The following is a 144,179-nucleotide window of genomic DNA, read 5'->3' as shown; positions in this document are numbered from 1 at the left end:
TTACTGGTTTGAATCCTCATGCTGACTAGATAAAACATCTTCTGATGTGCCCTTGAGCAAGGCACTTAACACAAGTTGCTCTGGACAAGAGTGTCTGCTAAATGACTGAAATGTAAACTTTAATAACCATGAAGAGCAAACTGCTCGGCAATTGGAATGATAACTAACTCAGCAAAACAATTTCACTAGCAAACATAGTCAAACCCTTAAGGTGCAATAATATGGAGTGGACTACACTGCATTGTTTTGGTTGAGACACTGTGTCTTGTTGTATAGTAAGCGTTATAATTTTCAAAACAAATATTCCCAGTTATGAATGTAGATCAACATGTCATTGATTGTATCTGTATATGTGGGGGAGCCAGGCTCTAATTAACTAATTAATTAACCAAGCTTGTCTCTTAACTCAGTGCTTTAATTAGCTGTGAATTACACAATGCAGACCTATGTGATTTATGTCTGATCAGTGGAATAGATTTCAGCAATTATGCTCCTTCCAATCAGGAGGGGAGAGTGCAGATATTTCATTGTTATGTTAATGGTCGTATGAGCCCAAACAGAATCATAATATAGCTTTTGTGCTTTATGAGTACATGGGAAGGACTGCAACTCCTGTTAGAGAGGAAGTGTTAAAGAAACACCTCAGGCTTTTGAACTTGTACTGCACTCTTCAGATCTCTACAGAGTAAGAACAAAGCTGTTTCTGAAGGAGTAGTAAAGATTTTTAAAGAAGAGGGTGTGGTTCAAAGTGAATCTCTGCTGTCCAGTCAGAACCGCAGCTTCTAGGATATCAGGACCATGGACAGAGTCAATTCAGTCCATTGCTCTGTTCACACTATTGTCCTTACTCTATCTGCAGTAACCTATTCAGTGAAGTGAGACAAAATAATTCTAGGTCCTTTAAAAATGTGCCAGACTGCCAGGCCAAATTCCAGACAGTGGGTTGTTAGTGGGAGGTGTTACCTTCCACCTGGAACATTTTCTGAACACCTCTGTAGCTCACCAGCCACAATTTTCAACATAATTTGACAACCTCCACTTCACTCTGTTTTGCCTTCAGGCACTCAAACTGGGGAACAAGCGTTGCATGCATTCCGTGCTGTTTAAATCAGACTGCACATTCCCTGCTGATGGAGAATGTGTTTAATTCTAAGCGTCCTCTGAAAGCATTTTGTTTTGAGGCATTGCCTGGTTATTGTCTAAAACGTAGATATATGTAGTATCACTCTGTACATGTGATGCTTTTTTTCTCATTGTAGTGGGGTTTAAGTTTGAAGTCAGTATTGTATTATTCTTTTAAAATATATAGAATAGCGTAAAATATAATGAGGTGTGAGGACAAAATGTAGGTTGTGCCACAGAATTCTGGGTCTGTAGTTCACTCAAATATTTAGTTACATAAAATGGGAAAACACTACAATGCTCAGAGTAATCCTTCATAAGCTGTTCATACAAAAATGTTTGTCTCTTGTGAGTGGCCTTACTTGAAGGAAATACTCTTCAATCTCTGCATTGTAAGCCCTGACTAGACTGGTAGTGCTGGGTAAATGCTAAACCCTGGAATTACGTCCTTATTCATCTGCCTGATCTGCAGTCATAGCTAGCACTCTGGAGTTTGAGACTCTGTCCGTACCCACCGTGGTGAGCTATTTACCTTCAAACAATGATTCTGTGGTCTACCACAAGCTGCCCTTCTTACACGTCAAGTGGAGTGTTATTAGAGACTGGGGGGCTGGGGAGAACTGGGGAGAGGGGAGTCTGCTAGCTACAGGAATAGTGCTGAACGAGCCCTTTTGATAGACAGGCCCTGTCTCTGGTCAGACCTCAGGGAAGCTCAGGGACCCTATGTGATAGCAGTAGTGTTTGCCCAGGGAAAAGGCAACAGCAAAACCAAACCCACTGCATTGCTGCCTCACTTACTGCCTTACTATACCTGGGAACAGTCGCTGCATGGAGACCACATCCCCTTGGTCACATTTCCCATTTTGTGAGGAAAGATGAAATAGGGTTTGTTTAAAGAAAATAAGAAAATGCTTGGGCAATTGACCTCACAGAAAATGTGTATATATCAGGACATTTTTCTCTTGGCTCCATTTTCACTCTGGTTTAATCTGTCTAGTAGGCTGAAGTTTCACTCAACACCAACATTTAAGCATGAAATATGAAATAGATTGGAGTGTAGAGGAAACCTTTGAAGTACCATTCAGACAGACAGACATACATCATGTCGCTTACAGACAGAGCAGCACTTGACTGTGGGCATAATAGACTCATCTGTGGTGAAAACTGACATTTTGCCAGGAGACAAAAAGGCAGAATCTTCCTCTCTGGCCTATTACCAGAGAATTACTTGTCAGTGATCTGTCTGCCTTTCTAACAAAACTCTCAATACAATGTGTCATCTAACTAAATCTCACACTGCCATATTTCTTCTTTTAATGTTGGAAATAATGAAAATGATGGGTAGGCTTACAAATCTCCACACCAATAAAGCAGCTTTATGCACAACTATTGTTCATACATATCTAATCTGCAGTAGGTCACTTACCATCTGCACTGTACTGTTCCAAAAAAGACGATTCACCAAACTTCCTACACTTGGTCCACGTGTTGGTCTACATCCCATAGTAAGTGTATTCATTAAAGATCTCTGTTGGGAGTGACAGCAGTGTAGCCTCATTGTGTCAGTTCACAGCAGCACACTGAACTGGGAATCTACTGAGTGAATCAGACACCGTTTTCAGTCCCCGTAAGAACAAAATGTTTATGTTCATACCTCCCACAGAAGAAAAACTAAAACACATTTTCAGAAGACTGTGGATGTGGGTCATCGTATGATGCAGTACCTGGTAGATTTAGACGATCTGCAACACACACTGCTCCCCTCAAAGCATTATATTGTCTTACTGACGGTTGGGGAGAGAGCATACCTTCTGGGTAAAACAGCACTTATCAACACCTCTCACACTCCTAGCAGACGCTGTCATTGGGAAGAATGTCCCACTCGTAGGGTCAATTGCTATTGTATAGAGTCTGTCAAAACAAAGTACCCATATACCTTCAATTAATAGCTGGGGTGTTTATTTGCCTCAATCACTGAACACGGCCTGCACTTATTACAGACTATTAGTCCCGTGTGGCTCAGTTGGTAAAGCATGGCACTTGCATGGTTGTGGGTTCAATTCCCACGGGGGACTAGTATGGAGGGGGAAAAAGTATTAAATGTTTGCACTCACTACTGCTAAATGACTAAAATGTAAATGTAAAATGGATCAGAGACTATTTGAGCCAGGTATCTATTTGTAAAGTAGATGCAGGGAGTCAGGAAGCAAGTGCAGTTAGTGAGTTTAATAAAAAGAACATGGAGATATGCAAAACAAGAGAAGCGTACTGGACATGAAAAGAAAACCAATATTGCCTGAAGACTGAAGCTACTGAGGGCTAAATAAAGGGGAAGTAATCAAGGTATTGATGAAGTCCAGGTGTGCATAACGATAGGGAGCAGGTGTGCGTAATGATGGTTGCCAGGTGTGCGTAATGTGCGTTGCCAGGACCGGTTGTTGGTGGACCGGCGACATTGAGCGCCAGAGTGGTAGAGTGGGTGTAGGCGTGACACTATTTCCTTAATGAACACAGCTTTTGGGCAATAAAATGTTGAAAAGACTACCACACTGTTTATTGTGACCAGTATAAACATTATAATACCAAATCCATCTCAGATCAGACTTGCAAAGACTAGGCTGCCTATCATACACCTCTGATTTCGCACTTCAGCACCATGGAGAGTGGTACCATTACTCACTGAAGTTTTGTTTAGCTTTGGGCAGTCTGGTTCCTTATGTCCTGATGTTAGATGTTTTTTTTTTTGTAATATCAGAGCTGTGTCCATGGTAAGCTCGTAAAAATAGTATTTATTTGAATGGCATTTATTTGCTGAAATGTGTGCTGATGCCCGGCTATTAAAAGGGACAGGTGGCTATTTGAGACTGTGTTTGATTTAGGTTTTACCGTACTCTAAAATGCACAATTTGTTTTAATGCGTCAAATGTCCCTTGACTACCCAAGTGGAAATGCTTGGCATCTCTTCTTTTTTTTATACATAGCTTCGTCGCCCAAAAATGATTTAACCTAATTTGAACATTTTGTCATAAAGTCCACATGTTCAACTTAAGAAAAACATGTTTTCCCATCTCAAGAAGTTAAATAAAAAAATTAATATAGTAAGTGTCTATTAAGTGCCAAATAAAGTAACAGGGTTGACGACTTCATCTTAAATCAGCCATAAATGCCATTGTGACAGGGAGAGTGGAAGCTTGTTGTGTGCAACAAGGAGTGGCAATAGAATGCGATCTTCACAAAATGCAACCCCCTCTTCGTTTTCCACCAAAAAACACCAGAAAATTGCCAAAAAGAGTAGAACCAGCTCTCCTGCTTTTATACTATGACACTATGGCACTTTGACTATAAGATGCTCAATGCTTCTTTAGAATAAAAAAAGGAATAGTTTAACCATATTAAAATGAGAGTCCAGTTCACGTAACAGGATTAACCTTAAAATGAAAGACAGACATTTCATGTGATTAAATCACTAATCACAATTAAATAAATAATAATCTTCAGAAATGACTAGGGCTTTACAATGATAGTAAAAACTTGGAGAAAGTTGTGGTTAAGTGGGTTAAAATCTTTCTAAAAGTCACAGAGGGTACGCAGACGGACATGTCAAAATGATGAAATTTGGCACTTTAGAAAGTCTTTATTCATATAAAAAATCGGATTCATTAAATGTCCCATGTATTCTCTATTAAAGGGCACTTTATTTAATATAACAGGATTTTAAAATTCAATATTGGTGGACAATTTCTACTTAAAATATCAGGTATTAATTTCGTGGAACGACCCATTTGCCTTGTGCTTTTGTGGTCTGCTTTAAACAATCTGAGACTTTGGGGTTAGTATGTAAGACCAAATAAATACAGTGCGGTATGTAGCCTAACAATTCTTTAAATATATTCTGGCATTTTATATCTTCTTCTTCACACATTTGTTCAGTGACTATATTCATTAGGGAGGTCAGGTGTGTGTGTTTGTGTTGGACTATCGTCTCTATTTCTGTACATATCTGCGATTGTCCTTAATAATTCATTGCAGCTCCATGTTTCCAACCCAGCGGATTAAAGCCAAAATACAAAGATCATGTATAGCTCTAGGGCCAGTGAATTCGGTGTCAGTGAGTCATGTGTGGTGGCTAGGGTCTGTTTCACATACAGAATGCCAGTCCTCCTGAATCCCATGGCCCTCTCTGGCAGGGCAATACATTTCAGACTTGACATACATATTTACAGCAATTGAATAATTGAAGATATTTATGAGTTGGGGGGGGAGAAGTCAAAGTAGTGAGGTGTAATGAAAGTTGATGCTGCTTCTCTGTCAAAACAGAAAACTGTTGAGATGAATAATGTTACTGACTTACTTGAAGTAGCCTAAACTAGTTTTATGAAATAGAATACATATGGATAAAAAACAAAAACAGGATAAATATGGTAGATATACTATCTATTACGCTTTGTGATAGATATCCATCTTAGGGGGAAGTTAATTCAATTCTCCAGAGGTCAAGTCATGATGATGTGAAATGAAAAAGGGTAGACAGTCAGGAGGCTGGACGCTGGAGATCTGGAGACTAGAGATCTTATCCTTACTGGCAGCCAAGTAAGAGAGCTTCCAGAGGACAGAACCACACAATGGCTTGGAATAATCCCAGGACTCGGTATCTCTCCTGGACATAGGACAAGTATGTCCTGAACAGATTCTGGATGTATGTTTGTCTGTTTGAAATGAACAACACAAATTGTGTACACAGCATCAAGTCAAATGTTCATAGCATTGGTACATTTCATTTTCCTTGCTGATTTTCCATCCTGAAAATATTAAAAAAATTTAGCAACCCAGTGTCATAGGTAGAGTGCAATAATGTATACACTGAATTATGATAAAACCAACATGTTAGAATTCAATGATAGTTACACTGATGTACAACTGAAAATCAATGTGGTATTTGTCTCATTTTAGAAGTTTCCCACAACTTGTATAATATAAGAATCCCAGAACATAAAATCAATTGTAACCTTCATTAGTGTGCAGCAAAGACATTTGTGACACTTTCCCAGTAAATGTAGATCACATAGTATTGGATTGGAGATGGATATGAACAGGCTCCATATTATATCTGTGTGGGGGTGTCTGCCTCCCACAACATGCCAATAGTAGAGACTCGTGTTTCTAACTAATGAGATTAGAGCATATCTGCTTCAGACATGCTGCTCTCACCCTTCTACCTCCACAGGGCTCTCAGAGCAATCCTGATAAGGTGTAGTAGGATAGATAACATTCTCTCTATCACACATACTCTCATTCTCTCACTCTCCCTCCTCCTCGCTTTGTATCTCCGTCTCTTGTGTAATGCACACACAAACGTACACTCATTCATTTGCAGTAACTACCTTTCAACAAACAGCACTTACAATATCAAGCAGCAAAGCGACACAGATAACTACTCTTACAAATGATGTTACTACATGATGAGCGATATATCAAATAAAATGTTATTGGTCACATACACATATTTAGCAGATGTTATTACGGGTGTAGTGAAATGCTAGTGAGCAAACAACTAGACCTGCATGAACACATATTGTGGAGCTTTAATCTAAGAAATGATAACCATGACCTATTTGGAACCTCTTAATGTGTACTGTAATGGAAGCACTTTAAATGCTACGTAACTTAATACTACAAAATAACATCCATCCAGTACACATGTAATACATGGAGCAAACAGCAACTGGAGGCAAGTAGCCAACACTATCTCTTTAATACGGATTTGAGCTGTGTCTGTCAAGGTCTGGTGCTTCTTTTATATTTCTACCTTTAGTCCAAGCAGTCTGGTATCTGTTGTGGGCTTTGTTGGCAGTAGATTGGTGTTTGTGTGGGCATGTGCACTTGGCAGGACAGGGGGTGAGAGAATGCACAGCTACATTCCATTTTCTTTTCAGTCCCAAGACTGTGTTAGGCAGTTCAGCTTGGGTGGTATGTGTTTCTAAGCTCTGCTGTGTACTTATCATCCAAAGGCAGGATTAGAGAAGTACATGCAACAGGATTTGGATTTCCTTTGAATGGCTCAATTTTCCTATCTCTTAGACCAAGAAGTCAGTCTCAGGGTTCAAGACAAGGCACAGATCACAAATGCACACATTGATTTCTGGGGACTTGTCTATCCCATGGTGATTGTGTTCAAAATATATATTTATTTTGCACTGTAGCCTTTAGGCTACTTAAGCCTGACAACAATGTTTTCAAAGAAAAGTGTATTTTCAAGATGCCGATACTCTATAGCCATTGATTTATGACCTACTAGAAACATCCCTGAAATGAATTCGCACTTATAGAAATATGACAGGGATATAAAACATGCATAGACAAGAAACAACACAGAGGACAGAACTTGGGTTCATTACCCCCATCATGTCTCCTGTTAGTTTTTTCTCACAAGGGCGTGTCAGCCAGCCAACTATACCGACGTAACCTACGTACCTCATGACAACTCGCTGGTCTAACCTACCTCTGGGATAGACCAGGGGCAAGGGGATGGGGTCAGCTGATGCTGCACGAGGCTCCTTCAGGTCTCCATAATTCACATTGTCAGCTGAACCCAGCACCAACCCATAGCTGTGTCATCATCACACACAGTCAAGGGTCTGGCCTGTCGCTGCAGATGAAACCACCAGCTCACCACTGTCCAGGAACATTGAGACCTATTTCACATTCACTAAAGCCTTGTACACAATGGCAGTTTGAAATTACTAAAATACATATTTTCCCCATATCTGATTCTAATCTGTTATTTTTCCTGCAGTCTGAACAGCCAATGCACATGGAATGTAGTATTTCAAGCCACATTTATGATGTCAGATACAAATCTGATTCCTGGCTATCCAAACGGTCAAATCTGATTTATTTGCCCTCACATGGTTTTTAGACTGTTATTTGGCTTAACTTGTTCCTTGCCAACTTCTCTGTTGACAATCTAACAACAACATGTGGTAACTAACTGGCTTGTTAATTGTTTACAAACAAATGAGTGAATGGCTAGAAAGCTAAACAGCTACCTTGCTGGCTAGTTGACTGCTGTGGCAAGCTAAAAATGACTCGTTTTGAAAGATGGATCATCTTATCATCTTACCTTATCCTTTGATGCTTTAATAAAAGTTAAATGTTCTTAAACTATGATTTCTTTACACTATAATGTTGAACATTCAAAGCAACTGAGGCATTGTTGTCACCTTAGCTTGCTTCATACAGTACCAGTCAAAACTTTGGACACACCTACTCATTCAAGGGTTTTTATTTATTTTACTATTTTCTACATTGTAGAATAATAGTGAAGACATCTTGTAGAATAATTTTGAAGACATCAACACTATTAAATAGCAAATATGGAATCATGAAGTAACAAAAAAATTGTTCAACAAATTCATCAAGATTCTTCAAAGTTGCCACCCTTTTCCTTGAAGACAGCTATGCACACTCTTGGCATTCTCTCAACCAGCTTTACCTGGAATTCGTATCCAACAGTCTTGAAAGAGTTCCCAAATATGCTGAGCACTTGTTGGCTGCTTTTTTTTCACTCTGCAGTCCAACTCATCCCAAACTATCTCAATTGGGTTGAGGTCGGGTGATTGTGGAGGCCAGGTCATCTGATACAGCACTCCATCACTCTCCTTCTTGGTCAAATAGCCCTTACACACCCTGGAGGTGTGTTCGGTCATTGTCCTGTTGAAAAACAAATGATAGTCCCACTAAGCACAAACATGATGGGATAGCATATCACTGCGTCTCACAAAGACACAGCGGTTGGAACCAAAAATCTCAAAGTTGGACTCATCAGGCCAAAGGACAGATTTCCACCAGTCTAATGTCAATTGCTCGTGATTCTTGACTCAAGCAAGTCTCTTCTTATTATTGGTGTCCTTAGTAGAGGTTTCTTTGTTACTTCAACTCCGTGAAGCATTTATTTGGGCTGCAATTTCTGAGGCTGGTAACTCTAATGAACTTATCCTCTGCAGCAGAGGTAACTCTTGGTCTTCCTTTCCTGTGGTGGTCCTCATGAGAACCAGTTTCATCATAGCGCTTGATGGTTTATGTGACTGCACTTGAAGAAACGTTCAACATTTTTTAAATGTTCCGGATTGACTGACCTTCATGTTTTAAAATAAATGATTGACTGTCATGTCTCTTTGCTTATTTGAGCTGTTCTTAACCTCTTGAGAATACAGGGGGTAATATTTTCGCATTAGCATAATTTGCTCTACAGATTAAACTGCCTCTTATTCAATTATTGCTCTTACTATATGCATATAGATCATACCATTGGAAAGAAAACAATCCCTAGTTTCTAAAACCGTTTCAATTTTGTCTCTGAGTGATACAGAAGTCATTCAACAGCACTTTCCATGACCAAGAACATAAAATCAAGATGTGTTATGCTGGCTTCAAAGCTCTGCCTATATATGGTCGTGCCCCCTATGACCAGAAACACACCTCATTCGCCTTCCTCTGGTTGTCAAGAGGACGTCAGAGGAGAAATTCTTTGTTTATCTGGGACTGACGTGAAATAGGACCCATTTCTTTGGCGTGACCGACAACTTCCTTTTTGGTGAATGGCTCGAATTTGAGCTGCGTTGGTGTACTGTTTTGCTGGCGTTATGTATGCAAACTATCTCCGTGTCGAATTTTGTTTGATACATGTGACCATATCATCGTAATGTATGTTTTTTCAATATAGTTTAATCAGATTATTTGAATTTTTCCGGGAGTTTTTCGGTGTACCGTTGTCGGATTGTATTTACGTTTGAGAAATTCGTGCCACTCGACCGGTACCTGTGCTAAATGGAGTGGGCAAGGAAGAATTCTGAACGGAACCAACGACTCATCTTGACAAAGGACACTTTGATCAACATTCTGATGAAAGATCAGCCATAGTAAGACCCAATTTACGATTTTATATCATATCTGTTGTGCATGTGAACTGGACGTGGGCGCCTAGCCGAATCTGCCTGGTAAAAATATCGTGTCCTCCGCTAACGTGGTTAGCTAATAGATTTACATATTCTGTCTTCCCTGTAAAACATTTTAAAAATCTGAAATGGTGGCTTTATTCACAAGACCTGTATCTTTCATCTGGTGTCTTGGACTTGTGATTTAATGATATTTAGATGCTACAAGTTACTTGTGACGCTATGCTAGCTGTGCTAATCAGTGGGGTGAGTTGGGGGGTGCTACCGGATCAGGGTTGGTGACTCGTGAGAAGTTTTAACATGACATGGACTTGGTATTTTACCAAATAGGGCTATCGTCTGTATATCACCCCTACCTTGTCACAACACAACTGATCAAACGCATTAAGAAGGAAAGAAATTCCACAAATGAACACAAGACACACCTGTTCATTGAAATGCATTCCAGGTGACTACCTCATGAAGCTGTTTGAGAGAATGCCAAGAGTGTGCAAATCTGTCATCAGGCAAAGGGTGGCTACTTAGAAGAATCTGAAATATAAAATACATTTTGATTTGTTTTTTGGTTACTACATGAGATGTTTCTACAACTTGATTAGAGTCCACCTGTGGTAAACTGACTTGATTGGACATGATTTAGAAAGGCACACACCTGTCTATATAAGGTCCCACAGTTGACATTGCATGTAAGAGCAAAAACCAAGCCATCAGGTCAAAGGAATTGTCCATAGAGCTCCGAGACAGGATTGTGTCAAGACACAGATCTGGGGAAGGGTACCAAAACATTTCTGGAGCATTGAAGGTCACCAAGAACACAGTGGCCTCCATCATTCTTAAAATGAAGAAGTTTGAAACCACCAAGACTCTTCCTAGAGCTGGCCGCCCTGCAAAACTGAACAATCAGGGGAGAATGGCCTTGGTCAGGGAGGTGACCAAGAACCCAATGGTCACTCTGTCAGAGCTCCAGAGTATCTCTGTGGAGATGTGAGAAATTTCCAGAAGGACAACTTTCTCTGCAGCACTCCACCAATCAGACCTGTATGGTGGAGAGTGGCCAGACAGAAGCCACTCTTCAGTAAAAGGCACATGACAGCCCGCTTGGAGTTTGCCAAAAGGCACCTAAAGGACTCTCAGACCATACCAAGCATCACATCTGGAGGATACCAGGCACCATCCCTACGGTGAAGAATGGTTGCAGCAGCATCATGCTGTGGGGATCTTTTTCAGTGGAAGGACTGGGAGACTAATCAGAATTAAGGCATAGATGAATGAAGAAAAGGACAGAGATCCTTGATGAAAACCTGCTCCAGAACGCGCAGGACCTCATACTGGGGTGAAGGTTCACCTTCCATAAGGACGACAACCCTAAGCACACAACCAAGACAACACAGGAGTGGTTTAGGGACAAGTCTCTGAATGTCCTTGAGGGGCCCAGCCAAAGCCCAGACTTGAACTCGATCAAACATCTCTGGAGAGACCTGAAATTAACTTCTTTCAGCTAGGGGGCAGAATTTTTATGTTTGGAAAAATAACGTTCCCAAGGTAAACGGACTATTTCTCAGGTCCAGATGCTAGAATATGCATATAATTGACAGATTATGATAGAAAACACAAAAGTTTCCAAACTGTCAAAATACTGTCTGTGAGTATAACAGAACTGATTTTGCAGGCGAAAACCTGAGGAAATCCAATCCGGAAGTGCCTTTTATTTGGAAAAATCCCTGTTCCGTTGCCTGCCCCTCCTCCATTTAAAGGCGTATCAACCAGATTCCTTTTCCAATGGCTTCCTCAGGCTGTGACCAGGCTTTAGACATAGTTTCAAGCTTTTATTTTGAAAAATGAGCGAGATTTTTCAAAATGCGTCAGGTGTCCTGTTCCAGCGTGCGAGAGATGTAGCTCGACATTTTCTTTCTCTGTAGTATTGAATAGGTTACCGTCCGGTTGAAATATTATCGATTATGTATGTTAAAAACAACCTGAGGATTGATTATAAAAAACGTTTGACATGTTTCTAGGAACATTACGGATACTTTTTGGAATTTTCGTCTGCCTTTCAGGACTGGAACGAGCCTGTGGTTTTCTGAACATAACGCGCAAACCAAATGGCGGTTTTTGGTTATAAAACTAAAAATAACAAAAAATAACATTTATTGTGTAACTGGGAGTCTCGTGAGTGCAAACATCCGAAGATTATCAAAGGTAAGCGATTAATTTGATTGCTTTTCTGACTTTCGTGACCAAGCTAATTTGAGGCTAACTGTTCTTACTGTTTTGTCTAGTGATTGATAAACTCACAAACGTTTGGATTGCTTTCGCTGTAAAGCATATTTTTAAAATCTGACACGATAGGTGGATTAACCTTTTCTCAATAGGGGGTGCTGTTTACACTTTGAAGATTTTTCATTCCCAGATTAAACTGCCTCGTACTCAATTCTTGCTTGTACAATATGCATATTATTATTACTATTGGATAGAAAACACTCTCTAGTTTCTAAAACCGTTTGAATTATTTCTCTGAGTGAAACAGAACTCATTCTACAGCACACTTCCTGTCAAGAAGTGAGATTTCTGAAATTGAGGTCTCTGTTCCAGGGTCCCTTATAAGCTATGGAGCTACATGCACTGCATACGCCTTCCCCTAGATGTCAGTAAGCGGTGAGACTTTGAATGGAGCGGATAGCACCATCTGGGGGAGTATAAAACCTCTTGGAACGGAAGTACCGACCTTTTCGACGAGGCGCCTGACGCATGAGGGAGACCGGCATGGCGTCTTCAAAAGCTTTCGGTTTAGCAGTTCTATATCTCCGGCTCTGATTTAATTTGTTTTTTGTCTTAAAAACTTCATAAGGTAGTTAATTTAAACTGACTTATAGCAGTTTATAGCAGTTTATTGCGATTTTCTGGAGTTTCTTTGTCAGGCGTTATCACGAGTTGGGCACCTCTCCGGTACATCGGCGTTAGCAGCTAATTTCTACAGGAGTAGAGGACATCTTTCAACCAAAAGACGATTGTTCTGGACAAAGGACCACTTGCCCAAGATTCTGATGGAAGATCATCCAAAAGTAAGAGCTATTTATGATGTTAATTCGTATATCTGTGGAAAGATGTAAAATTATTAGTCCGCCATTGATTTAGGCATGGTCTCGCTGTAACGCACGCTGAATGTCGAGTAACGTTAATTTTAAAAATCTAACACAGCGGTTGCATTAAGAACTAATGTGTCTTTCATTTGCTGTCCAACCTGTATTTTTTTGTCAAGTTTACGATTAGTTATCGATTAGATTAGGTGCCTCTCCAAGATGGCGCCGGCCAGATTGCCTGAAATGTTGCTACTAATCACATTGTATAACCACGATTTGTGCTGCTAAATATGCACATTTTCGAACAAAACCTATATGCATTGTGTAATATGATGTTACAGGACTGTCATCTGATGAAGTATATCAAGGTTAGTCAAAAATTATATATCTTTTGCTGGATTGTTACGATCGCTAACCTTTGCTACTGGTAAACGGCTTGTGTTTCCGGGTGTTGTGGTAAGCTAATATAATGCTAAATTGTGTTTTCGCTGTAAAACACTTAAAAAATCAGAAATATTGGCTGGATTCACAAGATGTTGGTCTTTCATTTGCTGTACGCTGTGTATTTTTCAGAAATGTTTTATGATGAGTATTTCGGTATTTGACGTTGGTCTCTGTAATTATTCTGGCTGCTTCGGCACTATTTCAGATTGCAGCTGCAATGTAGAACTGTGATTTATACCTGAAATATGCAAATTTTTCTAAAAAAACATATGCTATACAATAAATATGTTATCAGACTGTCATCTGATGAAGTTGTTTCTTGGTTAGTGGCTATATATATCTTTATTTTGTCGAAATTGTGATAGCTACCTATGCAGGAAAAAAATGGTGGAGAAAAAAAGTTGTGTCTTTTGCTATCGTGGTTAGCTAATAGATTTACATATTGTGTCTTCCCTGTAAAACATTTTAAAAAATCAGAAATGATGGCTGGATTCACAAGATGTGTATCTTTCATCTGGTGTCTTGGACTTGTGATTTAATGATATTTAGATGCTAGTATTTACTTGTGACGCTATGCTAGTCAGCTTTTTTACTGTGGGGGGTGCTCCCGGATCCGGGATTGGGACCAATTAGAAGTTAACAACAAGCTAAGCTGTGTTTTGGTATATTTCACTTGTGATTTCATGATTATAAATATATTTAGTATTTTTTTGGAATTTGGCGCTCTGCAATTCAGCGGTTGTTTACGAAAATTATCCCGCTAAAGGGATCCGTGCGGCAAGTTAACTGTGCAGCAACGCTCCCCATCCAAACTGACAGAGCTTGAGAGGATCTGCAGAGAAGAATGGGAGAAATTCTCAAATACAGGTATGTGAATCTTGTAGCGTCGAGGCTGTAATCGCTGCCACAGGTGCTTCAATAAAATACTGAGTAAAGGGTCTGAATACTTATGTAAATTTATTGTAGAGATGTAAAAATAAAATCGAACACCTACGATCAAGATTATCCTACCAAAGGGACATTAAAAACTGTAATATCTTATGTTTCACTGAGTCGTGGCTGAACCGACACGGTTAAGATAGAGCTGGCAGGATGTTCCATGCACCGGCAGAACAGAGAAGCTATGCCTGGTAAGATGAGGGGTGGGGTTGTGTGTCCATTTGTCAATAACAGCTGGTGCGCGATGTCTAATGCTAAAGAAGTCTCGAGGTATTGCTCGCCTGAGGTAGAGTATCTTATGATAAGCTGTAGACCACACTATCTACCAAGACAGTTCTCATCTATATTATTCGTAGCCATCTACTTACACTACAGAACGATGCTGGCACTAAGACAGCACTCAACCAACTCTATAAGGCCACAAGCAAACAAGAAAACGCTCATCCAGAAGCGGCACTCCCAGTGGCCAGAGACTTTAATGCTGGCAAACATAAATCCGTTTTACCAAATTTCTTCCAGCATGTCATATGTGCAACCAGAGGAATAAAGCTCTAGACCACCTTTACTCCACACACAGAGATGCATACAAAGATCTCCCCCGCCCTCCATTTGGCAAATCTGACCACAATTCTATCCTTTTGATTCCTGCTTACAAGCAAAAACTAAAGCAGGAAGTACCAGTGACTCGCTCAATATGGAAGGGTCAGATGATGCGGATGTTACACTACAGGACTGTTTTGCTAGCACAGACTGGAATATTTTCCGGGATTCATCCAATGCATTGAGGAGTATACCACCTCAGTCATCGGCTTCATCAATAAGTGCATCGATGACGTCGTCCCCACAGTGACCGTACATACATATCCCAACCATAAGCTATGGATTAGAGGCAACATCCGCATCGAGCTAAAGGCTAGAGCTGCCACTTTCAAGGAGCGGGACACTAATCCGGACACCTATAAGAAATCCCGCTATGCCCTCAGATGAACCATCAAACAAACAAAGTGTCAATACAGGATTAAGATTGAATCCCACTATACCGGCTCTGATGCTCGCCGGATGTGGCAGGGCTTGAAAAGAATTACGGACTACAAAGGGAAACTCAGACGTGAGCTGCCGAGTGACGTGAGGCAACCAGACGAGCGAAATACCTTTTTTGCTCGCTTTGAGGCAAGCAACACTGAAGCATGCACGAGAGCACCAGCTGTTCTGGACGACTGTGTGATCACGCTCCCGGTAGCCGATGTTAGCAAGGCCTTTAAACAGGTCAACATTCACAAAGCCGCGGGGCCAGACAGATTACCAGGACGTGTACTCAAAGCATGCGCAGACCAACTGGCAAGTGTCTTCACTGACATTTTCAACCTCTCCCTGATCGAGTCTGTAATACCTGCATGTTTCAAGGAGACAACCATAGTCCCTGTCCCCAAGGAAGTGAAGGTAACCTGCCTAAATGATTACCACCCCATAGCACTCACGTCGGTATCCATGAAGTGCTTTGAAAGGCTTGTCATGGGTGGGCCTTTCCACTGCCCTTTCCCACCTGGACAAAAGGAACACCTATGTGAGAATGCTGTTCATTGACTACAGCTCAGCATTCAACACCATAGTGCCCACGAAGCTCATCGCTAAGCTAAGGACCCTGGGACTAAACACCTCCCTCTGCAACTAGATACTGGACTTCCTAACGGGTCGCCCCCAGGTGGTATGGGTAGGCCACCACACGTCTGCCACGCTGATCCTCAACACTGGGGCCCCTCAGGGGTGTTTACTTAGTCCCCTCCTGTACTCCCTGTTCACCCACGACTGTGTTGCCAAACACGAATCCAACACCATCATTAAGTTTGCTGACGACACAACAGTGGTAGGCCTGATCACCGACAACGATGAGACAGCCTATAGGGAAGCAGTGTGGTGCCAGGACAACAACCTCTCCCTCATTGTGAGCAAGACAAAGGAGCTGATCGTGGACTACAGGAAAAGGCGGGCCGAACGGGCCCCCATTCAGACCGATGGGGCTATAGTGGAGCGGGTCGAGAGTTTCAAGTTCCTTGGTGTCCACATCACCAACAAACTATCATGGTCCAAACACACAAAGACAGTTGTGAAGAGGGCACGACAACACCTTTTCCCCCTCAGGAAACTGAAAAGATTTGGCATGGGTCCCCAGATCTTCAAAAAGTTCTACAGCTGCACCATCGAGAGTATCCTGACCGGTTGCATCACTGCCTGGTATGGCAACTGCTCGGCATCTGACTGTAAGGCGCTACAGAGGCTAGTGCGTATGGCCCAGTATATCACTGGGGCCAAGCTTCCTGCCATCCAGGACCTATACAATAGGCTGTGTCAGAGGAAAGCCCAAAAATGTGTCAGAAACTCCAGTCTCACAAGTCATAGACTGTTTTCTCTGCTACCGCACGGCAAGCTGTACCGGAGCACCGAGTCTAGGACCAAAAGCCTCCTTGTACACTGCTGCTACTCGCTGTTTATTATCTATGCATAGTCACTTCACCCTAAAGAACAGTCAAAAGGTGGGAGGTTGATCATTAGATTTTGGAGCACCCAACTTGAGCTATTTTAGAAGTACACAATAATGGGCGAATTCATGGAATTACATATTTTCTCTTGGACATCACCAAGTTCCTCTAATTCTTAATTAACTGCCTGCAATACCATAGGGATTTATGAGAATGACCCTGAACTTTTACATTTAAAAAGATTTGCTGAAATGCCATAAACACATCTCCCCTGTTGCAAAAGCCTAAAATAGATTGTTAGGATTTAAAAAATTCACAACTCGCTATTAGAGGGAAGAGAACAGCAGGTGTTGCTAACACTGAAGTCCTGCCTAGATACATGTCACATTCCTCTGCCCAGGAGATGCTGACACCTGTCAGATCTTACAATGCCTGAATAGGTATTTTAAGTATCAGATAACCACATCATATGTTATAGCAATCTGTCAGTCGATGACACAGTCGATGACGTGGCACGCAACCATTGGATGATGCATGCAACGTCTGAGCAGGGGAATGCGACCATAGCCTCCACTGGGACTGAAACAAAAAGGTAGCCTTTTAACAGAATATTTAAAAGCTTGTGCTAAGCAATCTAAAATGCAAGCAGCTAAGCCAAACTTGCTTGGTTTAAATTTTAATTCAAGATATTGGTTTGTGGTGTTTGAATGACAAGTTTGAAGATTATGTCAAATTGAGGATAATTAACTGTATCAACACAACTGTTGTTGTACAAGTCAAGGAAATCATGCTGCTTGCTTAGTGAGTACCGTTTCTTCCTGATTCTGCTCATACCGATGCTTGAACCCAGGATCTCTTCCTCTCAAACACGTGACCGCTAGCAATTATGGCATCGCGAATGGAGAGAAAGAAGGCTGAGGAGTGAGTTTCACCGTTCCCCATCACCGCTACCGGTAAGGTCATCAGCTGAGGTTCAACATAAAGCTGGTTGATTGTTTTACATAAGCTCACAAAGATATAAAGTATTTGTTTTGGAGTATCTTCAAATAAAAAACTATCAGTGAACAAAAGCTTTCAAGAAGTCATATTGAAAGAGTTGCATCTGTTGAATAGGTTGGTCTTTAATGATACCCCATGACTATGCCTGTTGGGAAATGGTGTTATTATTATTGAATGCTCCCAGACACAACACTTCAAAGCAGCCAGATAAATACCAACTGCTGTGAAGGTGATACTACCTTCTACTAAGCAAACTTCTTTTAAATTCTCTACTCAACAGCTACTGTACATTATATAGGCTGTTTTTATCAACATTTATCAAATCAAATTTAATTGGTCACATACGCGTGTTTAGCAGATGTTATTGTGGGTGTAGTGAAATGCTTGTAATATTATCTTGTAATTTTTATATTGCTGAAGTAATCATATTGTTTATCCTTAAACCATTGTTAACTGGCAGAAGACTTTCATTATATCAATGATTCAAGAAGTCTTAATGTGAACCCACTAACCAATTAAGAAAAACTGTATTGCAAATCCTTATTTGTAAAGAGATGACTGATTTGAGAGACCCATCTCCCCTTTGGCTTGACACAGAGAGGGATACTGCTTTTTGCAACGAGAGGCACAGGTGCATTTGAAATAAGTCACTGTCAAAAACAAATAGCAAAACAATTATGAAGTTGGCAAACATGGCCACTCCTGAGGGCTCTTGAATTTATGAGGCCGATCCAATTTGTGGCTTATCGATGTACAAGTTCCCTCTCTGCCACAATGCTCTCATTTTTATTGATCCAAGAACTAGAAACATTCCCTTAAGGTCATATAAATGTAAAATATTGCCATAGTTTGACCTGTAGCCCACAACTCAGTGCCAAGGGCTCAATATTCATTGTCAAAAGCTTCTTTGTTACAGATTACATTTCACTCCTTGTTCAAGTCACCATGATCTGCAACACCTATCTGCCTGACAACAATGGCTTTGTTGACGAGAAGCAGTAAAAATGAATGCTAATGCTAGTATAGAGCCAACATAAAACAGTCATGAATTTGTTTCATCATAGAAGATCAGAGAAATCTTTGTTATCCTGCACCTCAAAAGCAAACATATTTTATATCTTATAATATAATACATTATAACACAAGAACAAGCTGTGTAGGGCTGTCAACAAGCTGTGTAACGCCATAAGCAAACAACAAAATTCAAACAGAAGCCATGGATCAACTTCTTATGGCTGGGGGGCAGTATTGAGTAGTTTGGATGAATAAGGTGCCCAGAGTAAACTGCCTGCTACTCAGGCCCAGAAGCTAAGATATGCATATTATTGGTAGATTCGGATAGAAAACACTCTGAAGTTTCTAAAACTGTTTGAATGATGTCTGTGAGTATAACAGAACTCATATGGCAGGCAGAAACCTGAGAAAAATCCAACCAGGAAGTGGGAAATCTGAGGTTTGTAGGTTTTCAAGTCTTTGCCTATCCAATATACAGTGTAACATTTCCGATTGCACTTCCTAAGACTTCCACTAGATGTCAACAGTCTTTAGAACCTTGTTTCAGGCTTCTACTGTGAAGGGGGAGCGAATAAGAGCTGTTTGACTAAGAGGTTTGGCAGAATGCCATGAGCTAAGTCATGCGTGCGGCAGTGAGAGTGAGCTGCTTTCCTTTTCATTTCTAAAGACAAAGGAATTGTCTGGTTGGAACATTATTGAAGATTCATGATAAAAACATCCTAAAGATTGATTCTATACATCGTTTGACATTTTCTAAGAACTGTACTGGAACTTTTTGACTTTGTCTGGACTAAGTGCTGCGCCTCGTGAATTTGGATTTGTGAACTAAACGCGCAAACAAAAAGGAAGTATTTGGACTTTATCGAACAAAACAAACATTTATTGTGGAACTGGGATACCTGAGAGTGCAATCCGATGAAGATCATCAAAGGTAAGTGAATATTTATAATGCTATTTCTGACTTCTGTTGACTCCACAACATGGCGGGTATCTGTATGGCTTGTTTTGGTGCCTGAGCGCTGTACTCAGATTATTGCATGGTGTGCTTTTTCCGTAAAGCTTTTTTGAAATCTGACACATCGGTTGCATTAAGGAGAAGTATATCTTTAATTCCTTGCATTTTCATCAACAATTATGATGAGTATTTCTGTAAATTGATGTGGCTCTCTGCAAAATCACCGGATGTTTTGGAAGCGAAACATTCCTGAACATAACGCGCAAATGTAAACTGAGATTTTTGGATATAAATATGAACTTTATCGAACAAAACATACATGTATTGTGTAACATAAAGTCCTATGAGTGTCATCTGATGAAGATCATCAAAGGTTAGTGATTCATTTAATCTCTATTTCTGCTTTTTGTGACTCCTCTCTTTGGCTGGAACAATGGCTGTGTTTTTCTGTGACTTGGCGCTGACCTAACATAATCGCATGGTATGCTTTTGTCATAAAGCATGCTTTCGTCGTAAAGCCTTTTTGAAATCGGACACTGTGGTGGGATTAACAACAAGTTTATTTTTTAAATGGTGTGTAATACTTGTATGTTTGAGGAATTTTAATTATGAGATTTCTGTTGTTTGAATTTGGCGCCCTGCACTTTCACTGGCTGTTGTCAAAACAATCCCGTTAACGGGATTTCAGCCATAAGAAGTTTTAAAGGCAACATCTGCGAGCCTACCAGGTGAGCAAAATGTCTTCTATGCTCGTTTCGAGACAAGCAACACTGATCCACGCATGAGAACACTAGCTGTTCAGGGCAACTGTGTGATCTTGCTCTCAGTAGCCAATGTGAGTAAAACCTTTAAATAGGTTAACATATACAAGGCCGCGAGGCCAGACGAATTACCAGGACGTGCTGACCACCTGGCAAGTGTCTTCAGTGACATTTTCAGCCTCTCCCTGACCCAGTCTGTAATACCTACATGCTTCAAGAAGACCACCATAGTCCCTGTGCCCAAGAAAGCAAAGGTAACCTGTCTAAAATCGCTCAACACGGGGGCCCCTCAGTGGTGCATGCTTAATCCCCTCCTGTACTCCTTGTTTAACCACGGCAGCATGTCCGCCTTCGACTCCAACACCATAAGTTTGCAGACAACATGACAGTGGTAGGCCTGATCACTGTCATTGATGAGACAGCCTATAGGGAGTAGGTCAGTGACCAGGCAGTGTGATGCCAGGACACCAACCACTCCCTCAACGGCAAACCCTGGATTGATGGCAGCATTCGTGCAAAACTGAAAGCGCGAACCACTGCTTTTAATCATGGCAAGGCGACTGGAAACATGACCGAATACAAACAGTGTAGCTATTCTCCACGCAAGGCAATCAAACAAGCTAAGCGTCAGTATAGAGACAAAGTAGAGTCGCAATTCAACGGCTCAAACATGTGACGTATGTGGCAGGGTCTACAGTCAATCACAAATTACAAAAAGACAACCAGCCCTGTCACAGACACCAACGTCTTGCTCCCAGACAAATTTAACAACTTCTTTGCTCGCTTTGAGGACAATACAGTGTCACTGACACGGCCCGCTACCAAAACCTGTGGGCTCTCCTTCACCGTGGCCAACGAGTAAAACATTTAATCGAGTTAGCCCTCGCAAGGCTGCCGGCCCAGACGGCATCCCCAGCCGTGTCCTCAGAGCATGCAAAGACCAGCTGGCTGGTGTGTTTACGGACATATTCAATCAATCCCTATCCCAGTCTGCTGTGCCCACATGCTTCAAGAGAGCCACCATTGTTCCTGTTCCCAAGAAAGCTAAGGTAACTGAGATAAACAACTATTGCCCCGTAGCATTCACTTCTGTCATCATGAAGTGCTTTGAGAGACTAGTCAAGGATCATATCACCTCCACCCTACCTGATACCCTAGACCCACTCCAATTTGCTTACCGCCTCAATAGGTCCACAGACGACACAATTGCAATCACACTGCACACTGCCCTAACCCATCTGGACAAGAGGAATACCTTTGTAAGAATGCTGTTCATCGACTACAGCTCAGCATTTAACACCATAGTACCCTCCAAACCAGTCATTAAGCTTGAGACCCTGGGTCTCGACCCTGCCCTGTGCAACTGGGTACTGGACTTTGGTGGTGAGGGTAGGAAATAATATCTCCACCCGCTGATCCTCAACACTGGGGCTCCACAAGGGTGCGTTCTCAGCCCTCTCCTGTACTCCCTGTTCACCCATGACTGAGTGGCCATGCACACCTCCAACTCAATCATCAAGTTTGCAGATGACACTACAGTGGTAGGCTTGATTACCAACAATGACGAGACGGCCTACAGGGACAAGGTGAGGGCCTTCGGAGTGTGGTGTCAGGAAAATAACCTCACACTCAACGTCAACAAAACAAAGGAGATGATCGTGGACTTCAGGAAACAGCAGAGGGATCACCCCCCTATCCACATTGACGGGACAGTAGTTGAGAAGGTGGAAAGTTTTAAGTTCTTCGGCGTACACATCACGGACAAACTGAAATGGTCCACCCACACAGACAGCGTGGTGAAGAAGGCGCAACAGCGCCTCTTCAAACTCAGGAGGTTGAAGAAATTTGGCTTTTCACCGAAAACACTCACAAACTTTTACAGATGCACAATCGAGAGCATCCTGTCGGGCTGTATTACAGCCTGGTATGGCAACTGCTCCGCCCACAACCGTAAGGCTCTCCAGAGGATAGTGTGGTCTGCACAACGCATCACTGGGGCAAACTACCTGCTCTCCAGGACACCTACATCACCCGATGTCACAGGAAGGCCAAAAAGATCATCAAGGACAACAACCACCCGAGCCACTGCCTGTTCTCCCCGCTATCATCCAGAAGGTAAGGTCAGTACAAGTGCATCAAAGCTGGGACTGAGAGACTGAAAATCAGCTTCTATCTCAAGGCCATCAGACTGTTAAACATCCATCACTAACATTGAGTGGCTACTGCCGACATACAGACTCAAATCTCTAGCCACTTTAATAATTAATAATTGGATGTAATAAATGTATCAATAGTCACTTTAAACAATGCCAATTTATATAATGTTTACATACCCTAGATTACTCATCTCATGTGTTGTCACGTTCTGACCTTAGTTCCTTTGTTATGTCTTTATTTTAGTTCAGGGCGTGAGTTGGGGTGGGCATTCTATGTTGTTTTTTCTATGTTTTGTTCTATTGTCCTTTTCGATGTGTTTGGCCTAGTATGGTTCTCAATCAGAGGCAGGTGTCAGTCGTTGTCTCTGATTGGGAGCCATATTTAGGTAGCCTGGTTTTCATTTTGTTTTGTGGGTGATTATTTTCTGTTTGCTGTTTCACCGTACAGGACTGTTCGTTTTGTCGTTTTATTGGTTTTGTTCAGTGTTCAGTTTCTTATTAAAACATTATGGACACTTACCATGCTGCGCATTGGTCCTCCTCTTCTTCCACCCACGACGAGCGTTACATGTGTATATACTGTACTCTATACCATCTACTGCATCTTGTCTATGTCGCACAGCCATCGCTCATTCATATATTTTTATGTACATATTCTTACTCATCCCTTTACACTTGTGTGTATAAGGTAGTTGTTGTGAAATTGTTAGATGACTTGTTAGATATTACTGCACTGTCGGAACTAGAAGCACAAGCATTTAGCTACACTCGCATTAACATCTGCTAACCATGTGTACGTGACCAATCACATTTGATTTGATTTGATTTAAAGACTGGAGATTCAAGGCAATCCACTTGTACCCATATTCAAGGTGCTGCAAAGTGATTATTTTCTCTGCCACCAAGCTGCAGTTGGTTCAGATGAAGAAAAATAACCATTTTATTTTAGATTATAACATTATCGATGTAGTTATGGTGTAAATTAAATTCATACTGCATTGATTCAATAGTGCCTGGATGCTGTAGGCGGGCATTGGAATCAGGAGTCTAGTGGCAATCTCAAACATAATTATCCCGGTGGGAAGTTACATCCTACTCAGTATGGTAAATTGTCTACGCACGTCAAGAGAAATCACAAGCTTATGCACAGAAAAAGTGTTTACTCCTCGATGATGGTATTCAAGGAGGGACACACATGCTCATTCTGTATGTCAGAATCATACCACTGGCTTTGTAGCTCTTTTACATGGTATAATTTTTTAAAAGAAACTTCAACCTAGCTAGGCCTATGTTAAATTCAACAACTAGTTTACGTTTGTAGTGCGTCATGAATACATTTGGTGAAAGTTAGTTTGCATGAAAATATAGTTGCCGTCACCTATAGATGGGTTAGCTGACAACGTCACGAAAACAATACATATGCTTCAATTGGGCAGATGTCTGTTCTTGTGATTCTGGATATCCAGATAGCTAGCAACAATGACAAGAAGCTGCCTTGTGGGGAATTGTAAGTGACTCGTTTTAGCTTGTTGTATCTTGTTATTGACATCATGTCTTGTTTTGATGTGTTTTGATTGATGTCATGTTTATGCTAATATGGCTGAAATTCACTAGCTAACCAACAACTTTAACAATGTATTTGAGAAACAACAAGTGCTCATTGTACAAATGTATTTGTTTTCAATAAACATTGGAGACGAAAAGTATACTTAACAAAAATAGAAATGCAACAATTTCATAGATTTGACTGAGTTACAGTTCATAGACATCAGTCGGATAAGACCCTGATCTATGGATTTCACATGACTGGGAATACAGATATGCATCTGTTGGTCAAATATACCTAAAAAAAATGTAGGGGCGTGGATCAGAAACCAGTCAGAATCTGGTAGGACCAACATTTGCCACATGCAGTGCGACACATCTCCTTGGTCAGGCGGTTGATCATGGCCTGTGGAATGTTGTCCTACTCCTCTTCAATGGCTGTGAGAAGTTGCTGGATATTGGAACACGCTGTCATACACGTAATTCTAGAGCATCCCAAACAGGTTCAATGGGTGACTTCTGCTGAGTATGCAGGCCATGGAAGAAGTGGGACATTTTCAGCTTCTATGAATTGTGTACAGATCCTTGCGACATTACCATGCTGAAACATGAGGTGATGGCGGTGGATGAATAGCACAACAATGGGCCTCACAATCTCGTCACAATATCTCTGTGCATTCAAATTGCCATTGATAAAATTCAATTGTGTTCATTGTCCATAGCTTATGCCTGCCCATACCATAACCCCACCGCCACCATCGGGCACTCTGTTCACAACGTTGACATCTGCAAGCCGTTCGCTCACACGACGCCATACACGCTGTCTGCCATCTGCCCGGTACAGTTGAAACCGGGATTCATCTGTGAAGAGCACACTTCTCCAGCATGCCAGTGGCCATCGAAAGTGAGCATTTTCCCATTGAAGTCGGTTACAACACCGAACTGCAGTCAGGTCAAAATCCTGGTGAGGATGATGACTACGCAGATGAGCTTCTCTTGGATGAAATTCATTCATTCTTTCTTCAGCTGTCTGAGTGGCTGGTCTCAGACGATCCCACAGGTGAAGAAGCCGGATGTAGAGGTCCTGGGCTGGCGTGGTTAAACGTGGTCTGCGGTTGTGAGGCCAGTTGGGCATACTGCCAAATTCTCTATAATAACGTTGGAGGCGGCTTATGGTAGAGAAATAAACATCTGTAGTCAGCATGCCAATTTCAAGCTCTCTCAAAACTTGAGACATCGGTTGCATTGTGTTGTGTGACAAAACTGCACATTTTAGAGTGGACATTTATTGTCCCCTGCACAAAGTGCACCTGTGTAATGGCCATGCTGTTTAATCAGCTTCTTGATATACCACACCTCAGGTGGATGAATTATCTTGGCAAAGGAGAAATGCTCACTAACAGGGATGTAAACAAATTTGTACACAGCATTTGAGAGAAATAAGGTTTTGGTGCTTTTGGAACATTTCTGGGATCTTTTATTTCAGCTCATGAAACATCAGACCAACACTTTACATGTTACGTTTACATAGTTCCACACACCTCTGTTTTGTTGCTAAGCAACAAACCAGTCTATGGTAAATTTGAATATTGTGATGAAAAGAAACATGTTATTGTTCTTATAACAGTGTAATCTCATGACTCACATCCCTAATGAGCGGACCACTTCAACCTCCACCCCTCTTCATTAACATAATTGTATTACCATTACCTGCCAGTGTAGCGTGAACAGATTGATGCCTTTATATTATAAGATTTATGTCATTCAAATCATTCAATCTCGTTGGGTTTCATATCTGTCTAGGCATACCTAATTTAGGCATACCTAATTGAGTTCCTTAACCAACTTCCATGTCTATTCTGTTCTTCAGTTCCCACAAATAAAGATGGTTTCCAAAAGCTGGGCCCAATTGATGTCTACAGTTTAGCCAGTGATTGATGAAGCTAACCTCTGATAGTTCACGTCTCATATTGTTGTCTGGTGATACAGAGCAGATACCCTATTAATAAACCTGAGTGATTAATTGCAAAACCTCCCTCCTGTCTCCCCTCCCTTGTAATGTGTTGAAAAGGTGCCCTCCTAATTAGTAAAGCCTGATTGAGTGTCCGTCCTCCCAGAGTCAAAATTCATATTCAGCCTTTTGTGTTGTGAAAATTGGATATTCACACTAGAGGAGAAATGCAGTAAACTCAGAAGCCAAACTGAAATAGAGGATGAATTTGTTCTTCAGGAACGATGCTGTCCTTGCACATGGACTCCCACAGGGTGGATGATTTCATATGTAGAGGGATAATAACATGTCTTTATCTATATATTTTTATGTATTTATTTATTTTATTTAACCAGGCTAGTCTTTATCAGCTAGGGATGCTGGAAAATGTCATACTTCCATGTCCAGTGAGACTACATTCTCAATCATGCATAAACCATATTTGTGATATACTGTAGCTAGTTTAAGTTATAACTAGTATAATACCTGCTAGTTAGTGTTTTAACAACCTAGTAATATGCTGGGAAAGTCCTGCCTGGGCTTAAATATTATTTTATCAAATTCATGAAGACTATAATCGTATTTGTGGATTAGTTTCCTTCTACCTGATGCCTTTCATGAAGGTTTTGATTGCATTTTCTTTTTGTTCATCGAAAACCTTCATAAAAGGCATTGAGTAGAAGTAAATGAAACCATGAATAGGAATAAAAAATTTTACCTGCAGTGCCTTCAGAAAGTATTCATACCCCTTTACATTTTGCAAATTTTGTTGTGCTACAGCCTGAATAAAAAATTACCAAAATTGATCAACACATAATACCCCATAATGTCAAAATTGAATTTTGTTTGTCAAAAATCTTCTAAATTAATAAAAATGAAAACCTGAAATGTATTTTAAGGCGATAAGGATTCAAACCCCTTTGTTATGGCAAGCCTAAAAAAGTTCAGGAATAAAAATGTGCTTAACAAGTCACATAATAAGTTGAATGGACTCATTTTGTGTTCAATAATACTGGTTAACATGATTTTTTAATGACTACCCCTTCTCTGTACCCCACACATGTCCCTCAGTCAAGTAGTGAATTCTAAGCACAGATTCAGCCACAAAGACCAGTTTTTTTTCAATGCCTCACAAAGAAGGGCACCGATTGGTAGATGTGTAAAAATTAAAAAAGCAAATACTGAATATTACTTTGAGCATGGTGAAGTTATTAAATAAGCTTTCAATAGTGTATCAATACGCTCAGTCACTACAAAGTTACAGGTGTCCTTCCTAACTCAGTTGCATTAGAGAAAGGAAACTGTTCAGGGATTTCACTATGAGGCCAATGCTGCTTTTATAAACAGTTACAGAGTTGAATGGTTGTGATATGAGAAAACTGAGGATGTATCAACAACATTGTAGTTACTTCACAATACTAGCCTAAATGACAGAGTAAAAAGTAGGAAGCCGGTACAGAATAAAAATATTCCAAAACATGCGTCCTGTTTGCAACAAGGCACTTAAGTAATACTGGGAAAAAAAGGCAAATAAATATATATTTTGTCCGGAAAACAAGCATTATGTTTGGGGCAAATCCAAAACAACACATCATTGAGTACCACTCTTCTTATTTTCAAGCATGGTGGTGCCTGCATCATGTTATGGTGTGCTTGTCATCGGCAAAGATTAGTGAGTTTTTTAGGATAAAAAGAAATGGAATACAGCTAAACACAGCCAAATTCCTAGAAGAAATCCTGGTTCAGTCTGCATTCCAACAAACACTGGGAGACAAATTCACCTTTCAGCAGAACAATAACCTAAAACACAAGGCCAAATCTACACTGGAGTTGCTTACCAAGATGACATTGAGTGTTCCTGAGTGGTCTAGTTCCAGTTTTGACTGAAACCAGCTTCAAATCTATGGTAAGACTTAAATGGCTTTCTAGCAATGATCAACAGCCAACTTGACAGAGCTTGAAGAATATTAAAAATAATAATGTGCAAAATATTGTACAATCCAGGTGTGCAAAGCTCTAAACCTCTTTGGGCTAGATGGGACGGTAGCGTCCCACCTGGCCAACATCCGGTGAAATTGCAGAGCGCAAAATTCAAAATACAAAATTCGTAATATTAAACATTCAGGAAAATACAAGTGTCTTACATCGTTTAAAAGCTTAACTTCTTGTTAATCCAGCTGCTTTGTCAGATTTCAAAAAGGATTTACGGCGAAAAAACACCATGCGATTATCTGAGGACAGCGCTCCGCATACAAAAGCATTACATACTTTTTCCAACCAAGCAAAGGCGTCACGAAAGTCAGAAATAGCGATAAAATAAATCTCTTATCTTTGAAGATCTTCCTCTGGTTGCAATCACAAGGGTCCCAGCTACATAACAAATGGTCTTTTTGTTTGATAAAGTCCTTCTTTATATCCCAAAAAAGTCAGTTTTTTGGCGCACTTGACTCAGTAATACAACGGTTTCCCTCGTTCAAAATGCATACAAATGAATCCCAAAAGTTACCAATAAACTTTGTCTAAACAAGTCAAACAAAGTTTCTAATCAATCCTCAGGCACCCTAATATGTAAATAAACGATAACATTTAAGACGGAGAATACTATGTTCATTACCGGAGATAAATAACGAAGAGTGCGCCCTCACCGACGCGCACCACAACACTACAGCCAAAATGGGAGCCACTTAGAAAAACTACAAATTCTAGCTAATTTTTCAAAAAACAAGGCTGAAACTCTTTCTAAAGACTGTTGACATCTACTGGAAGCCGTAGGAACTAAAATCTGTGAGGTATTCCATTGATTTCCCCATAGACAAGCATTTTAAATGGTGTCACCTCCAAAAACAACATTTCAGGATGGATTCTCATCGGGTTATCGCCTGCTATATCAGTTCTGTTATACTCACAGACATTATATTAACAGTTTTGGAAACTTACGAGTGTTTTGTATCCAATATTACCAATTATATGCATATCCTAGCTTCTGGGCCTGAGTAACAGGCAGTTTACTTTGGGCACCTCATTCATCCAAACTTCCAAATACTGCCCCCTAGCCCAAAGAGGACTTACCCAGAAAGACTCACAGTTGAAATCAATTCCAAAGGTGTTTCTAACATGTATTGTCTCAGGGGGGTGAATACTTATCTAATCAAGATATATTAGTGTTTTAATTTCCATTATCTTTAATAAATCTTATAATTCTTCTTCCACTTGACATTACAGAGTATTTTGTGCAGATCGTTGACCAAAAATGACAATTAAATCCATTTTAATACCAATTTGTAACACTACAAAATGTGGAAAAGGTCAAGGGGTGTGAATACTTTATGAACGCACTGTATATTTTAAAAGGACTTTCCCAACATATTACTCTTAGATAATTTAAGCAGACCTGTGATCTATAAGAAAATGTTACAAACAACTTTGTTAGCTAGCTATATTACGATGCTAAAAATGATAACTAGCTAGCTAAGTTAAGTTAGTCTGCTACCAAATCATGTAAAAATGTGTCAAATGACTCACCTTAGGAAGCCAAAAATGCTTTAGAGTCAGTTTCTCAAACAGCTTTCTAATTCTTGGTTTATTAGTTGACAGTTCATCCATTGCGCAATCATCTCTCTTTGCGCCAAAATCGAAATTACCTTTGAAGCGTTGGAGCCCTCATTGTCTTGCGTCAAGATGAGCGTCACGTATGAGTGAAGCCATCTGACGTAAGACAATGTCGTGTGATGATGTCACAGCTCCATGTTATTGGTCGATAGACCAATCAATCAAGCATAAAGACCAGATGATGGTAGCCTACCTTATACGCATGTAGCCTAAAAAGTGTCATGGGAGATCATATGTGTACCTCTGAAGGTATATTATGTGTACCTTCAACCCGGGGAACAAAACTGTGACCTAACTGTGACCTTATTTTTGAATGTGTAAGAGCAAACTATTTAAACCTTTTGGGCAGGCTACTACTTTAAGTATTACTTCATGACCAAATAAAAATCAATCATAAGTAAGTGAGTTTTTTCAACACACTAAATGTTATGCATTTAGTTAAGCGAAATGCATAACAATAAGTTAAGCTAAAACAGAAAAATTCTAAATAAATTGCTTGTGCAATAAGCAAAAGCTAAAGTGAAAGCTGTGAATGTGTATTTCTGGAGTAAGGACAGGCCCACTTTACTTTACTGACACTTTATTTACAAATAGCTTCAGTGGTTGGCATTCAAACACTGCGTTGGCCACTGTCTGACGAGCTTGGCATTTCTATTTAATTAGGAAAATGCTCAGTGCTGCTCAACCCCTAATTACACACTATTCAGAGCATTGGGCTGGTTTGAGTGGCAAGGCGATAGCAACCGACTGTAGACTAAAGTCTCTGAGTGAAGTCGGGGGAGGTGCATCTGCGACAGCCGAAAGTCAGACAATGATGTGGTTTTCCAACAGAAAGGCTCAGTGCAACATGGCAGTGTTGCCGTTGTTTATAAAAGTTGTTCTTTATAATGTAGAAATAAACTCCAACCCTATATTACACACTCCCAAACTGAAGATACATGTGTGTACATTGTACAATCAATAAATTGCATCAGTTGGTTCCTGTTTCAGTTACTTCTTTGGTCACGTTCGCGTGGGTTAATCAAAAACACCCTAATGATTGGTTGATAATAGAGCCTTCCACAAAGCCGGTGGTGGCTAGAGGATGAAGTTGGTGAAGAGCAACTGCAGAAACTTGCAGTCGATGGCAATCAAAACGTCATGATCTTTGATCACATGATTTTTGTAAAGTTCATGCAGTTGACATGTAGGCTCAAGTCGGACAATTTTTATCCTCATAATGCAACACACTTTGAAAGGCGGTGAGCAATGATGGTCACCGACTATACAAAAGTGATCCTCTCAAAATGATCTGTAATCTCCCAAAGCCCTCGAAATGTCACAGGGTAAAACGATGCACCAACCTTAAATCAATGTTCAGCGTCCACCTGTTTTTCTTTTGTTGTTTAGAGTGAGACCAACAAGAAAATATGCAATTACGTGAAGAGATTCAAATGTAATGACATACGCTACATATACTGTAGCTTCTGTACATACTGTACTGCTGCCAAAATAATGGAAACAGTTGAGTAAATGAGGGATAAAAATGTAGATTGATGTCAGGTGCTTCCACACAGGTGTGGTACCTGAGTTAATTAAGCAATTAACATCCCATCATGCTTAGTTATGTATAAAAATGCTGGGCAGGCCATTATTTTGGCTACCATGGCTATTCCCACATAGGAATAATGCTCCCATCCACATTGCACAAGTGATCACTGAATGGTTTGATGAGCATGAAAATTATGTAAACCTTATGCCATGGCCGTCTCAGTCACCAGATCTCAACTCAATTGAACACTTATGGGAGATTCTGGTGAGCCGCCTGAGACAGTGTTTTCCACCATAATCAACAATTGGGTTGAGAAATTTCTCATGTAACAATGGTATCACATCCCTCCAATAGAGTTCCAGACACTTGAAACATCTATGCCATGGTGCATTAAAGTTGTTCTGGCTTGTGGTGGTCCAATGCCCTATTAAGATACTTCCCACTTCCCGCTTATGTTGGTGTTCCTTTATTTTGGCAGTTACCTGTATGGCTGCATATATTTTATTCCACTCGTCCGTATCGCCACGTTATGTTCATTAGGTTAGAATTGTCTACAAATAAGGCTTGAGCATGCATACAGTAGGCTGCATGAATTACATGCACTGGTTTTTATAGTTATAATTCAAACTAATTAAGATTAAGGAATATATTGGGCCTGTGTGTGTGTGTGTGTGTGTGTGTGTGTGTGTGTGTGTGTGTGTGTGTGTGTGTGTGTGTGTGTGTGTGTGTGTGTGTGTGTGGTCTTCTAGTTAATATGAGCAGCAGTGAAAGCTCTTGAACACTGTACTCTCTCTGATGTTGGAAAGTGATTACAGTACAGCACTACTTTGTTCTACAAACTGATATGGCAAAAAGTAATCCTATCTGGATCCCACTGACTAAAAAGCCTTGCTTATCATTGACGTGTGAATCCCTGGAGCACAGCTTTCCCAAGATGTATTGAACTTTGCAATCCCTGCATTAGATTACATGAGGGAACTGTCTTCGACCCAATTAGGCATTACTATGTGTTACCCATGCATGTTAAAAAAAATCAACTGCATAATACAGCACTTACATATCTGTAATTTTGCCAAGTTGTCAAATTGATTTACAATAGCTGTGTTGACAACACTCTCAGAGTGGGGATGCTGAAAACCATCAAAGCTCAAATGGGTGTCAAAGAATAAATCCCAGCCTGTAGGCTGCTTTTTTTGTATACTAGATGTGCCTTATTATGAATATTAAAAGGTCAAATAGTGCTGGAAAACCTTTATCTGTCTGATGTGGCAATGGAAAAGACCATATTGTAGGTCACATACTGTATGTGTGAAGAGAGAAAAAAAGTGGCTCTTTAAAGCAAACAACTTGCTGCAGTTAACGTTTTATTAAGTTACAGTTTTAGAAAATTCAACACAAAAGCACAAAACAATGATTCACATGCACAATTTTAGTATACAAGACAAAACAGTTACTTTTCAATATGAAACGCAGTTCTATAGGTCAGTTATCTCATGGAGATCATGGATTAATACATCAGTATTCAAATCAAGGGCCACAAGTTGTATAAAATATCAGTAGGTTGTCTTTGTAGGCCCTCTTTAAAAATATATATGCAAGCTATTTACATTTGACCAAGCACATTTGTCAGAACTAAAGCGCACTCTTTAAGTAACCAACATCAGTGTTTATCTTGTCATGTTGTAAAAATGTAAACTCAAACGCAGTTGACCTGATGGCTACAATATTTTCTTGGATTGCATTTTGTAGTAATTCACAAAGTACGATCCCAAAAAAGGTACATTATTTCTCCTATATTTTACAGTCAGCAGGGTGTAACATAGATGTATATAGCTATGTAAATTATAGGATAGTCTGGCCAAGTTTGATAAAGGACTTATTTGTAAATCCACATACTCTAGCGCTGCGTGATGTGAAGGTGAACTGGTAAGTATATACTATTCTACTAACCAGCATACAGAAATAATGACCAGGTGATGGGCATAGGAATTAGGAAAAAGATCTAAGAGTTATACTATTTCAATTAAACACGGTGTTACTGTGTTTTATCCTTGAATTTTTTGGACACCGTGCTGTACTTTTTTTTTACAGCAGTATTATTACACAGGCTAAGTCCCCAGACAGTTTGACACTGTCAAAAGAAAAGGACTGCTATATCAATGTATCTCTTCAGCCTCAGATTAGAGTTTTTCAAAAAAGAGCTCAAGAGTCAAAAATACATTACAAAAAAGGAACATGACAATTTTCCTCTCTTAAACAACTCATGACCTTTAATGATTCCCATCTCCCGGGTGGCGCAGTGGTCTAGGGCACTGCATCGCAGTGCTAGCTGCGCCACCAGAGTCTCTGGGTTCACGCCCAGGCTGGGCTGGGTTCGCGCCCAGGCTCTGTCGCAGCCGGCCGCAACCGGGAGATATTCATATGAATTTCAGTAAGGGAATATATAAATGTGCAGCACTTAAAATCCGTTAAAAGTACTCGGAACTAGTAGGGGGATGTTACCTAAAACATCAGTTTGTCACAGTAGCTCTTATAAAAAAAACATGTAATGTATATTACATTGTATTATTATGATTTTGACTTGTCTCCTCTGGATGGGGTGGACACACAGTCAGAAAGAGTAGGGGAGGACATCTCAAATAGTAACCAACAAAAAATGTGCAACAGGAAGCACCAGCATCAGTCAATCAAGCAGCTCAATTGTGACGGCTGCAATAATGGGACAGGGAAATCAATATCCCATTGACTGGGCTGCAGCACTCTAATCAATGAGCACAGGCCTTTATGAAACCACTGTAGGAGCAGATAGGACAGGCTGATTGCGTCCACTGTTTGGGCTTTACGGGACTCTGGGGCCTGCACACCTGTTCTGGTGGCTAAGCAGGGACAGAGTCACACAGTTACCTTGGATCACTTCCTTCTGCTTTCATTCGACTTTGCATATGACGGGAACAGTCCCACAACAACGTGATCATAGGTCAGCCAGCCCTAATCAGTAACAAAGTTCAGTGAAGGCACAATTCCTTATAGCAGTAGTCAGTGGCCCCAGAATGATGGCTCATGATGATGGACCCATCGTACAATAACATGAACAGGAAACAGTTTCTCCCTCACCATCAGGCTAGTCACAGTTCTTTAAAAGAGTACTGTAGCAGTTCTCTAGTCTTGTACTTTATACACTCTTAAAAAAGAATGTGCTATCTAGAACCAAAAATTCTTATTTGGCTGTCCCCATAGGATAACCCTTTGAAGAACCCTTTTGGGTTATGTGTAAAAACCCTTCCCACAAAGGGTTCTACATGTAACCCAAAATATTTCTACCTTGAACCAAAAAGGTTTCTACTATGGGGACTGCCGAAGAACCCTTTTTTCTCAGAGTGAAGTTTGAGAAAGGGACATGACAGCAGCCAACTTTTCCCTTCATTTCCAGTCATGGCTCCATTGACATGACATCATTTATTTAGATGCTTTAATAACTGCTAAATTATGCTGCAGATTCAATCATACATTTATTATGCCCGGGATCTCTCAGGACAATAAAAGTATAGACCTCCCCCCTAATTCATTTTCCAAAAACGGATCCAGAAAGAGTGGATATGTCCGTCAATTTGTAAGATGTTCCAGTGAAGGCACTCATATATGTCCTATACTTAAACATGTATGATTTATATATATTTTGCCGACTGATGATCGGAATTCTGAATAATCAGGAGGTCATAAATGATAGACGTATTTAGCATTTAGAGGTAATTTGAATGCCGAAAATTACAAGTGGGATTTGTTTGACACAACAACTCTACATGACTCTATTCTCGGGAACCTTAACATTTCACTGTGTGCTGAATGCAGAGTGTGATATGCATCAATTATTAAGAGGAGCATGAGATACAGAACAAAATGTCAAGTCCCATCAGCTTGTTGTAAAGAGGGGTCTAAACCTCAGTAGCTAACAGCTCTGTAAGGCGCCTAATACTATTTCACTATGCAGAGATGAGTGGCTTAGAGGGACAGGTGACCAAACCGGTATTCAGTTAACACAGCTCAAACACAAAGCATACAAGGTAATGGTCGAGCTACAGCTATAAAATCACTTTATCAAATATAATATGATTCAAACAGTTATCATGTAAAACTGGTTTTATCTGCTATAGTGGCCAATTTGACATTAGTTTGGGCATGTTGTCAGTTACATAATTAGTTGTACTTCTTCAACCTCATAATAATAACTCAAGATGCCATGTACAGTTAGTTATATCAAAGGACGTCCAACCCATATAAACCACAACACATCTCTCCATTGAGCAGCTGACACCACAATTATGTAACATACCTTCATTAAAACCTCACATTACTTTGAAAACACAAGATAACTAAATCTTTTTTTGTCAACTACTTTGGTATGTAAATGGTTTTAAGGCATTAGTAATCTTCAAGGATCAGTGTCAAACATATATACAGTTGAAGTCGTACACTTAGGTTGGAGTCATTAAACCTCGTTTTTCAACCACTCCACAAATGTCTTGTTAACAAACTATAGTTTTGGCAAGTCGGTTAGGACATCTACTTTGTGCATGACACAAGTCATTTTTCCAACAATTGTTTACAGACCGATTATTTCACTTATAAATCACTGTATCACAATTCCAGTGGGTCAGAAGTTTACATTCACTAAGTTGACTGTGCCTTTAGACAGCTTGGAAAATTCCAGAAAATGATATCATGGTTTTAGAAGCTTCTGATAGGCAAATTGACATCATTTGAGTCAATTGGAGGTGTACCTGTGGATTTATTTCAAGGCCTACCTTCAAACCCAGTGCCTCTTTGCATGAAATCATGGAAAATAAAAATAAATCACCCAAGACCTCAGAATTGTTTTTGTAGACCTCCACAAGTCTGATTCATCCTTGGGAGCAATTTCCAAACGCTTGAAGGTACCACCTTCATCTGTACAAACAATAGTACGCACGTATAAACTCCATGGGACCTCGCAGCCATCATACCGCTCAGGAAGGTGACGCGTTCTGTCTCCTAGAGATTAACGTACTTTGGTGCGAAAAGTGCGAATCAATCCCAGAACAACAGCAAAGGACCTTGTGAAGATGCTGAAGGAAACAGTTTCAAAAGTATTTATATCCACAGTAAAACGAGTCCTATATCGACATAACCTGAAAGGCCGCTCAGCAAGGAAGAAGCCACTGCTCCTAAACCACCATAAAAAAGCCAGACTACGGTATGCAACTGCACATGGGGACAAAGCTCGTACTTTTTGGAGAAATGTCCTCTGGTCTGATGAAACAAAAATAGAACTGTTTGGTCATAATGACCATCGTTATGTTTGGAGGAAGAAGGGGGACGCTCGCAAGCCGAAGAACACCATCCCAACCGTGAAGCACGGCAGCCTGATGTTGTGTGGGTGCTTTGATGCAGGAGGGACTGGTGCACTTCACAAAATAGATGGCATCATGAGGGAGGAAAATTCTGTGGATATATTGAAGCAACATCTCAAGACGTCAGTCAGGAAGTTAAAGCTTGGTCGCAAATGGGTCTTCCAAATGGACAATGACCCCAAGCATACTTACAAAGTTGTGGCAAAATTGCTTAAGGACAACAAAGGACAACTTTCCCAAGTTCTCTCACGTCACCCCGCTCCTCCGCTCTCTCCACTGGCTTCCAGTTGAAGCTCGCATCCGCTACAAGACCATGGTGCTTGCCTACGGAGCTGTGAGGGGAACGGCACCTCCGTACCTTCAGGCTCTGATCAGGCCCTACACCCAAACAAGGGCACTGCGTTCATCCACCTCTGGCCTGCTCGCCTCCCTACCTCTGAGGAAGTACAGTTCCCGCTCAGCCCAGTCAAAACTGTTCGCTGCTCTGGCACCCCAATGGTGGAACAAACTCCCTCACGACGCCAGGTCAGCGGAGTCAATCACCACCTTCCGGAGACACCTGAAACCCCACCTCTTTAAGGAATACCTAGGATAGGATAAAGTAATCCTTCTAACCCCCCCCCCCCCCTTAAAAGAGTTAGATGCACTATTGTAAAGTGGTTGTTCCACTGGATATCATAAGGTGAATGCACCAATTTGTAAGTCGCTCTGGATAAGAGCGTCTGCTAAATGACTTAAATGTAAATGTAAACAAAGTCAAGGTATTGGAGTGGCCATCACAAAGCCCTGACCTCAATCCTATAGAAAATTTGTGTGAAAAAGTGTGTGCGAGCAAGGAGGCCTACAAACCTGACTCAGTTACACCAGCTCTGTCAGGAGGAATGGGCCAAAATTCACCCAATTTATTGTGGGAAGCTTGTGGAAGGCTACCCGAAATGTTTGACCCAAGTTAAAAATTTTAAAGGCAATGCTACCAAATACTAATTGAGTGTATGTAAACTTCTGACCTACTGGGAATATGAAATAAATAAAAGCTGAAATAAATAATTCTCTCTACTATTATAACTGACCTAAGGCAGGGACTTTTTACTCTGATTAAATGTCAGGAATTGTGAAAAACTGAGTTTAAATGTATTTGGCTAAGGTGTACGTAAACTTCCGACTTCAACTGTACATATATAATGTAGACATCAGTACTCCCAAATAGAAGTATATTCCGTTGGAAAAAAAGATTTCCAAAATGGTTTAACAGCATGACAGCACTTATGACATGAGGAAACTGTAAAATATCATGCACACAAATTCATGTTTTCTACAGAACATAATTTATATCCTCAATGCATGGCCCCTTCAAAGTTCCTGTTCTGTCCAGCACTGCCACAGAGGGTTGCACCCATGCCTATCTGAATGCAGGAGCAGGCTGCTGGAGGAGAGGGCGAGAGGAGGGCCGGTAGGAGGGCTGTGACTTTGTCCAGACATCACCAGGAGGAGTTGAGGAGGAGGAGAGCGCTGATGAGGAATGAGATGAGATGAGACAGCAATAGCGGATTGAGACTAGATCCTCCCGAGCCTCGTGCGCCCATGCCTGAAACCACAAACCAGCAGTCAGAGAAGCTCTTCAAGAACTGAAAATTCCACTTTTCAAAAAGAGCAAAAAAACGAACAATCGGGGCAGTTTCTGTCTCTATCTGCTAAATTTGATGACAAGTCGTTGTAAATCAAAGGGCAACTGTGAATTACATAGTGCTTTCCATATCTCTATTATTAATGGCTTTCAACAGGATAGGCCAAGTACACAGAGATGATGAGGCTTATATCACATCAGAGAGCAGATCTCTTTGGGGGAGGGGGGGGGGGGGGGAATTGTACTATTTTATATGGCGCAGAGCTGGGAAGTCAACAAGGAATAATAACCCAATGGCAGAGATGGATTGCACCACACATGCATTTCTAAAAAAGGTCGCATTTCTTGCACCCGAAAGAAGTTTATTACACATGGTTGAAGAGGGATGCAAGAGCCCAAAATAAATGTTCTCTTTGGCTGATTTAATCATCGTTAAAGCTTCATCAAGGAACACATGGAGAGGAGAGGGTAGAGAGAGGAAATGGCAAACGTACTTAATTTGTGGATGTGGATGGGTTCGCTGCCCACACCTTCACCGCCCTCACTCAGGGCCTTGATCTGGATCAGGTAGTTGTCGTTGGGAGACAGCGTCAGCTCCATCCTGGTTTTGTTTGTTATGATGCTGTTTACGTCATTGTACCGGTGTCTTCTCAACAGCACCTAGAAACGGCAATGCAAAACACACAATCAAAAATGAAAGATTGGCTGAAATGAGCAGAGAAGAGTGAGGGAATTTAAACTTGATTTTGCTGATTGGATGATAAAATGGCTCCTAATGCTTGGTGACAGTACAGTGAGGTTTGCTGGTTGGAGCTATGGATGTTTTGTCCCTGTGGAAAACCTTACCAATATGATGGAAAGAGTGGGTTTGAGATGGTCGTGTTGTGCTTGACAAAAGAATAGAGCCACAGTGACATGAGACATACAAGATATCCGATGACCTCTGCCTCTGTCTCCATGGCTATCACAGGACCCCAGTGTAGAGTGAGCAGAGAGCCAATCATGGTCCACTCTACATTCAAAGGAGGCTGGCCTGGTGCTAAGAGAGAGAAGAACAGAGAGATGTTCATATAATACTTGTATAGTTTTACAAAATAATGAGTTTCTGTTCCCCCTAAATGTTTAAGTAAAAATGTATATACAGTACAATCCCCCAAACAGCTGCAGGAAAATGTACTTACTACAACTGGGATAATTGTAGTTGTCTCACCTAGCTATCTTAAGATGAATGCACTAATTGTAAGTCGTTCTGGATAAGAGCAACTGCTAAATGACTAAAACGTACATGGAAATGAAATTCACTCACCTGGCTTCTTGGTGGTGGCGTTGATGTGTGTAGACTGTGGCCCTGTCCCTGCAGTGTTAAAGGCGCACACAGCTAGATAATACTGTGTGTTAGCGCTCAGTCCAGTCACATTAACAGCTGAGTAGTTTCCAGAGGTTCTCACCTTGCCTACTGTGTCAGGCTTGGTGTCATCTTCCCAGTACACCACCTGTTAACCAATGGAAAGAAAACAACAATAGATTGAGATATCAGACACAAGCAATATAATTGTAGCCAAAGGGACTTCTACAAAGGCACCCAAGAGTAACCTCAATAAGTAAAATGACAAAGGGCTTGTTTAACACAGTATAGGGATATTCTTGTCACAATAATGTGTTTAAGATCCACTGTTTTTGGTTCAATAAAATGTATTCCCCTTACAAATCTGTATTTTCAATGATAAAAGTACAGTTTCTATACTTAGAAATGAACACATCCAGCTACAGCATGGAGGAATATCGTATTCTCTTTAACACTAGACAGAGCAATTCATTACTTTCCTTGGGGGTATTAGCTTTCAATTAACGGTGCAGGTGAAGAGATATTTGATGAAGCAAATGAAATAATCCAATGCTAGCTTAGGGTCATTTTCAATATTCATGTTTCGGGTATTAAGTGACATAAGAGTAAAGTAAATAATTAGAGAGAAAATGTGAAGTCTGCTCTTGGGATAGGCACATCTATATTCCTGGTATTGGCCATGCAACTAAATGAACCTATTAGATACACATTTTTCATGAAAAAAGCTTAACAATATACCATACTGGAGTAAAAAACTAGATCCATACTGTAGATCTAGATCCATACTCTCTGCTGCAAGTGACTGGAACGAATTGCAAAATTCGCTGAAGCTGGAGACTTACATTTCCCTCACTAACTTTAAACATCAGCTATCTGAGCAGCTAACCGATCGCTGCAGCTGTACATAGTCCGTCTGTAAATAGCCCACCCAATCTACCTACCTCATCCCCATATTGTTTTTATTTACTTTGCTGCTCTTTTGCACACCAGTATCACTACTTACAAACCATCATCTGCTCATCTATCACTCCAGTGTTAATCTGCTAAATTGTAATTACTTTGCTACTATGGCCTATTTATTGCCATACCTCCTCATGCCATTTGCACACACTGTATATAGACTTTATGTTTTTTCTATTGTGTTATTGACTGTACGCTTGTTTATTCCATGTGTAACTCTGTGTTGTTGTTACTGTCGCACTGCTCTGCTTTATCTTGGCCAGGTCGCAGTTGTAAATGAGAACTTGTTCTCAACTAGCTAACCTGGTTAAATAAAGGTGGGGAAAAAAGTAGATGGGCATATTATCAGTTTAGACCTATCCTGCCAGTTTGACTACTAACACAAACAATACTAATGCATCTGTCTGTGAAAGGTGTCATCTCTTTCACAATCCTATGACCTCCACTGTACCCAACCTCTAAGGCTCAAGATGCATACTAACAGCTTACCCCCTTAAAAGCCCCTCTCTCGCCAATCCTGTTTGCTGACCTGATAGCACTATTGTATCAACACAATATAGCCAGTGCCATGGCAACCAAAGGGTTTTGTTCCAGGGGGCAGAGGTGAGCAGGATTGAAAGAGCACTGGGAGAAAAGGAAAAGCTCTTCTTGCCTACTTAAATGGATGGATGAGAGCTTTTCTCAACCGGCTATAAAAGCTGCTGCAGCTCAATGGTGGTGGTCGTTAGACACAGCTGCTCTAAGCAGTGCTGGGACATATACAGTACGTATAGGAGTCAACATATTAACAAAATGTTGTCAAGGTTACAGAACTCCTCATGATATCTTATACAGTGAGATGTTACAGTACACACCACCCCAGGGGATATTTCAAGAACCGTGTGTTCAAATAGAACAAATTAAGCTACTGCTTTACATATAAACACTAGAAATGGCAATGCGTATGTGTTGTTTTATTGAGGAAATTGAGTGAATCCTACCTCATAACCCAGCACTCTTTCAGGGGTGACGGGGAGGGCTTCCCAGATCACTTCAATTGTAGCTGCAGATACACTCCTGCCCCAAACCCTCTTAGGAGCCTCAATTGGTACTGCAGAAATAGAGAGCTGGTGAGAAGCCCACAGACTCATTCAACACCATCAAACACGCTAATAGGAACGAGAGGAAAGCAGAGAATAGACCTGTAGATTCACTGGATAGAGCTTTTGCCTCCGCTTGGTTGTTATTGGGATCTGACTTGCATAGCAAATTCAAATAACACAGTACCTCACTGACAGCCCAGTGTATGTAGTAAGTGTCTGCTAGGATTTCCTGTAATCTACCCCTGCAATAACTAATATCAAGTTGACACTCCCAGCTTGAGGGGGAAAGTGTCTGAACCAACGTATTTCATCTTTACTATAGAAGGTTGTGCCTCCAGAATGAAAAGATTAGGCACGGTTTCAGCGCAACTTCCATTGGCAGCCGTTTCCTTTACCTTCCTCTGCTGAGAACACTGTGGCTATGGAACTGAAGGGGCCCTCCCCACGGTTGTTGTACGCCCCAACCTTCACATCGAACGGTGAGAAAGGCGGGATGGTGTCGTTGCGGAAGATGTATCGGGCCACCCCGGGCGTGGAGATGACCACTCGTGTCCAGGTGATGGCACCCAGCGGCCGGAAGGCGATGATGTAACCGAAGCCCTCTCCATTCTGCAGTTCCTCAGGCACGGGCTGGGAGCGAAACACAAAACTATAGTGATATTAAAACGCATACAGACAAATACACAAGAGGTCTTCAACCTTGGTTGCAATGATTAGATGTAGTGTTTACACAAGGGTTCCCCAAATGGCTGTGATTATATTTGGCCCCCTAGTTTTCTGAGCAAAAAATTATTATATGTATTTTATTTATAAAAAAGACTAAAAATACTAGCAAATCAGCTCCAAGTGATTTTAATTTAGGAAATCTGTTCCAAAGTATTCCCACGCATAATAGAGATATACAGTGGGGCAAAAAAGTATTTAGTCAGCCACCAATTGTGCAAGTTCTCCCACTTAAAAAGATGAGAGAGGCCTGTAATTTTCATCATAGGTACACTTCAACTATGACAGACAAAATTAGATTTTTTTTCTCCAGAAAATCACATTGTAGGATTTTTTATGAATTTATTTGCAAATTATGGTGGAAAATAAGTATTTGGTCAATAACAAAAGTTTATCTCAATACTTTGTTATATACCCTTTGTTGGCAATGACAGAGGTCAAACGTTTTCTGTAAGTCTTCACAAGGTTTTCACACACTGTTGCTGGTATTTTGGCCCATTCCTCCATGCAGATCTCCTCTAGAGCAGTGATGTTTTGGGGCTGTTGCTGGGCAACACGGACTTTCAACTCCCTCCAAAGATTTTCTATGGGGTTGAGATCTGGAGACTGGCTAGGCCACTCCAGGACCTTGAAATGCTTCTTACGAAGCCACTCCTACGTTGCCCGGACGAAGCCACTGCTTCTTACGTTGCCCGGGCGGTGTGTTTGGGATCATTGTCATGCTGAAAGACCCAGCCACGTTTCATCTTCAATGCCCTTGCTGATGGTAGGCTTTGTTACTTTGGTCCCAGCTCTCTGCAGGTCATTCACTAGGTCCACCCGTGTGGTTCTGGGATTTTTGCTCACCGTTCTTGTGCTCATTTTGACCCCACGGGGTGAGATCTTGCGTGGAGCCCCAGATCGAGGGAGATTATCAGTGGTCTTGTATGTCTTACATTTCCTAATAATTGCTCCCACAGTTGATTTCTTCAAACCAAGCTGCTTACCTATTGCAGATTCAGTCTTCCCAGCCTGGTGCAGGTCTACAATTTTGTTTCTGGTGTCCTTTGACAGCTCTTTGGTCTTGGCCATAGTGGAGTTTGGAGTGTGACTGTTTGAGGTTGTGGACAGGTGTCTTTTATACTGATAACAAGTTCAAACAGGTGCCATTAATACAGGTAACGAGTGGAGGACAGAGGAGCCTCTTAAAGAAGAAGTTACAGGTCTGTGAGAGCCAGAAATATTGCTTGTTTGTAGGTGACCAAATACTTATTTTCCACCATAATTTGCAAATAAATTCATTAAAAATCCTACAATGTGATTTTCTGTATTTTTTCTCATTTTGTCTGTCATAGTTGAAGTCTACCTATGATGAAAATTACAGTCCTCTCTCATCTTTTTAAGTGGGAGAACCTGCACAATTGGTGGCTGACTAAATACTTTTTTGCCCCACTGTATGTGATCATATACAAATCTAAGCAAGGTTTGAAATTATTATGTTTTAGTCAAATATTATATCTGTTTGGGCTTCTTGCTGTCAATTTGCAGTCCACAAATTATTTGTAATGATGTTCAGGCCCCCTGACCATTGGCCGGCGGCTGAATGTAGTTGATGATCCCTGGCTTACACCTACACCACAACCCACAGATGTGCAGAAATCACTGATTGTTTCATTTTTTCTCCCTGCATTAGCACATAATTGTGGATGAAGTGGGCTTCAAAGAAACAATCGCTGTCGCTCAGTTGAATCACATTGGAAGGGAGAAATGGCACTCCATGGCCAGCACAGAAGAGAGGGCTGGCTCTAGTGCAGATCATAATATTGCTCCATTCAATTAATTGCACAATTAAGCAAAACCATTACCTGGCTATGGAGAGAACAGTAAAACCATTACCTGGCTATGGAGAGAACAGTAAAACCATTACTTGGCTATGGAGAGAACAGTAAAACCATTACCTGGCTATGGAGATAACAGTAAAACCATTACCTGTCTATGGAGATAACAGTAAAACCATTACCTGGCTATGGAGATAACAGTAAAACCATTACCTGGCTATGGAGAGAACAGTAAAACCATTACCTGGCTATGGAGATAACAGTAAAACCATTACCTGGCTATGGAGAGAACAGTAAAACCATTACCTGGCTGTGGAGAGAACAGTAAAACCATTACCTGGCTATGGAGATAACAGTAAAACCATTACCTGGCAATGGAGAGAACAGTAAAACCATTACCTGGCTATGGAGAGAACAGTAAAACCATTACTTGGCTATGGAGAGAACAGTAAAACCATTACCTGGCTATTGAGATAACAGTAAAACCATTACCTGGCTATGGAGAGAACAGTAAAACCATTACCCGGCTATGGAGAGAACAGTAAAAACATTATCCAGCTATGGAGAGTTTGGCCCTGTCCGGGGGTATCATCGGATGGGGCCACAGTGTCTCCTGACCCCTCCTGTCTCAGCCTCCAGTATTTATGCTGCATTAGTTTATGTGTCGGGGGGCTAGGGTCAGTTTGTTATATCTGGAGTACTTCTGTCTTATCCGGTGTCCTGTGTGAATTTAAGTATGCTCTCTCTAATTCTCTCTTTCTCTCTCTCTCTCGGAGGACCTGAGCCCTAGGACCATGCCTCAGGACGACCTGACATGATGACTCCTTGCTGTCCCCAGTCCACCTGGCCGTGCTGCTGCTCCAGTTTCAACTGTTCTGCCTGCGGCTATGGAACCCTGACCTGTTCACCGGACGTGCTACCTGTCCCAGACCTGCTGTTTTCAACCCTCTAGAGACCGCAGGAGCGGTAGAGATACTCTTAATGATCGGCTATGAAAAGCCAACTGACATTTACTCCTGAGGTGCTGCACCCTCGACAACTACTGTGATTATTATTATTTGACCATGCTGGTCATTTATGAACATCTTGGCCATGTTCTGTTATAATCTCCACTGGCCACCCCTCATAGCCTGGTTCCTCTCTAGGTTTCTTCCTAGGTTTTGGCCTTTCTAGGGAGTTTTTCCTAGCCACCGTGCTTCTACACCTGCATTGCTTGCTGTTTGGTGTTTTAGGCTGGGTTTCTGTACAGTACTTTGAGATATCAGCTGATGTACGAAGGGCTATATAAAGAAATTTGATTTGATTTGATTTGGAGAGAACAGTAAAAACATTATCCAGCTATGGAGAGAACAGTAAAACCATTACCCGGCTATGGAGAGAACAGTAAAAACATTATCCAGCTATGGAGAGAACAGTAAAAACATTATCTAGCTATGGAGAGAACAGTAAAACCACTATCCAGCTATGGAGAGAACAGTAAAACCTGACAGATGACTTACCTCCCAAGTTATCACTAATTCAGATTTTGTGCCTCCTCCGCCTCCAACATCAGTGGGAGCTGTATCAGGCACTGTAAGGCAAAGCCCAGAAGAGAGCAATTTTAAGGCTTTTAACATAGCTGAAATACAGGACTATATGCCATTACGTCTAGTCTCATGACACAGCTTTACAGATTTTCCCAATTGTTTACACACTAAAACTGGCCCATGAGGCACAATGACCCAAACCTGTAACTAATTTAGTTGAACCAGACACCAGATCTGCAATACTATTGGTACATGTTTTGCTTTACACTCAGATTGCAATTCCATAACAAACATTTGGCAAAACACAACACACAATTCTCTACCTTTGGCACAACCTTCACAACTAAAATATCTTGTGTGCAAATGAAATGCAACACTGTTCAACAAGCTAAGCTCAATTACCAATTGATCCCTTTCTCTTTTCAAACACTAATTGCAAAATGTGTCACTTTGCAATCAGACCTCTGGCATGGATAAAAAGGCCACAGGTGAGTACTCCTGTTTTTGGAGAACAATGGAAGCAAACTTGGCAGAGAGAGGTGGAGGTGGAGGTGGAGGTAGAGGAAGACCAAGAACAAGGAGAGTAATCTCTGATGAAATTCGGGCAACTATGGTGGACCATGTGGAGAGATTGACCTTGAGAGAGGCTGGGCAGAGAGTGCAGCCCAATCTGAGCCACTTCACCGTAGCATCCATCATCCGGACATTCCAAAATGAGAATAGGTATGTACTGCAGACATTGGACCTATCTACGACTTTTACTACTTGACAGTAGTACCACATAAAGCCCAGTAAAGACTGTACATTCCAATACATACTGTAAGGGGAAACAAAGTACATGTTTGACGTATTACTGTATGTATGAAATTGAGAGCTATACTACTTTGTAACATGTTTATCTTGTGTACTGTACTACTGTAGTGTTTACTGTACTGCATGCTATTTTGTTTTTGTAGAACTGAAAGACGACTATTTACAGATGAACAGGAGGCTGCCATTGTGCAAATGGTAGTTAAAAATGATGCCATAAGACTGCAGGAAATCTAGCAACAGATTATTGAAAACCCATCTTCCACAACAACAGAGTGAACTTATCAACCACAGCCCAAATCCTTCAGAAACACCATCTCCGGATAAAGCAAATCAACAGAAACCCATTCGAAAGGAATTCAAAGAGTAAAGGATAAATGGTACGAATATGTGCAAGTAAGCAATGTAGTAGTATTACACTCTTGAAACATTAGAGACTCACTGATGTTGACAGTGAACTTTACTATACAGCAATTACAGTATTTACTGTCATATCAGAGAACAATGGAGTTGGATGCAAGTCCCATGCCTCCTGAACTCATATTCATAGATGAGGCTGGATTAAATTTAGCAAAGAAGAGGAGGAGAGGAAGGAACATCATTGGTCAACGCACCATCATTGAGGTACTGTACCTGGCCAGCGCGGGGAAAATGTCGCCATATGCTCAGCTATGAGCCACAATGGGGTCCTCCACAGAACACTGCCTATCTCCTTCATTTCCTGAACACCTTACATGACAATCTTTTTCAGCTAGAGCAGAGAGGACCAGGTGATCCTGAACAGCAAATGTATGTTCTAGTTTGGGACAACGTGCGTTTCCATCTGGCAGCTCAGGTCCGCAGCTGCTTCCATGAGTACCTGAGATGTAGCAGCAGCAAACGTGTGTTAACAATTGGGAAAAATTGTAAAATGCATTCACAATATTTATTTTATTTTACACTCCACAAACTTCTCCCTTGATATTATCGACCCGACATGTTTTGGACTATATGGTCAAACTCAAATGCCAAATGTCACAAAGAAGAAAAAACTTTTTTTAGATTTAGCTGTTCAGTTTAATATTCAGAAAATGCCATTTTACTTGACAACTGTTTCGTGCATAACACTGCAGACCGCGCATGTGCATCCTGATTCCAGCCCAAAGTAAATGGTCCATCACAAGACATCTGGTTCAAGCAGCCTTTCAAGGCTGTCAGGGGTCTGTGTATACTGTATCTACAGTATTTATGTGTATGTGTGTGTTAGTGTGTGTTAGTGTGTGTGTATGTGTGTTAGTGTGTGTATGTGTTTGTTAGTGTGTGTGTCTGCGTATGTATTTTAGAGAGACTAGAGGAGAAACACTCACTAGTATCCTCTGTCCTGGTCTTGGCTGAGGCAGGACTGGGCTCTCCCATGCCCACACTGTTGCGGGCCACAACCCTGAACTCATACTCCACCCAGGCGTTCAAGCCCACCACAGTGGCTGTCAGTGTGTTGCCATTGATCACCTCAGGAACTGGAAGTGGAAAGTAGACCATTATTATCATGCTGGATAAACATAGTTATGGTGTGCTTTGTTATGTACTGTATGGTAGTTGTATAAGCTACCTGTGTCCACAGCCTGCCAGCCCACAGTGAAGGGGGTCCGGGCCTGGATGATGTAGCCGGTGATAGGGCTGCCGTTGTCCCTGCCGAGGCTCCAAGAGAGCTGGGCCGTGCTATCTGTGATCTCCTCCACTGCTACTGTGTCCGGGGGCCCGGGGGGACCTGACTCAATCAGACAATTAGCAAAGTGAGCCTCCACACCCCACCACCACTCCCACCACCACCATAAACACCACCAACACCACGCCCCCATTACCAACTCATCATCCTCTTGCCTTTACAGCTGGTCCAATGCCATCACACTCCCTTTAATTAGGCTCTGTGTCCTTGATCCGGCTTCACAGGGACATTTAATGTAGACGTGGGATAAGTGAGGCTGAGAAGTGATTAAGAGCATGGGATCACTAACGCCAAACAGGAACATGGGAGGGGACAATTTGTGAAACATACGCGTGTGTTAGAAAGATGGACAGTGAGAGGAAGTGATAGAGGAAGTGATAGAGAAAGAGAGAGAGAATGAGTGAGAGAGACCGCAACACTAAGAGGCAAAGAATGACAGACAGTGTTCATGGATATCTACTCCAAAGATGGTTGCATGCCATGATGTTGTTGTTTGCTCCACTGTTCCATTATTCAGATGTTTCTATGGTATTTTGTCGGTATGTAAATGAGCCAATTAAAGTTCTCTGTAATAAACAATGGCTTTCCAAAACACCTGGGACTGCTATTACAGGGTGTTATGGGTGTGCATACCAATGTAAATCACTAGAGATAAGCTACAATAATGAGAGATGATACACTACTCCAAACACATATCAACTACCACTGTGGAAGATGCGTCACAAATGTTCCAGTGCCAGAGTGTGTGCCATTTTCAAATTCAGCGATGTCAAATATTGTCTTTCCATTATTTCAAAAATATGTCATAAAATTGTTATGTTTTCATTACACAAATACCACATATCATTACATATCATTACATTGTATAACATGCCATGTCATGAAATGTTATAGATATTATATACATGTACATTTGTCTGCACAGTTCTCACCAAAATATGAATACAGCATAAGTTTAATTAACCAATATTCTTCATATAGGCCTAGAAAATTAAGTATGCCTTCTAGATTCAAATTTCAGCTCCAATTTATTGCATGAATCAATTTTAATTCTGTTTCAGATTTTTCATTGCAAGCTCTAAGGTCAAGTATTCACAGCCGATACTATATTGTATTTCAACATTCAGACTTTTCTAAAGAACTTAAAATGTCATCACTTCGGAGAAATTAGTCCCTGTACAAATGTGAATCTCATAGCCAGAGTGAACTGAACATGAATTCCATAGAGGAACCCTTACAACCTTAACAGTCGGTTCTCTTACCTTTCACAACCAAGATGGCCGAAGCGGACAAGCTCTCCACGTCGGTGTCGATAACACAGACATATTTCCCCCCGTGATTCAGCTGGATGTTACGAATCATCAGATCTCCTGAAATGCTCTACAAGGGATAACAATAACACAATAACAGGAATATCTGGTATAAGATCAAGAAATCTAAAGGAAATACACTCTGAACTGTTTCATCATTCTCTCTGAGCAATTGCATGTGTGATCCTACTGTAGGTTGACTAATAAATACACGTATTACATCAGAACAATGGGGGGTGGCGCCCCTACCTTATTTTTCTTTCTAAGTGTGACTGTAGCTTTAACACTGAGGAAGCTCTGTGCACAGAGCTGCATGTGGACCTCAGGCCACTGAGTCTTGTGACACACAGGAACCAACAAGAACGTCAGCTGTGTTCTAATCAAACAATCCTGTCGGCTACCCTTCAGGCACTGCATGTTCCCCTACTCAGCCTCGCACAGGACCCACAAAACAAACAAACACATTTTGGCTAATTGGCAAGATGATCCTAATTATTCCATAATTACATAAACCAGATTAGATAAGAAATTAGTATGTCTCACAGACTAGGAGCTAATATTGTTCTATATAAAACCGTTTGTTCTTTGAGATCCTAAAACTGATAAACTGTTGAAAAACCCAAAGATGAGCAAGATGTGATGAAACAGCTTCTGTACATTTTCCCGTCTGCCATGGAGGTTTAGAATAGTTACATAAATTAATGTGGAAGAGCGATACAAGTAATAGTATTCATATTTTAAAGTGGGTGATATGAATCATATTTACAGTGTCTTCAGAATGTATTCATAACTCTTGACTTATTCCACATTTTGCTGTAACAGCCTGAATATTTTTTGTATTAAATATATATATTTTTATCCATCTACACATAATACCCCATAATGACAAAGTGAAAACATGTTTTTAGAAATGTTAGCTAATTTATTGATAATTAAATACAGAAATATCTCATTTACATAAGCATTCACACCCCTTTACTATGACACTTCAAATTCAGCTCAGGTACATCCAATTTCCTTGAGATGTCACTACAACTTGTTTGTAGTCCACCTGTCGCCAATTCAATTGTTTGGGCATGATTTAGAAAGAAACACAACTGTCTACACATGGTCCCGTAGTTAACAGTGCATGTCAGAGCCGAAACTATACCATGAAGTCCAAGGAACTGTCCGTAGATCTCCGAGATAGAATTGCGATGAGGCACATATCTCTGGAAGGTTATAAAACAATTTCTAGAGTGTTGAAAGTTTCCAAGAGCATAGTGGTTTCCATCATTGGGAAATGGAAAAAATATGGAACTACCCAGACTCTGCCAAGAACTGGCCGTCCGACCAAACTCAGCAACCGGCAAGAAGGACCACTCTGACAGAAAATCAGAGTTCTTTGGCTGAAATAGGAGAACCTGCCGGAAGGACAACAGTCTCTACAACACTTCACCAATCTGGGCTTTATTGGAGAGTGGTCATACGGAAACCACTCCTGAGAAAAAGGCACAAGATTCAGTGGTCTGATGAGCCAAACATTTTAATCTTTGGCCTGTATGCAGCTCATCACCTGTCTAACACCATCCCTACCGTGAAGCATGGCAAAGGCAGCATCATGCTATGGGAATGCTTTTCAGCGACAGGGACTGGGAGACTGGTAGGGATAGAGGGAACAATGAATGGAGTCAAATACAGGCAAATGCTTGAAGAGAACCTGTTTCAGAGTGCAAAAATGTAAGTTCCAACAGGACAATGACGCCAAGCATACAGCCAAAGCAAGGCTTACATGGCTTCAGAACAAGAATGTGAACATCCTTGAGTGGCCCATACAAAGCCCACACTTGAATCCCACTAAAAATCTGTGGAAAGACTTGAAGACATCTAACTTAAAACCTTTTCTCAATAGGGGGGCGCTATTTTCACTTTGTAAAAAATCGTTCCCAAATTAAACTGCCTCGTACTCAATTCTTGCTCGTACAATATGCATATTATTATGACTATTGGATAGAAAACACTCTCTAGTTTCTAAAACCGTTTGAATTATATCTGTAAGTAAAACAGAACTCATTTTGCAGCAGCAAACTTCCTGTCAGGAACTGAAAAATCTGAAATCGGGGGCTCTGTTCCAGGGCCATCCTATTAATTTGCATGAAATCTATGGGTCTACATGCACTGCATACGCCTTCCACTAGATGTCAATAGGCAGTGAGAGGTGGAATGGGGTGTATAGCTCTATCTGAGGCCGAATAAGACCTGTTGGAATGACGCGACCACTCTTTTCATTGTTCACCATGGCGCGAGATGGACCTCTGGATTGCGTTCTGAAAAGCTTTCGTTATAGACGTTAGATATCTCCGGCTCTGATTTTATTTGATATATGTGTTAAAAACATCATAAAGTCGTTATTTTAAACCGAGTTATATCAGTTTATATCAGTATATTGCGATTTTCAGCATTTTCTTTTCTATGCGTTATGGTTGAGTTGGACACTACTGCGCCACATGGCTAGCTTTGTTTGCTAATTGACAGATGAAGAGGACATTCTACAACCAAACAACGATTATTCTGGACAAAGGACCCCTTGTACAAGATTCTGATGGAAGATCATCAAAAGTAGGAACCATTTATGGTGTTATTTCGTATTTCTGTCGAAAATGTGTTGTCGTATTTTGGGCGCTGGTTTTGGGCGCTGTCTCGCTGTAACGTAAGCTGTATGTCGTACTAAAGTTATTAAAAAAAATCTAACACAGCGGTTGCATTAAGAACCAGTGTATCTTTCATTTGCTGTCCAACCTGTATTTTTTAGTAAAGTTTATGATTAGTTATTTGATTAGATTAGGTGAGTGTCAGAAATATATCCGGATAATTTTGTGCAGTTTGGCTACGTATTCACATTGTTCAACCACGAATTGTACCGCTAAATATGCACATTTTCGAACAAACCATATATGTATTGTGTAATATGATGTTATAGGACTGTCATCTGAGGAAGTTTATGAAGGTTAGTGAAATAATTCATATATTTTGCTGGTTTTGTCGCTATCACTACCGTTGCCTTGAATCAATGCTGTTGTGTGGTTGGATATTGTAGTAAGCTAATATAATGCTATATTGTGTTTTCGCTGTAAAACACTTAAAAAATCTGAAATATTGGCTGGATTCACAAGATGTTTATCTTTCATTTGCTGTACACCATGTATTTTTCATAAATGTTTTATGATGAGTATTTAGGTATTTCACGTTGCTCTCTGTAGTTATTCTAGCTGCTTTGGTGAGATTTGTGATGGTGGCTGCAATGTAAAACTATGATTTATACCTGAAATATGCAAATTTTTCGAACAAAACATATGCTATACAATAAACATGTTATAAGACTGTCATCTGATGAAGTTGTTTCTTGGTTAGTGACTATTTATATCTTTATTTGGTCGAATTTGTGATAGCTACCTATGCGGTAAAAAAATGGTGAAAATATGCGGTTGGGTCTTTTGCTATCGTGGTTAGCTAATAGAAATACATATTGTGTTTTCGCTGTAAAACCTTTTAAAAATCAGAAATGATGGCTGGATTCACAAGATGTGTATCTTTCATCTGGTGTCTTGGACTTGTGATTTCATGATATTTAGATGCTAGTATTTACTTGTGGCGCTATGCTAGGCTATGCTAGTCAGCTTTTTTACTGATGAGGGTGCTCCCGGATCCGGGATTGTGACCAAGTAGAAGTTTTAACAGAGCTTGAGAAAATCTGCAAGGAAGAATGGGAGAAAATCCCCAAATCCAGATGTGTAAAGCTGATACAGACATACACAAGATGACTCAAAGCAGTGTTCGCAGTCAAAGGTGATTCTACAAAGTATTGACTCAGGGGTGTGAATAGTTATGGAAATTAGATATTTCTGTATTTCATTTTCAATACATTAGCAAAAATGTCTAAAAACATGTTTTCACTTTGTCATTATGGGGTATTGTGTGTAGACGGGTGAGAGAAAAAAAGGGGTTCTACCTGGACCACTGTATCTGCAGTTAATTATTAGGCACATAGCAAGGCTACCATCACTCTGGGGAGTTGGACTCACATTCCAAAAATCCAGGGCCAATGTTCACTTGGTGAAGTGGTCTGTTACACATACACAGCATGTCATCCTTCAGGACTTAAAATGGAGTGTGCTTGTGCAGAGATGATTCACCTGAGGGCTAGCCAGGATAGACACACTCAAGTCACACCAGATTTCATCAACTCACTGGGCAGTGACCACAACTTGGCTTGGCTGCAATTGGGTATGAACCCTAGAGGTCTTCATCGGTCCAAAAAGTTAGACCTGTTCCGAAATGGACCTGGGGCTTTCCCACCCGGACCCGATATGCATAAATATTTGTTTATATATAGAGAATCATTCTAAACGGACCTGAAGATACATACCTGAGACCCGTATCAGATCCGACCTAGACCCGGTTCTCGGGTATTCGGGTACAGGTGGATCCATGAATACCCTCTAATGAACTGCCTGAGGATCCTCACGTTTCAGAGTCAAAGACCAAGTGGAGCAGAGTGGCACTTATGTGTAGCTAAGGGATGGCATGGCACTCCTCTCCTCTGAAAGGTTAACATGCTTATGCCATGTATACGTCTGACATACCAGCCAGCAGATGTCTGACCGGAGTACGAGGGGTTAAATCCCATGCTTTGGCAGGCAGGAAGCTATGAGGCAAATCTGGTTTAATTATGTTAATTCATTCATCAGAAGCTGTTGAGAGGAGCTGGTAATCTCCTTGGGCATTGGGATATGGAATCTGTGAAAACTCTTTCTCATTATGTGTGTCCACATGTCAATGTCATTTGTAATTTCCACGCAGGAGTGAACTTAGCATGACCACAACATTGGAAGGGTTCAACTCCAATACCAACCTCAACGTTTATCCATTCCTTAAATTATTTTCCAACTATATCCATACAATGAACCTGGGGTGAGGAATGAATCCCTAAAACAGTGAAAACATTTTCCTAAAACTATTTGGCAGAGACAAGTGCAGAACAAATGAATATCAAAACTGAACACATATTTTCAACAAAGAGTAGTCTCTTATCGTTAATTCCAGGAATGAGGAATTTTACAGGTGCCAAGGCTTGCCCTTGGTTAATGCCAGCCAACTCATTATAAAACTCTTTCAGGGCATAAGATTCATAAATAGGTATGCAAATTAAATTACAGCAAAGAAGGATGATAACAAAATGTTCTCCCTCGAGGTGGATGAATGAAAAGTAAAAATACGTTTAATTATTCAGGCTTATTCCACCATAGAAACATCTTACGGATTAGCATGATCTCCTACGAAATACTGTGGCTTTTCACCTTTATATTGTCTTATGGATAACATCGCAATTCAAATGAGCTGTCCGATAGACAGGGAGACAAAATATGCATGGCAGATTCATTGAAAAAGAGAAACTATAGCTTGAAACAATGGAAATTAAATACAGCCCATTGAAGCAACACTTCAATGATGAGACTGCTGCTAAGATTTGATCCCAACACATCCTTCATTTGTGCTCTTCTTGAATACACATTTAATAAAGTAGCCTACTGTGTGACAATAGAGCTTTTAGATGTTTTTAAGATGTAGCCAACCTATTATACAGAGATTATACCGTTTTCAAATAAGCCATATTGTTTTGCATAGTCTGCCACACTGTGTGAAAAAAATATCCCACACTCTTAGAAAAAAGGGTGCTATCTAGAACCTAAAAGGGTTCTCCGGCTTTCCCCATAGGAGAACCCTTTGAAGAAGCCTTTTGGGTTCCATGTAGAACCCTTTCTACAGAGGGTTCTACATGGAACCCAAAATTGTTCTACCTGGAACCAAAAAGGGTTCTCCTATGGGGACAGCCGAACAACCCTTTTTTCGAAGAGTGTAGAATAGCCTCACAGCGGTGGTCCAATGCTGCTGATGACTTACCCCTCCTACTCTGTCGAAATGGTCGGCATCCCCGTGGAAGTCTATGAGCTGCCCGTTGAATTCCCAGGAGAAAGACACAACCAAGGCTGGATCGCTGGCTATCTGGCAGGGCAGCACGATACTCTCGCCAACAATGATCTCCATGTTAGCAGGCCTCTGGGTGATTCTGGTGGGCTCTGTCCAGGCAACGACAGTTTAGTATGCATCATAATACTCTCTGGGTGGGAACCACTAAATTCAAACAACTCCAGTGTTTAAGATTATAACTATATCAAACTTTTATTATGAGAAGGATCACCATAGCTACATGTATCTAGCTTCTAGAACTTAACTTTCAAACTATTGTTGCCTCACTAACATTTAACAACATTTCTGGTTGACAATTTGTATTTGCATGGTCAATTTGGGCGGAAATGTTTGAAGTAGGATTATGCAAGCAGAATACATTCCCAATGGTGGCTGCAGTGGAGTATGGGCATTGTAAGAGAAAGGTCAGGATAATTAAATTTCATTAGATTAAAGGGTTCAGCTGTTGGCGTATGACCTAAAAAAGCTAATGAGAAAAACAATGGAGGTAGTGACGGACGCTTACAATACATGTACCCGATAACTGCACCAACACATTCCGTCACCACACCCATAAATAATGACCTTCACTTAATTGCTGTATAATAACGTATTGTCTATTTCACCACTCTCTCTAGTGAAATCAATTCCAATTGGAAAATTACAACCTTGTCTATGTACAGACAAAATAGTAATGACCAATTGAAGTTGTACAGACAGAATTGTAACGCTCACTTTCATTAAATGTTAGGCTGGAATTATTGGTACAATAATCAGTAAAAGACAGTAGATAAAAAATATCCGACAGTAAGGACAGCAGTTGATGTTAAAAATGGCAATTACGTTAAAATCAAGAACCAAAATTAATAGTTTTTGGGAGATGCCTCGGGCTTATTGTGAGAACACATTATGATATCACACCTGTGATAAGGAGTCTTCCGGTGGCGCTTGCAGTCCCAAACTGATTTTTAGCGATGCATGTGTAGCTCCCCGCATCCCTTCTGGTTGCGTTGACAATCTTCAGTGTCCCGTTGGCAAGCAGAGTAATCCTAGGGGATAAATAACAGAGATTCTGAGCTGTTGCTTGGGTAGAGAATAGAATAACCATTTTTGAATCCAGTCCAAGTGCTAGGATGCATAATAGCCTTCCGTTTCAACATCATTTACATTTTTCCTTGTATTCCAACAGAGAAAACTGAAAATTGACTTTGCATTTAGCAATTTCCTGTGAAATTGGTGTCCTAATGCCAATCATTCTACCCAGGCTTGCCATCCAAGAGATGGTTATCTGCATGTGCATTTTTGAATTTAAACTAAATAAGCCTAACTGAAACCTGAATGACTGAAATGTAGGTATTTGCATATGCTAAGCATTCAACATGCACAAACTCCGCATACAACATTTACTATCTATATCTACATTTTTCCAGGGGTTTGTTTTCTCCTCATCAGCCTTTCCCCCTACTCATCCACACATCTGCAAATATTCTAATCACACACAACTGCCCTTTGTTCATGCTGGGTTTCACACTACCTCTCGTTTTTCTGCACGATCTCATTGCTTTTCTTCCACAGGCTAATTGCCCGGGGCGAGGCTTGGGGCTTGCACTCCAGAACCACTTCACTGCCTGAGAGAGCTTTCAGCAGGGGCTTCAGTGGATTCTTGGAGAAACTGGGAGGTGATGCTTTAGGAGACACAGGGGGGGACGTGAAGAAGACAACTTGAACCAACTCACAGATCAACTGTGCTGAGCTGAGATTGACTGTCATTCCCTCCCTCCTTCCTCTATCCAATGGCATCAAAACCATGATCTCCATAGGAACTGCTCCAGAGCTTCAGCGATGAAGCCATGTCAGCGATGAAGCCATTTCCCCCCTCCCCCATAGAGACCAGTCCTCACTACACACTATGGGCTTCTCTAAACGTTGGGCTTTGTCTGTCATCATCACATTTTGTCAGTCATCATCTGAGACCCCCAGTGTCATTAAATATCAAGACAGAATTGGATTTCTCATCCAGTCAGTCAGATAGAACTCAGCAAAGCTCTCCGAATAAATCGATATGTAATCTACATGAGAAAGCCCTCTGATGCCACTGTGCAATGCGTTTGTAGTATCAAAATCAATATGATGAAATGATTGAAAGTAAAATGAGACACTCCATCAGATTCATATTTTCTTCTCTGGAGCCGAAGTGGCATTAAATGAGGCTGCGAGTGAATGTTGAAAAGGGCAACGGCAGGGTGTTAGTTTTATCTTTAAGAATATGATCAAACACACAGCAATCTAGACACACATAAAAAGCAGAGAGAAAAGCTATCTTACCTAACACCATTAGCTCAGCGCTGGAATAAATAATGCCATGTTTGTTTTCAGCCACACACTGATACATTCCGGCGTCTGACAGGTTTAATGCTGCTATGGAGAGAGCCCCGTTTTCGATTTGCACCCGACCCTGTGGACGAGAAAGCAAGCAGATCTGCATATGTATTGCTGGAGCAGTCTATTATGTCCACAGGCGCAAATGCAATTACTTGTACACTATGAAGAGACAAGAGAGGGGAAGACATAACACTTTATAGCACCCTGTTCTGGTATGTATGCTCAGGTTGGGACTAGGATAGGGTGAGGGGGTAGAACATGCTGACCTGCTGCTTCAACAAAAACAAAGAAAGTTATATTGTCAATAGCAGTAGACCACTAATAAGCTATTTATTTCCCATGGCCATCAAGTTGGAAAAGCCACTAAAACAAGTCAGAATTTTTTTTCTGCTGACGTCTTACTCAGACTGAATTTGAACCCCATCAGCTGTTCAGAGATCCTGAACCACAGCACAGTATGTGGAGATGCTGATGTGGTTTAACATGCGAGACTCCATACATACCTCTGCCATTAGGTTGTCTCCATTCCTCAGCCAACTGTAGGAGGGCTTGGGTTTTCCGTTTGCCTTACACTCCCAGAACAGGTTCTCCTCAATGGACAGGGCCCCGTCAGTCATTGTTTGCAGCCAATGGGGTTTCGCTATGAAGAGGGAATATGCAGATGTCAGGGACATGATGTGTCAAAGAAATAATGATGATAACAAGGACAACGGAGCCAAGACTGAAAATAAATTGTTATTGTGGACCGCTGACATAATATCAGAATTGTGCCTTAACAGTTTGAATGAATATTCCATCATTGGATTCTCCATTCGCCGAGCTGCCAGGACAGTAGACTCAGGGAAATCGAGAGGGGGAGGGGTATGCCTCTTCATCAACAGCAAATTGTGTGCTGACTTGAGTACAGTGAAAGTCTCGACCCATTGTTCACCCATCTTGGAATGCCTGATGGTCAAATGCCGACCCTTCTACTGCTGTATACATCCCACCTCAAGACAAGAAATATAACAAGTTGGTAATTAATTAACTGTTATATACAAGCAGGAAACGTACATCCGGGGGCTGCCTTTGTTTGCTGGCGATTTTAATTCCACGTCATTACTTGCCCAACTTCCATCAACACGTCGGCTTCACCACTAGGGGCAATTAACTTCTTGACGCTAGGGGCCAGAATATTTTTTTATTTTATTTATTTTTTTAAATAACGTTCCCAAGGTAAACAGATCTCAGGCCCAGATCGCAGGCGAAAACCTGAGGAAATCCAACCCGGAAGTGCTTTAAAAAAAATCCCTGTTTCATTGCCTGCCCCTCTTCCATTTAAAGGGGTATCAACCAGATTCCTTTTCCAATGGCTTCCTCAGGCTGTGACCAGGCTTTAGACATAGTTTCAGGCTTTTATTTTGAAAAATGAGCGAGATTTTTCAAAACTAGTCAGGTGTCCTTTGATTAGTTCCTGCGCGCGAGAGGGGTAGCTCGACATTTTCTTTCTCTCTTTTATTGAATAGGTTACCGTCCGGTTGAAATATTATCGATTATGTATGTTAAAAACAACCTGAGGATTGATTATAAAAAACATTTGACATGTTTCTACGAACATTACGGATACTTTTTGGAATTTGTCTGCCTTTCAGGATCGGAACGAGGCTATGGTTTTCTGAACCTAACGCGCAACCCAAATGGCGTTTTTTTGTTATAAAACTAATATTTATCGAACAAAAATAACATTTATTGTGTAACTGGGAGTCTCGTGAGTACAAACATCCGAAGATTATCAAAGGTAAGCGATTAATTTTATTGTTTTTCTGACTTTCGTGACCAAGCTAATTTAAGGCTAGCTGTTCTAGCATTGATTGATACACTCACAAACGCTTGAATTGCTTTCGCTGTAAAGCATATTTTCAAAATCTGACACGATAGGTGGATTAACAACAACCTAAGCTGTGTTTTGGTAAATTTCACTTGTGATTGCATGATTATAAATATTTTTAGTATTCTTTTTTGAATCTGATAGTTTTTGGAGTTTTCTTCTGCCTTTCAGGACCAGAACGAGCATGTGGTTTTCTGACCATAACGCGCAACCCAAATGGCGTTTTTTTGTTATAAAACTAATATTTATCGAACAAAAATAACATTTATTGTGTAACTGCGAGTCTCGTGAGTGCAAACATCCGAAGATTATCAAAGGTAAGCGATTATTTTTATTGCTTTTCTGACTTTCGTCAGAAAGCATATTTTCAAAATCTTACACGATAGGTGGATTAACAACAACCTAAGCTGTGTTTTGGTATATTTCACTTGTGATTCCATGATTATAAATATTTTTAGTATTATTTTTTAATTTTGGCGCTCTGCAATTCAGTGGTTGTTTAGGAAAATGATCCCGGTAACGGGATCCGTAGCATCAAGAATTAAGTCCTGTGCAACTGGGTCCTGGACTTCCTGATGGGCCACCCCCCCAGGTGGTGAAGGTAGGAAACAACACCTCCACTTCACTGATCCTCAACACTGGGGCCCCACAAGGGTGCATACTCAGCCCCCTCCTATAATCCCTGTTCACTCATGATTGCATTGCCACACATGCCTCCAACTCAATCATCAAGTTGGCAGACAACACAACCATAGTAGGCCTGATTAGCAACAATGACGAGAGAGTACAGGAAGTAGGTGAGGGACCTGGCGGAGTGGTGCAAGGAAAATAACCTCTCCCTTAACATTAACAAAACAAAGGAGCTAATCGCGGACTTCAGGAAAAAGCAGAGGGAGCACGCCCATATCCACATTGATGGGACCGCAGTGGAGAAGGTGGAAAGCTTCAAGTTCCTCTGCGTACACATCACTGACGATCTGAAATGGTCCACCCACACAGACAGTGTTGTGAAGAAGGCGCAACAGCGCCTCTTCAACCTCAGGAAGCAGAAGAAATTTGGCTTGGCCCCTAAGACTCTCACAAACGTTTATAGATGCAAAATTAAGAGCATCCTGTCGGGCTTTATCACCGCCTGGTACAGCAACTGCACCGCCCGCAACCGCAGGGCTCTCCAAAAGGGTGGTGCGGTCTGCCCAATGCATCACCGGGGGCACACTGCCTGCCCTCCAGAACACCTACAGCACCCGATGTCACAAGGCCAAAAAGATCATCAAGGACATCAACCACCGAGCCCCGGCCTGTTCACCCCACTATCATCCAGAAGGCAAAGTCAGCCCAGGTGCATCAAAGTTGGGACCAAGAGACTGAAAAACAGCTTCTATCTATAGGCCATCAGACTGTTAAATAGCCATCACCTTAGAGAATCACTGGTCACTTTAATAATGGAATACTAGTCACTTGAATAATGTTTACATACTGCCTTACTCATCTCATATGGATATACTGTATGCTATTGTACCCTATTTTAGTCAATGTCACTCCGACATTGCTCATCCTAGTATTTATATATTTCTTAATTCCATTATTTTACTTTTAGATTTGTTCGTATTGTTGTGAATTGCTAGATATTACTTCACTGTTGAGCTAGGAACACAAGCATTTCGCTACACCCACATCTGCTGAATATGCGTATGTGACCGATACAATTTTATTTTATTTGAACAGATCCATATACGATGGAATCTCAATTGCACTCCACACTGCCCTCTCCCACCTAGATAAGAGGAATAGTTATATCAGAATGCTGTTCATTGACTACAGCTCAGAGTTCAACACCATTGTCCCCTCCAAGCTTGTCACCAAGCTTGGGACCCTGGGACTGAACATCTCCCTCTGCTACTTGAGCCTGGACTTCCTGATGGGCCGATCCCAGGTGGTGAGAGTATCAGCTCTGCCACGTTGACCTTCAACACGGGAGCTCCACAGGGGTGTGTGCTTAGTCCCCTCCTGTACTCCTTGTTCACCCACGACTGCGTGGCCACATACAACTCCAACACCATCATCAAGCTTGCTGACACCACGACGGTGGTAGGCCTGATCACCGGAGACAATGCGACAGGCAGGAGGTCAGCCTACAGGGAGGTCAGTGATCTGGCAGTGTGTTGCTGGAACAACAACCTCTCCCTCACCGTTAGTAAGACCAAGGAGCTGATCGTGGATTACAGGAAACTGGGGGGCGAGCACGCCCCCATCCACATCGACGGGGCTGCGGTGGAGCGGGTCGAGAGATTCAAGTACCTCTGTGTCCAAATCACTAAGGACTTAAAATGGTCCACTCACATGTGCACAGTCATGAAGAAGGCGCAACAGCACCTCTTCCCCCTCAGGAAGTTGAAAAGGTTTGGCTTGGGAATATGGTATTGGAACTAACCCAGCTTCTTACTTTCTTGTGTTCTTCTTATTTTTTTTCTTGTGTGTTTTTGTTCTACCTTATGTTATTTTTAGTGGTATATTGATATTTATTAATGCATTGTTGGGTTTGGAGCTTGCAAGAAAGGCATTTCACTGTACTTTTGCACGTGACATTAAAACTTGAAATTTCACACAGCCAGGTTTTCTAACAGATGAACAAGGCCAAAGCCAGTATTTTGACTCCAAGCCTACATTTATAAATTTGGGTATCTATTACAACAGCACATTGACTCATAAGTGTCTCTGGATTCCTTCAATGTAAAATGGATCACCTACCCTGGAAGGCGATACGACCTCGTGCAGCGTTTTTCCCCCGGCTATTTTCTGCCACGCACTCATACATCCCTGTGTCTTCCTGCTGGAAATGTGGAATTTCAAGAACAGCGTTGGAGTTCTTCATCTTCACCTTACTGGGAAATGGGACGCCGTTGGTTCTCCTCCAACTTATTTCTGGGACTGGGCTGCAACACAATGAGGAGAAAAAATCCCTTATGACGACTGTCTGTCAGTCTGAGGTGAAAAAACGTGATTAACTGTACAGAAGCTTCTTCTGTGTAATGGAATTCAATATTTCTCTAAAGAGGAGGCTGCCAAAGCCTTTAGAATTAATGTAACCATACAAATCTGGAAATCTGGCTTTCATCCATTTTCACTGTATCAAATTTCAACAGCTTTGCCTTCCTGGACATATGAAAGGATGTTTGATTTTCACATCCTCACAATGTGCTACTGCTTTCTTTACTCCTCTGTAAGTCTGTGATACTTGACTTCAAGACGATGAGTGATATCAATAATATTCCAGCATCCTATGAACAGCAAACCTCCTAATTACGAAGACCTGCATAACAAATAAACCTGCACTCGCCGCACAAACACGTGCACGTTCACTTACTTTCCCAGTGCGAAGCATTCTAGTTTTACCGTGGATCCCTTCGCAGCTGGAACAGTGTCAGGGAAATTAACTTCTATTTTCGGTTCGTATTCACCCATTGCTCCTATGAAAGGGAGACAATACACAAACAGCATTTTGGCATCAATGATTAATGGCACACACACTTTACGCCTTGGAAGACAAGGCTCAACAATAACATGGGCCAAGAAACACAAAGGTCTTTGTGTGTGGAACAGAAACGATCACTGAGAGGTTGGTAAGAGGGAGAGAAACGGAAAAGGTTTATTAAAGATTCAAAGAAGAATACACCTGGGGGAGGGGATGGTATGTATTCATCTCCTGTGGAGATGTGACTTCTTTTCAGACTGAATCTAATATTCAAGCTGCTAGGAGGGCAACAACTCCACCCAATGACTTTTCCCTTTGAGGAGGTAAGGTTACTCTTTGTCTTTTACCAAGTACAATTAGCATTATAGACTATCAGGAAAGAATGGTCTATTGTAGACTGTGTATAGTCTGCCAATGCTTTACACGTTTTGCGAGGTAGACTATTGATGTTGTAGCCTGTGTAGCGCCTATCTCTTTATAAGGGGCTTAATCTGGGCAGTTTGTGCAGTCTGATCAGTGTGTATGTTTACATAAAGGATGGGATCTTACCGTCATTCCTCAGGACCAGTGGTGTAGGAGAGCTGAGGACTTTGCCCTTAGTGATGCTATTGTTGACCACACAGGTGTAGTTGCCCACATCAGAAGGCTCCACTTTAGCGATGTACAGACTTCCTGTCTCCTGGGAGATGAATCGACGACTATCTTGCTGGACAAAGTAGGGGTATTCATTTAAGATCCATGCAAACGTCAGCTCTAGGAGGGAGAGGAATGTGACAGCAATAAATACAGTAGTAGTACTGAACAGTAACATACATGTAGACGTACTAGTCAACATTGAAAAATGCCCTTCTGAAAATATCAGAAATGCGAAATGTTTCAGTGTAGATATATCCTATTGCTGAAATACTGTACTAGAAATCAAATTCAATTTTTTTCTCTTTTTTAAAGTTTCCTTTCAAGAAGATACCAGGTGAATGCAGTAGAACAGCTAATGCTGCACAAGAAAGAGCATCCAAAGGAAAGAGAGCAAACCAAAATGGATTACAGCACCGTACTGGCACTCATGACACATGCCCTGTTCTCTACTCTTAGTGACTCGGGACGGGACTTTCTTCCAGGCTTGTCTCATGCATGCCATTCTTCTCCTCAGCCAACAGGCCTAGCATAATTAAGAACACAGACCACAGCATTACTGAGTCATCTTGAAGAGAGCACAGATTCACAGGCGTGAGGTACTGTAGCAGTAGCCTATCCACAGTGGTGTGGAGGCGAGTGTGTAGGGAGCTAGAAGGTGTGTGCGTACTGTCACTCATTTCCTGTCCCCCTGGGAGCAGAACGCCTTGCAACCTTGGCTGCTGGGATCACGCTTTGGCAGTCGGTTCAATGAAGCCAAAACTAATTCATTCTGATGAAGCAATGCAAGACCGGGTATCCCTGACTCTAAGCTATGTGGCCAGTGATGAACAGTGATAGCATTTGTCAAGCAAATACAAGTAAAGAGGAAAATGAAAATATAGTGCAACAACCTCTTTTCTTATTGAACACAATAGCCATTTATGTAACATGCACAACGTTACAAACATGGCATAGCTACAACACAAAAGGAAACCATCCCATAATTGAGCCCTCGAGAATAAACAAATATTTATGATGAAGCAGAGCCCTAATGCAGTCACTTTAGCTAGCAACAATATTTCATTTGTGGCCATGTCTATGTAACATGAGATATAATGTGTCATTTGAGAAAACATCTATTCCAACATTTGAAGCCACTGAGGCAGAATAAAAACCTGCAGGGATGTCTTATAGTCAGTGGGTAACGATGGGCCCAATGAGTTCAAGGTTGTGCGTGACATTCATGCTTCACAATGCAATGAGAGCAGTGCTACGCTTACTGGGTCGTATTCTCTTGTTCAAATAGGAAAACCAAACCAAACACAATACTGCTATGGTGACAACAACATGTCTGGCCTAAGATCATTTATGAGCGAGAGGCTGTCGCAGTGTGTTTCAAACTGGCTACACAAGGCCATTATCACTTCCTCCAGCTGTACACACACACACACACACACACACACACACACACACACACACACACACACACACACACACACACACACACACACACACACACACACACACACACAATGTGTACTATACAAAAGAGAGGAACCTCTAATGGGTCACGTTTATTTAGGTTTTTGGCAATGAGGCCCTTTATCTACTTCCCCAGTCATAGGAACCGTGTATACCATTTTTATGTCTCTGTGTCTAGTATGAAGGAAGTTAGAGTTGGTTCGCGAGCCGTTAGCGCCATGATACCCATAGACTTCCAGTCATGGAGCTAACGGCAATTAGCATTTACGCTAGAGTTAGTTAGCAACTTCCTTAAACTGCACACAGACATTAAAATGATATCCACAAGTCCAAATCAAATTATATTGGTCACATACACATATTTAGCAGATGTTATTGCAGGTGTAGCGAAATGCTTGTTTTTCTATCTCCAACAGTGCAGTAGTATCGAACAATTCACAACAATACACACACATCTAAAAGTAAAAGAATGCAATTAAGAAATATATACATCTTAGGACGAGCGATGTCAGAATGGCATGGACTAAAATACGGTAGAATAGAATAGAGTATATACATATGAAATGAGTAAAGCAGTATGTAAACATTATTCAAGTGAATAGTGTTCCATTATGAAAGTCCATTTCTATGTGCAGTGGCAAGAAAAAGTATGTGAACCCTTTGGGATTACCGGGATTTATGCAGAAATTGCTCATAAAATTTGATCTGATCTTCATCTAAGTCACAACAATAGACAAACACAGTTTGCCTAAACTAATAACACACAAATTATTGTATTTTTCATGTTTATATTGAATACATAATTTAAACATTAACAGTGTAGGTTGGAAAAAGTATGGAGTCAGAAGTCAGCTAACGTGGAGTCCAATCAATGAGACGAGATTGGAGATGTTGGTTAGAGTTGCCCTGCGCTATAAAAAACACTCACAAAATTTGAGTTTGCTATTCACAAGAAGCATTGCTTGATGTGAACCATGCCTCGAACAAAAGAGATCTCAGAAGACCTAAGATTAAGAATTGTTGACTTGCATTAAGCTGGAAAGAGTTACAAAATAATCTCTAAAAGCCTTGATGTTCATCAGTCCACGGTAAGACAAACTGTCTATAAATGGAGAAAGTTAAGCACTGTTGCTACTCCGTCCTGCAGAGATGACTGCAAGAGCACAGCACATAATTCTCATTGAGGTTAAGAAGAATCCTAGAGTGCCAGCTAAAGACTTACAGAAATCTCTGGAACATCCTAACATCTCTGTTGACGAGTCTACGATACGTGAAACACTAAACAAGACTGGTGTTCATGGGAGGACACCACAAAAGAAGCCACTGCTGTCCCAAAAAAACATTGCTGCACGTCTGAAGTTCATATAAGAGCACCTGGATGTTCCACAGCGCTACTGGCACAATATTCTGTGGACAGATGAAACTAAAGTTGAGTTGTTTGGAAGGAACACAACACTACGTGGGGAGAAAAAAAAGGCACAGCACACCAGCATAAAAACCTCATCCCAACTGTAAAGTATGGTTTGGGGCTGCTTTGCTACCTCAGGGCCTGGACAGCTTGCCATCATCGACAGAAAAATGAATTCCCAAGTTTATCAAGACATTTTGCAGGAGAACATAAGGCTATCTGTCCACCAACTGAGCTCGTCAGAAGTTGGGTGATGCAACAGGACAATGACCCAAAACACAGAAGTAAATCAACAACAGAGTGGCTTCAACAGAAGAAAATATGCCTTCTGGAGTGGCCCAGTCAGTCCTGACCTCAACCCGATTGAGATGCTGTGGCATGACCTCAAGAGAGAAGTTCACCCCCAAGAATATTGCTGAACTGAAACTGTTTTGTAAAGAGGAATGGTCCACAATTCCTCCTGACCGTTGTGCAGGTCTGATCCGCAACTACAGAAAACGTTTGGTTGAGGGTATTGCTGTCAAAGTAGGGTCAACCAGTTATTAAAACCAAGGGTTCATATACTTTTTACACCCTGCAGTGTGAATGTTTACACGGTGTGTTCAACAAAGACATAAAAATGTATAATTTGCAGTGTGTTATTAGTTTAAGGAGACTGTGTTTGTCTATTGTTGTGACTTAGATGAAGATCAGATGTTATGACCAATTTCTGCATAAATCCCGGTAATTTCAAAGGGTTCACATACTTTTTCTTTCCAATGCATATGGGGCAGCAGCCTCTAATGTGCAGGGTTGTGTAACCGGGTGGTAGCCGGCTAGTGATGGATATTTAACAGTCTGATGGTCTCGAGATAGAAGCTGTTTTTCAGTCTCTCGGTTCCAGCTGTGATGTGCCTGTACAGACCTCGCATCTGGATGGTAGCGGGGTGAACAGTCCGTGGCTTGGGTGGTTGATGTCCTTGATGATCTTTTTGGCCTTTCTGTGACATCGGGTGCTGTAGGTGTCCATTTCAGATTGTCAGTGATGTGTACGCCGAGGAACTTGAAGCTTTTCAACTTCTTCATCTGACTCTGAAGTAGATAAAGGGCGTCATTGCCAAAATCTCAAATTATCCCTTTAAAGTGAGTGGTGGTCCTTCGTAGCTCAGTTGGTAGAGCATGGCGCTTGTAACGCCAGGGTAGTGGGTTTGATTCCTGGGACCATCCATACGTAATATGTATGCACGCATGACTGTAAGTCGCTTTGGATAAAAGCGTTTGCTCAATTGCATATATTATGGTCCTGCAACAGGGTCAGCCTGTATGTGCAAAGTCCATTATTCAATACCAAGGAAAGTTGAACTGAGTAGGGTTGCGATCACACACACTTCAATAGCAATCGCAAATGTGCAGAGTCATTCATCTGTACAAGTTGAAAATAGCATGAAAGATAAACAAGATATCCCAGAAAGTGTTTTTGCTTGTTTTTCCTCTAGGGTATAGAATAAATGAGTTTGAAAAATCCCTTTGAATTCTACATTCCATTTGAGTTGGGATAAGTTACAATTGATTATGTAATCCAGGTTTTAAAATCACTTTGCTGGGAACGTATTGCCTAAGGATCAGGTTAAGCCTCCAATTTGAGGAACATCTTTTCATTTGCCCCCAGATTTGTCTCTAATTGAAGGAAATAGTTCAGAATGAAAAACAAACAGAGGCCTATCACGCACGGCTTTATTCTGCAGACATCTGTGCGCAATAAGTTTCATTTGAGGTTGCTAGCTGGAATGATTGCTTTGAGGGCTAACAAATAAGGTGTAATGAATAAACAGATTGTGAATACCCCAAATAACTTCTGTATATAATACTTAATCAAAGATTGTAATGGGATACAGAAGAGCGCTACCTTTCCAGTTATTCATAGATATCTCCAATAAGGAAAAAACATACCTCCAGAATGCATGGGTGGTCCACATAACAAAACCACTCCTTGGCCCTCTCGGACATTGACAGCACTCCGTGCAGTTTGGGTCTTGAAGTTGTCTAGGTCTAATCAACACAAAAATCAAGCTTTAGTGTTACTACAGAATGGATGAATATGCATTATAAAGCATAATGGACAGTAAGCACTAACATGAGCAGCATCATGCCTAAATACAGCTGACAACTCAATCAGTATCAGCCAATGTGTTTCCCACTGTGGTTAGAGTTTCACCAACACATGCATCCGTTATATTGGTTTCTTCAAAGCTCTAAAATCCATGTGGTGGAGGAAACCATTCACAGGTACAGTGATTGATTGCTTTAAAACACACCCAATGCTATACAATAGTTTGAAAAGCAACTGTAACATTGAACATTATTGATGGACTTGAGTATGTGATGTATACCTCACAACACACAGTTGTTATGATAGCAGCAGGAGATTAACTTGCAAAGGGATAAAAAAGAGAGGAGGAAACTGGAAAAACTGAACAAACACAGAGCACATGACGAAAAACAGGATTCAGTGCCAAGAGCAATAACCAACATCATTATTAAATGCAGTGTAATCTTGCACTTAGCTTCCCCATTGATACTCTGGGCGCAATTCATCCCTGCAAATGAAAGGGGGAAAAGCTGACAGACTGAGCTTGTACCTAGGATGATGAAACGTTACTCTGTTTCAGTGAGTGATGGGCAAACCACTGTACCCCTGTGCCTAATGACTCCGCACCCTTGGGCTGGCAGCCCTGCAGTCAGGCCCCGAACACAAACAAAAGAAAGTCAATGTGACCGTTAAGACAAATTGGGAAAAGAGAAGGATTATAGAGGGGAGTGGGAGAGCGAAGGGAAGATTAATGAGCCAGTCTCTGATGACCGTGGTGAAATCCAACACGGCCAAGTCATAGCAGGATTCTGTCCAGGCCACGCGGTGGGTGGCCATCTTCTAACAGAGCAGTGGAGAACTAGAACTCTCAGCCAAGGTGCTGATTCTAAAGCAGGAGGAGGTAGGCTAGCTAGGCTGTCTACAGACAGGTGGTGCAGGCTGGTTGGAAAGCATAACCACACAGCTGCAGCTGATCATGACGGTAATATTAATTTCAAACAGTGGGGGTTGGAACTAAAAGGTACTAATCAGTTAAGGTAGGGAGAGGAGGCCCACCTATACTCCTCTCTCCTCACACAGAAAGTCACAGCAGGGACTGGTGCTAAAACGCAGCACTCTGCAGGCTGGCTCTACCCTGTCTGTAGCAGAATGAGTGCTTCCTCTATGCTAATATGTCTCCTCTGCACAGACTCCAACTCTGAGAGCCAACAAGAATGTGTCGGGAGGAAAGCCAGAAAATATATATAGAGGTATCTTATCCAAACCCTTGCAAAATCTTCAGGTTCATTCTATTTCTATCACAAAGGAATAGCAACACAAGTCACAAGTACTCCCTGGTGTGGCTTCTACCCGTGTTTGATACATTTGTATTACAGTTGTGTTACAGTTGTTCAGAAATTCAATGTAAGTAGGATGAAGTTGATGGCCATAACACATCACAAAAAAGAAACACATCATCAAAATGACAGTTGAATTGTGGAGACAGGAAATGGAGGAAGCAAGCCATCCTTGTCTATGGCAGCTTCTTCATTACGAGGAAAAGCTAGCAGCCTATGCAGCAACCCTCATGTATCGCCAATACCTCCTCTGTGCATTCACCTACTAGACAATAAATATCAAGCAGCTTCCCTCCTCACCTAGGCCCCACAAGTGAGATTCATTATCCAGCGCATGAGGGTAAAGGCAGTCAATCTCTTAAGGGGAAGCTAAGGCTCTCTATCTCTAGGACATGATCAATAGTGAGACGGCATGATCAGTGAGAGGGGAGAGGTGTCTCTACACTGTAGGTCTGTCGGCTCTCTATATGGTAGAGAATCATGCCAAAGCCTCATATTCATATAAATGATTGTGTCTGGTTTGCAAAGTCTTAAGCTTTATTTGTGTTGTTTTCCTTTCAAGTCCAGACCGCAGACGCTGGCATAGATTTGCAAAGTATCAGTCAATACCGAGTGAGCACAGATGCTGTCAAAGCTGGAAACACAGTGACTAATGAGAATCAATGGAGTCAGAAGCTGCCTTACCCATTTTGTTGCATCTGACATTTCATTCAATTAACCCTTAAAAATATATATTTGAAGCAAACCAAACAAGAAATCAGAATGCTAAGGCCACGGCAACACACACACACACACACACACACACACACACACACACACACACACACACACACACACACACACACACACACACACACACACACACACACACACACACACACACACACACACACACACACACACACACACACACACACACACAAACAAACAAACACACACACACGTGTTAAAAATAGCCCAATCACTTACATGCAAATTGCAGAGTGGCTCGGCAGCTGAGGATGATCCCCCATGTGTTGAATGCAGTGCACTGGTATGCCCCCGTGTCTTGGTCCCTGTCCAGACTGTTAATGATCAGGTTGCCTCCAGACATGTGACGCCGGTAGTCACTCCCCAGATCAATGAGTGTTCCGTTAAGCGACCATCTGGAAAGACGTAAACACAATCAGCAGCCTGGCCTCTGGAGATGCACACTCACAAACATTTATCATATGGATCCATTTGATGGGTGCAGGTGGCCATTATTCTGTGAACACCACGAGACAGGAAATATCAAAACATTAGTTTGAATCTTTATGATTCCCTCATGATAAAGACAATTGAATCAAATGAAAGATATTGGATATAATTACCCTGTAATTGTTGGTGTTTTTAGCATGAGACTTTTCATAGTGTATTGGGTTAGCCTAGCTACCTGCCTTGGCATTTCAAAGACTGGCTTATTTGTTTCTATTGTACATTTATTTTATTTATTTATTTTTTATTTATCCGTTATTTTACCAGGTAAGTTGACTGAGAACACGTTCTCATTTGCAGCAACGACCTGGGGAATAGTTACAGGGGAGAGGAGGGGGATGAATGAGCCAATTGTAAACTGGGGATTATTAGGTGACCGTGATGGTTGAGGGCCAGATTGGGAATTTAGCCAGGACACCGGGGTTAACACCCCTACTCTTACGATAAGTGCCATGGGATCTTTAATGACCTCAGAGAGTCAGGACACCCGTTTAACGTCCCATCCGAAAGACGGCACCCTACACAGAGCAGTGTCCCCAATCACTGCCCTGGGGCATTGGGATCTTTGTTTAGACCAGAGGAAAGAGTGCCTCCTACTGGCCCTCCAACACCACTTCCAGCAGCATCTGGTCTCCCATCCAGGGCCTGACCAGGACCAACATAATTGTATTATGGAAAAAATGTACTTCACATCTCACATTAATGATATACAATAATGTTCATGAGTCATAGCGCAAAACAAATAATATTTTCAAGTTGTCTAAAAACATCAATCACCAGCCATGGTAAAAACCAGGATATACACTGAGTGAGGTCAAATAAAGTAAACTATAAAATGTTTTGGACTGTTTAGTACTAATGATTTGCTGCAATAAACAATTTACAAATAGGAAAACTCATTTTTGTTTTTCCAAAGTGAAACAGAAACCTAAAAACGAAAAAGGAAAATTAACGAAGCTGAGAGGCATGATAAGTATGGATTATTTTCCACTTAAGAAAGCAAGTAATTGTGAATGATTAGGATGAGACTTTGAGCCAGCTAGCTTGAACAATGCCATTCTGGGACAGTGAAATGACAATTCCAATGATGAGCAAAAAAAATCTATATTATTTTTCCCCTTTTCAGTACTCCCGCCTGACAGACTACAAAAGATATAGCTGTCTTTCATGTTGTTGACTGCATTATTCATCTATCACAGTGTGGTTTTCACTTAATCAGACATATTTTGTCACCATTCCAGATACCAAAATTATTTTCAAAATGTTTGAAGTTACAGTGTGTGATGAAGCCTATGTTTCCTGGGCGCACAAATATGAATGCAACAAACAAGGGAGTTTGATGACTTATTGAATCTCAATTGCTTTAAAATAAAAATAAACTTGTTTATACATGTTCCAAACTGCTCTGTTGATACAGTATGTGTAACGGCTGTCTTCGTCCTCCTCGTCTGAGGAGGAGTAGGAGATATCGGACCAATACGCAGCGTGGTGAGTATTCATATTTATTAGAATACTTTCAAGAAAGAACAAAAACAATAAACTGACAAAATAAATGAAGACGCAACAGTCCCGAAATAGTGAACACTAAACACAGGAACAATCACCCACAACCCACAATACAAAACAGGCTACCTAAATATGGCTCCCAATCAGAGACAACGACAAACACCTGCCTCTGATTGAGAACCATATCAGGCCAAACACATAGAAATAGACAAACTAGACAAATATTTAGTGTCACACCCTGACCAAACACCCTGACCAAACACATCCTGACCAAACACCCTGACCAAACACACCCTGACCAAACACCCTGACCAAACACCCTGACCAAACACACCCTGACCAAACACCCTGACCAAACACCCTGACCAAACACACCCTGACCAAACACCCTGACCAAACACACCCTGACCAAACACACCCTGACCAAACACCCTGACCAAACACCCTGACCAAACACACCCTGACCAAACACCCTGACCAAACACCCTGACCAAACACACCCTGACCAAACACCCTGACCAAACACCCTGACCAAACACACCCTGACCAAACACCCTGACCAAACACACCCTGACCAAACACCCTGACCAAACACACCCTGACCAAACACCCTGACCAAACACCCTGACCAAACACACCCTGACCAAACACCCTGACCAAACACACCCTGACCAAACACCCTGACCAAACACCCTGACCAAACACACCCTGACCAAACACCCTGACCAAACACACCCTGACCAAACACCCTGACCAAACACACCCTGACCAAACACCCTGACCAAACACACCCTGACCAAACACCCTGACCAAACACACCCGACCAAACACACCCTGACCAAACACCCTGACCAAACACACCCTGACCAAACACACCCTGACCAAACACCCTGACCAAACACACCCTGACCAAACACCCTGACCAAACACATCCTGACCAAACACCCTGACCAAACACACCCTGACCAAACACCCTGACCAAACACCCTGACCAAACACACCCTGACCAAACACCCTGACCAAACACACCCTGACCAAACACCCTGACCAAACACCCTGACCAAACACACCCTGACCAAACACCCTGACCAAACACACCCTGACCAAACACCCTGACCAAACACACCCTGACCAAACAAAACATAGAAACATACACAGCAAACTATGGTCAGGGCGTGACAGTATGATTCATCATGTTACCATAGGTATACAGTCTATAGAAGGAGGATCTCACATGTGTAATCTCGTCCTAATATTTATATATTTCTTAATTCCATTATTTGACTTTTAGATTTGTGTGTATTGTTGTAAATTGTTAGATACTACTGCACTGTTGGAGCAAGGAACACAAGCATTTCGCTACACCTTCAATAACATCTACTAAATATGTGTATGTGACCAATAACATTTGATTTGATTTGATTTATAATGAAGAGGAGAGGGGGAGAGGGAGAGGTGGTCTGGTGGCTAGTTATATTCACAACCACCCCAGAATATCTGAAGTTAATGGGAGAGGACAGTAGGCAGGCTGAGCAGATCAGACACCCCTGGAGCAGATGGCTGAGCTCTGCCTCTGCTGGGTGTGATGGTGTCTATGCACGACACAGCCAGTCACTATGCCAGCCACCCCATCTAGCAGCAGCAGCAGCAACACCTTAAACTGCAAGCCTGAACAGTGGGACAAGTTGTCAGAGACACCCCTCACCTGCCACCTCTAAGTAGCCACCAGAAAAGGCCTGGTATGAAACCCCACTGAGAGTGAAGGCTAGGTGACAGAGCATGAAACTCCCGTCACATATACAGCACCCATTCCATGAGAGTAAGAGTAAACAACAAGGATAGACCACAGTGCTACAGCTAGTGTAATTTCACCACAACACAAGCAGCTGTGGAGTTATTTAACCTGAACCAATATAATTGAAATCACACAAATTACCAAGCAGTCATCACACTGAGCTGTTATTATCACTCCACCAATTAAACCCCATGCGGACATAACTATCCTTTGCCATCAAGCTATTCAAAACATGAATTATCCATGTTAGCATAGTCATATTGTATTTGAGTCGTCACCATCATCATCACCATCATCATATGCAGTGATGTGTATCTCTCTAACAGTCAGTAAAATGGTTCTCATCACCTGTGAGGTTGTGAGCAAAACCTCAAATATGGAGGCAAAAACATTAAATTAGACAACCGGCTCCAATTATATTTTTACTGTGAGAGTATACGATTGTTGCAAGCAGCATGCTGTGACCTGTATAGCAGTCTGTGCCCTCAAACCTGTTTCCAGCTCCGGACAAATGAGGACTAGGGTTGCAAAGGGTCGGAAACTTTCCGGTAAATTTCCAGAATTCTTCCTTGGGAAGTTAAGCCCTGGAATTTGAGGGATTTTGCTTAACTTCTTGACGCTAGGGGTCAGATTATTATATATTTTTTTAAAATAACGTTCCCAATGTAAACTGACTATTTCTCAGATCCAGATCGTAGAATATGCATATAATTTATAGATTAGGATAGAAAACACTCCAAAGTTTCCAAAACTGTCAAAATATTGTCTGAGTATAACAAAACTGATTTTGCAGGCGAAAACCTGAGGAAATCTAACCCGGAAGTGATTTTCTTAAAAATAAATCTGTGTTTCATTTCCCGTCTTTCTTCCATTTAAAGGGGTATCAACCAGATTCCTTTTCCAATGGCTTCCTCAGGCTGTGACCAGGCTTTTATTTTGAAAAATGAGTGAGATTTTTCAAAACTAGTCAGGTGTCCTTTGATTAGTTCCTGCGCGCGAGAGGGGTAGCTCGACATTTTCTTTCTCTCTTTTAATGAATAGGTTACGGTCCGGTTAAAATATTATCGATTATGTATGTTAAAAACAACCTGAGGATTGATTATAAAAAACATTTGACATGTTTCTACGAACATTACGGATACTTTTTGGAATTTTCGTCGAACGGAACGAGGCTGTGGTTTTCTGAACATAACGCGCAACCCAAATGGCGTTTTTTTTGTTATAAAACTAATATTTATCGAACAAAAAGAACATTTATTGTGTAACTGGGAGTCTCGTGAGTGCAAACATCCGAAGATTATCAAAGGTAAGCGATTAATTTGATTGCTTTTCTGACTTTCGTGACCATGCTAATTTGGGGCTAGCTGTTGTAGCATTGATTGCTACACTCACAAAAGCTTGGATTGCTTTCGCTGTAAAGCATATTTTCAAAATCTGACACGATAGGTGGATTAACAACAAGCTAAGCTGTGTTTTGGTATATTTCACTTGTGATTGCATGATTATAAATATTTTTATTAATATTTGGCGCCCTGCAATTCAGAGGTTGTTTAGGAAAATGATCCCGCTAAAGGGATCCGTAGCGCAGAGAGGTTAAATTCATCAAAAAAGTTAGCTTATAACAGTGAACCTTTTTTTGTGGGATACACATAAGGCAATTCTAGGTCTTGTGGCATATTTTGGTTAAACTATCCACAATTCAATGGAATTGCATCCCTCTGCATGTACAGTGCATTCTTCCATCACATGTACAGCTGATTCTCAAGATCTTGCACACTAATGAGATGCTATTGAGCCCACACTACTACACTGTCTGAGCCAAGGACTACATGCTTTCTGGTTTTGATTACAATACTGGGTGGGGTGAATATATTTTATACGACATACATCATTTTTTGTTAACTAGTAAATAGTAGCCTACAGCAAAGTGTGTTTAAATAATTCCTAACTTGTTAACAATTTCTGCTAGTTAGTTTTTGCTACCATGTGGGTTTTAGCTTGCTTGAGCCTGCTAACTGAGGAGTGTTAATTCACCTATTTCCATACGTTTAATTTTAAAACATTTTTCTAACAAAGGAGTTGTTATATCTAACTGCTTAACTATTTATCTGTAAATGGAATTGTATTTTTTTTTTTACAGGAAAATGCCACAGGCTCTATCTGATGTGTGGAGCCATTTCACTGCAGCTAATGTAGAAGGAAAATATGTGTACATTTGCAAATACTGTGCCAAATGTGAAGAATGCAACAAAGATGCAGAATCATCTGGCCAAGTGCATAATGTTCCCTCAGCGTTCACAACAAGCAACCTCTGACAAAAGTCCCTCTACTTCTCTTCGAGGTGAAAATGATGAATCAGACACCTTATCGATAGCAACAGCTCATCATCCTCCTGGAACCTTTTTACTCAATGGAGGAACGTAGTCAGAGAAATGCTGATGAATGTCTTGCTCGAGCTGTGTATGCAACTGGTTCACAGATGCAGAGTTCAAGTGAAGGTCAAGCAAATCGTAGCGAAACCAGACTGTATTGCAATCATCTCTGATGGGTGGTCGAATGTTCGTTGGCAAGGAATAACTAACTACATCATCTCCACCCCTCAACCAGTATTATACAAGAGCACAGACACAAGGGACAACAGACACACCAGTCTCTACATTGCAGATGAGCTGAAGGCAGTCATCAATGACCTTGGACCACAGAAGGTATTTGCACTGGTGAATGACAATGCTATGAACATGAAGGCTACTTGGTCTAAAGTGGAAGAGTTCTACCTCACATCACACCCATTGGCTGTGCTGCTCATGCATTGAATCTGCTCCTCAAGGACATCATGGCACTGAAAGAATGAATACACTCTACAAGAGAGCCAAGGAAATGGTTAGGTATGTGAAGAGTCATCAAGTTATAGCTGCAATCTACCTCATCAAGCAAAGTGAGAGGAATAAGACCACCACATTGAAGCTGCCCAGCAACACCCATTGGGGTGGTGTTGTCAACATGTTTGACAGTCTCCTGGAAGGGAAGGAGTCCCTCCAAGAAATGGCCATATCACAGCCTGCCGATATGGACTGCCCCATCAAGAGGATCTTTCTGGATGATGTATTTTGGGAGAGAGTGGTAAGCAACCTGAAAATCCTGAAACCTATAGCCGAAGAGGATGGCTGACGTTTTACATGCCCGTAATAAACTGTGATATTTTGTTCATTTTTTTGCGTTGTTTGCAACTTATCTTTTTACTTATTTTGTACATAATGTTGCTGCTACCATCTATTATGACCAAATATAACTTCTGGACATCAGAACTGGGATTACTCACCACGGACTGAAATAATCTTTTTCCTTTAACTTCTCTAGGGCAGCATTCGGAATTTTGGATGAAAAGCAGGCCCAAATTAAACTGCCTGCTTCTCAGGCCCAGAAGATATGATATGCATATAACTGGTAGATTTGGATAGAAAACACTAACATTTCCAAAACTGTTAAAATAGTGTCAGTGAGTATAACAGAACTGATTTGGCAGGCAAATCCATTCGGGAAGTAGTTTTTTTTGTTGGTTTTGTAGTTTTCTATTCAATGCCATTACAGTATCCATTGACTTAGGACTCAACTTGCAGTTCCTATGCCTTCCACTAAATGTCAACAGTCTTTAGAAATTGTTTCAGGCTTGTATTCTGAAAAATGAGGAAGTAAGAGCAGTCTGAATGAGTGGACCCTAAAGTGTCACAGAGCTTTTTCATGCACCGAGAGTGCCTTTCTTGTTTACCTTTTATATTGACAACGTTATTGTCCGGTTGAAATATTATCGATTATTTAGGGTAAAAACAACCTGAGGATGGAATATAAACATCGTTTGACATGTTTGTATGAACTTTACGGATACAATTTGGATTTTTTGTCTGCCTGTTTTGACTGCGTTTGAGCCTATGGATTACTGAAGAAAACGCGCAAACAAAACTGAGGTTTTTGGATATAAAGAGACTTTATCGAACAAAAGGAAAATGTATTGAGTAAATGAATGTCTGCTGAGTGCAACCATATGAAGATCATCAAAGGTAAGGGATTCATTTTATCTCTATTTCTGACTTGTGTAACTCTTCTACTTGGCTGGTTACTGTTTGTAATGATTTGTCTGCTGGGCTATGTTCTCAAATAATCGTAAGGTATGCTTTCGCCGTAAAGCATTTTAAAAATCTGACCCAATGGTTGGATTCACAAAAAGTTAATCTTTAAACCTATGTAAAATATGTTTTGTTTTCTGAATTTTTCGAATGACTATTTCTGTATTTGAATTTGGCGCCCAGCAGTTTCACTGGCTGTTGAAGAGGTGGGACGCTAACGTCTCACGTACCCAAGAGAGGTTAACGATTCCAACGAGAAAGATACACTGGTCTCCCGGGAACAGGCCCAGATCCACGTCCTTTGCGTGAAGAAAAGACGGAAGAAAAGAGGACGCAGATCAGGCTGCCTTTTGAGAATCTGTAGGCGAGCGAGTAAACTCCCATTGCCATCAATTCTACTTGCTAACATGCAATCATTGGGATATAAAATGGATGTACCTACGATTACGATTATCCTACCAACGGGACATTAAGATCTGTAATATCCTATGTTTCACCGAGTCGTGGCTGAATGACGACACAGACAATATAGAGCTGTAGGGATTTTCAATGCATCGGCAGAACAGAGAAGCTACGTCTGGAAAGACGAGGAGTGGGGGTGTGTGTCTTTTTGTCAATAACAGCTGGTTTGCGATGTCTAATATTAAAGGAGTCTTGAGGTATTGCTCGCCTGAGGTAGAGTACCTTATGATAAGCTGTAGACCACACTATCTACCAAGAGAGTTCTCATCTATATTATTCGTAGCCGTCTATTTACCACCAAAGACTGATGCTGGCACTAAGAGCGCACTCAACCAACTCTATAAGGTCATAAGCAAACAAGAAAATTCTCATCCAGAAGCAGCGCTCCTAGTGGCCGAGGACTTTAATGCAGGCAAACTTAAATCAGTTTTACCTCATTTTTACCAGCATGTCACATGTACAACCAGAGGAAGAAAACTCTAGACCATCTTTACTCCACATACAGAGATGCATACAAAGCTCTCCCCCACCCTCAAATTGGCAAATCCGACCATAATTCTATCCTCCTGATTCCGGCTTACAAGCAAAAACTAAAGCAGGACGCACCAGTGATTCGCTCAATACGGAAGTGGTCAGATGTCGAGGATTCTACGCTACAGGATTGTTTTGCTAGCACAGACTGGAATATGTTCCGGGATTCATCCAATGGCATTGAGGAGTATATCACCTTAGTCATCGGATTCATCAATAAGTGCATTGACGACATCGTCCCCACAGTGACCGTGCGTACATATCCCAACCAGAAGCCATGGATTACAGGCTACATCCACATCAAGCTAAAGGCTAGAGCTGTTGCTTTCAAGGAGCGGGACACTAATCTGGACGTCTATAAGAAATCCCGCTTTGCCCTCTAACGAACCATCAAACAAGCAAAATACAGGATTAAGATTGAATCCTACTACACGAGAGCAACAGCTGTTCTGGATGATGAGAGCACCAGCTGTTCTGGATGACTGTGATAATGCTCTCGGTAGCCAATGTGAGCAAGACCTTTAAACAGGTCAACATTCACAAAGCCGGGGGGCCAGATGGATTACCAGGATGTGTACTCAAAGCATGCGCGAACTTCACTGACATTTTCAACCTCTCCCTGACTGAGTCTGTAATACAGTGGTTCCTCCTTTAAAAGTTGCAATGTACTGCGGCGCAGCTTGCATGGTGCCGCAGAATTCTATGGCACATTATTTAAGTGTGAACCACTGGTAGCGTTAATATTAGTTAGTGCTAGTTTGACCACCAGAGGGCATCTTTGAGAAGCATTTGGTAGCCTTCAATAATGGCTGTACTAGAGATTGTGGGCACGCGGGAGACCGGGGTTCAATTCCCCGACGGGGAGGAAGGCGTAGGCTATACTTATAAATAAGAATTTGTTCTTAACTGACTTGCCCAGTTAAATCAATCCTATTGCTTCTAACTTCAATACACTCTTTAAATAAATAAGACCTTGACATGATGTGGCCCTTTCTGGGTATAGATTGTGGCTTCCCCCTCTCTCTCACCCTTCTACACCCAGGTTCTGTTATCTCAGGCCATACATTTTTGGGGCGGAGACTCGCTCCCCCTGGTCATGCAGAGAGAGAGACACAGAGAAAACAAAGGATTTCACGTGGCGAACTCTAAATCCCCAAAATGGGAATATGAAACAAAATGTCCACTTGTGAGGAGGTGGGAATGGTCCGTGGACACTTAAGGGATGGGTATGACAAGTGTGTTTCATTTGGTGAACTCAGAGAGGACAGGAACACACACATAACTATATCTCTGAATGTGTACATTTCGCAATTATGGGGTTTGCATCTAATTATTGTATAAAATGAATGAGTAAAGATGAAACTATTTGTGAAATTATGTAATGTGATGTTAAACCTTTAATGTGAGAGAACTGTATTCCCTTTAAAGTTTAACTAAGTCATTGGCCTGCCCCCGTGGGCACAGACATGATCAGGCGTCATAGAACCGCCTTTTCTACTCTTACGAATAAATAATAAATAAATAATGCGTTCATAATGCGTTCATGTGCAAAAGATTAGCATTTCAATTAATATAATTATCAACTGTGTACTGATTTCTTTTGTCTTTCCCGCTCTTTCTCAGTCCACACCCATTTCCCTTTGTCCACCAAGTCGTCATATCGGCTTAGCCCACTAGGGAATCTTCCCTATCATTTGATAGTAACATATCTACTGTTTGTTTGTGCATTTCTGTGATTATTTAGTTAGTTAGTACATAAATGATTAAGCCAATTGGTGTATGGATGATTCATAGTAAAGGCTGGGTTCGTGCAGATAACCAACAATTTACAACGTTGGTAATGAGACTAACGTGAGGTAAAGAATAATTCATTAATATAAGACTAATTGATTAGATATTAAAATATCTGAAAATTATAACTTTGTGATCTGAAGATTTTCCATGGTGCCCCGACTTCCTAGTTAATTACATTTACATGATTAGTTTAATCATGTAATAATAATTACAGAGAATTGATTTGATAAAATAACAGTCTTCAAAGACACAACAACCTACACCACTTTTAACAGCACATTACTCAACAGACTCATGTCGCCTACGGTAGGCCTACAGTATATCAAAAAACATGTGACTCTCCGCAAATAATTACATATAGAGGATTGGAGGATTCTAAATTAAAACCAAAAGCCACCTCATGGGTCTCCCGGTGTAGGCCGGCAAGGGTATCGAACCTGCATCTGTAGCACCATATTTTGCATTGTGGGAGCCCTCATCCACTCCGGAGCCTCCCATCCCAAAAATGATCGTAATACAGAGAGTTGTTGGTATATTGTTCTGCTAATAGCCCATAATGGGCTATTATAATACTGTACATGGTGTCCAGGTCAGGATAACCAAAACATGTATTTATCAAAGAAAGAATGTTGGTACTTATTTATTTTGATCCAAAGCCATGAATGTCACTCAGCTTTATGTAGGTGCCACTATATGACTGATAATATATAATGTTATTTTGGAGGTTATTTCATTTTCAAAAAATTTAAAGAGAGCAATTATAATCTGAATAAAGGCCAAAATAATATTTGTAAAGGCCAAAACATTTATTTCTGTTTTTAGAGGGAGAGAAACGCCGGGCCAATTGTGCACCGCCCATAAAGCCCAAAATATAGCCCTGCTAATAGCAATAATGCCGCTGTACAACGTGACCATGTGTTTGAAAGACTATTTTCCAGTAAGCAACAATCTGTTTACCTGCATTAGACAACTTTGTTGCAATATTTATGTCATTCCGTGATATTTATTCCCACAGTAATTCGTTATGGATCCATAACTAAATAAACATCAGCTGTTTTGAGTTATAAATGTAACACTTCAGAGTACTTAAGCATCGAATACATTGCAGGTAGGGGGATGTTCAGTAGCCGGGCTATAAAGAGTCTACTGTCCTGCTAATCGGGCTACAAGTGTTTGAAAACCTGTTTTCAAAATGCCACCAGCTAACACATAGTAATTCGTTATGGATGCATAACTAAATAAACATCGGCATTTTGAAAGAGTATTTTTATAATTATTTTATTAATGAAAGCATAAAGATGCCATTATTAGTTGCATTGTTTTAGTTTGAACCTGCAGACTGACACTAAGAACAGAACAGCAGGAATGTTTCCCTAGTCAGCGCCAATATTAGCACAATGGCACTTATTAAAGTATTGCCAGTTTGGCGGGGTGGGGGTCCACCCCCCCTTCCTCCTCCTCCCTTTCCAATGGGCTAGGTCGGTCTTCTGTGCGTGGCTCTGCGGCCCATCCCGTGCCCCCTGACCTCGTGCCTTGAACCTTGCGTGCTTTCAGTGGATACACCTGGGGAACTGCAAGGCAGTCCCATTGTGAGCCACTCGGGAGCCATGACCAATATATATTGTCCTGCTAATAACAGGGTTAACAATATATCCTGTGAGAATATCCAACAGGCTTTTATATAATTCTAAATTAATAATAATAATCGCTTTGTTTAAAAAATAACAATATTTTGGAGATGATTTCATTTTCAAATAATGTAAAATGAGCAAGATAAAGGCCATTGTTGAACATGGGGTGAACCATTGTTACTAATTTGTAAATAAAGCCAGTTTGTTACTTTGAATGATTTATTTCTGTTTTTGGAGGGAGAAAAACCAAACACCTACAGCCATCTCATGGGTCTCCCAGTCGAGGCCGGCACGGGTATTGAACCAGCATCTGTAGCAACAGAGATTTTAGACCGCTGCGCCACTCAGGCGCTATACAACTTGACCGGTCAGGAGTGGCCTACAGTACTACAGTAAGAACAAAATAATTCTAACAACATAAAATAATAAAAACCTTTGTGTAACAACAGTTTTAGTAAGTAATACTGAAGTCGTGCACAATTATCAGTTTCTATTTAAGTTCATGTCGCCCATTCCTTTTCAGTTAGAGACACAGTAGGACCCAAAAGCATAATCAGTGCTCTAACTCCCCCTTGCGCTGGTCTGGAGCAATGAAGTGGTGACGCAGGGTACCGTACTAAACCACAAATGACCTATAAATCCCCCGGCATAAGCTCACAACGCTTCAAGCAGACCACCACAATCCCTTTGCCCAAGAAAGCGAAGGTAACCTGCCTAAATGATTACCGCCCCGTAGCACTCATGTCGGTAGCCATTAAGTGCTTTGAAAGCTGGTCATGGCTCACATCAACAGCATCCTCCAGGATACCCTAGACTCACTCCAATTCGCATACCACCCCAACAGATCCACAGATGACGCAATCTCAATCGCACTCCACACTGCCCTTTCCCAGCTGGACAAAAGGAACACCTATGTGAGAATGCTGTTCATTGACTACAGCTCAACGTTCAACACCATAGTGCCCACGAAGCTCATCACTAAGCCTGGGACTAACACCTCCCTCTGCAACTGGATCCTGTACTTCCTGACGGGCCGCCCCAGGTGGTAAGGGTAGGCAACAACACGTCTGTCATGCTGATCCTCAACACTGGGGCCCCTCAGGGGTGTGTACTTAGTCTCCTCCTGTACTCCCTGTTCCCTCATGACTGCACGGCCAGGCACGACTCCAACACCATCATTAAATTTGCCAATGACACAACAGTGGTAGGCCTGATCACCGACAACAACGAGACAGCCTATAGGGAAGAGATCAGAGACCTGGCTGTCTGGTGCTAGGACAACAACCTCTGCCTCAACTTGATCAAGGCAAAGGAGATAATTGTGGACTACAGGAAAAAGAGGACCGAGCACGCCCCCATTCTCATCGACGGGGCTGCAGTGGAGCAGTTTGAGAGCTTCAAGTTCCTTGGTGTCCACATCACCAACAAACTAACATGGTCCAAGCACACCAAGACAGTCGTGAAGAGGGCACGACAAAACCCATTCCCCCTCAGGAGACTGAAAATATTTTTTCCATGGGTCCTCAGATCCTCAAAAGGTTCTACAGCTGCTCCATCAAGAGCACCCTGACTGGTTGCATCACTGCCTGCTACGGCAACTGCTCGACCTCCGACCACAAAGCACTACAGAGGGTAGTACGAACGGCCCAGTACATCCCTGGGGCAAAGCTTCCTGCCATCCAGGACCTCTATACCAGGCGGTGTCAGAGGAAGGCCCTACAAATTGTCAAAGACTCCAGCCACCCTAGTCATAGACTGTTCTCTCTGCTACCGCACGGCAAGTGGTACCGGAGCGCCAAGTCTAAGTCCAAGAGGCTTCTAAACGGCTTCTAAACAACCCCTAAGCCATAAGACTCCTGAACCCCAAATCAAATGGCTACCCAGACTATTTGCTTTCCCCCCCCCCCCCCCCCTCTCCCCCCCCTTTTACACCGCTGGTACTCTCTGTTGTTATCATCTATGCATTGACACTTTAATAACTCTACCTCCATGTACATATTACCTCAACTAACCGGTGTCCCAGCACATTGACTCTGTACCAGTACCCCCCTATATATAGTCTCGCTATTGTTATTTTACTGCTGCTCTTTAATTACTTGTTACTTTTATTTCTTATTCTTATCCGTATTTTTTAAAACTGCATTGTTGGTTCGAGGCCCGTAAGTAAGCATTTCACTGTAAGGTCTACACCGGTTGTATTCGGCGCATGTGACTAATAACATTTGATTTGATTTGATGAACTCTGGCTGACCTTGAGGTTTACATCAATGTTGCATGAGGCCTCTTCATCAAGTACAGGCAGGGAATAGAGCCACGCTCAGAGCTGTCTCCAGCAGCAGACCTCACCTGGTTTCCCCTGAGGCCACACACACAGGCAAAAGCAGGCCCGCACACTCACACTCACAGACACAGACACAGACACTATATGACCAAAAGTATGTGAACTGGACACCTGCTCGTCTAACATCTCATTCCAAAATCATGAGCATTAATATGGAGATGGTTCCCCCCTGTGCTTCTATAACAGCCTTAACTCTTCTGGGAAGGCTTTCCAATTGATGTTGGAACATGGCTGCAGAGACTTGCTTCCATTATTCCCCAAGCGCATTAGTGAGGTCGGGCACTGATGTTGGGCGATTAGGCCTGGCTCGCAGTCGGCGTTCCAATTCATCCCAAAGGTGTTTGATGGGGTTGAGGTCAGGGCTCTGTGCAGGCCAGTCAAGTTCTTCCACACCGATCTTGACAAACCATTTCTGTATGGACCCCGCTTTGTGCACGGGGGCATTGTCATGCTTAAACAGGAAAGGGCCTTCCCCAAACTGTTGCCACAAATTGGAAGCACAGAATCATCTAGAATGTCATTGTATGCTGTAGCATTAAGATTTCCCTTCACTGGAACTAAAGGGCCTAGGCTGAACCATGAAAAACAGCCCCAGACCATTATTTCTCCTCTACCAAACTTTACAGTTGGCACTATGCATTCGGGGAAGTAGCATTCTCCTGTCATTCGAAAAACCCAGATACGTCCGTCGGACTGCCAGATGGTGAAACGTGATTAATCACTCCAGAGAATGCGTTTGTCCAGTGGCGGCAAGCTTTATTGTGCTGACGTTGCTTCCAAAGGCAGGTTGGAACTCAATTGTGAGTGTTTCAACCGAGGACAGACAATTTTCACACATTTTGACATTTTCACACCATTCATTCCAAGATGGCGTAGCAGTCAGACGTCTTTGTCTTTTGTCCTGTCGTGTCCCTTGTATATATCTTTTTACATATTTTTCTTCGCATATCTTTCTAAATACTCTCCTGCAACCCACCTCACCCAATGTGGCGTGGATCTGCTTTTTTCTAAAGTATTTCTATTTACTTCGGATCTGGACTCCCTCAACTGAAGCTAGCCAGCTAACTACCTACCAGCTATCAGTTAACAAACCATTGCTAGCGGTCAACAGCTAACCTTTAGCTCGGAAAGCTCTCGCCAGTTTGAACAACGTGACTCAAACCAGAGCATAACAGACCTATTTCTCTCCATATCCCTGGATTCCTACCGCAAACTCGGAACATTTATCTGGATCTTCGCAACTAGCTAACCGCAATCCCGGGTGACCACTCCTGGCTAGCGTTTCCATCCCGGAGCAAGCACCAATCAGCCTGAAGCTAGCCCGGCCAGGGCTCCTGTGTTACCACCGAAGCCCACTCCTGGGCTACAATATCCGGATGCCTTCTACTGCCGGTACGGGGCACGGAACCCCGCCGATCCTCTACGACTGGAATACCGACATAATCTGCCCGAGGATTCCAACAGGCCCCTCAGGCGTGACGCCCGCTGAAGGCCCATTCTGCTAACCTGCTAGGCCTGCTAGCTACCTAGAGCTACCTGGAACCCTACTAACTCCACGACTGGTCTATCGACGTCACCGCACGAAGAGGCAAAAACAGACTTACCCCCATCGCGACGTCCCCCAAAGGCTAACTTGCCTGCCCCGGTCTGCTAACTGCTAGCCCTTGCTAACTGCTTGCTTGCTAACCCGGTCTGCTAACTGCTAGCTTGCCAGCCCCAGTCTGCTAACTGCTAGCTTGTTTAGCCCCAGCCTACTAACTGTTAGCATCGGCCTGCTAACTGTCTGAATCGCCGTGTTCCCAGTCAGCCCAACCACTCACTGGACCCATATGTTCACTTGGCTACGCATGCCTCTCTCTAATATCAATATGCCTCGTCCATTACTGTCCTGGTTAGTGATTACTGTCTTATTTTACTGTAGAGCCTCTAGCCCTCCTCAATATGCCTTAACCAACCATGATGTTCCACCTCCTACATATGCGATGACATCACCTGGTTTAAACGTCTCTAGAGACTATATCTCTCTCATCATTACTCAATGCCTAGGTTTACCTTCAATGTACTCACATCCTACCTTACCTTTGTCTGTACACTATGCCTTGAATCTATGCTATCGTGCCCAGAAACCTGCTCCTTTTACACACTGTTCCGAACGTGCTAAACGGACAGTTCGTATAGCATTTAGCCGTACCCTTATCCTACTTCTCCTCTGGTTAATCCAGGACCTGCAGAGCCTAGCTCCACTCCCCAGGTGCTCTCATTTGTTGTCTTCTGTAACCGTAAAAGCCTTGGTTTCATGCATGTTAACATTAGAAGCCTACTGCCTAAGTTTGTTTTACTTACTGCTTTAGCACACTCTGCCAACATGGATGTCTTAGTCGTGTCTGAATCCTGGTTTAGGAAAATCACCAAAATCTCTTGAAATCTTCATCGCTAACTACAACATTTTCCACCAATATAGAACTGCCAAAGGGGGCGGTGTTGCAATCTACTGCAAAGATAGCCTGCAGAGTTCTGTATTACTATCCAAGTCTGTACCCAAACAATTCGAGCTTCTACTTCTAAAAATTCACCTTTCCAGAAACAAGTCTCTCACTGTTGCCGCTTGCTATAGACCTCCCTCTGCCCCCAGCTGTGCCCTCGATACCATATGTGAATTGATTGCCCCAATCTATCTTCTGAGCTCGTGCTACTAGGTGACCTAAACTGGGACATGCTTAACACCCCGGCCATCCTACAATCCAAGCTTGATGCCCTCAATCTCACACAAATTATCAATGAACCTACCAGGTACAACTCCAAATCCATAAACACGGGCACCATCATAGATGTCATCCTAACTAACTCGCCCTCAAAATACACCTCTGCTGTTTTCAATCAAGATCTCAGCGATCACTGCCTCATTGCCTGCATCCGTAATGGGTCTGCGACCAAACGATCACCCCTCATCACTGTCAAACACTCCCAAAAACACTTCTGCGAGCAGGTCTTTCTAATCGACCTGGCCGTGGTATCCTGGAATGACATTGACCTCATCCTGTCAGTAGATGATGCCTGGCTATTCTTTAAAAGTGCCTTCCTCACCATCTTAAATAAGCATGCCCCAATCAAAAAATGTAGAACTAGGAATAGATATAGTCCTTGGTTCACTCCAGACCTGTCTGCCCTTGACCAGTACAAAAACATCCTGTGGCGTTCTGCATTAGCATCGAATAGCCCGCGTGATATGCAACTTTTCAGGGAAGATAGGAACAAATATACACAGGCAGTTAGGAAAGCTAAGGCTAGCTTTTTCAAACAGAAATTTGCATCCTGTAGTACTAATTCAAAAAAGTTCTGGGACACTGTAAAGTCCATGGAGAATAAGAGCACCTCCTCCCAGCTGCCCACTGCTCTAAAGCTAGGAAACACTGTCACCAGCGATAAATCCACTATAATTGAGAATTTCAATAAGCATTTCTCTACGCCTGGCCATGCTTTACACCTGGGGCTACCCCTACCCCGGTCAACTGCCCGGCACCCTCCAGAACAACCCGCCAAAGCCCACACCATTTCACCTTTACCCAAATCCAGATAGCTGATGTTCTGAAAGAGCTGCAAAATCTGGACCCCTACAAATCAGCCGGGCTAGACAATCTGGACCCTCTCTTTCTAAAATGATCTGCCCGAAATTGTTGCAACCTCTATTACTAGCCTGTTCAACCTCTCTTTCGTATCGTCTGAGATTCCCAAAGATTGGAAAGCTGCGGCGGTCGTCCCCCTCTTCAAAGGGGGTGACTCTCTAGACCCAAACTGCTACAGACCTATATCTATCCTACCCTGTCTTTCTAAGGTCTTCAAAAGCCAAGTTAACAAACAGATTACCGACCATTTCGAATCCCACCGTACCTTCTCCGCTATGCAATCTGGTTTCAGAGCTGGTCATGGGTGCACCTCAGCCACGCTCAAGGTCCGAAACAACATCATAACTGCCATCGATAAGAGACATTACTGTGCAGCCGTATTCATCGACCTGGCCAAGTATACCATTCTGTATACTTTCGACTCTGTCAATCACTACATTCTTATTGGCAGACTCGACAGCCTTGGTTTCTCAAATGATTGCCTCACCTGGTTTACCAACTACTTCTCTGATAGAGTTCAGTGTGTCAAATCGGAGGGCATGTTGTCCGGACCTCTGGCAGTCTCTATGGGGGTGCCACAGGGTTCAATCCTTGGGCCGACTCTCTTCTCTGTATACATCAATGATGACGCTCTTGCTGCTGGTGATTCTCTGGTACACCTCTACGCAGACGACACCATTCTGTATACGTCTGGCCCCTCTTTGGACACTGTGTTAACTAACCTCCAGACGAGCTTCAATGGCATACAACTCTCCTTCCGTGGCCTCCAACTGCTCTTAAACGTAAGTAAAACTAAATGCATGCTATTCAACCGATCACTGCCCGCAACTGCTCGCCCGTCCAGCATCACTACTCTGGACGGCTCTGACTTAGAATACGTGGACAACTACAAATACCTAGGTGTCTGGTTAGACTGTAAACTCTCCTTCCAGACTCACATCAAACATCTCCAATCCAAAGTTAAATCTAGAATTGGCTTCCTATTCCGCAACAAAGCATCCTTCACTCATGCTGCCAAACATACCCTTGTAAAACTGACCATCCTGCCAATCCTCGACTTCGGTGATGTCATTTACAAAATAGCCTCTAATACCCTACTCAATAAATTGGATGCAGTCTATCACAGTGCCATCCGTTTTGTCACCAAAGCCCCATATACTACCCACCACTGTGACCTGTACACTCTCGTTGGCTGGCCCTCGCTTCATACTCGTCGCCAAACCCACTGGCTCCAGGTCATCTACAAGGCCCTGCTAGGTAAAGTCCCCCCTTATCTCAGCTCGCTGGTCACCATAGCAGCACCCACCTGTAGCACGCGCTGGTCACCCCCAAAACCAACTCTTCCTTTGGCCGCCTCTCCTTCCAGTTCTCTGCTGCCAATGACTGGAACAAACTACAAAAATCTCTGAAGCTGGAGACTCATATCTCCCCCATTAGCTTTAAACACCAGCTGTCAGAGCAGCTCATAGATTACTACACATGTACATAGCCCATCTATAATTTAGCCCAAACAACTACCTCTTTCCCTACTGTATTTATTTATTTATTTATTTGGCTCCTTTGCACCCCATTATTTCTATCTCTACTTTGCACATTCTTCAACTGCAAATCAACCATTCCAGTGTTTTACTTGCTATATTGTATTTACTTCGCCACCATGGCCTTTTTTTTGCCTTCACCTCCCTTATCTCACCTCACTTGCTCACATTGTATATAGACTTATTCTTCTACTGTATTATTGACTGTATGTTTATTTTACTCCATGTGTAACTCTATGTTGTTGTATGTGTCGAACTGCTTTGATTTATCTTGGCCAAGTCGCAATTGTAAATGAGAACGTGTTCTCAACTTGCCTACCTGGTTAAATAAAGGTGAAATAAAAAAATAAAAAAATGCTGCCAAACATACCCTCGTAAAACTGACCATCCTACCGATCATCGACTTCGGTGATGTCATCTATAAAATAGCATCCAACACTCTACTCAACAAACTGGATGCAGTCTATCACAGTGCCATCCGTTTTGTCACCAAAGCCCCATATACTACCCACCATTGCGACCTGTACGCTCTCGTTGGTTGGTCCTCGCTTCATACTCGTCGCCAGACCCACTGGCTACAGGTTATCTACAAGTCTCTGCTAGGTAAAGCCCCGCCTTATCTCAGCTCACTGGTCACCATAGCAGCACCTACTCGTAGCACGCACTCCAGCAGGTTTATCTCACTGGTCACCCCCAAAGCCTATTCCTCCTTTGGTCGTCTCTCCTTCCAGTTCTCTGCTGCCAATGACTGGAACGAACTACAAAAATCACTGAAGCTGGAGGGTCATATCTCCCTCACTAGCTTTAAGCACCAGCTGTCAGAGCAGCTCACAGATCACTGCACCTGTACATAGCCCATCTGTAAACAGCGCATCTATCGACCTACCTCATCCCCATACAGTATTTATTTATTTATCTTGCTCCTTTGCACCCCAGTATCTCTACTTGCACATTCATCTTCTGCACATCTACCATTCCAGTGTTTAATTGCTATATTGTAATTACTTCGCCACCATGGCCTATTAATTTCCTTAACTCCCTTATCTTACCTCATTTGCACTCACTGTATATAGACTTTTTGTTTTCTTTTGTTCTACTGTATTATTGACTATGTTTTGTTTATTCTATGTGTAACTCTGTGTTGTTGTACAGTATGTGTCGAATTGCTATGCTTTATCTTGGCCAGGTCGCAGTTGCAAATGAGAACTTGTTCTCAACTAGCCTACCTGGTTAAATAAAGGTGAAATAAAAAAATAAAAAACACGCTATGCGCTTCTGCACTCGGTGGTCCCGTTCTGTGAGCTTGTGTGGCCTACCACTTCACGGCTGAGCCGTTGTTTCCACTTCACGATAAACAGCACTAACAATTGACCGGAATCCACAAATTTGAAGAGGTGTCCACACACTTTTGTATATGTAGTGTAGCTAATCCTGGCCCTGAAAATTCACACTGCTGACAAAGAGACAGAGGGCCCTTGGTCTCAACGCTGATAGTTGGCAGACAATAATACCAACAGGTCATCAGATATTACTGGATATCATCATTAAACATGGTTGTATTTGAAATTGAATAATTAATATTTCAGTAGACAGACTTTGTCGGGGCAGGAGATGCATGCAAAGTTCTCTCCTCTGGCTCCACGCTGTGATCGCTTCAAGACTAAATTAGAAACTCAAATTGCCTAATGTGTCCTCGGAGCACTATTTAAGTATTTTTCCAGTACAAGACTATAAAGTAAGAGACGGCGACAACATCTCCCTGATGTCACATTAAGAGACAGGGAACATCAAAAACAAATTATTATTGTTGTCCAATGGCCACTATGCCCTTGGTTCTACAGTACATTACCTTACATTCAGTACACAGTCACACTGCCCAAAGTAGTGCTCATTATGGGTCACTAACAAGGACAAAAATCTATTGTGTTAACAAATCAAACAATAAGATTTGACATGAGGTGTGGAGTGGAGTGACATGAGGTGTGGAGTGGAGCGACATGTGGGGTGGGGTGAAATGACATGTGGGGTGGGTGGGTTGGGGTGGGGTGGAGTGAAGTGAAGTGACATGTGGTGTGGAGTGGAGTAGAGTGACGTGGGGTGGAGAGTGTGATGGGGGTGGGGTGGAGTGAAATTTGGGGTGGGGTGGAGTGACATGTGGGGTGGAGTGGAGTAGAGTGACGTGGGGTGGAGTTGTGTGATGGGGGTGGGATGGAGTGAAATTTGGGGTGGGGTGGAGTGGGGTGGGGTGGGGTGGAGTGACATGTGGAGTGTAGTGGAGTAACATGTGGGGTGGGGTGGAGTGGTGTGACGTGGGGGGGAGTGGAGTGGAGTGACATGTGGGGTGGGATGGAGTGGAGTAGAGTGATGTGGGGTGGAGTGGAGTGACATGTAGGGTTGTGTGAAGTGGAGTGGAGTGACATGTGGAGTGGAGTGACAAGTGGAGTGGAGTGACAAGTGGGGTGGGGTGGCGTGACATGTGTGGTGGGGTGGAGTGGAGTAGAGTGACGTGGGGTGGAGTGACATGTAGGATGGTGTGAAGTGGAGTGGAGTGACATGTGGGGTGGAGTGGAGTGACATGTGGAGTGGAGTGACAAGTGTGGTGGGGTTGGCGTGACATGTGGGGTGGAGTGACATGTGGGGTAAGGTGGGGTGGAGTGACATGTGGTGTGGGTTGTGGGGTGGAGTAGAGTAGAGTGATGTGGGGTGGGGTGGAGAAGTGTGATGTGGGATGGGGTGGACTGACATGTGAGGTGGAGTGACATGTGGGGTGGTGTGGGGTGGAGTGACATGTGGGATAGGGTGGAGTGAGGTGGGGTGGGGTGGAGTGACATGTGGAGTGGGGAGGCGTGATGTGGGGTGGGGTGGAGTGGTGTGACGTGGAGAGGAGTGACATGTGGGGTGGGGTGGAGTGACATGTGGGGTGGAGTGGAGTGACATGTGGGGTGGGGTGGAGTAACATGTGGGGTGGAGTAGAGTGACATGGGGGGGGGGGGAGTGACATGTGGGGTGGAGTGGAGTGACATGTGGGGTGGAGTGGAGTGGAGTGACATGGGGGGGAGTGGAGTGACATGTAGGGTGGTGTGAAGTGGAGTGGAGTGACGTGGGGTGGAGTGGAGTGACATGTGGAGTGGAGTGGAGTGACATGTGGGGTGGAGTGGAGTAGAGTGACACGGGGGGAGTGGAGTGACATGTAGGGTGGTGTGAAGTGAGGTGGAGTGACATGTGGGGTGGAGTGGAGTGGAGTGACATTTGGAGTGGAGTGACGTGGGGGGTGGAGTGGAGTAGAGTGACACGGGGGGGAGTGGTGTGACATGTAGGGTGGTGTGAAGTGGACTGGAGTGACATGTGGAGCGGGTGGAGTGGAGTGACATGTGGAGCGGGGTGGAGTGGAGTGACATGTGGAGGTGGAGTGGAGTGACATGTGAGGTGGAGTGAAGTGACATGTGGGGTGGGGTGGAGTGACATGTGGAGCGGGGTGGGGTGGAGTGACATGTGGGATAGGGTGGAGTATTATGTGGGGTGGAGAGGTGTGACATGTGGGGTGGGGTGGAGTGATATGAGGGGTGGGGTGGAGTGATGTATGTGGGGTGGTGTGGAGTGATGTGGAGTGGAGTGACACGTGGGGTGGGGTGGAGTGGAGTGAAATGTGGGGTTGGGTGGAGTGGAGTGACACGTGGGGTGGAGTGGAGTGACATGTGGAGTGGGGTGGAGTGGAGTGACATCTGGAGCGGGGTGGAGTGGAGTGACATGTGGAGCGGGGTGGAGTGGAGTGACATGTGGAGGTGGAGTGGAGTGACATGTGAGGTGGAGTGAAGTGACATGTGGGGTGGGGTGGAGTGACATGTGGAGCGGGGTGGGGTGGAGTGACATGTGGAGTGGAGTGACATGTGGAGTGGAGTGACATGGGGGGGAGTGGAGTGACATGTAGGGTGGTGTGAAGTGGAGTGGAGTGACATGTGGGGTGGAGTGGAGTGGAGTGGAGTGACATGTTGAGTGGAGTGACAAGTGGGGTGGGGTGGTGTGACATGTGGGGTGGGGTGGAGTGGAGTGACGTGTAGGGTGGTGTGAAGTGGAGTGGAGTGACATGTGGGGTGGAGTGGAATGACATGTGGGTTGGGGTGGAGAAGTTTGATGTGGGATGGGGTGGAGTGACTTATGGGGTGGGGTGGACTGACATGTGAGGTGGAGTGACAAGTGGGGTGGGGTGGTGTGACATCTGGGGTGGGGTGGAGTGACATGTGGTGTGAGGTTGGGTGGAGTGACATGTGGTGTGGGGTGGAGTGGAGAGGTGTGATGTGGGATGGGGTGGAGTGACATATGGGGTGGGTTGGACTGACATGTGAGGTGGAGTGCAGTTACATGTGGGGTGGAGTGACATGTGGGATAGGGTGGAGTGATATGAGGGGTGGGGTGGAGTGATGTATGTGGGGTGGTGTGGAGTGATGTGGAGTGGAGTGACACGTGGGGTGGGGTGGAGTGGAGTGAAATGTGGGGTGGAGTGACATGTGGGGTTGGGTGGAGTGGAGTGACATGTGGAGTGGGGTGGAGTGGAGTGACATGTGGAGTGGGGTGGAGTGGAGTGACATGTGGAACGGGGTGGAGTGGAGTGACATGTGGAGCGGGGTGGAGTGGAGTGACATGTGGAGGTGGAGTGACATGTGGGGTGGAGTGAAGTGACATGTGGGGTGGGGTGGAGTGACATGTGGAGCGGGGTGGGGGGGAGTGACATGTGGAGTGGAGTGACATGTGGGGTGGAATGGAGTGACATGTGGGTTGGAGTGGAGTGACATGTGGGTTGGAGTGAAGTGACATGTGTGGTGGAGTGGAGTGACATGTGGGGGGAGTGGAGTGACATGTGGGTTGGAGTGGAGTGACATGTGGGGTGGGGTGGAGTGACATGTGGAGTGAAGTGGTGTGTAGTGACATATGGGTTGGGGTGTACTGACATGTGAGGATGGGTTGGAGTGACATGTGGCGTGGAGTGTTATATGGGGTGAGGTGGAGTGATATGAGGGGTGGGGTGGAGTGGAGTGTCATGTGGGGTGGAGTGGAGTGACATGCGGGGTGGGGTGGAGTGACATGTGGGGTTGGGTGGAGTGACATGTGGAGTGGGGTGGAGTGACATGTGGAGCGGGGTGGAGTGGAGTGACATGTGGAGCGGGGTGGAGTGGAGTGACATGTGGAGGTGGAGTGGAGTGACATGTGGGGTGGGGTGGAGTGACATGTGGGGTTGGGTGGATGACATGTGGAGTAGGGTGGAGTGACATGTGGAGCGGGGTGGAGTGGAGTGACATGTGGAGGTGGAGTGGTGTGACGTGGGGTAGGGTGATGTGACATATGGGGTGGTGTGGGGTAGGGTGGAGTTACATGTGGGGTGTGGTGGAGTGACATGTGGGGTGGAGTGGAGTGACATGTGGGGTGGTGGGGAGTGGAGTGGGGTGTAGTGACATATGGGGTGGGGTGTACTGACATGTGGGGTGGAGTGTTTTGTGGGGCGGGGTGGAGTGGAGTGATATGAGGGGTGGGGTTGAGTGATATGAGGGGTAGGGTGGAGTGGAGTGACATGTGGGGTGGAGTTACATGTGGAGTGGGGTGGAGTGACATGTGGGGTGGAATGGAGTGGAGTGACATGTGGGGGGGAGTGGAGTGACATGTGGGTTGGAGTGGAGTGATATGTGGGGTTGGGAGAAGTGACATTTGGAGTGGGGTGGAGTGGTGTGACGTGGGGTGGGGTGGGGTGGAGTGACATGGGGGGTGGTGTGGGGTGGAGTTACGTTTGGGGTGGAGTGGAGTGTCATGTGGAGTGAAATGGAGAGACATGTGGGATGGTGTGGAGTGACATGTGGGGATTAGTGGAGTTGAGTTACATGTGGTGTGGAGTGGAGTCCCAGGTGGGGTGTGGTGGAGTGACATGTGGAGTGGGGTGGAGTGACATGTGGGGTGTGGTGGAGCGACACGTGGGTTGGTGTGGAGTGACATGTGGAGTGGAGTGACATTTGGGGTGTTGTGGGGTGGAGTGACATGTGGGGTGGAGTGGAGTGGTGTGATATTGGATGGGGTGGAGTGACGTGTGGGTTGGAGTGACATGTGGGGTGGAGTGGAGTGACATATGGGGTGGAGCGGAGTGACATGTGGTGTGTAGTGGAGTGACATGTGGGGTGTGGTGGATTGACATGTGGGGTGACATGTGATGGAGTGGAGTGACATGTGGTGTGTGGTGGAGTGACATGTGGGGTGACATGTGATGGAGTGGAGTGACATGTGGTGTGTGGTGGAGTGACATGTGGGATAGGGTGGAGTGACATGTGGGGTGGAATGGAGTGACGTAGGGTGGTGTATAGTGACATGTGGAGTGGTGTGGGGTAAAATTACATGTGGGGTGGAGTGGAGTGAATGTGGGGTGGTTTGGAGTGACATGTGGAGTGGAGTGACATTTGGGGTGGTTTGGGGTGGAGTGACATGTGGGGTGGAGTGAAGTGACATGTGGGTTGGTGTGGAGTGATGTGGGGTAGGGTGGAGTGGAGTGACATGTGGGGTGGAGTGGATTGGTGTGATATGGGATGGGGTGGAGTGACGTGTGGTTTGGAGTGACATGTGGAGTGGAGCGGAGTGACATGTGGTGTGTAGTGGAGTGACATGTGTGGTGACGTGATGGAGTGACATGTGGGGTGGGGTGGAGTGACATGTGGGGTGGGGTGGAGTGACATGTGGGGTGGAGTGGTGTGACGTAGGGTGGTGTGTAGTGACGTGTGGGGTGGTGCGGGGTAAAATGACATGTGGGGTGGAGTGGAGTGGAGTGACATGTGGGGTGGAGCGGAGTGACATGTGGGTGGAATGGAGTGACGTGGGGTGGAGTAGAGTGAAATGTGGGGTGGGGTGTAGTGATGTGTGGGGTGGAGTGACATGTGGAGTGACGTGTGGGGTTGGGTGGAGTGACATGTGGGGTGGAGTGACATGTTGGGTGGGGTGGAGTGAAATGAGGAGTGAAGTGGAGTGACATGTGGGGTGGAGTGACATGATGGGTGGAGTGATATGTGGGGGGTAGTTGAGTAACATGCGGGGTGGTGTGGAGTTACATGTTGGGTGGAGTGGAGTGGAGTGACATGTGGAGTGGAATGACATGTGAGCGGTAGTTGAGTGACATGTGGGGTGGAGTGACTTTTTGGGAGGTGTGGATTGACATGTGGGGTGGAGTAGTGTGCAGTGAGGTGTGGGGTTGGGTGGAGTGACATGTGGGGTGGAGTTACATTAGGTGTAGAGTGGAGTGACGTGGGGTGGAGTGGAGTTGCATGTGGAGTGGTGTGGGGTGGAGTGACATGAGGGGTTGGGTAGAGTGACATGCGGGGTGGGGTGGAGTGACATGTGGAGTGGACTTACATGTGGGGTGGGGTGGAGTGACGTAGGGTGGTGTGGAGTGACGTGTGGGGTGGTGTGGGGTAAAGTGACATGTGGGGTGGAGTGGAGTGAATGTGGGGTGGGGTGGAGTGACATGTGGGGTTGGGTGGATGACATGTGGAGTAGGGTGGAGTGACATGTGGAGCGGGGTGGAGTGGAGTGACATGTGGAGGTGGAGTGGTGTGACGTGGGGTAGGGTGATGTGACATATGGGGTGGTGTGGGGTAGGGTGGAGTTACATGTGGGGTGTGGTGGAGTGACATGTGGGGTGGAGTGGAGTGACATGTGGGGTGGTGGGGAGTGGAGTGGGGTGTAGTGACATATGGGGTGGGGTGTACTGACATGTGGAGTGTTTTGTGGGGCGGGGTGGAGTGGAGTGATATGAGGGGTGGGGTTGAGTGATATGAGGGGTAGGGTGGAGTGGAGTGACATGTGGGGTGGAGTTACATGTGGAGTGGGGTGGAGTGACATGTGGGGTGGAATGGAGTGGAGTGACATGTGGGGGGGAGTGGAGTGACATGTGGGTTGGAGTGGAGTGATATGTGGGGTTGGGAGAAGTGACATTTGGAGTGGGGTGGAGTGGTGTGACGTGGGGTGGGGTGGGAAGGAGTGACATGGGGGGTGGTGTGGGGTGGAGTTACGTTTGGGGTGGAGTGGAGTGTCATGTGGAGTGGAATGGAGAGACATGTGGGATGGTGTGGAGTGACATGTGGGGATTAGTGGAGTTGAGTTACATGTGGTGTGGAGTGGAGTCCCAGGTGGGGTGTGGTGGAGTGACATGTGGAGTGGGGTGGAGTGACATGTGGGGTGTGGTGGAGCGACACGTGGGTTGGTGTGGAGTGACATGTGGAGTGGAGTGACATTTGGGGTGTTGTGGGGTGGAGTGACATGTGGGGTGGAGTGGAGTGGTGTGATATTGGATGGGGTGGAGTGACGTGTGGGTTGGAGTGACATGTGGGGTGGAGTGGAGTGACATATGGGGTGGAGCGGAGTGACATGTGGTGTGTAGTGGAGTGACATGTGGGGTGTGGTGGATTGACATGTGGGGTGACATGTGATGGAGTGGAGTGACATGTGGTGTGTGGTGGAGTGACATGTGGGGTGACATGTGATGGAGTGGAGTGACATGTGGTGTGTGGTGGAGTGACATGTGGGATAGGGTGGAGTGACATGTGGGGTGGAATGGAGTGACGTAGGGTGGTGTATAGTGATATGTGGAGTGGTGTGGGGTAAAATTACATGTGGGGTGGAGTGGAGTGAATGTGGGGTGGTTTGGAGTGACATGTGGAGTGGAGTGACATTTGGGGTGGTTTGGGGTGGAGTGACATGTGGGGTGGAGTTAAGTGACATGTGGGTTGGTGTGGAGTGATGTGGGGTAGGGTGGAGTGGAGTGACATGTGGGGTGGAGTGGATTGGTGTGATATGGGATGGGGTGGAGTGACGTGTGGTTTGGAGTGACATGTGGAGTGGAGCGGAGTGACATGTGTGGTGACGTGATGGAGTGACATGTGGGGTGGTGTGGAGTGACATGTGGGGTGGGGTGGAGTGACATGTGGGGTGGAGTGGTGTGACGTAGGGTGGTGTGTAGTGACGTGTGGGGTGGTGCGGGGTAAAATGACATGTGGGGTGGAGTGGAGTGGAGTGACATGTGGGGTGGAGCGGAGTGACATGTGGGTGGAATGGAGTGACGTGGGGTGGAGTAGAGTGAAATGTGGGGTGGGGTGTAGTGATGTGTGGGGTGGAGTGACATGTGGAGTGACGTGTGGGGTTGGGTGGAGTGACATGTGGGGTGGAGTGACATGTTGGGTGGGGTGGAGTGAAATGAGGAGTGAAGTGGAGTGACATGTGGGGTGGAGTGACATGATGGGTGGAGTGATATGTGGGGGGTAGTTGAGTAACATGTGGGGTGGTGTGGAGTTACATGTTGGGTGGAGTGGAGTGGAGTGACATGTGGAGTGGAATGACATGTGAGCGGTAGTTGAGTGACATGTGGGGTGGAGTGACTTTTTGGGAGGTGTGGATTGACATGTGGGGTGGAGTAGTGTGCAGTGAGGTGTGGGGTCGGGTGGAGTGACATGTGGGGTGGAGTTACATTAGGTGTAGAGTGGAGTGACGTGGGGTGGAGTGGAGTTGCATGTGGAGTGGTGTGGGGTGGAGTGACATGAGGGGTTGGGTAGAGTGACATGTGGGGTGGGGTGGAGTGACATGTGGAGTGGACTTACATGTGGGGTGGGGTGGAGTGACGTAGGGTGGTGTGGAGTGACGTGTGGGGTGGTGTGGGGTAAAGTGACATGTGGGGTGGAGTGGAGTGAATGTGGGGTGGTGTAGAGTGGAGTGACATGTGGGGTGGAGTGGAGTTACATGTGAGGTGGAGTGGAGTGACATGTGGGGTGGAGTGGAGTCACATGTGGGGTGGAGTGGAGTGACATGTGGGTTGGAGTGGAGTGACATGTGGGGTGGAGTGGAGTGGCATGTGGTTTTGTTTGATATGTGGGGTGGTGTGGAGTGACATGTGGGGTGGAGTGGAGTGACGTGGGGTGGAGTGAAGTGATGTGTGGGGTGGAGTGACGTGTGGGGTTGGGTGGAGTGACATGTTGGGTGGAGTGACATGTGGGGTGGAGTGGAGTGACATGTGGGGTGGAGTGACATGTGGGGAGGTGTGGAGTGACATGTGGGGTGGAGTGGAGTGGATGTGGGGTGGAGTGGAGTGACATGTTGGGTGGAGTGGAGTGACATTGGGGTGGAGTGGAGTGGAGTGACATTGGGGTGGTGTGGAGTGGAGTGACATGTGGGGTGGAGTGGAGTGACATGTTGGGTGGAGTGAAGTGACATTGGGGTGGAGTGACATTTGGGTGGAATGGAGTGGCATGTGGTTTTGTGTGATGTGTGGGGTGGTGTGGAGTGACATGTGGGGTGGAGTGGAGTGAAATGTGGTGTGGGGTGTAGTGATGTGTGGGGTGGAGTGACATGTGGGGTGGTGTGGGGTGGAGTGATGTGTGGAGTGGAGTTACATGTGGGGTGGAGTGACATGTGGGGGGAGTGGAGTGGTGTGACATGAGGGGTGGAGTGGAGTGACGTGGGGTGTGGTGGAGTGGAGTAACATGTGGGGTGGAGTGAAATGTGGGGTGGAGTGGAGTGACATGTGAGGTGGGGTGGAGTGGAATGACATGTGGAGTGGGGTGGAGTGACATTTTGGGTTGTGCGGAGTGACATGTGGGGTGGAGTGACGTGGTGTGGTGTGACATGTTGGGTGGGGTGAAGTGACATTTGGGGTGGGGTGAAGTGACATTTTGGGTTGTGTGGAGTGACATGTGGGGTGGAGTGACGTGGGATGGAGTGACATGTGGGGTGGGGTGGAGTGGAATGACATGTGGGGTGGGGTGGAGTGACATTTTGGGTTGTGTGGAGTGACATGTGCGGTGGAGTGACGTGGAATGACATGTGGGGTGGGGTGGAGTGACATTTTGGGTGGAGTGACGTGTGGGGTGGAGTGGAGTGACATGTGGGGTGGAGTGGAGTGACGTAGGGTGGTGTGGAGTAACGTGTGGGGTGGTGTGGGGTAAAGTGACATGTGGGGTGGAGTGGAGTGAATGTGGGGTGGTGTAGAGTGGAGTGACATGTGGGGTGGAGTGGAGTTACATGTGGGGTGGAGTGGAGTGACATGTGGGGTGGAGTGGAGTGACATGTGGGGTGGAGTGGAGTGACATGTGGGTTGGAGTGGAGTGACATGTGGGGTGGAGTGGAGTGGCATGTGGGGTGGAGTGGAGTGACGTGGGGTGGAGTGAAGTGATGTGTGGGGTGGAGTGACGTGTGGGGTTGGGTGGAGTGACATGTTGGGTGGAGTGACGTGTGGGGTGGAGTGGAGTGACACGTGGGGTGGAGTGACATGTGGGGAGGTGTGGAGTGACATGTTGGGTGGAGTGGAGTGGATGTGGGGTGGTGTGGAGTGGAGTGACATGTGGGGTGGTGTGGAGTGACATGTGGGGTGGAGTGGAGTGAAATGTGGTGTGGGGTGTAGTGATGTGTGGGGTGGAGTGACATGTGGGGTGGTGTGGGGTGGAGTGATGTGTGGGGTGGAGTGACATGTGGGGTGGTGTGGGGTGGAGTGATGTGTGGGGTGGGGTGGAGTGGAGTTACATGTGGTGTGGAGTGACATGTGGGGGGAGTGGAGTGGTGTGACATGAGGGGTGGAGTGGAGTAACGTGGGGTGTGGTGGAGTGAAGTAACATGTGGGGTGGAGTGAAATGTGGGGTGGAGTGGAGTGACATGTGAGGTGGGGTGGATTGGAATGACATGTGGAGTGGGGTGGAGTGACATTTTGGGTTGTGTGGAGTGACATGTGGGGTGGAGTGACGTGGTGTGGTGTGACATGTTGGGTGGGGTGAAGTGACATGTGGGGTGGGGTGAAGTGACATTTTGGGTTGTGTGGAGTGACATGTGGGGTGGAGTGACGTGGGATGGAGTGAGATGTGGGGTGGGGTGGAGTGGAATGACATGTGGGGTGGGGTGGAGTGACATTTTGGGTTGTGTGGAGTGACATGTGGGGTGGAGTGACGTGGAATGACATGTGGGGTGGGGTGGAGTGACATTTTGGGTGGAGTGACGTGTGGGGTGGAGTGGAGTGACATGTGGGGTGGAGTGACATGTGGGGAGGTGTGTAGTGACGTGTGGGGTGGTGTGGGGTAAAGTGACATGTGGGGTGGAGTGGAGTGGATGTGGGGTGGTGTGGAGTAGAGTGACATGTGGGGTTGTGTAGAGTGACATGTGGGGTGGAGTGACGTGGGATGGAGTGACATGTGGGGTGGGGTGGAGTGGAATGACATGTGGGGTGGGGTGGAGTGACATTTTGGGTTGTGTGGAGTTACATGTGGGGTGGAGTGACGTGGTGTGGTGTGACATGTTGGGTGGGGTGAAGTGACATGTGGGGTGGGGTGAAGTGACATTTTGGGTTGTGTGGAGTGACATGTGGGGTGGAGTGACGTGGGGTGGGGTGGAGTGACATGTGGGGTGGGTTGGAGTGGAATGACATGTGGGGTGGAGTGACGTGGGGTGGAGTTACATGTGGGGTGGGGTGGAGTGACGTGTGGGGTTGGGTAGAGTGACATGTGGGGTGGGGTGGAGTGACATGTGGAGTGGACTTACATGTGGGGTGGGGTGGAGTGACGTAGGGTGGTGTGGAGTGACGTGTGGGGTGGTTTGGGGTAAAGTGACATGTGGGGTGGTGTAGAGTGGAGTGACATGTGGGGTGGAGTGGAGTTACATGTGTCGTGGAGTGGAGTGACATGTGGCGTGGAGTGGAGTGACATGTGGAGTGACATGTGGGGTGGAGTGGAGTGACATTTGGGTGGAATGGAGTGGCATGTGGTTTTGTTTGATATGTGGGGTGGTGTGGAGTGACATGTGGGGTGGAGTGGAGTGACTTGGGGTGGAGTGGAGTGAAATGTGGTGTGGGGTGGGGTGGAGTGGAGTTACATGTGGGGTGGAGTGACATGTGGGGGGTAGTGGAGTGGCATGTGGGGTGGAGTGGAGTGACGTGGGGTGGAGTGGAGTGGCATGTGGGGTGGAGTGGAGTGACGTGGGGTGGAGTGAAGTGATGTGTGGGGTGGAGTGACGTGTGGGGTTGGGTGGAGTGACATGTTGGGTGGAGTGACGTGTGGGGTGGAGTGGAGTGACATGTGGGGTGGAGTGACATGTGGGGAGGTGTGGAGTGACATATTTGGTGGAGTGGAGTGACATGGGGTGGAGTGGAGAGACATGTGGTGTTGTGTGACATGTGTGGTGGTGTGGAGTGACATGTGGGGTGGAGTGGCATGTGGGGAGGTGTGGAGTGACATGTGGGGTGGAGTGGAGTGACATGTGGTGTTGTGTGACATGTGTGGTGGTGTGGAGTGACATGTGGGGTGGAGTGGAGTGACATGTGGGGTGGAGTGGAGTTGCATTTGGAGTGGTGTGGGGTTGAGTGACTTGTGGGGTTGAGTGGAGTGACATGAGGGGTGCAGTGGAGTGGTGTGACTTGGGGTGGAATGGAGAGACATGTGGGGTGGAGTGGAGTTGCATTTGGAGTGGTGTGGGGTTGAGTGACTTGTGGGGTTGAGTGGAGTGACATGAGGGGTGCAGTGGAGTGGTGTGACTTGGGGTGGAATGGAGAGACATGTTGGGTGGAGTGGAGTGACATTGGGGTGGAGTGACATTTGGATGGAATGGAGTGGCATGTGGTTTTGTGTGATGTGTGGGGTGGTGTGGAGTGACATGTGGGGTGGAGTGGAGTGACTTGGGGTGGAGTGGAGTGAAATGTGGTGTGGGGTGGGGTGGAGTGGAGTTACATGTGGGGTGGAGTGACATGTGGGGGGTAGTGGAGTGGTGTGACATGAGGGGTGGAGTGGAGTGACGTGGGGTGTGGTGGAGTGGAGTAACATGTGGGGTGGAGTGAAATGTGGGGTGGAGTGGAGTGACATGTGAGGTGGGGTGGAGTGGAATGACATGTGGGGTGGGGTGGAGTGACATTTTGGGTTGTGTGGAGTGACATGTGGGGTGGAGTGACGTGGTGTGGTGTGACATGTTGGGTGGGGTGAAGTGACATGTGGGGTGGGGTGGAGTGACATTTTGGGTTGTGTGGAGTGACATGTGGGGTGGAGTGACGTGGGGTGGAGTGACATGTGGGGTGGGGTGGAGTGGAATGACATGTGGGGTGGAGTGACGTGGGGTGGAGTTACATTTGGGGTGGGGTGGAGTGACGTGTGGGGTGGTCTGGAGTGACGTGGGGTGTGGTGGAGTGGAGTAACATTTGGGGTGGAGTGGAGAGACATGTGAGGTGGAGTGGTGTGACATGAGCGGTGGAGTGTAGTGACATTTGGGGTTGTGTGGAGTGACATGTCAGATGGAGTGGTGTGACGTGGGGTGGGGTGATTTGACATGTAAGGTGGAGTGGAGTGGTGTGATGTGGGGTTATGTGAGGTGGAGTGACGTGAGGTGTGGTGTAGTGACATGTGGGGTGGTGTGGAGTGACATGTTGGGTGGGGTGGAGTTACATGTCGGGTCGGGTGGAGTGACATGTGGGGTGGAGTGACATGTCGGGTTGGGTGGAGTGACATGTGGGGTGGGGTGGAGTGGAGTTACATGTGGGGTGGGGTGGAGTGGAGTGACGTGTGGTGTGGGGTGGAGTGACGTGTGGGGTGGTGTGGTGTGCGGTGGAGTGATGTGTGGGGTGGTGTGGTGTGCGGTGGAGTGACGTGTGGAGTAGGATGGGGTGGAATGACGTGTGGTGTGGTGTGGAGTGACGTGTTGTGTGGTGTGGGGTGGAGTGACGTGTTGAGTGGGGTGGAGTGTAGAGTGACGTGTGGAATGGTGTGACGTGTGGTGTGGTGTGGAGTGACGTGTTGAGTGATGTGTGGAGTAGGATGGGGTGGAATGACGTGTGGTGTGGTGTGGAGTGATGTGTGGGGTGGGGTAGAGTGACTTGTGGTGTGCGGTGGAGTGACGTGTGGAGTGGTGTGACGTGTAGATTGATGTGTGGAGTGGGATGGGGTGACGTGTTGGGTGGTGTGGGATGGAGTGACGTGTTGAGTGGGGTGGAGTGTAGAGTGACGTGTGGAGTGGTGTGGCGTGTGGTGTGGTGTGGAGTGATGTGTTGGGTGGTGTGGGATGGAGTGGCGTGTTGAGTGGGGTGGAGTGTAGAGTGACGTGTGGAGTGGTGTGGCGTGTGGTGTGGTGTGGAGTGACGTGTTGAGTGGGTGGAGTGTGGTGTGGTGTGGAGTGACGTGTTGAGTGGGGTGGAGTGTAGAGTGACGTGTTGGGTGGTGTGAGGTGGAGTGACGTGTTGAGTGGGGTGGAGTGTAGAGTGACGTGTGGAGTGGTGTGGCGTGTGGTGTGGTGTGGAGTGATGTGTGGGGTGGGGTGGGGTAGAGTGACGTGTGGTGTTGTGTGGAGTGACGTGTTGGGTGGTGTGGGATGGAGTGACGTGTTGAGTGGGGTGGAGTGTAGAGTGACGTGTGGAGTGGTGTGGCGTGTGGTGTGGTGTGGAGTGACGTGTTGAGTGGGGTGGAGTGTAGAGTGACGTGTGGTGTGGCGTGTGGTGTGGTGTGGAGTGACGTGTTGGGTGGTGTGGGATGGAGTGACGTGTTGAGTGGGGTGGAGTGTAGAGTGACGTGTGGAGTGGTGTGGTGTGGAGTGACGTGTTGAGTGGGGTGGAGTGTGGTGTGGTGTGGAGTGACGTGTTGAGTGGGGTGGAGTGTAGAGTGACGTGTTGGGTGGTGTGGGGTGGAGTGACGTGTTGAGTGGGGTGGAGTGTAGAGTGACGTGTGGAGTGGTGTGGCGTGTGGTGTGGAGTGATGTGTGGGGTGGGGTGGGGTAGAGTGACTTGTGGGGTTGTGTGGGGTGGAGTGACGTGTGGGGTGGTGTGACGTGTAGAGTGACTTGTGTAGTGGGGTGGGTGGAGTGACGTGTGGAGTGGGGTGAAGTGGTGTCGTGTGACGTTGTGGGGTGGGGCGGGGTGGGACATGTAATGAAATATACAAAATAAATACCGTACTAAAGAGCATTGCTTTAATGGTAAAAAATGAATTGTAAAATGTGAAAAACCAGACAAAATATCCATTCTTAGATCTTGTGATTCTAGTATTATTTGACAAGAAACTGAGTAATATTAGTGCAGAATCGTGGGAGGTCAAAGCTTGTCCATTTGCAGCTCTGAGGGACAGCTAGGGAAGTTCATTGGGGGTATTTGAGGTCTTGAGTATTTTGTGTTGTGAAACGTAGGCCTACTGCTAAACATTATTGTTTCGCTTTTAATCATCAAGACAACATTCCTCTCCTTGCCGGAGGGGACACAGGTCAAGAACAGTCAGTCAGTGTCAAACATACACTCTGGTGCAAACCAAATAAAGCCACAAATGATCCCTTCTCTTGCAGTGAGTCCAAGGACTAAACGATGCAGGCTTGGGGGTTTGCTTCATTAATAAAGTGACTCACTTCTGCTCTAAGACCTGTGCTCTGTATTAATTTTGTTTTATTACAAATAGCTTACGTAAAATGTGGGCTTGAAGTCCTGCTTTTCAACTGATTGACTTGGGTTCTGTCTATGTTCACAAAGAAAGCGTGGACTGTCTTTCATTTGTCTTGGATTGGATTTTAGAATTGACATTAATCGTGTGAAATAGCTCATTTAGACACACTTAAGTGGAGTAAGTTATTAGCCTGCATAAAAATCAATCATAATATGTTTTATTGCTTATGATGACTAATGTTTTATCCATCCAATATTAAACCAGTGATAACATATCGCTGTTACTTTACTAGTGCAGGAAACTTTTGAGCTGCACTTAAACATCTAAAGAGGCTTTTACTCACAGCATGCAAGAGCTATTCTACTTTATGTGTCACAGTTGACTATGCCATATTTTAACAACATATTCATAACCACAATATATGCTTGTACCTGTGCAGAAACACTTAAGCCTGAATATTCAGAGCAGTACTAAAAGTCACAATTGTTTAGTTTGATGGTGGGAACGCATCCACTCAACTTATTTTTCAAACAGTTCAAGTTGTAATGGTTCAGCTCATCCTTGGATCGCTCAGCTTGCACAACAAGTATAATGATACCCCTTGCTGCTGCTCTAAGACCATGTTTTCAGCACAGACGCATTAGAGGAAATGTAAGCATTTAAGAAGGGAATGTCACTCACAAGGTTATTGCCTCTGTCAACTGCTTGCTGTGCATTTACATGATGCTGACCAAGCTACGAAACACAATCTACCACAAAACCAGTGCGGGCTGCCATTTTCAGGCACACTCACCACCGGGAATAACCGGAGGGATATCAGAGAATCTAGTCATTGAAATCTCCCTACATTACTAATGATTTCAGTGCAGCACACATTAGCTTCAATCCAAGAGCAACCTAAATCAAAATCTGTAATAAAGATAACTAGACTCACATATCTGAAGTATTTATAAGCTAATGGTTGGCTGACTTCCCTTCTAAATCATAGCTGAACGCGTACGTTATTTTACAGTTTTTGTGGGTTTTGGAATGAGCATACACTATGAATCATTTTCGCTGTCTGGTTAACTGTCTGGCTTGGATGTTATAGTATCTCTACTGCAAACATGACCAGCCCAATGTTTTTCTCTCTCCTCCAAATCAATACCGATTAATTCTATCAGTATCCTGTTTGAATGACTTGAGAGAGAGAGACTGAAGATTTGGTTAAACCTTCATGTTAAATGGCTGCTAATGTCAGTTCCACACTGACTTGTGGAATTATATTGTAAATAGATGGAATCCATTACCTGTATTGTGGGGAGGGTTTCCCCTCTGCCTCACATGTAATGGTGGCTTCCTGGTCAGGGGAGTTGTTGGGGAGAATGAGGTCACTGGGCTCTGTCCTCCATCTTGGCCCTTGGAACAGGACATCTTGTGCATGAGCTGGAGAACATAAGAAACACAGGCTGTGATACTCAGGCGTTAAACAATTGGCTTTCGTCAATGTGTGACATTTCAGTCATCTAACATCTAAGGATAACAAATTAGTCTGAACAAACAGGTAGAGGGTGAAAACTTGCGAATCCTGACACGCCAGCACTCGCCAACAGAGGTGACAAAAATTGATAACACATTTGAAAACCATGTCTTTGATTACAAGATGGTAATACACTGTACAAGAGCGACGGGGCCATTAAAATATTTGATTTTGACGAGAGATAAAGGAAACCATTATTTTATGAAATAGTATGCTACTAACCCCAATAATTCTAATAGTTTATCCATGAAAAACCTTCTTGTTGGCAGAACTAATTCAATGTTGGCACTACAAAAAGCATCTGAGCAGTGCAAAAACCATGGAGACTTCATGTGCCGTTGAAACGTCAGTCACATGCTTGCAGCCGTGTGAATCCATTTGGAAGCAAGACGATTTATGATAACCAACAAATCTCTCCCGCTTTGTGTTACATCTCTGTGCAAACCTCAAAATATTATGGACGTTTTTATTGGTAGCCTAAGACCTTATGTTTCGGATACTTGTGTTGATTGTTGAGACCCTTAATGCCTACACATTCGATTCGTTGTTGGAATGCTGCATCAATCAGAAGAGTGCAGTCCATCAAAAGTGGCCAATCAATAACTCAACACTTTCAACTTTTTGGCCATCCGATTTCGATGTCTCCAAACACTGCTGCATCAATCTCTCCTATAGGACAGTATACTTATTGAAGAACATTGGATTCCCAGTGTGCAGCGGCCCTTCCTTCTTAAAATGTAAGGAACGGTTTCAACATGATTTAGACATGTAATACCTAGTGAGGTTGATTTATCTCAATATCCTCTGGACTTTTTCACATACAACCCTATTGCCTGCAGTGCTGCCTTCCCCAGGAACCATTTTACTGAGTCCCATAGATATTAAAGTCACATGCTAATTTGATGGGTATATTAGCTATGCTGATTTAGTCTACACCACCTTCCTTTGAGAAATAGGTGTGAATTACCTATAAGCTATGTCAAAACAATTAAAATGACATACATTGGGATTTGCAATATCATTTGCACACGCTAAAACAATTCAACCTCCTATTTGTTACAGCGCTTTGATATTTATTTTATGTAATAAATAGCACGATAAAAGTTGAATATATTATTATTAATTATAATTATTATTTGTTGTGGTTGTCTTTCAGTGGAAAAAGAGAAAGAGAGAGTGAGAGAGAGAGATTTTCCTCCCAATCCCAGTTGACCACAAGGTCAGTGTGGCAAGTGGTTTGGGATGAAATACAGGCGTAGTTCCATCCCAAGGATTCTGATAAGGATCTCTGACATCTCTTACACAGGAATAGGAATGGAATCCCAGATGTCCCTGGAGGTGCAAATACAGTAGGCTGCCCAAGGGATGGCTGAAGGGCAACAGGGGAAGTAGCCTAGCGTAAATGAAACTGCATTTTAATCAATTTAACCTTGTCTGTATAAAATATAATATGGTTGGTTGCAAATACTAAGCTTGGAATCTGCCTGCCATCCAAAGTAATGCAATACAGAATCTGTAGAATTGTGTAGTCAGTGCATAGAATGGTTCATTTTAGTTCATAGCGTGGGGTCAAGCTGAATCCGGAGAATGCATATAGCACTTTAAGATGATGTAGGCAACACCATAAGCATGAGATCTCTTACATTTCCATATGAGACCAAATAGACAACATAGGGCACACACATCAGTGTCATACTGTCAACATCAAACTATCTGTGCTCTATTGAGCGGTATTGCAGTAAACTTGCCAAAAAGGTATGCCAGTTTCTCATTAGTAACAAAAAGAGCAATAAGACCTACTTACATTTTGCAAGTAACAACGTTAATATAAACATGAATCATCCCACTGATGGAAAATCATACAGGATTAGGAACTTGTAGAATGATAACTGTAAATACCTCTTCCTGAGTAAAACGTGTAGTAGAACATCTTACCGGCAAGGCAACCAATGATTGATAGCAGCAGAAGTCGTTTCCATAGTAACATCATCTTCAGTTGCCAAGGACAAATACGACTCTCATCCAATTGCTTGTGAATGGAATGTTCTCCCTTGATTACGAGAATCTTAATCTAAGGGGAAAGTAATTATAGAAATAATTAAAATAAGACATTTTGAACCAAATATGACAAGCATTCAACAACAGAACATGATTCCAGTATTGCAAAAGTTGCACTATTCATGTTCTTTATTCTTCAATAGTTTTTAGAAGACTTGAAGTAAAAAACAAACAGTGAAAGCAGTGTAAATTAAATCCACTCACTAAGGACAACACATGCACATTACAACATTACTGTATGCAATGGTTGATTAATTACATTATTAATTATACTGTATGCCCTTTGATGACTAAATGTAATGTAAAATACAAGTGTTGACAAATTGTGGGTAAGTAAGAAAGGACATATATATACTGTATATAAAAAAAGGAAATAGGCACGCATCACATTTCAATACCAGGTATAGATGCATAGCCAGCCATCATATGTGACACTTTAAAATGTTCTCCATAATACCTGGTCTAGACAAACTCTTAGAAAGATAATACGTATCAAACTTGGAAAAAGTGTGGATATGATTCAGCTGCAATGAATCAAAGCTTAAAAAAACAGTACCTATTCTATGGAACTACTGTATATCTTGGACAAAGTGATGGAATAGTGACACAAATAATTGCTAAGTGGGCTTGTTTTTTCATGACTAAACCATCTCAGTGCATTTCTTGTGAATCTGAGCAACAAGCACAAATCTGCTAAACATCACAGGAAAGAGGGGGTTGGAAATGATTGACCTCAAAATTGACTTTCCTCAGCCTATTAATAGAAACTGGCAGACACCATACAGTTAGCAGATACTAATATATAGCCTACTATGCGGCACATACTGTAGCTGGTACAGCATACAACGAGATAAACTTAGGTGGTCATTCAACCTACGCATTTGTGAATAAATACTGTAGATAAATGTTCCTTTCAAAACACTACCGATCTTCCGTATCTCCTTTGACTAGCAGAAAAAAGGTTTATTCTCTCAATATGCATCCCATTTTTGCAGAGGTGGGATATTGTTTGTTATTATTTTTTAATGTAACAATAAGTTTATAGATTTTTCTTTAACAAAACATATATAAGCAGAAATATTACATGAAAAAAAATTATAGCAAAAACCACATCAAAAGTTAACAGAAACAAAACATTTACATAAATAAATGATAAAACAACTAAGACAAAACAAAAGTGTTACAGAAGCATAAAACCACCAAAATTACATTTTACAGTGGTCTGATCCAATAGGATAGAACAAATTTGGGACAGATTTCAGATGAAACACAGCGCCACAAGCCAATCGGATATCTCTCACCACAACCCCACATGCACAAAACCAAAACCTAACAGAACCCCTTCTGTCCACTTTACAAAAATACGATCTCAACCAATTGTAATGGTAAGGGTAGAATTTCAGCTCTATACAATATGCTAGAGTCTGGCTCAATCGAATCCTCTGCGCACAAACTGAACTCTTGGAAGGAATAGTACACTACCCAGAGTTCCCTTCATTAGCCAATATTTCACACACATCGCTCTGCTCAACAAAATCCAAAAATGGTACCCAAATCTCTTCAAAAGTGTCTTGTTTACCCTTAACTTCTTGCGACTACAGGGGGTGCTGTTCCGAATTAGCATTTTGTCGTCTCCAAATTAAACTGCCTAGTACTCAATTCTTGCTCGTACAATATGCATATTATTAATTATATTGGATAGAAAACACCTTCTAGTTTCATACAACGTTGAAATTATGTCTGTGGGTGACCCAGAAAAATTTCTACAGCGAAATCCATGACAGACAGTGAAAGGTCTGAGAGCGAAGCTCTGGTTTCAGATCAGTTTTTAAGGTCTCTGTCTATCCTATGGCACGACACGAACTGCACCCGCCTTCCCCTGGATGTCAGTAACCAATGAGAAGTGGAATGGGCCTTCTAGGTAGCTCTCAGAGGTTATAAAACACCAAGGAGTGAGAGTAGCCCCCCTTTCGACGCAAGCCCTTACGCAGGATGGGACCTCCGGACGCCATTTTCACAGGCTCGGTTATCAACTTGAAATGTATCCGTCTGTAATTTAATTCGATATAGGACTTAGAAACATCATAAGGTAGTTAATTTAAACCGTTTTATAGCAATTTATATCCGTTTAGTGCGATTCTGAGGAATTTCTTTGTCGTGCACTTTCTAGCTTTGGGAACGTTTCGCGGTCTCGGTCGTTGTTAGTGGACATTTCGAAGGACAGAGGACATCTATCGACCAAAAGACGTTTATAACATAGAAAGGATACATTGCCCAAGAATATGATGGAAGATCAGCTCAAAGTAAGCAATATTTAATATGATAAACCGTGTTTCTGTCGAAATATTTTAAACGCATACATCGCCATTTTGTTTTGTATAGCTTCACTTGGCCAACCCTGTATTGAAAAGTAAGGATAATTTTAAAAATGTAAATCAGCGGTTGCATTAAGAACTAATTTGTCTTTCGATTCCTGTCAACCCTGTATTTTTTAGTCAAGTATATGATTAGCTTTTAATTAAACTAGATCACTCTGATAGATGACGTCAGACATATTGAGGCTTGATTTCCTAGTATTTTCATTGTGTAACCACGGTTTTGTATGGCTAAATATGCACCTTTTCGAACAAACTGTATATGTATGTTGTAAAATGATGTTACAGGAGTGTCATCGGAAGAATTCTGAGAAGGTTAGTGAAAAAATTAATATCTTTTGGCGGTGATTACGTTATAGCGCTCTTTGGCTGGAATCGATGCTCTGGTAACGTTTTCACATGTAGTATGCTAACTTATCGATTTATTGTGTTTTCGCTGTAAAACGCTTAGAAAATCTGAAATATTGTCTGGAATCACAAGATCTGGGTCTTTCCATTGCTATGCTTTGTCTATTCTTATGAAATGTTTTATGATGAGTAAATTGGTCATACACGTTGCTCTATCTAGTAATTCTAGTCGATTTGCGATGGTCGGTGCAATTGTAAACTGTGATTTCTACCTGAAATATGCACTTTTTTCTAACAAAAACTATCCTATACCATGAATATGTTATCAGACTGTCATCTGAAGAGGTTTTTTCTTGGTTAGTGGATATCAATATCTTAGTTGAGCCGAATTGGTGATAGCACCTGAAGGAGTAAGAAACTGATGGAGTTAGAATAGTGGTGTATTTTGCTAACGTGTTTAGCTAATAGATTTACATATTTTGTCTTCCCTGTAAAACATTTTAAAAATCTGAAATGGTGGCTTTATTCACAAGATCTGTATCTTTCATCTGGTGTCTTGGACTTGTGATTTAATGATATTTAGATGCTACTATCTACTTCTGAAGCTATGCTATCTATGCTAATCAGTGTGTGGGGGGTGGGGGGTGATCCCGGATACGGGGTTGAGGTTCGGTAAAGGTTAACCGTATGTGTTATCTTTTCCATTGTTAGGCAAGACGACATTTCCCTAAGCCATTGGGCAATACTAGGCCTGTTCACACTTTTCCAGGCAAGAGCTATCAAGCGTTTTGCTTGCAACAACGTATTTAACTTAGCAGGGGTTACATATGTTCACGTCAAACAATTGTACTGCAATAGTTTTAGCTGAGTATTCACAGTTTGTGTCTGAGCCTTAGTACATATACTACTCCATTCGTCCAAGTCTATGTCCTTCCGAATATCTTCCTTCCAAGAGTTCAGTTTGTGCGCAGAGGATTTGGTTGAGCCAGACTCTAGCATATTGTGTAGAGCTGAAATTCTACCCTTACCATTACAATGGGTTGAGATCGTATTTTCTAAAGTGGACAGAATGTTAGGTTTTGGTTTTGGACAGCTGTGAGGAAGCTCCTTTGCTGTAAATATTTAAAAAAATGTTTTCTAGGAATGTCACATTTTGCTATGAGTACTTCAAGTGACATAAAAATGCCTTCTTTATACAGGTCTCAAACTTTACTTAAACACTTGCTGGACCATAGTTGGAAACCTGGATCAGCTCTCCCAGGAGAGAAACTGTGGTTTCACCAGATAGGACTAAAACGTGACAAAGAATTCACCAAGGAACTGCTACACCTCATACCAAACGTTGATCGTATTAAAAACAAAGGGATTATTTGTTAGCTTTTTTAGTGTCTTGATATCAGCTGAGTAAATGTAGAGGTTAAGGGGTAATTTGGGTACAACTGAAGACATTTCAATCTCCATCCATGAAGGGAGAGACTCAGAGGTAAAATAGTACATAGCATTGCGAAGCTGAGCTGCCCAGTAGTACCACTGGATATTAGGCAAATGGAGCCCCCCTCTGTCATACGGTAGGTACAATAAGGACAAGCGAACACTGGGACGTCTGTTATTCCAGATAAATATAGTAAACATCTTTTTAATCCTTGTAAAGAGGGATGGTGGCGGTGGCAAGGGAATGTTCTGAAATAGATACAACAGTTTCGGGAGGACATTCATAGTTAGTTGAGAATATGCGGTCAATCTTTGGCACAATACGAATGCAGAGATATGTAAAGCATTCCATTTCATTAAAAAAAGAAGCCAGAGGTGTAGGTCTACATCTTTCCTCCTCCTTTAGCATCATAATTGAGGATTTTGCATGATTTATTTTGTATCCCGAGAACAACCCAAACTCTTTGATTAGTCCCAGAAGTGCGGGTATGGAATTGCACAAGTCTGTAAGAAACAAAATTACATCATCTGCATAAAGGGCAATTCGATGTTCCATCTGATCTATTCTGATACCTGAAACATTGGGGTGGGACCTAACAGCTATGGCGAGAGGCTCAATGGCTAGGATAAACAGGAGAGGAGAAAGAGGGCAGCCCTGCCTAGAAGCCCTGCAGATGTCAAAAGGTTTAGATACCGTATTAGTAGTAAGGATCTCTGCAGTGGGATTTGTATATAGTATCTTTATCCATTTACAAAAGCTCTCACCACAACCAAAACGAATGAACACTTCAAAGAGGTAGGGCCACTCAACCCTGTCGAAGGCCTTCTCTGCCTCCAACGACAGGATCGCAGTGTCTGGCAACCCAATTCTAGCATGTAGAACATTTAGCACTCTCCTAACATTATGAAATCCTTCACAACCTTGAATAAAGCCATTTTGGTCTCTACCCACCACATCCGGGAGAAAACCCTCCAACCTCCTCGCAAGTGCTTTACAAACAACCTTAGTGTCAGAATTCAAAAGCGAAATAGCACGATAGGAATTTTTTATTTATTTATTTTTTTCACCTTTTTTTAACAAGGTAGGTAAGTTGAGAACAAGTTCTCATTTACAACTGCGACTGGCCAAGATAAAGCAAAGCAGTTCGACACATACAACAACACAGAGTTACACATGGCGTAAACAAACATACAGTCAATAATACATTAGAAAAACAAGTCTAAATACAATGTGTGCAAATGAGATAAGATAAGGGAGGTAAGGCAATAAATAGACCATGGTGGCGAAGTAATTACAATATAGCAATTAAACATTGGAATGGTAGATGTGCAGTAGATGTATGTGCAAAGTAGAAATACTAGGGTGCAAAGGAGCAAGATAAATAAATAGATACAGTAGGGGATGAGGTAGTTGGTTGGGCTATTTACAGATGGGCTATGTACAGGTGTAGTGATCTGTGAGCTGCTCTGACAGCTGGTGCTTAAAGCTAGTGAGGGAGATAAGTGTCTCCAGTTTCAGTGATTTTTGTAGTTCGTTCCAGTCATTGGCAGCAGAGAACTGGAAGGAGAGGCGGCCAAAGGAGTAATTGGCTTTCGGGGTGACCAGTGAGATATACCTGCTGGAGCGCATGCTACGGGTGGGTGCTGCTATGGTGACCAGCGAGCTGAGATAAGGGGGGACTTTACCTAGCAGAGACTTGTAGATGAACTGGAGCCAGTGGGTTTGGCGACGAGTATGAAGCGAGGGCCAGTCAACGAGAGCGTACAGGTCGCAGTGGTAGGTAGTATATGGGGCTTTGGTGCCAAAACGGACGGCACTATGATAGACTGCTTCCAATTTGTTGAGTAGAGTGTTGGAGGCTATTTTGTAAATGACATCGCCGAAGTCGAGGATCGGTAGGATGGTCAGCTTTTACGAGGGTATGTTTGGCAGCATGAGTGAAGTATGCTTTGTTTGCGAAATAGGAAGCCAATTCTAGATTTAATTTTGGTCTGGAGATGATTGATGTGAGTCTGGAAGGAGAGTTTACAGTCTAACCAGACACCTAGGTATACACCTAGGTATATTCTAAGTCAGAACCGTCCAGAGTAGTGATGCTGGACGGGCGGGCAGGTGCGGGCAACGATCGGTTGAATAGCATGCATTTAGTTTTACTTGCATTTAAGAGCAGTTGGAGGCCACGGAAGGACAGTTGTATGGCATTGAAGCTCGTCTGAAGGTTAGTTAACACAGTGTCCAAAGAGGGGCCAGAAGTATACAGAATGGTGTCGTCTGCATAGAGGTGGATCAGAGACTCACCAGCAGCAAGAGCGGCATCATTGATGTATACAGAGAAGAGAGTCGGCCCAAGAATTGAACCCTGTGGAACCTCCATAGAGACTGCCCGGACAACAGGCCCTCCGATTTGACACACTGAACTCTATCAGAGAAGTAGTTGGTGAACCAGGCGAGGCAATCATTTGAGAAACCAAGGCTGTTGAGTCTGCCGATAAGGATGTGGTGATTGACAGAGTATGCGGCTTTCCAGGTTTTAGGAGCAGATTGATCAGAGCTCCTCTCAAAGAAGGGGGCAGGAGACCATTTTCATAAGATTCCTAAAACATATCCAGGAGGAGAGTGCACAGTTTGTTTTTAAATCTCTTGTAGATGTCTGGGCCAGATGCCCTCCCCACCCTCATACTATCAATTGCATTGGAAATTTCCTACACAGTCAGCTCAGCATTAAGAATATCCTTAGATTCATCGGAAATATTGGGAAACTCCTATCTAAAAAGCTAGCCTGGGTATCAGTTTCAGGAGGATACTCTGATGCATATCATTTTTCATAAAAGGATTTAAAGGTATTATCTGCCGAGGGTCTACCGTCACAGCTCCCCCTGCATCCTGAATTGATTGCTCTCTCTGTTTGCTGCTGTTTGATTCGCCAGGCCAACAGCTTCCCAGCTTTTTCACCCTGGTCATAATAAGATTGGTTTAGTCTCAATAAGCTTGATGCAGCTCTAGCCGCAGAAATGATGTTATATTGAGCCCTAAACAAGAGCAACTCCTTGTGTGCACCTGTGGAGTTAGTGAGGAAAGTTTCTCTCTCCTGAGTTTTAATTTTGGTTTCAAGTCATTTCATTTTTTGACGAGTATTTTTTGACTTGGAGCTGGTGAAATGTATAATTTGACCTCTTATGAAAGCTTAAAAGGCTTCCCATCTAGTACAAGTTGAAGTCTGTTTTGTATTAAATTGAAAAGTATAGGTCAATTTGCTGTCCAATGTATTCTGTAAAACTTGTATCTTGCAGCCATTTAGGTTGGAAGCGCCATTTAGGTCGGTCACCTACTAAATTAGAATTGGAATATATAACAATGCTATCATAAAAGCAATTTTCAATTGTAGAGCGTAATGCTGCTGAGATCAAACAAGTGTCGATTCGGGAATAGATATGGTGAGTGCTAGAGTAACAGGAGTATTCCACATCATCTGGTTTAATTTCTCTCCAAATCTCTATTAAATTTAAATCCTTCATAAAGCGTAATGTGGGAGTAGTTCGAACCTGAGGTGCGATCTTTAACAGGATGCAAAGTGCAATTAAAGTCTCCTGCAATAATATAATTACCTGGAAGTGTGGAAAGGTTTAAAAACAAATCATTAAAGAATTCAGAGTCATCTTCGTTGGGAACAGAGTGATCTTCGCGAACTGCTCGGACAGCAAGGTACCCCGTATAATAACATATCTGCCGGCGGGATCACAAATTGTTTGCAATATCTGATATGGATAAGAATAATAACTCCCCTTGCATGGGAACTAAATTAGGCTGCAATGATTTGCCCAGACCACCCAGGCATATCTTAGGAATGTCGCCAGATAATAGATGCGATACTTGCAAAAATATGATCTTCGCCTGAAGTTGTTTTGATCTACTTATTACCTGTTTTATTTTGCCGATTTTATTTAATCCCATACAATTCCAGGATGAAAATTTTACCTTAACACCATGAGTCATCGAATTTACCAGGTACACTTGAAATAGAACATTTCCCCATAAGAGCACATTGGATCAGCCTAATATACCAATAGACCTCTGTTACCACCATAAACAAAAACACAAAGGACGCTTTAAAGCATGTCATTGTACAAAAACACATGCCTAACAATCAAGCACGAACATGTGATTGAACCCTCTTACCTCAGTCTCTAACAGACATCCCCCTCCCCCTCTCAGTCACACTCCGTATAAGGTGCTCAAAAGATCCACACACAGGTGAGTAACGTTGTCCACTGCAGACAGTACATTTTCGAATTTGATAGAGAATTCAGCATTCATATCTTTGATGGCCTTGAGGATATCTTTGGAGCTAATGGCACTGCACGTGTTTGTCGCCTCAGTCCTGCTTCCACCACTAGCACATGAAGCTAGCACGACACCTTCGTCCTCAGACTCTAAACTTTCACTTATTAAGTCTGCCTTTTTGGTATGACTTTTCTTTGTCGGCAATGTGGGTTTTCGAAGCTAATAAACTATTACTGCCTTTCCTGGTACATTAAGCTTAAGGGTGAACTTATTTCAGGATGGATTTCAAATTTGTAGCGGAGCTGAAAAAGATACGACTGATCAGCTCTGCGCCATACCGGAAGCCCCTTGCTTGTCATTTTACCTTATAATCCATCCATGCTCTGATGAGGGTCTTGAGACAGAAATCTTAGCCTAATTAAATTAAATGTGTGCATTAGTCCTGAGTGTGTGGATATTTATGCCATTACCTTATAATCCATTGAAATGATACAGTATATTACATGAAATCACTCCTAAATTATTCAATTTTTTTTTTAGGGTTACTTACTAAGGTCTTCAATATTCCCTTTCAAAAGCTTTCAAACCTGGTTTCACAGGTAGAAGCTAGAGAGAAGTTTTTCCATTGAGCCTATGCCATGCTCGCAAAGTCTGAACTGAGCATCAATACAGGACTAAGATCAAGACGTACTACACCGGCTCTGACGCTCGTCAGATGTGGCAGGGCCTGCAAACCTTTACAGACCACAAAGGGGAGCACAGCTGAGAGCTGCCCAGTAACACGAGCCTACCGGACGAGCTAAACTACTTATATGCTCACTTCGAGGCAAATAACACTGAAACATGCATGGGAGTACCAGCTGTACCGGAAGACTGTTTGATCACGCTCTCCGCAGCCGATGTGAGTAAGACCTTTAGACAGGTCAACATTCACAAGGCCGCAGGGCCAGACGGATTACCAGGACGTGTCCTGCGAGCATGCCCAGACCAACTAGCAAGTGTCTAGAGTCTCTCACTGTCCGAGTCTGTAATACCAACATGTTTTAATTAGACCACCATAGTGCCTGTGCCCAAGAACACTAAAGTAACCTGCCTAAATGACTACCAACCCGTAGCACTCACGTCTGTAGCCATGAAGTGCTTTGAAAGGCTGGTCATGGCTCATATCAACACCATCAACACCATCATCCCAGAAACCCTAGACCCACTCCAATTTGCATACCGCCCAAACAGATCCACAGATGATGCAGTCTCTATTGCACTCCACACTGCTCTTTCCCACCTGAACAAAATGAATACCTATGTGAGAATGCTATTCATTGACTACAGCTCAGCGTTCAACACCATAGTGCCCTCAAAGCTCATCAATAAGCTAAGGACCCTGGGACTAAACACCTCCCTCTGCAATTGGATCCTGGACTTCCTGATGGGCCGCACCCAGGTGGTAAGGGTGGGTAACAACACATCCGCCACGCTGATCCTCAACACTGGGGCCCCTCAGGGGTGCGTGCTCAGCCCCCTCCTGTAATCCCTGTTCACTCATGACTGCATGGCCAGGCACGACTCCAACACCACCATTACATTTGCCAATGACACAACAGTGGTAGGCCTGATCACCGACAACAACAAGACAGCCTTTAGGGAGGAGGTCAGAGACCTGGCAGTGTGGTGCCAGGACAACAACCTCTCCCTCAACGTGATCAAGAAAAAATAGATGATTGTGGACTACAGCAAAAAGAGGACCGAGCACACCCCCGTTCTCATCGACAGGGCTACAGTGGACCAGGTCAAGAGCTTCAAGTTCCTTGGTGTCCACATCACCAACAAACTAACATGGTCCAAGCACACAATGACAATCATGATACGGGCACGACAAAACCTATTCCCCTCAGGAGACTGAAAACACTTGGCATGGGTCCTCAGATCCTCAAAAGGTTCGACAGCTGCACCATCAAGAGCATCCTGACTGGTTGCATCACTGCCTGGTACGGCAACTGCTCGGCCTCCGACCGCAAGGCACTACAGAGGGTAGTGCGAACGGCCCAGTACATCACTGGGGCCAAGCTTCCTGCCATCCAGGACCTCTATACCAGGTGGTGTCAGAGGATGGCCCTAAAAATTGTCAAAGACTCCAGCCACCCTAGTCATAGACTGTTCTCTCTGCTACCTCACGGCAAACGGTACCGGAGCGCCAAGTGTAGGTCCAAGAGGCTTCTAAACAGCTTCTACCCCAAAGCCATAAGACTCCTGAACATCTAGTCAAATTGCTACCCAGACTATTCGCATTGCCTCCCCCCCCCCCTCCCCTCTCCACACCACTGCCACTCCTGTTGTCATCTATGCATAGTCACTTTAATTAACTCTACCTACATGTACATACTACCTCAACTAACCGGTGCCCTTGCACATTGACTTTGTACCGGCACCCCCCAGTATATATTGTTATTTTACTGCTGCTCTTTAATTACTTGTTACTTTTATCTCTTATACGTATTTTTTGAAACTGCACTGTCGGTTATGGGCTCGTAAGTAAGCATTTCACTGTAAGGTCTACACCGGTTGTATTCGGCGCATGTGACTAATAACATTTGTTTTGATTTGATTTGAATTCACAATGCATCATACACAATATTGTCTGACAAGTAATCTAATGGGCATTTAAAACATTTCTGATCTGGAACTGGTGCCTATTTTTCTACAATTCCAATTCAAACATTATTCCAATGGTAAAAGCTTTCTTTCCTAAAGTTTTGACCGACAATACATCCCTGTTACCACAGGTAACTGATATGCCTCTCAGGATTAAGCATCCTATCCCTTCTCCACATTCTTAGAACGTGACACTTTTGTGGATTAACCCAATAGGGTACTACTATCTTTTGCATTCTTAATATAGCAGTAACATGGCATATAAAGCTATGGTTTCATCGTCTTAAAATGTTTTACAAACCAAGACAGAATTGTGTGTGCAGTTTGAAGGGAGCAGTATAGGCCTAGCAGTTATTGTATATCTATTGTTATGAGTCACATTTTGCAAGAAGCACCATCCTCCTGAAGCCACCTACACTGTCGCCTAGAACACACTCTTCAGGGGGGTGATCTCATTTGGTTATAGATTACATAATCTTCCGGCCAGTGCTGGTTTAGCACCATGGTCCTAGTGCCAGTAATTGTTCCTCATCTGCTGTAATTACGGGGCACAGTGTGTCTCAGAGTGGATTTCCTGGTGTCTTTCAAGTTTTAGGGGGCATTTTGCCACTGTAAATCGTGTCACATTGGATTACACGCTTTCAGATCGTACTGGGTAGAGATGTGTGCCACATTCCTCAGTTTGTCTGGTTTGCTCTGCTCCATCCCAGTCATCCCATCCTATCCTTCCCGGTCTAATGCAGGGACCCATGGAGGACAGACTGTACCTCTAGTATTTTCACGATGAGCTCTTTATTTTGACAACCTCAGTGGAGACCAGAGTATGTGAGCGGAGTTGAGCTGTTGGAAATCCCGCTCATTGCTCATGGAACAGTGCTTGGGCTCCATGTCCCTTCCTACCGCTCTGCTAAAAACCGCTCCATGCTCACAGGAAAAACAACTCGCGCTCCAAATTCACTCCATTCATTAAAATCCCAATTTAACCAACACCCATCTATTTTTGTGACTACCTGGATCTACGAATAGTTTTAAGTATTGAAACCAAACCATATGGATTTGAATGAAATGCATTTGAATAAACATGAAAAGGTGAATTTAAGAAGCGCACATAATTTCAAATAGGTTACATGTCATATTAAACAGCATATAAACACTCTAAATAGGTCAGGAGCCGGACAAGGAGCCTAAGAAGGGGAAAAAATGAATTATTTAGGCTCAATTATTTCAATTATTTCAAGGCTATAGCCTACAAAGAAATAAATGTGAAGTATTTATAATTGCGACACAATAGGCTGTTTAACGCGCAGCATTTAAACAACATTTCATTGTATTAAATCATTATAGTCTATAAATTGTGCATATAGTCTGTGACTTACTTAGAATTAAACGAAAAATGACTTATTAGTGACTTTGAATTCATTTTTAGAATTCATTTTTAGAAACACGAGTTTGGCCAGTCTGTGGCTTCAGGCTCATGCATGGTGCCTGGAGAGCCGGTCAGCAGCGGAGAATATCCTCTCCACATTTAGCCACTGGGGATGCTAAACACCCTTTTGGCCACTCTTTCCAGGCTGAGCAGAGAGGTAGGCCTAAATGGTTTTCGCTCACATACTCTGGTGGAGACATTGCTTGACATGTTGGATCCCCTGCTTGTGGGAGAAATCAAGTTGGGCAGTCAACATGTCAAGCAAAATATCTCCACTGAGTTCATCAAAAATGAAGAGCTCATACTGCAAATACAACACATTAAAGACACCTGCTCTTTCCATGACAGGTAGAACCAGGTGAAAGCTATGACCACTTATTAACGCTACTTGTTTTAAAACATAATTTAAAAAAAAATGTATTTAACCTTTATTTAACTAGGCAAGTCAGTTAAGAACAAATTATTATTTACAATGACGGCCTACACAGGCCAAACCCGGACGACATTGGGCTAATTGTGCGCCGCGCTATGGGACTCCCAATCACGGGCCGGTTGTCATACAGCCTGGATTCAAACCAGGGTGTCTGTAGTGACACTTCATGCACTGAGATGCAGTGCCATAGACCGCTGCGCCACTCGGGAGGCCCAAGTGAATCCATTTCAATCAGTGTAGATGAAGGGCAGGAGACGGGTTAAGAAGCATTTTTAAGCTTCGAGACAATTGAGAAATCGATTGTGTATGGGTGCCATTCAGAGGGTCAAGACAACAAATGTAAGTGCCTTTGAACGGGGTATGGTAGTAGGTGCCAGGCGCACCAGTTTGTGTCAAGAACTGCAACGCTGCTGGGCTTTTCACGCTCAACAGTTTCCTGTGTCTATCAAGAATGGTCCACCACCAAAAGGACATCTAGCCAACTTGACACAACTGTGGGAAGCAGTGGAGTCAACATGGGCATTGGCACATCTGTAAGAAGCATTGGAGTCAACATGGGCCAGCATCCTTGTGGAACGCTTTCGACACCTTGTAGTGTCCATGCTCTGATGAATTAAGGCTGTTCTGAGTGCAAAAGGGGGGGTGCAACTCAATTAGGAAGGTGTCCTTAATGTTTTGTACACTCAGTGTAGGTATGCATTATAATTACAGTCTGTCTTCTATTTGGCCATGTACTGTAATGGTAAGGATGGCTGGATATCATTATGCACTGGCGGAGGTGAAGTGAAATTATGAATACGAGATTGCTCTGCCAAATGTAATGAGGCATCACAGTTTCACCTTCACAATAGCTAAGCCTAATGAAAGTCAATGGCTAAACGTATCCCAGAGTAAATTAGATGACTTCTTGGTTAGAGGGGCTGTTGTTTGGCGCATAAATGATAGGAGAGGTGGTTAAAGGCATTCGTTTTCCCCTGAGGGGATGCATAATTCCAAAGAATCTAATAATGGCGGGAGTAAAGGAGAGAGGTTCCATCACAACATGAGAGAGAGGGTGAGCTGTTTTCTGATGCAACAAGACCTATGGCAAACAAAGCTGGACCAGCATGTACTGTAGTGTACACCTCAAAAGGAGACACTGTTACACAGTTCGATTAGAAAAACAGATCATAGGTAGGCTATTCCCTGTATGACAAGACAGCCTCATCTAAAACCTCATTCATAATGAAGAATGTCTCTTTTTAGAACAGGATACATATAATTGTGCTGTAATCATATAATTGTGCTGTAATAATTGTGCTGTATTATTGCACTCCGTTGGAAAATCTCTAAGGCCAGCATCGACCAGAGACATGATTTCAGTTCCACCATGCGCTGTGATTTACCCAAGAAAGATAATGAGCTCATCGTCATCTGAGTGTGCCTCACTGTTTAGTTTATCCAGCGATCCGGCTACTGAGTAGACTTCATTTCACATGGGCCAATGAGGATGAATAAATGTTGCATTGCACATGGTTAGGATATCAAAGTTGGGTATTAAAGAATGGAACAAGGGCATTGAAAGAAGTCTTTGAGATTGTTACACAATGATGGTCTAAATGCACTGAGCTGAGTAACTGAATGGTGTTTGTCCAAGACCATTTCAATGTAGTGACTTGGAATATATTTTGTAACCTCTTACTTTACTGCCTCCCTTGCTCTCCTTAAAACTTTGTATCATTTCCATCCAATGAAAGAATGGTTTTACATAATCATATGAATGCCTCTCCTGAGATGTCTCTGTCTGCTGTTTTAAGTGCGGCTGCCATGGAAGCTCATCACATAATGCAGAACACTGAGACGCTCCATAAAGATGACTGATTGACATGTCGTTAGATACATGCGCGCATAAGATAGCATAGCATATGATTACAACAAAATGCACAGATCACATCAATGAGTAATACAGACCGAGCCCAAAAAGAGGCGAATGTTATTGCGTTTCTCACTTCTGTCACTCAGAGAAACATTATAGTGATGTTGAGTCACAATTGTATAGTACAGTATAGTATAACAGATAAATGGTTAACTGAAAACGAGAAAGTAACGCCAAACCTCAAAATTGAAAATTATTTGTAAAGATTAAGGTTTTTAATCAACAATCTTGCATTTGAAGACAATCAATATGTCACAAATGTAATCCATTAAACTACATTTTAAGTAGCAAGATATTTTCAGGGGAAGAAATTAAATGTTTTCACACAATAAGTGAGAGAGTTTGTTTAACACCCCAATAACAGCTGTGCACAAAGGGTGGGGTGATTGATAGTTATCTGGTCGAAATTTTTTTGCCATAGAAGGAAGGTTCTTATAACTGTGAAAAACAAAATAATTCCTGGAAGGCCACACTGTTCAAAAGACAACAAACAGTATAATCCAGTCATTCCCTCGGATGTTAACAAAGGGTCCAATGCATTGGTGAACCCAGAAGCTGCTGCAAACCATGGGGCCAGGCAGAAGAGTAAATGCACTTAAAGAGGCAGTCTGGGATCTTAAGCACTTACAAATGTGTAACATATCGTACGAATTGCAACGACATAACATATCATATGGATGGACAAATGACGTAGTACACAACTATGCCACGACCTGTTTTGGCTCGTGAGCACTGCTTTCAAAACTACTGGCTGAAACTATACAAAACCTCTGTAGCATCACTTTAACAGACAGTGAGACAGGGAGCAGTGATCCGTTCCACAACCCCATCACTGTGGTCGCATATCTCCAGACCCCCATCCCAATAGCCATAGATACATCACTGGGTTGGAGGTGTGGGATGTGTGGAATGAAGAGAGGTTAGAGGGAAAGATTATCTCTAGACTAGAGCTAGATCTCTGTGCATCCATGTACAGCACTATATTCGAAACAGAAATGCACTTACTGTAAGAAGATTGCCACTCGGATGTTCTTCAGAAGGGATTTAAAAACCAATTGAGCTCAAATAAAAGGGACACAACCCTTTCCTCTGTAGTAATAGATGTCAGGGGTATATTGCAGTGTTCAGGAATAACCATAGGCGCTTATGATGTTTTCACCTCTCATTTGGCTGTTCTTGTTAGCCACAAAATGAGATGAGCAAAGCATGCTAGAGAAATCTATAAATAAACATGAATAGAGGAGAGGGATCAAAATCCCCCATGAATAGCTCATACTTTGAAGATGTGTATTGGCTGAGCATGTGCGATTCTGCTGCAGCTGGTGTTATATCTTTTTTAAGGGGTCCACAATATGGTCAAAACAGAAGAGCTAGAGTTTTGAGACATTCATATATGTATTTAGCTAGAGGAAATAGAACAAACGTGACACGGTTTTGGTCACAAAGGTCCCCCAGAGGGCAGCCTGTAGGCAATCATTCCACACAGTCAGAGGAGACAAAGTACTTATCAGGAAAAATACAATAAAAAATACAATGCCAGCAACATAATTAAAAGCATAACAACATAATTAAAAGCATAACAACATAATTAAAAGCATAATTGAATTATGTGTTGGATGACTAATCACAGTTTAATATGGAAAATATTGTGTTCAAAAGAGACACAAGGTGCATCTGACTATGTGGAGAAAGGGGGCTCTGTTGCAACCAACCTCAGCATTATAGCCTATCTGCAGTCAAGAGCTATGAAGACCACTCTACCTTCCCTGGCCGCACTGCACAAAGTAAAGCAGCCCCTTGTGCCCTAGATGAGCTAACTGAGCTGCCTGAGCACCAAGACAAATCTCAGTAGCCTGGAGCAGCCATTCACAGCTCATGGTGGAGTAGCCTACTATATCAGCATTATGCATGAAATGATCATGCACAACCATTATATATCCCGTCTGATGGTGCCCCCTTACACACTTCAATATATATTTTTTTAACATGAAATAGCTTTTTCTACAATTCAGAAGACAGGAAGTGTAATAAATTATTGAATCAGGGTGTTGTTTCTGTGTCACCTTTGCCACTGCCCATAAGTGAAAATGTGAAGCATGAAAAAGATTGCCACTCTTCAAAGGGATTTCAAAACCAATTGAGCTCAAATAAAATGGACACAATCCTTTCCTCTGTAGTAATAGATGTCAGGGGTATATTGCAGTGTTCAGGAATAATTCAGCAACGTAGGTGTTTTTAATGTTTTTACCTCTCATTTGGCTGTTCTTGCTCGCCACAAAACCAACCATAACAACGGACAGTGTGATCTACGTTGCAGTTGCCATAACATTGTTAACTATAAAAGAATTCGGATATTTCTCACTGCCTTTTCATTTATTGAAAAAATGAAAAATAAACTTCCCAGCATTTCGAAAAATACTAGTAGTCTATAGCCTATGAGGAGGGATTGTGGAATTCATAGACACTCATACTGACATGCAATGTATCCACTATTATGAGAAACATTTAAAGTAGCCTTTTGACATATGTAGAAGCTTATCAAGTCAACTAATAAATACTTACTGAGTTGTTAAACAGAATGTTTTTTCCTCTTCATGAAATTGTATGATCAGAGAAATGAGCAGGACATAAGTGGTGGTATTTATCGAGTGTCTCTATGTCCTTTAAAAAAATATATACATTTTCGTAGCAGCTTTGGCTCTCTCATTCAGAATCCCATCGAGCGGTTGCGCGTAAAGGCTGGTCCACAGAATCCCAGTCCGTGCACACTACACTCGTAAAAAAACCGCATATGCCTCTCTCCTCTTGGTTTGGTGGAGATGCTCCTCGATGTAATCCCGGGGCACCCTAACTATTAGCTCAGCAGTGACAGAGCTACAACTCCGACGTCGCCTTCTCACTCACAGGTGCTTTGGTTTAGTCTTTCAACAACTAAGACACTCCAAAAATGCTGCCAGTCTGGAGGAATACTGTGACAGAGTGATCTCCGAGTCGAGATGTATTAACATTCTGCGCATCCCCGGGCTTCAGCGGTTGTGCAGAGGTGGTGAAGCGTTCACTGATGACACGTGAAAACGCGTGCAAATGAAATGCAGCACCGGCCAGGCTCTCAATACACGCCCTGCATGCTCTAATTTCCACATTCAAAGCCAAATAGATGGGGTTTTTTTTATTACATGGCACACGGTCATTTATATGGGTTGCCCATTTGGAATTAGTCACAGCCATCCAAATGGAGGGAGTTACAGCTGTAGTTTAATTTCACGACTGTCAGGGTAATTTGTGTAATACCTCATGGTAATTGCATAGTGAATGTTATGAGCATATCGTCCTGAGATGATTATTCAATTAAGACCAGTATTCAAAGTCAACAGACCAATTCAAATGTATTCCACTGTAGGGCTGGTGCATCTAGTTATATCTACTACATCTATTTAGCTCTTGGCCTAAATGTAATATCCTACAGAAAATGTATCACAAATTGTGTTGAAAGCTCAATGTTTTATAAAGCTGTAGGCTAGGCTTCTAACCTAGCCTACATGCAACCAATAAACAGGACTTCTTCATTAAATAGTACACGCAAAACACCAGTCTCAACGTCAACAGAGAAGAGGTGACACCGGGAGTTGCAAAGTTGCAAAGAAAAAGCCCTATCTCAGACTGGCCAATAAAAATTAAAGATTAAAATGGGCAAAAGAACACAGACACTGGAAAGAGGAACTCTGCCTAGAAGGCCAGCATCCTGGAGTCGCCTCTTCACTGTTCACGTTGAGACTGGTGTTTTGTCGGTACTATTTAATGAAGCTGTCAGTTGAGGACTTGTGAGGTGTCTGTTTTTCAAACCAGACACTCTAATGTACTTGTGCTCTTGCTCAGTTGTGCACTGGGGCCTCCCACTCCTCTTTCTATTCTGCTTAGAGCCAGTTTGCACTGTTCTGTGAAGGGAGCAGTACACAACGTTGTACGAGATCTTCAGTTTCTTGGCAATTTCTCGCATGGAAAAGCCTTCATTTCTCAGAACAAGAATAGACTGCTGAGTTTCAGAAGATAGTTATTTGTTTCTGGCCATTTTGAGCCTATAATCAAACCCACAAATGCTGATACTCCAGATACTCAACTAGTCTAAAGAAGGCCAGTTTTATTGCTTCTTTAATAATCAGGACAACAGTTTTCAGCTGTGCTAACATTATTGCAAAAGGGGTTTCTAATGATCAATTAGCCTTTTAAAATTATAAACTTGGATTAGCTAACACAACGTGCCATTGGAACACATGAGTGATTGTTGCTGACAATGGGCCTCTGTACGCCTATGTAGATATTCCAATAAAAATCAGCCGTTTCCAGCTACAATAGTCATTTACAATTTTATCAATGTCTACACTGTATTTCTGATCTATTTTATTTTAATGGACAAAAATTGTGCTTTTCTTTCAAAAACAAGGACTTTTCTAAGTGACTCCAAACTTTTTAACAGTAGTGTATGTGTGCGCATTTTATATGTGTGTGGGTGTATGTAGTGTATGTGTGTGTTGTGGTGTCAGTGTACATATGTGTGAGTGTGTGGGCAGAGTCAAGTGTATGTGCATAGAGTCAGTGCATAAATGGGTCAATGCAGGTAGTCCGGGTAGCCATTTGATGAGCTATTTAGCAGTCTTTTTTAGAAGGTTTATGGCTTGGGGGTAGATGCTGTTCAGGGTACTGTTGGTTCCAGACTTGGTGCATTGTTCCACCTGCCTTGCGGTAGCAGAGAGAACAGTCTATGGGTTGGGTGGTTGGAGTCTTGGAAAAATGTTTGGGCCTTCTTCTGACATCACTTGGTATAGAGGTCATGCATGGCAGGGAGCTCAGCCCCAGTGATGTACTCACCACCCTCTGTTGCACATTGCGGTAGGGTGCCTTGCAGTTGCCGTACCAAGCAGTGATTCAGCTAGTCAAGATGCTCTCAATGGCGCAGCTGTAGAATATTTTGAGGATCTGAGTGCCCATGCCAAACCTTTTCAGCCTCCTGAGGGGGGAGAGGTACTGTCGTGCCCTCTTTACAACTGTGTCGCTGTGTGTGGACCATGTTAATTCCTTAGTGATGTTGACAGTGAGGAACTTATTAAAGCTCACGACCCGCTTCACTTTGGTGGGGCGAGCTCACCCTCCTTTCCTTTAGTCCACGATCAGCTCCTTTGTCTTGCTGACGTTGAGGGAGAGGTTGTTGTCCTGGCACCACACTGCCAGGTCACACTCCTCTTCCCTATAGGCTGCCTCATCATCTTTGGTGATCAGTCCTGCCACCATTGTTTCGTAGCAAACTTGATGATGCTGTTGAAGTCGTGTGCAGTCACACAGTCGTGGATGAACAGGGAATACAGGAGGGGACTAATCGCACACCCCTGAGGGGCCCCTTTGTTGATGGTCTGTGTGGTGGATATGTTGTTGCCTACACTCACTGCCTGGGAGTGGCCCGTCAGGAAGTCCAGGATCTAGTTGCTGAGGGAGGTGTTCAGTCCCATAGTCCTGAGCTTGGTGATGAGCTTGGAGGGGACTATGGTGTTGAATGCTGAGCTGTAGTCAATTAACAGCATTCTTACATAGGTATTCATTTTGTCCAGGTGGGTCCAGGGTGACTGGGATGATGGTGTTGATGTGAGCCGTGACCAGCCTTTCAAAACATATGACTATAGATGTCAGTGCAAAGGGGCGATGGTCATTTAGGCAGGTTACCTTGGTGTTTTTGGGCGTGGGGACTATGGTGGTCTGCTTGAAACCAGTTGGTATTACAGACCGGGTCAGTGATAGGTTGAAAATGCTGGTCAGTGCATGCTCTGAGTTCGCGTCCTGGTATTCCGTCTTGCCCCATGGCCTTGCGAATGTTAACCTTTTTAAAGGTCTTACTCACATCAGAACAGCTGGTGCTCTCATGCATCGTTCAGTGTTGCTTGCCTCATAGCGAGCATAGAAGGCAATTAGCTTATCTGGTAGGCTCATGTTGCTGGGCAGTTAGCGGCTGGGTTTCCCGTTGTAATCCATGATAGTTTGCAATCCCTGCCACATCCGTCAAGTATCAGAGACAGTGTAGTAGGATCTGATTTTAGTTCTGTATTGACGCTTTGCCTGTTTGATGTCTCATTGGAGGTCGTAGCAGGATTTCTTATAAGCGTCCAGATTAGTGTCACGCTCCTTGACAGCGTCAGTTCTAGCCTTTAGCTCAGTGCACATGTTGCCTGTAATCCATGGCTTCTGGTTGGGGTATGTACGTACGTACATACGATCACTGTGGGGATGATGTCGTCGATGCACTTATAATGAAGACGGTGACTGATATGGTAAACTCCCCAATGTTATTGGAAGAATCCCGGAACATATTCCATTATGTGCTAGCGAACCAGTCCTGTAGTGTCACTGGTATTCCTGTTTGAGTTCTTACTTGAAAGCAGGAAGCAGGAGGATAGAGTTATGGTCAGATTTGCCAAAAGGAGGTGAAGGAGGCCCTTGTATGCATTTCTGTATGTGGAGCATATGTGATTTAGAGTTTTGTCGCCGCTAGTAGCACAGGTGACATGCTGGTAAAAATGAAGTAAAACGTATTGAAATTTTCCCTGATTTAAAATTCCCGGCCACGAGTAATGCCGCCTCTGAATGTGCATTTTCTTGTTTGCGTATGGCCCAATACAGCTTGTTGATTCCAATCTTAGTGCCAGCATCAGTTTGGGATGGCAAATATACAGCTACGTAAAATATAGATGAAAACTCGGTAAATAGTATGGTCTGCAGCTTATCATGAACTATTCTAACTCAGGCGAGCAAAAACTAGAGACTTCCTTAACATTAGAGATTGTGCACCAGCTATTGTTAACAAAGAGACACACACCCTCCTACCTTCATCTTACCTGAGTTTGCCTTCCGGTCTTAAGGATGCATAGAAAAACAAGCGAGATGTTCAGTATGTTATCCATGTCTCCGTTCAGCCACGGCTCAGAGAAACATGGGATATTAAAAATGTTCAAGTCCCGTGGATAGGATAGTCTCTAATGGAGCTCATCCAGTTTGATCTCAAGTGACTGGACGTTCATCAATAGAACAGAAGGCAATGGCGGTCTATTTGCTCGCCGACGTAGTATCGTCAGGATGTTGCCTCGCTGGCCTCTCTTTTGACGCTGCTGCCTTTTTCGAGTCCCAGGGATTAGGGCCTGGTCCGAAATAAGCATAATTTCCAGAGCTTCGGACTTGTTGAAGTAGAAATGTTAATCCAAATTGAGGTTAGTGATTGCTGTTCTGATGTCCAGAAGCTGTTTTCGGTCATAGGAAATGATGCCGGAGCATGGCAGACATGGTGGAATATTTGTATATCTTCGGCTGTGAGTGATGAAAAAAAAATTGTTCTCAGCTACAATTATTTGAGTATTTCAATGAATGTTCTGTGCACAAAGGTGATGACTAAAGTGTCTTATTAGGAATTTTGTCTTTCTGGACCAGGCGTCAGTTGAACTGCAGTACTGAAGCAAAACTGTAGGAGTATTCGAAACCATGCTTCTAGACAGGAACTCTGACCACTTAGTAGAATTCAAAGGACTGAAACCAAATGAATTAATTACCCTCTATGTCAGGAAGCCCGTGTTAGTGGAATATACTACCACCATATTATAAACAGGTGGCATCAGGTAATAGGCCTATGTTGTTATCACAACATTCCTTTTAGGCCTACATGTTGGAACAAAACAACTAAATGCATGAACATGTACCTGACAAATGATAACAGGTATGAATAAGGAAGGAAATATATGACAATAAACACTGTTATGAGAATTACACACTTTTCTCAAAAGTAAACTCACCCGTTTCAGGTCGACAATGGATAGGCCTACTCCCCTTCCCAAACTTTTACCCACTCTCACCTGTTTCTTACCTGATACAGGTAAGAAACCCTTTTATTGATTATTAGAATTATATCTAATTCAAATTACTCAAAGGTAGAGAAAATAAAGACCTTGACAAAAATGTTACTGTGATTAGCTACGATCAGGGGATATGGCTGACATGAATGTTGCTAAATCGCGGTCTGCTCTCGCAAACAACGCTTGCATAATCAATGTGATGTAATCAACTAGGAATTAGTGTAAACAATGCTGCAAAAAACATGTTTTCAGTGTGGGGCGTGAAGTAGGCCTACACATTTTAATAGCCAAACTCAGACTATCTTTATCGACATGAGTGAGTGGGTATTTAGGTAGGGAAAATGACACGCAACAGTCACAATCCGCAGGTGATTAATCAAATGTTTTCATGAAGCCCTTTTTACATCAGCCGTTGTCACAAAGTGCTATACAGAAACCCAGCCTAAAACCCCAAACATCAAGCAATGCAGATGTAGAAGCACGGTGGCTAGGAAAAACTCCCTAGAAAGGCAGGAACCTAGGAAGAAACCTAGAGAGGAACCAGGCTCTGATGGGTGGCCAGTCTTCTTCTGGCTGTGTCGGGTGGAGATTATAACTGCACACGGCCAAGATGTTCAAACGCTCATGGATGACCAGCAGGGTCAAATAATAATAACACAGTGGTTGTAGAGGGTGCAACAGGTCAGCACCTCAGGAGTATACAGTATGTCAGTTGGTTTTTCATAGCCCAGCATTAAGAGTTTGAGACAGCAGGTGCAGTAGAGCGAGAGAGTCAAAAACAGCAGGTTCGGGATAAGGTAGCTTGTCCGGTGAACAGGTCAGGGTTCCATAGCCACAGGCAGAACAGAAATTGGAGCAGCAGCACGGACATGTGGACTGGGGACAGCAAGGAGTAATCAGGCCAGGTAGTCCTGAGGTATGGTCCCAGGGCTCAGGTTCCGGGAAGGGAGAGGGAGCGAGAGAGAGAGAGAATAAGAGGGAGCATATTTAAATTCACACAGGACACTGGATAAGACAGGAGAATTACACCAGATAAAACAGACTGACCCTAGCCCCCCGATACATAAACTATTGCAGCATAGATACTGGAGGCTGAGACAGGGTGGGTCGGTAGACACTGTGGCCCTGTACGACTATACCCCTGGACAGGGCCAACCAGGCAAGATATAACCCCACCCACTTTGCCAAATCACAGCTCCCACACCACTAGAGGGATATCCGCAAACCACCAACTTACTACCCTGAGACAAGGCTGAGTGTAGCACACGAAGATCTCCACCACGGCACAAACCCGAGGGGGCGGCATCCTAGGCAGTAAGATCACGTCAGTGACTCAACCCACTCAAGTGATGCACCCCTCCTAGGGATGGCACGGAAGAGCACTAGTAAGCCAGTGACTCAGCCCACGTAATGGGGTCAGAGGCAGAGAATCGCAGTGGGGATTTACTTTAGATGTTTTGCTTTAGGCCTGAAATAGAGACCAGTTTGTTGTGGTATAGTGGTACTCACAGACTAATATTGTCATAGTAGGCCTACGTTCATTATTTAAAATCAGAAAAAGTGTTGCTTTTCACAATCACATGTTGTTATACCAGCACAGCAAATGTAATTGCATAACGTTCATGCAGATGCTACAGTTAAAAGTATAGGCCTACTGGAGGAAATGTTGATGAATTTAGGTCAGAATTGTGTATTGAGTGTAAGATTCTATTTAGACGTTCAAGCTTCCAAAGGCTGAGTAGTCTATCCTTTAACCTCAAGTCAGAGCAAGGCAGCAGGCTAATTAACAGATGCACCTGTTTGTGAAAGGGAGCACTGGGTTTGTAAAAACAGGGTGGTCATCACCATGGCACATTTGACAGGCCAGCCAATTTGAGTCCCATCTTGTAATCCAGTGAAGAGGTTGCATTCCAGGGCAACAATAAGGTTGTAAGCACTGCAGTGCGATTTCCACTGTGTACGTGGTTTCTACTGCCATATATGATATCATTCAATCTATAAACATTTTAACAGAATCACTAACGTACCAACAAGACACTAACACACTTAAGAAAGTAGTATGAATGACTAGACAGAAGGCTGGATGACATGATGTCAACCTGAATGTGGTGTCATATTGCAGCTGTGGGTCATTAGCAGGTGCATGGATGGAGAGGAATATATCAAGTTTGGTTATATGCAAGTCAGTGGCCAACCATAAAAACATCTCAGTTCATTGTTTTATGTTGCAATGCAGTGGGAGAAGGCATCAAACAGAATTTGATCCCTCATTTGGGGTATTTCCTGCTGGGATTTCTCACTTCAAAGGCAGGAAGGAAAGATCCATATGGTTTATCTGCTGCTCCAGGAGACCTTTCTGAAATGAATGGCAATGTCATGTTCTAATTTCCCATAACATATCTGTGTCACTCGATTCTTTGTTCATAGAATTTATAGAGTGATTCTACATTTTTACATTGACATTTTAGGAATTTCGCAGATGCTCTTACAAAGAGCGACGTACAGTTAATGCATTCATCTTAAGATAGCTAGGTGGGACAACCACATATCACAGTCATAGTAAGTACATTTTCCTCAACAAAGGAGCTATCAGCAACATCAGAGCTAGTAAGGGGGGAAAAGGAAAGGATTTAGCAAATCTGAGCTGAGCATGAATTCCTTCACTCCCTTTGCTGATAGTTAACTAATAGCTACCCGGACTATCTGCATTGACCCTTTTTGCACTAACTATTTTGATTCAGCATATATAATGCTGCTACTGTTTATTATCTATTCTTTTGCATAGTCACTTTATCCTTACCTATATTTACATACACTGCATGGCCACAAGTATGTGGACAACTGCTCGTTGAACATCTCATTTCAAAATCATGGGCATTAATATGAAGTTGGTCCCCCCTTTGCTGCTATAACAGCCTCCACTCTTCTGGGAAGGCTTTCCACTAGATGTTGGAACATTGATGCGGGGACTTGCTTCAGCCACAAGAGCATTAGTAAGGTCAGGAATTGATGCTGGGCGATTAGGCCTGGCTCGCAGTCAGCGTTCCAATTCATCCCAAAGGTGTTTGATGGGGTTGAGGTCAGGGCTCTGTGCAGGCCAGTCAATTTCTTCCACACCGATCTTGACAAACAATTTCTGTATGGACCTCGCTTTGTACACAGGGGCATTGTCATTTTGAAACAGGAAAGGGCCTTCCACAAACTGTTGCCAAAAAGTTAGAAGCACAGAGTCATCTAGAACGTCATTTTATTCTGTAGCGTTAAGATTTTCCTTCAGTGGAACTAAGGGACCTAGCCCGAACCATGAAAAACAGCCTAAGACCATTATTCATCCTCCACCAAACATTACAGTTGGCACTGTGCATTCAGGCAGGTAGCATTCTCCTGGCATCCGCCAAACCCAGAATTGTCCGTCGGACTACCAGATGGTGAAACATGATTCATCACTCCAGAGAACGCGTTTCCACTGCTCCAGAGTCCAATAGCGGCGAGTATTACATCACTCCAGCCTATGCTTGGCATTGCGCATTGTGGTCTTAAGCCTGGGTGCGGCTGCATGAAGCTCCCGACGAACAGTTATTGTGCTGACGTTGCTTCCAGAGGTAGTTTGGAACTCGGTAGTGAGTGTTGCAACCGAGGACAGATGCTTTTTACTCAGTACACGATTCAGCACTCGGCGGTTCTGTTCTGTGAGATTATGTAGCCTACTACTTTGCGGCTGAGCCGTTGTTACTCCTAGACATTTCCACTTCACAATGACAGCACTTAAAGCTCTAGCAGGGCAGACATTTGACAAACTGACTTGCTGGAAAGGTGGCATCATATGACGGTGCCACGTTGAATGTCACTGAGCTCTTCAGTACGGGCCACTCTACTGCCAGTGTTTGTCTATGGAGATTGCATGGCTCTGTGCTCAATTTTATACACCTGTCAACAACGGGTGTTGCTGAAATTGAAGGTTGTCCACATACAGTGCATGGGCAAAAGTATCTACCTCAATTACCTAGTACACCTGCACATCGACTCGATACTGGGACCCTGTGTTTATAGCCAAGTTATCGTTACTCATTGTGTATTTATTCCTCGTGTTATTATTTTTCTATTATTTCTTTATTTTATCTCTCTGCATTGTTGGGATGGGCCCTGAAGTAAGCATTTCACTGTTAGACTGTTACAGCTATTGTTTACGACACCTGTGACAAATAAAATGTGATTTCATTTGATTTAATAGTCAGGTGCTGAGTTGCTTATTGTTGAGCATTGTAAAGACACAATTGACAATTTTCCCTATAATTATCTTGAGAGACATGCTTTTGAATGTAACAAACGGTATTGCCTAGAAACCCAGTGAAGTAGCCTAACACACATTTCTTCTGAAGCATCATTAATTAACGACTCTTCATTCAACCATAATAGATAGAACATTACTGTGGAAATGTATTCATGCAATTTTAACAGAGCCACTTCGAGAGGAACTGCTGCCTCTAAGAATTTTGGCCGCGACCCTCTACACTGACAGGTTAACAATGGCTGCAGGATACAGCCATGGGCATCAACAATGGCGGGGTAGTAAATTCACACTTTGAATGGTATTATACCATGGTACGTCAAAGGTGTTGCGATCATTATTTGTCTGTGGAAAAATATGCTGTAAGTTAAAGCCCATCATTGTGATCCATTGTTGATGTTGCTGCTCCTTATCCAATAAAATGCATAATTATATCAACAAATAATCAACATAAATAAAAGTGTTTTATGTATGTATTAGGCGTGTGTGTAGATAAAGGTAAATCTGAATGAAAGACTTTTAATACCCATATTGAACTATGTACAGTATGAGCTCACAGGTTTTCAATTTTCCTTTAGACATTCAGCAATTTCATTACTGTAGCTACTCTAGGGACATCCTCCAAAGATGCAGCGGAAAAATCCAGAGAGGATCCGAGGAGAGATTAGATAGGGATAAAGACATGAGCTACAGATAAAATATGACAATACAAATTAAACTGCCTTGGAAATATGAACCATTAGACACCTCCTGCAGTGTCTAACAAACTAATTCACTGCAGGCACCCATCAGAGATGGATGCAGGAAAAGCCCAGACAAAACTCCCTCTAAAGTCAGGAAATTAGCTTAAATATTTCACATGAGCATCTCAATAAATACTGACGCTGCAAGGACAAAACAGATTGTATCAGTATGGGGGGGGGGGGAAGTACTAATATAAAACAGTCAGTTAATAATGTCACTAACAATACCACAGTTGGAAAAATGGCACCGTGTGGTTTTTTTGGCGATATTTGTAAATAATTTTGTACATAATGTTTCTGCAACCATATCTTACGGCAGGAAAGAGCGTCTGGATATCAGGACAGCGATCACTCACCTCGGATTAGACAAAGATGTCTTCAACAACAACAACAACAAGCAGGACTCACACGATATTCTCCAAACACCCCTCCAAACATCCCAATTATTCGCATAAGGAAGCGACGCAGAGGAAGTAGAGCCGGATGCCTCGTCCGGATCCGCAGAAGGCGAGTAGGAAAGCTGCCATTACCGTCAATATTACTCGCCAACGTGCAATCATTGGACAATAAATGAGACGAGGTACGATCACGAATATCCTACCAACGGGACATCAAAAACTGTAATACCCTATGTTTCACGGAATCGTGGCTGAATGACGACATGGATATTCAGCTAGCGGGATACACGCTGCACCGGCAAGATAGAACAGCACACTCCGGTAAGACGAGGGGGGGCGGTCTTTGCATATTTGTAAACAACAGCTGGTGCACGAAATCTCAGGAAGTCTCTAGATTTTGCTCGCCTGAAGTAGAGTATATTGTGATAAATTGCAAGCCACACTACTTGCCTAGAGAGTTCATAGCTATACTTTTTGTGGCTGTTTATTTACCACCACAATCAGATGTGGGCACTAAGACTGCACTCAGTCAGCTGTATAAGGAAATAAGCAAACAGGAAACCACTCACCCAGAGGCGGTGCTCCTAGTGTCCGGAGACTTTAATGCAGGGAAACTTAAATCAGTTCTACCAAATCTCAATCTCGAATATCAACATGTTAATGTGCAAACAGAGGGAAATAATTCAAGATCACTTGTACTCCACACACAGAGACGCGTACAAAGCTCTCCCTCGCCCTCCATTTGGTAAATCCGACCACAACTCTATCCTCCTGATTCCTGCTTACAAGCAAAAATTAAAGCAGGAAGCACCGGTGACTCGGTCTATAAAAAAATGGTCAGATGAAGCAGATGCTAAACTACAGGACTGTTTTTCTATCACAGACTGGAACATGTTCTGGGATTCTTCTGATGACATTGAGGAATACACCACATCAGTCACTGGCTTTATCAATAAGTGCATTGAGGACATCGTCCCCACAGTGACTGTACGTACATACCACAACCAGAAGCCATGGATTCCAGGCAACATTCGTACTGAGCTAAAGGGTAGAGCTGCCGCTTCAAAGGTGCGGGACTCTAACCCGGAAGCTTACAAGAAATCCCGCTATGCCCTGCGACGAACCATCAAACAGGCAAAGCGTCAATACAGGGCTAAGATTGAATCATACTACACCGGCTCTGACGCTCGTCGGATGTGGCAGGGCTCGCAAACTATTACAGACTACAAAGGGAAGCACAGCCGCGAGCTGCCCAGTGACACGAGCCTACCAGACGAGCTAAATCACTTCTATGCTCGCTTCGAGGCAACTGAGGCATGCATGAGAGCATCAACTGTTCCGGACGACTGTGTGATCACGCTCTCCATAGCCGACGTCAGTAAGACGTTTAACTTCTTGCAACTATAGGGGGTGCTGTTCCGCATTAGCATTTTTTGGTCTCCAAATTAAACTGCCTCGTGCTCAATTCTTGATCGTACAATATGCATATTATTGTTATTATTGGATAGAAAACACTTTCTAGTTTCTATAGCCGTTGGAATTTTGTCTCTGAGTGGTACAGAACTACTTCTACAGCACTTTTCCTGACAGGGAGTCAGATTTCAGAAATTTTGACCCCTGATCTGGGGTCGGTTTTAAGGTGCCTGAAAATGATATGGAGAAACCGACACTGCCTACGTCTTCCTCTGGGTGTCAGTACGTCATCACGCTTTGAATGGAGTCGATTGCACAATCAGAGCCACTATAAAACAAGAAGACGTGGAAGTACCGTCCTTTCCCTTTGCGCGTTTTACGCAAGATGAACATCGGACTTGCCTCTTTCCAAATGGTTGTTTAGCCAGTGATATTTCTCCGGTCATGTTTTTAGTCGTTATAGTTGTTAAAAACATCATAATGTAGTTAATTTGAACCGTTTTATAGCAATTTATATCCGTTTAGTGCGATTTTGAGGAATTTCTTTGTCGTGCACTTTGAAGCTTTGGTCACGTTTCGGGGTCTCGGTCGATGTTAGTGGACATTTCGAAGGACAGAGGACATCTATCGACCAAAAGAAGATTAGACCCAAGAAAGGATACATTGCCCAAGAATCTGATGGAAAATCACCTCATAGTAAGAAATATTTAATATGATAAATCGTTGTTCTATCGAAATATTTTAAACGCATAATCCGCCATTTTGTTTGTTATCGCTTCACTTGGCGAACCCTGTATTGCACAGTAAGGATAATTTTAGAAATGTAAATCAGCGATTGCATTAAGAACTAATTTGTCTTTCGATTCCTGTCAACCCTGTATTTTTTAGTCAAGTATATGATTAGCTTTCGATTAAACTAGATCACTCTGAAAGATGACGTCCGACATTTTGAGGCTTGATTTGCCAGTATTTTCATTTTATAACCACGGTTTTGTATGGCTAAATATGCACATTTTCGAACAAACTCTATATGTATGTTGTAAAATCATGTTACAGGAGTGTCATCGGAAGAATTCTGAGAAGGTTAGTGAAAAAAATTATATATTTTGGCGATGATTACGTTATAGCTCTCTTTGGCTTGAATCGATGCTCTGGTAACGTTTGCACATGTGGTATGCTAACTTATCGATTTATTGTGTTTTCGCTGTAAAACGCTTAGAAAATCTGAAATATTGTCTGGAATCACAAGATCTGGGTCTTTCCATTGCTATGCTTTGTCTATTCTTATGAAATGTTTTATGATGAGTAAATTGGTCATACACGTTGCTCTCTATAGTAATTCTAGTCGAGTTGTGATGGTCGGTGCAATTGTAAACTGTGATTTCTACCTGAAATATGCACTTTTTTCTAACAAAACCTATCCTATACCATAAATATGTTATCAGACTGTCATCTGATGAGGTTTTTTATTGGTTATTGGCTATCAATATCTTAGTTTAGCCGAATTGGTGATAGCTACTGGTGGAGAGAAAAAATGGTGGACAAAGAAATTGTGTATTTTGCTAACGTGTTTAGCTAATAGATTTACATATTGTGTCTTCCCTGTAAAACATTTTAAAAATCTGAAATGGTGGCTTTATTCACAAGATCTGTATCTTTCATCTGGTGTCTTGGACTTGTGATTTAATGATATTTAGATGCTACTATCTACTTGTGAAGCTATGCTAGCTATGCTAATCAGTGTGTGGGGGGGGTGGGGGGTGATCCCGGACCCGGGGTAGAGGCTCGTGAAAGGTTAAACAGGTCAACATACACAAGGCTGCGGGGCCAGACGGATTACCAGGACGTGTGCTCTGCGCATGTCTTGACCAACTGGCAGGTGTCTTCACTGACATTTTCAACATGTCCCTGATTGAGTCTGTAATACCAACACGCTTCAAGCAGACCACCATAGTCCCTGTGCCTAAGAACACAAAGGCAACCTGCCTAAATGACTACAGACCCGTATCACTCACGTCTGTAGCCATGAAGTGCTTTGAAAGGCTGGTAATGGCTCAAATCAACACCATTATCCCAGAAACCCTAGACCCACTCCAATTTGCATACCGCCCAAACAGATCCACAGATGATGCAATCTCTATTGCACTCCACACTGCCCTTTCCCACCTGGAAAAAAGGAACACCTATGTGAGAATGCTATTCATTGACTACAGCTCAGCGTTCAACACCATAGTACCCTCAAAGCTCATCACTAAGCTAAGGAACCTGGGACTAAACACCTCCCTCTGCAACTGGATCCTGGACTTCCTGACGGGTCGCCCCCAGGTGGTGAGGGTAGGAAGCAACACATCTGCCACACTGATCCTCAACACTGGAGCTCCCCAGGGGTGCGTGCTCAGTCCCCTCCTGTACTCCCTGTTCACCCACGACTGCATGGCCAGGCACGAGTCCAACACCATCATTAAATTTGCAGACGACACAACAATGGTAGGCCTGATCACCGACAATGACGAGACAGCCTATAGGGAGGAGGTCAGAGACCTGGCCGGGTGGTGCCAGAATAACAACCTCCCCCTCAACGTAACCAAGACTAAGGAGATGATTGTGGACTACAGGAAAAGGAGCAACGAGCACGTCCCCATTCTCATCGACGGGGCTGTAGTGGAGCAGGTTGAGAGCTTCAAATTCCTTGGTGTCCACATCAACAACAAACTAGAATGGTCCAAACACACCAAGACAGTCGTGAAGAGGGCACGACAAAGCCTATTCCCCCTCAGGAAACTAAAAAGATTTGGCATGGGATCCTCAAAAGGTTCTACAGCTGCAACATCGAGAGCATCCTGACCGGTTGTCTCACTGCCTGGTATGGCAATTGCTCGGCCTCTGACCGCAAGGCACTTCAGAGGGTAGTGCGTACGGCCCAATACATCACTGGGGCAAAGCTGCCTGCCATTCAAGACCTCTACACCAGGCGGTGTCAAAGGAATATCTAAAAATTGTCAAAGACCCCAGCCTCCCCAGTCATAGACTGTTCTCTCCACTACCGCATGGCAAGCGGTACCGGAGTGCCAAGTCTAGGACAAAAAGGCTTCTCAACAGTTTTTACCCCCAAGCCATAAGACTTCTGAACAGGTAACCAATGGTTACCCGGACTATTTACATTGTGTGCCCCCCCCAACCCCTCTTTTACGCTGCTGGTACTCTCTGTTTATCTTATATGCATAGTCACTTTAACCATACATCCATGTACATACTACCTCAATTGGCCCGACCGACCAGTGCTCCCGCACATTGGCTATCTGGGCTATCTGCATTGTGTCTCACCTCCGGCCAACCCCTCATTTTAAGCTACTGCTACTCTCTGTTCATCATATATGCATAGTCACTTTAACCATACCTACATGTACATACTACGTCAATAAGCCTGACTAACCGGTATCTGTATATAGCCTTGCTCCTCTTATTTTCAAATGTATTTTTACTGTTGTTTTATTTCTTTACTTACCTACACACACACACACACACACACACACACACACAC

At 43.2% G+C, this 144,179-nt stretch overlaps 1 protein-coding gene across 2 annotated transcripts; it reads right to left on the bottom strand.

The window, feature by feature from the left end:
- Positions 1-32,927: 32,927 nt before the first annotated feature.
- On the bottom strand, positions 32,928-128,969 carry LOC139556059 (contactin-3-like). 2 transcript variants are annotated; one of them, XM_071369561.1, is made up of 23 exons: positions 128,476-128,969; positions 110,932-111,067; positions 108,767-108,902; positions 71,472-71,647; positions 69,027-69,125; positions 64,142-64,345; positions 63,485-63,587; positions 62,869-63,053; positions 58,757-58,893; positions 58,197-58,326; positions 57,406-57,556; positions 56,793-56,920; positions 55,806-55,981; positions 49,818-49,935; positions 48,439-48,597; positions 48,197-48,346; positions 46,014-46,084; positions 42,370-42,604; positions 41,873-41,982; positions 39,894-40,080; positions 39,529-39,626; positions 39,082-39,247; positions 32,928-38,548 (listed from the first exon to the last, which is right to left on the bottom strand). In XM_071369561.1, exons 2-23 carry the CDS (start codon positions 110,984-110,986, stop codon positions 38,442-38,444), a joined length of 3,081 nt encoding a protein of 1,026 aa, XP_071225662.1. In that variant the 5' UTR covers positions 110,987-111,067; positions 128,476-128,969; the 3' UTR covers positions 32,928-38,441. The 2 variants fall into 2 exon arrangements, with proteins under 2 accessions (XP_071225662.1, XP_071225651.1); XM_071369550.1 differs by having other exon boundaries at positions 39,514-39,626; positions 128,476-128,968.
- Between the last annotated feature and the right edge of the window lie 15,210 nt (positions 128,970-144,179).

Source organism: Salvelinus alpinus, chromosome 2, assembly GCF_045679555.1.
Source record: "Salvelinus alpinus chromosome 2, SLU_Salpinus.1, whole genome shotgun sequence".
Taxonomy (NCBI): Eukaryota; Metazoa; Chordata; class Actinopteri; order Salmoniformes; family Salmonidae; genus Salvelinus; species Salvelinus alpinus.
The sequence above is the reverse complement of the archived record's forward strand: the minus strand, read 5'-3'. Positions and strand labels throughout refer to the sequence as shown.

Bases quoted from the DNA above. Each gene is read 5' to 3' on its own strand.
- LOC139556059 (XM_071369550.1), bottom strand. From the start codon at position 110,986: ATGATGTTACTATGGAAACGACTTCTGCTGCTATCAATCATTGGTTGC. The intron at 71,648-108,766 runs GTAATGGATTCC...ACGTCTTTCCAG, and splicing joins AAACCCTCCCCACAATACAG to ATGGTCGCTTAACGGAACAC. The intron at 42,605-46,013 runs GTAAGTCATCTG...TTTCGCTCCCAG, and splicing joins AATTAGTGATAACTTGGGAG to CCCGTGCCTGAGGAACTGCA.